Genomic DNA, 129,296 nt, shown 5'->3' on the forward strand with positions numbered 1-129,296 from the left:
TTTCCTCCGGGTGCTCCGGTTTCCTCCCACAGTCCAAAAGACGTGCTGGTTAGGGTACATTGGCCGTGCTAAATTCTCCCTCAGTGTACCCGAATAGGTGCCAGAGTGTGGCGACTGGGGGATTTTCACAGTAACTTCATTGCAGTGTTAATGTAAGCCTACTTGTGACACTAATAAATCAACTTAACTTAAATGGTTTATTAAGGTAAGTAACCATGAACTGGGAGAGAGATGAAGTCTATTGTAGTCCATAGCCAGAATTGTACCGGCATGCCGGCTCGAGGCTCGTAACATCGCGCCCAAGGCCAACGGAGAATGCCGTTCTGCGAGCGTCGCCCACCCCGATTCCGGGGCAGGAGTGCCGGTAAAATCAGGGCCCACAGCTCCAAACTGACAAGGCACAACCCGCGCTCAGCCCGATTGGCCAAGCAGGTCACATGACCTGCTGTGACCCCGCCCCTTCAAGGGGCACTGCAGGAACTCTGTCGTCCTGACCCTGTCTGGCCTACATTTGACTCCAAAGCCACAGCAATGTGGTTGACTCTCAACTGCCCTCTGAAATGGCCTAGCAAGCCAACCATTCAAGGGCAGTTAGGGATTGGCACAAAATGCTGCCTTTGATGCCCAGATGGTGAAATTTAAATTCAATAAAAAAATACCTGGAATTAAGAATGACCCACTGTCGATTGTCGGAAAAACCCATCTGGTTCACTAATGTCCTTTAGGGAAGGAAATCTGCCGTCCTTACCCAATCTGGCCTACATGTGACTCCAGAGCCACTGCAATGTGGTAGATCCTTAACTGCCCCTCTGAAATGGGCCTCGCCAGCCACTCGGTTGTACCAGTGAGACGGCTCACCACCTCCTTCTTAAGAAAGGGCAATTCAGGATGGGCATTGAATGCTGTCCTCGCCAGCGACGCCCGCATCCCATGACTAAATTTTTCGGGATTGTTTCGGATGGTTGATACAACTAACCTTGTGTTATCCGACACTCTACCATCCGGAACTCTCGTACAACTGGAAATTTCTGACCTTCCGGGAATGGGAATCGTCACTTTTCCAACTGGAAACAAAGTTATCCGGAAACCTGACCCGAACCCTCTTAATTTATCATAGAATCTTACAGTGCTGAAGGAGGCCATTCGGCCCATCGAGTCTGCATCCACCACAATCCCACCCAGGCCCTATTCTGGTAACTCTATGCATTCACCCTCGCTAGTCCCCCTGACACTAAGGGGCAATTTAGCAATCTAGCCCACACACCTTTGGACCAATACTTTCATTTATCTTTTAACGTGGTGCTGTTGAAGATTGGGAGTAAAAAGAATTGTTCTTTAGTTACTGAGTACTTGCATATTAGTTCAGGCTACAAGTCTTGCATTGTATCGTACTGGTAAGTGGAGATTTCCATTAAATGGCACCAGCGATGTATACAAATAACAAAGATTTTTTTTTTGTTTATATCCAATTCAATCCAATCCAAAGTCCAATTCAAAATCTCAACAAGTGAGACATTCCCGATCCAAGCTGACAAGACAGGCTGGCCACTTCCTTTCTTGGACTTGATCTCCATGATCCAAGCTGATTCGAGCAGCCATTGCACCTCCTCCAAGCCTTGATCTCATAAGAACATAGCAACTAGGAGCAGGAGTAGGCCATCTGGCCCCTCGAGCCTGCTCCGCTGATCTTTTCGTGGACTCAGCTCCACTTACCCGCCCGCTCACCATAACCATTAATTCCTTTACTGTTCAAAAATCTATCTATCCTTGCCTTAAAAACATTCAATGAGGTAGCCTCAACTGCTTCACTGGGCAGGGAATTCCACAGACTCACCACCCTTTGTGTGAAGAAGTTCCTTCTCAACCTAGTCCTAAATCTGCTCCCCCTTATTTTGAGGCCATGCCCCCTAGTTCTAGTTTCACCTGCCAGTGGGAACAACTTCCCTGCTTCTATCTTATCTATTCCCTTCATAATTTTATATGTTTCTATAAGATCTCCCCTTATTCTTCTGAATTCCAATGAGTATAGCCCCAGTCTACTCAGTCTCTCCTCATAAACCAACCCTCTCAACTCCGGAATCAACCTAGTGAATCTCGTCTGCACCCCCTCCAGTGCCAGTATATCCTTTCTCTTGTGATGGAGACCAAAACTGTACACAGTACTCCAGGTGTGGCCTCACCAGCACCTTATACAGTTGCAACGTAACCTTGCTGTTTTAAAATTCCATCCCTCTAGCAATGAAGGACAAGAGTCCATTTGCCTTCTTAATTACCTGCTGCACCTGCAAACCAACTCCTTGAGATTCTTGCACAAGGACACCAGGTCCCTCTGCACAGCAGCATGCTACAATTTTTTACCATTTACATCTCATTTGCATCTTAGCCTAAAGGCCTAGACGCCGCTTTAAAAAATTGCTTCAAATGAAGCCTCAGTGTAACCTCATGACTTCGACCAAGTGCAAGATGCCAGAACTATACTTGATCTTAGCCAAAAGGCCGAGAAGCGAATAACAAAGATTTTACTGTATTTGAAATAATAGACCACCTGGAGGTGAGATGGAGTTGGTGGAACCTAATCGAGAGGCCAAGAATTGAAATGGCTGTTCTCAACGCTACTGGAGTAACTCTGAAGATTCTTGTTTGTCAATCAAACGTCATCCAATTGGGTAAGGAATCATTTCGCTTTGGCCTAGGAAGGCAGTACGTCGCAAGGATGGATGCGTTGGCCGACTATTGGCTGGAGTGTCGGGATAAGTCATGTGCCAAACCCTCCAGGAATTCATTTAATCACAGTTGGTGACCCGACAGACCCTACAGCAATATGGTTGATTTTTAAGTGCCCTCTGAAATAGCCTGTGAAGCCGCCCAGTTTGAGGGCAATTAGGGATGGGCAACAAATGTTGGCCTCGCCAGCGATGCCCACACACTGTGACAGATCAAAGAAAAAGCGTGAGGCACGAGGGTGATGGGTGACAGGAACTTGATGTGAGTTAGGATACGGAGGGCATGGGTGAGCTCACATTTGTGTAGGTCTCTTCAGCATTGCAGCACTCCCTCAGAATTGACCTAGATCAGTGTGCTCGCCCCAGAGGGCGAGACTTGAAGGGCGGCACGGTGGCACAGTGGTTAGCACTGCTGCCTCACAGCGCCAGGGACCCAGGTTCGATTCCGGCCTCGGGTCACTGTCTGTGTGGAGTCTGCATGTTCTCCCCGTGTCTGCATGGGTTTCCTCCAGGTGCTCCGGTTTCGTGCCACAGTCTAAAGATGCATGGGTTAGGTGGATTGGCCATGCTAAATTGCCCCTTAGTGCTGGGGGATTAGCAAGGGTAAATGCATGGGGTTATGGGGATAGGGCCTGGGTGGAATTGCGGTCGGTGGTCTTTAGGGTCCAAAGATGTGCAGGTTAGGTGGATTGGCCATGCTAAATTTACCCTTGTCTCCAGGGGATTAGCAAGGTAAATGTGTGGGGTTGTGGGAATAGGGTCTGGGTGGGATTGTGGTCAGTGGTCTTTAGAGTCCAAAGATGTGCAGGTTAGGTGGATTGGCCATGCTAAATTGACCCATGTGTCAAGGGGATTAGCAGGGTAAATACATGTGGCTACGGGAATAGGGCTTGGACGGGATTGTGGTTGGTACAGACTCGATGGGCCGAATGGTTTCCTTCTAGACTGTATTCTATGAGAGAATGGTACCAATGAGCCATGATACTGAGGGCAGGAACTGGTTATGTTCAAATCGCCACTCATCCAATTCCTGAGAGAGCTGCAATGCTCAAATCGCCACTTTTCCAATTCGCGAGAGTGTCGCATTGTGGAGATTGGCTGTTTCATTCGACTATTTAACAACACTGTATATACTTCAAGAATAATTTATGGCGGTGTCTTCTAATTTTACATGGCCGTAATTAGGTTAACACAGGTTTGCACAGCTGGAACCCTCAATAAGGAAGCCAATTCCTTCCTGGCTGGTGTTATCCCCAGATGTAAGTGTGAGACTATAACATTTCTCTCCTATGAGATAATTACTCAAGGAGTTATATAAACCCATATAGCGGCCGACTGCTGCTGAATCAACAGTTCCACGTTCGCGTCTTTCGCTGAGAAAGCCAGTGCCTTTTTCCCCGAGATGCGTGGGGTATTGCAACTGAGGGGAGGACATCCCACTTCATTGCAGGTGCATTGTGAAGTGAATGCCATTGATGTTCAAGGCGAGGGTGTCACAAGTCCCAGAAGGGAAACCTGGAACGCCGGTTCTTAACTGTTTTTATGATTTGCTAAAAAGGTGAGGAAAGAAGATGAAACCTGATGAGGAAAGGGTGTCAGCCTTGTGAGTTATTCAATTCACAAAACGTTTATTAAAGTTTAAAACACACATCAAGAAAGACAACAATTGTTGTTCAAAGCAGGAGGTGCCCTGCTAACTATAATAATGGTCACCCAAACGGTGTGCTCAAGTTACCCCGCAATCCCAATCCATCGGCTTTCCCAAACTCTGAGAGTACACCGTCCCCAAAACAACAAGGTTTTGACTTTAGGGGCAGAATGATCCCGTCCCACCCACCACGGGATCAGAGAGGGCAGGACGGAAAATTCGGCGGGCCATGCAAAGGTCCAATGATCTCGGGTAGGAATTTCTGGTCCTGGGGTTGGCAGGGTTGGAAAATCCCATCCCATGAGTCCAAATCCAGCAAATAATTACCACACAGGACCTGTTGCTTTCTCTTGAAGAGCCTTTGTTCTAGTTTTAGAGTGGAAATAGTGACCCAGGCAGACTTCTTCTGCTTCCGTTTCTGCAGGACTGTCTGGTTTCTCTGCTTTGCAACTGGGGGTAGATGTGATCCAGGTCCCTCGACTGCTGGTCTCCACTTTGCTCCAGTCTTACACCCTGCTGTGAGGTGAATCTGTACCTCGCAAGTCCTCAGCGCAGCTAAATCCCAATCCGTTTCTTTTTTTTATCCGATGCTTTGCTTCCCATTTCAATTCCTAATGGTTTGGCCCAAGGCGCGTGGCAAAGAGTCATAGAATCACAGAATCCCTACAGTGCAGAAGGAGGCCATTCGGCCCATCAAGTCTGCACCGACCACAGAAGCCCTCCCGACCCGCGCCTGTTTGTGGTTCAAAGTGGGAGGTGCCCTGCCATCGTTGCCCAGGGGCAGTGGTCCAAAGCCCTCCTGAAAAGGGCCCTCAGGCCTTGTGTGTGAGAAACCAGGGAGCTGCAAATAGCAAACTGAACCTTAGGTATTTCCTTTATACTGACCCTGCCCGCGCTCAATGGAGGAGAGATCCATAGAATCACTACAGTGCGGAAGGAGGCCATTTGGCCCATCGAGCCTGCACCGACAACAATCCCACCTAGGCCCTATCCCCGTAACCCTGCACATTTACTCTGCTAATCCCTGTAACCTACTCATCCAGGGACACTAAGGGACAATTTATCACAGCCAATGCATCCAACCCACACATCTTTGGAGTGTGGGAGGGAACCGGAGCACCCGGAGGAAACCCACGCAGACACGGGGAGAACATGCAAACTCCACACAGACAGTGACCCGAGGCCAGAATCGAACCCGGGTCCCTGGCGCTGTGAGTCACTCTGCCACCGTGCCGCCAGCCCTTGTGTGAGCAGGTGCTTCCTGACCCAGGTCTGATTTTAAGTTTATGCCCTCCTCTCTTGCGCTCCTCCACCTGAGTACTTTCTTTACCTCCCCCATCTCGCTAACCTTCTCCCTGTCCCTCCCTGCGAAGGACGCGCCTGGCCAATCAGCGAGACCCATGATGGAGCCCCTGCCCCTGGTGGCAAACCACATGCAAGAAAACACCTTTGACCACACACCTATCAGCAGTGGCACACACACAACATCCGAGCGGCCCTGGCGGAAAATGAGATGGCGGCACGGTAGCACAGTGGTTAGCACTGCTGCCTCACAGCTCCAGGAACCCGGGTTCAATTCTGGCCTTGGGTCACTGCCTGTGTGGAGTTGCACTTTCTCCCCGTGTCTGCGTGGGTTTTCTCCAGGTGCTCCGGTTTCCTCCCACATTCCAAAGATGTGTAGGTTAGGGGGATTGGCCATGCTAAATTGCACCTTAGTGTCCAAAGATGTGCACCTTACGTGGATTGGCCATGGTAAATTGTCCCTTCGTGTCCAAAAATGTGCAGGTTAGGTTGATTGGCCATGGTAAATTGTCCCTTCGTGTCCAAAGATGTGTAGGTTAGGTGGATTGGCCGTGGTAAATTGCCTCTTAGTGTGAGGGGATTGGCAGGGTAAATACATGGATAGGGCCTGGGTGGGATTATTGTCGGTGGGGCTCAATGGGCCAAATGGCCTCCTTCTGCACTGTAGGGATTCTATGATCTTGCCGGATAGTTGCCGGCGCAGACTGTCCGCGTTATTTAGCAGAACGCCACATCGCCAGAACTTACAAACAAGCACCGAGGTGTAGATTGGCTAGTGGCGCGAAAGGCCCTCCCCATCAGATCCTTCCTGTGTGTCCAGATTCTCACCCGCTTCACGCGCTGCCCTCGACGTGGCTGCAGAGGGAAACAGAACGTCCACCAGTTCCCGGGAACGCGCTGTTGCAAAGCATGACTGGGAAAAAGATGAAGGGGGGAGCTTTCCCATAAAAATGATACAGTGTCATAAAGGCAAGAAAGTGTAGCGATGTGCACCTGTCTGTCCGCCACAGACCACCCTGCAATCGTCCCACACTTAGCCATTGGGAGAGTGGTGAGTCCCACCATGGTTCTGGGAGGACTGGGGCCTAACCGTGCCAGTGAGCCTGTCTGAAAAGTGATCGGGCGCCATTTTGGAAGAGCGCCCCAATCTCAGAGTGCACTGGGAGACCCCCTTCCTCCCCACCACAGACATCAGGAACCCTTCCTCATGGGCGGCATGTTTCCCCAACCCCTCCCCAACACAGATCGCCAGCATGGGCGGCACAGTGGTTAGCACTGCTGCCTCACAGCGCCAGGGACCCGGGTTCGATTCCCGGCCTCGGGTCACTGTCTGTGTGGAGTCTGCACGTTCTCCCCCGTGTCTGCGTGAGTTTCCTCCGGGTGCTCCGGTTTCCTCCCACAGTCTGAAAGACTGGTTAGGGTGCATTGGCTGTGCTAAATTCTCCCTCAGTGTACCCGAACAGGTGCCGGAGTGTGGCGACTAGGGGATTTTCACAGTAACTTCATTGCAGTGTTAATGTAAGCCCACTTGTGACACTAATAAATAAACTTAAAATAGTATCAGGGCACTGGGCCCTCCCAATGCGTCCCTCATCATGATGACCTATCCCCTCTTCATGCCCCACTCCTTCCCAACCACCCCTTTCATAGCACCTCCTGCATAGATCCCCCCTCCCTGTATAAGCTCCCTTTCTTAATCCCCACTCAGGCCCTACCCCTTTGGCACAGCCCCAGCCACACTGGCAGTGCCATATCTGTAACCAAGTTTGGGTTTCAATGATCAAGTGTTGCAGACTGGTGCATCCCAAGGTCCAGGGTGATGCGCCGAGAGATACATAAACCTCCATGAAGGCTAAATGCGGAAAGGCCATAAGGCCATCCAGCTGTGGTGCACAAAGGGGCCAGATGTTGCATAAAACACTTCAGGATCCTGTGTGCTTGCTGTGGGATGGAATTTTGTAAATGTAGATAGTAATTGTAGCCACCTCAGATAATGTTGAATCTTTGCACTTAACATAAAGACAACTTTGAACGGTCAAGAAATGTAACTTTGTAAATTTTCCTAATTTTGTTTTATTCATCCGTGGGACGTGGGGGTCGCTGGCTGGGCCCACATTTATTGCCCCATTCCTAGTTGCCCTTGGAGGGCAGTTGAGAGGGGCGGCACGGTGGCACAGTGGTTAGCACTGCTGCCTCACAGCGCCAGGGACCCAGGTTCAATTCCGGCCTCGGGTCACTGTCTGTGTGGAGTTTGATGCGGAGATGCCGGCGTTGGAGTGGGGTAAGCACAGTCAGAAGTCTCACAACACCAGGTTAAAGTCCAACAGGTTTATTTGGAATCACGAGCTTTCGGAGCGCTGCTCTTTAATCATCCCTCCATCACTCACCTGATGAAGGAGCTGCACTTCGAAAGGTCGGGATTCCAAATAAGCCTGTTGCACTTTAACCTGGAGGAGACTTCTTTCTGTGTGAGTTTACACTTTCTTCCTGTGTCTGCGTGGGTTTCCTCCCACAGTCCAAAGACGTGCGGGTTAGGCTGATTGGCCATGCTAATTTGACCCTAGTCAGGGGGTTAAGCAGGATAAATGAGGGTTATGGGAATAGGGCCTGGGTGGGATTGTGGTCGGTGCAACCTCGACGGGTCGAACAACCTCCTTCAGTACTGTAGTGATTCTATGAGTCAACCACAGGAGTGGGCGGCACAGCGGTCAGCACTGCTGCCTCACAGCACCAGGGACCCGGGTTCGATTCCCGGCTTGGGTCACTGTCTGTGTGGAATTTGTACATTCTCCCCGTGTCTGCGTGGGTTTCCTCCGGGTGCTCCAGCTTCCTCCCACAGGCCAAAGATGTGCGGGTTAGGTGGATTGGCCGTGCTAAATTGCCCCTGAGTGTCAGGGGACTAGCTAGGGTAAATGCTTGGTGTTACGGGGATAGGGCCTGGATTGGATTGTGGTTGGATTGACTCGATGGGCCAAATGGCCTCCTTCTGCACTGTAGGATTCCATGACTCCAGAGCCACAGCAATGTGGTTGACTCTCAACTGCCCTCCAAGGGCAACTAGGGATGGGCAATAAATGCTGGCCTAGCCAGCGACGCCCACATCCCATGATAGAATAAATAAAATATCAAATGTTGTTGTTAAAAGGGGTTAAATGGGCCACTTTGAACACCTCGCCTGAACAGCAATCAAGCTGAAGATGTTTGGAGGGAGAGTTACATTTGTCGTTAGATCAGACTTGAAGCAAATGCGAAACCCATGCAATCTCCAACTCTCAAACCTTTACCAGATGTCAGCCTTCACATTATCCGACTCAGGTTACAAGTGCTGTCGCTTGGCAGACAGCTCTCTCCTTTGCGGTTTGAGTGTGGGTTTTTTTTTCGGAGTACACAGTGTTTAGAAAAGCGTTCAGTAAGAAATTGGAAGTGGGGAGGGGAGGTGGGGAAGAATGACAACGTGTTCCCACATCATCGTGAGCTTTCCTCCGTCAGCTTCTCCCCGGGTCTTTGACAATCCGGGTTCCGACGGGCTTCTGGCAGCAGAGATTCCGAGCAATCCTGGGGGGGAAGGGGGGGGGGGGGAGTTGAAGAAAGTTGCTTTGCGGGAGGTTTGTATGAGGACAATCTCCTCGGACAGCTGGAGCCTCCATGCACGTTGCCAGCAGGACTGAGATCACAGGCCTTTTCCCCGGATGGAATGTTTATTCCATTGGAGTCTTTGCGATGGACTCTGGAGAACCCTTGTCTCATCACGGGTACATGACGGATCCCACACAGCAGGTCAACGTGGGTCATTGGCAGTTAAATCTGATTATGCAAGCTTTGGCACAGATTCCAATGTAAGACGGTGGTCGGATTGGAACCGGCAGGGGGTTATCCGAGTATACTTCACTCAGGAACATAGGAATTAGGAGCAGAAGTAGGCACGGTAGCACAGTGGTTAGCACTGCTGCTTCACAGCTCCAGGGACCTGGGTTCGATTCCCGGCTTGGGTCACTGTCTGTGTGGAGTTTGCACATTCTCCTCGTGTCTGCGTGGGTTTCCTCCGGGTGCTCCGGTTTCCTCCCACAGTCCAAAGATGTGCGAGTTAGGTTGATTGGCCATGCTAAAATTGCCCCTTAGTGTCCTGGGATGGGTGGATTAGCGGGTGGGATATGGGGGTAGGGCCTGGGTGGGATTGTGGTCGGTGCAGACTCGATGGGCCGAATGGCCTCTTTCTGTACTGTAGGGTTTCTATGATTCTATGAAATTTGATTTGATTTATTATTGTCACATGTATTGGGATACGGTAAAAAGTACTGTATCCTGCGTACTATACAGACAAAATTTTGGAAAGGGTGCAGAAGAGGTTCACAAGAATGATCCCTGGAATGAAGAGCTTGTCGTATGAGGAACGGTTGAGGACTCTGGGTCTGTACTCGCTGGAGCTTAGAAGGCTGAGGGGGGATCTTATTGAAACTTACAGAATACTGTGAGGCCTGGATAGACTGGACGTGGAGAGGATGTTTCCACGAGTAGGAAAAACTAGAACCCGAGGGCACAACCTCAGGCTAAAGGGACAATCCTTTAAAACAGAGATGAGGAGGAATTTCTTCAGCCAGAGAGTGGTGAATCTGTGGAACTCTTTGCCGCAGAAGGCTGTGGAGGCTGGGTCATTGAGTGTCTTTAAAATAGAGATAGATAGGTTCTCGATTAATAAGGGGATCAGGGGTTATGGGGAAAAGGCAGGAGAATGGGGATGAGAAAAATATCAGCCATGATTGAATGGCGGAGCAGACGCGATGGGCCGAGTGGCTTAATTCTGCTCCTATGTCTTATGGTCTTATGGTCTTAAAGCATACCATTCATGGAGAAGGAAAGGAGAGAGTACAGAATGTAGTGTTACAGTCATAACAGGGAAGAAGCTCTTCTTGAGTCGGTTGGTACATGACCTCAGACTTTTATATCTTTTTCCCGACGGAAGGAGGTGGAAGAGAGAATGTCCGGGGTGCGTGGGGGGGTCCTTGATTATGCTGGCTGCTTTTCCTGAGGCAGCGGGAAGTGTAGACAGAGTCAATGGATGGGAGGCTGGTTTGCGTGATGGATTGGGCTACGTTCACGACTCTTTGTAGTTTCTTGCAGTCTTGAGCAGAGCAGGCGCCATACCAAGCTGTGATACAACTGGAAAGAATGCTTTCTATGGTGCATCTGTAAAAGTTGGTGAAAGTCGTAGCTGACATGCCCTTCGAGCCTGCTCCGCCATTCAATCAGATCATGGCTGATCTCTCCCTGGTCTCAAATCCACCTCCCCACCTGTTCCCCATATCCCTTTAACCCGTTTTTTAAAATCAGAAATATATCTATCTCCTTCTTGAAACCATTCAATGATTCAAACTCCACCGCGCTATGGGGCAGCGAGTTCCACAAATTCACCACCCTCTGCGAGAAGTAGTTCCTCATCTCAGTTTTAAATCTACCGCCTCTCAACCTATACCTGTGACCTCTTGTTCGAGATTGCCCCGTAAGAGGAAATATTTGGTCTACATTTACTTTATCAATCCCTTTTAAAATTTTATATACCTCGATCAGATCCCCCCTCATCCTTCTAAACTCCAGCAAGTACAAGCCCAAACTGTTTAATCTCTCCTCATACGCCAACCCTTTCATCCCTGGAATCAATCTGGAGAACCTCCTCTGAACTGCCTCCAATGCCACCCACATCCTTCCTCAAATAAGGAGACCAAAACTGGACACAACACTCCAGATGTGGTCTCACCAACACCCTGTACAATTGCAACAACACTTCTCTACTTGATACTCCAGTCTTTTTGCATTAAATGCTAAAATCCCATTTCCCTTTTTTATTAAATGCTGCACCTGCATTCCAACTTTATGTGATTCTTGAACAAAGACACCCAGATCCCTCTGCGATTCATGAACAAAGTCACCCAGATCCCTCTGCGATTCATGAACAAAGACACCCAGATCCCTCTGCGATTCATGAACAAAGTCACCCAGATCCCTCTGCGATTCATGAACAAAGACACCCAGATCCCTCTGTGATTCATGAACAAAGTCACCCAGATCCCTCTGCGATTCATGAACAAAGACACCCAGATTCCTCTGCGATTCATGAACAAAGACACCCAGATCCCTCTGCGATTCATGAACAAAGACACCCAGATCCCTCTGTGATTCATGAACAAAGTCACCCAGATCCCTCTGCGATTCATGAACTCAAGTCGGTAAAGTTATCCCGATCATGTGGAGGAACAACCTTTGACTCAACTCAGCGTCCTGCACATTCTGAAGGAACAATAAACTGGGCAAATATGATTCTGACCACTAACTGGCCACGTATCCCTCCCTCGCATCAGGAATCACTGTGTATCCTGAACACGTAGGCCGATCCTTTTTTGAGCCATTAATCGGAAATTTAATTTTTTTTTAATTCATTCGTGGGACATGGGTATCGCTGGCTGGGCCAGCATTTATTGCCCATCCCTAGTTGCCCAAGTGCAGTTGAGAGTCAACCACATTGCTGTGGCTCTGGAGTCACATGTAGGCCAGACCGGGTAAGGACGGCAGATTTCCTTCCCTAAAGGGAACCAGATGGGCTTTTCCAAAAATCCATAATGGTTTCAGGGTCATCAGTAGATTCTTAATTCCAGATTTTTTTTTATTGAATTCAAATTCCACCATCTGCCGTTGTGGGATTTGAACCCAGGTCCCCAGGACATTAGTTGAGTTTCCGGATTAATAGTCTAGCGATAATACCACGAGGCCATTGTCTCCTCATCATTATTGGTCCTGGCTTAATCATTGAATCACGATGGTGCATCAGCCCATCAAGCCAACACCGACAACCATCCCACCCAGGCCCTATCCCCATAACCCCACTTATTTACCTTGCTAATCCCCCTGACACTAAGGGGCAATTGAACATGGCCAATCAACCTAACCTGCACATCTTTGGACTGTGGGAGGAAACCGGAGCACCCGGAGGAAACCCACGCAGACACAGGGAGAACGTGCAGACTCCGCACAGACAGTGACCCAAGCCGGGAACCGAACCCAGGTCCCTGGCACTGTGAGACAGCAGTGCTAACCACTGTGCCACCGTCAAAGGATGTGTAGACTAGAGTTTGAAGTTGGCCGATGCTGTGTAGGTGAACAAATGGTTGTTTAAAGTAGTTCTAACCTCACTTTTTGGATTCTTTCATGGCATGTAGGCATCAATTGTTGCCCATCCCTAATTGCCCCGAAACTGAGTGGTTCGCTCAGGCCATTTCAGAGGGCAGTTAAGAGTTAATCACATTCCTGTGGATCAGAAGTCATATGTAGGCCAGACCGGGTAAGGACGGCAGATTTCCTTCCCTAAATGGACATTAGACCAGCCTCCCATCCATTGACTCTGTCTACACTTCCCGCTGCCATGGGAAAAGCAGCCAGCATAATTAAGGGCCCCACGCACCCCAGACATTCTCTCTTCCACCTTCTTCTGTCGGGAAAAAAGATACAAAAGTCTGAGGTCACGTACCAGCCGACTCAAGAACAGCTTCTTCCCTGCTGCCATCAGACTTTTGAATGGACCTACCTCGCATTAAGTTGGTCTTTCTCTACACCCTAGCTATGACTGTCACACTACATTCTGCACTCTCTCCTTTCCTTCTCTATGAACGGTATGCTTTGTCTGTATAGCGCGCTAGAAACAATACTTTTCACTGTATCCCAATACATGTGACAATAATAAATCCAAACATCCCCCTCTGCCAGGCAGGAGGAGAAAACCTCAAAGCCTGTCGAGAGTGCCTGCCCCTCAGTCTGCTGCTGGCTGGCTCCCTCCAACTGGTTAAACCTTTCAAGCTGGAGGGTCTGTGAGCGCTGGCAAATGGTGCAGACGCAATGGTCCAAACGGCATCTCTCTGTGCGGTAAGGCTCCAGTTTCCTCCCACAATCCAAAGATGTGTAGGTTAGGTGGATTGGCCATGCTAAATTGCCCCTTAGTGTCCAAAGATGTGCAGGTTAGGTGGATTGGCCATGCTAAATTGCCCCTTAGTGTCCAAAGATGTGCAGGTTAGGTGGATTGGCCATGCTAAATTGCCCCTTAGTGTCCAAAGATGTGCAGGTTAGGTGGATTGGCCATGCTAAATTGCCCCTTAGTGTCCAAAGATGTGTAGCTTAGGTGGATTGGCCATGCTAAATTGCCCCTTCATGTCCAAAGATGTGTAGGTTAGGTGGATTGGCCATGCTAAATTGCCCCTTAGTGTCCAAAGATGTGCAGGTTAGGTGGATTGGCCATGCTAAATTGTCCCTTAGTCGTCAAAGATGTGCAGGTTAGGCGGATTGGCCATGCTAAATTGTCCCTTAGTCGTCAAAGATGTGCAGGTTAGGTGGATTGGCCATGCTAATTTACCCCTTAGTGTCCCAAGATGTGTAGGTTAGATGGATTAGGGGTCACGGGAATCAGGCAGCGAGTGTGGACCTGGCTAAGATGTTGAGCCGGTGCAGACTCGATGGGCCGAATGGCCTCCTTCTGCACTGTAGGGATTCTATGATTCCGTTTCCTTTTTTTGAAAGATGGGGATTAAAACTGAGTAAGGTTCTGATGTCTTTATCAGAGTGGATAATAAATAGCATTAGCTTGTTTTAACTGATGAATGTCGTGGAAAATCAGGAGCCATCTTTATTGTCAGCTGATCTCAGTGAACAAGCTGATCAGATTCCCCATGTCTGAATCCAGTTGCAGCTGATGAATTCAGTAAACGCCACGGAGCCTCTTGATGGATATTCCTTCAGTTTCCTTCTTGGAACAGTTATTGGCCTCCACCTTGTTGGGACAGGGCTGGATTCTTGGCAGACAGAGCTCACTTTGCTCCAGTTATTCTTGGAATCCCAGGCCCACTTGGTGAAACTGACTCAAAAAGCTAATTTCAAAAGTTTAGGAGTGGCAGGAGGTGGTGCCAAGTGGTGGACGGCACGGTGGCACAGTGGTTAGCGTTGCTGCCTCACAGGGACCCTGGGGTTCGATTCCCGGCTTGGGTCACTGCCTGTCTCGAGTTTGCACGTTCTCCCCGTGTCTGGGTGGGTTTCCTCCGGGTGCTCCGGTTTCCTCCCACAGTCTGCTGGTTAGGTGCTAAATTCTCCCCTCAGGCGCCGGAGTGTGGCGACTAGTGGATTTTCACAGTAACTTCATTGCAGTGTTAATGTCAGCCTTACTTGTGACACTAATAAATAAATAAAAACTTGAAGTGAAAGTTTTTGAAAAGGAAAACTTCATCCAACTGGGCGACAGGTTGGGAGCCACGCTGGCCCCTTCTCTCCAGCTCAGTTGCATTCTTGGGATTTAACTCAGGAAATTTGCTCTGAACCCAACTAAGTCAAGGCCTGAATTTCTCACCCCCCCGGCTTGGGGGTCACTGTCAGTGTGGAGTCTGCACCTTCTCCCCGTGTCTGCGTGGGTTTCGTCCGGGTGCTCCGGTTTCCTCCCACAGTCCGAAAGACGTGTTGGTTAGGGTGCATTGGCCGTGTTAAATTCTCCCTCAGTGTACCCGAACAGGCGCCGGAGTGTGGCGACTCGGGGATTTTCGCAGTAACTTCATTGCAGTGTTAATGTAAGCCTACTTGTGACACCAATAAATAAATTTAAATAAACTTACAACACTTTGGGGGCAATTCTCCCATAAAAATTTGAAGCGCCAAATTTGTGTAAAAATGGCAGTAAGCCATGCTGGTCTTTTTCACGGGATTTGCAAAATGACTTTCCCACACTCTGCAGAGTGCGCTAGTGTGAATCACGCTGAACATCTGTGGGTGGGGCCTACCCCCGCTGGAGAGGCTGGCAGCATAGCGCTGAGCGGGCCACTGTGCATGCGCCAATCTGTCAGCGCTGAGATCTGCGCATGCACATTGGTCCCACACTGCCACTCTCCTGATCGCTGACCAGCTCAATCGCGGGCCAGTCCCCCCGTCACTGCCCCCCTAACCCCCAACCCTCTGATCGCTGCCCTCCCAGACCTCTCCACCCAGCACCGCTGTCCCGCCCACCCCGGCCAACCCAATCTCCCCTCCCCCTCCCCTCCCACCAGGATGGCCACTCCCCCCTGCCACCAATGCTGAAAACTGAGTGGCAGCGGGACACCCCCCCCCCCCCCACCAATCGCTCCCAATAAGTCCTACCCTCTCCAATCGGCCTCACCCCCACTTGCTCCACCCCCTTGGCATTGCCCGATGCCCGGTGGGCAGTGCCAAGGTGCCCTCTTGGGCATTGCCAGATTATCCCTTGGGCAGTTCCACAGAGCCAGACTGGCCTGGCCAGGCTGGCAATGCCCAGGGGGCACCCCCCCCCCCCCCCTTACCCCTGACCTCCTGGGGAGCCTCCATGGCATCTGTTCCTTCCAGCGGGGTCAGACTTCAGTCCCTGGCCCGCTAATTTTTTTTTGTGTTCATTCGTGGGGCATGGGCGTCGCTGGCTGGGCCAGCATTTATTGCTCATCCCTAGTTGCCCCTTGAGAAGGTGGTGGTGAGCCGCCATCTTGAATCGCTGCAGTCCACGTGCTGTGGGTTGATCCACAATGCCGTTAGGGAGGGAATTCCAGGATTTTAACCCAGTGACTGCGAAGGAACGGCCGATATATTTCCAAGTCAGGATGGTGAGTGGCTTGGAGGAGAACTTGCAGGTGGTGGTGTTCCCATGTATCTGCTGCCCTTGTCCTTCTAGATGGAAGTGGCCGTGGGTTTGGAAGGTGCTGTCTAAGGATCTTTGGTGAGTTGCTGCAGTGCATCTTGTAGATGGTACACACTGCTGCTACTGAGTGTCGGTGGTGGAGGGAGTGGATGTTTGTAGATGTGGTGCCAATCAAGCGGGGCTGCTTTGTCCTGGACGGTGTCGAGCGTCTTGAGTGTTGTTGGAGCTGCACCCATCCAGGCAAGTGGGGAGTATTCCATCACACTCCTGACTTGTACCTTGTAGATGGTGGACAGGCTTTGGGGAGTCAGGAGGTGAGTTACTTGCCGCAGTATTCCCAGCCTCTGACCTGCTCTTTTAGCCACTGTTTATGTGGTGAGTCCAGTTAAGATTCTGGTCAATGGTAACCCCAAGGATGTTGACAGTGGGGGAATCAGCGACGGTAACACCATTGATATTTAAATTGACATTTTAATATTCAAATCAGCTGCACGCTGATTTCCGGCTTGGAGCTAATGACTCCAAAAAACCTGGAGCCGGCGATGGGCGGAGGAGCCCAGCAGGAAGGCTGTGAAATATCCTCCGCTGATGTCTCCTGGCCCGTTGAGCTGCTGGAGCAGGCTGGGAAAATTAACCCCCGTTATATATTTCAGTTTTATGAGGAAAGATGTGTTTAATGAAGGGATAAATATTGGTCGGAACGCCAGGAGCCTGCTCTGATTTAAAGTATTCCCATTGGATCTTTCCCATCCATCAGAGATGGGGCCTCAGTTTAATTTCTTATCCAGAAGGCAGCAGCCCAATAACGTAGCTCTCTCTCGGGGCACAGGGGAGATGGATGAAGATGTACTGGGGCTAAGAGGAAAATTTCAAGTTTTAAAGTTTATTTATTAGTGTCACAAGTAGGCCGACATTAAGTTGGGGGCACGGTAGCACAGTGGTTAGCACTGCTGCCTCACAGCTCCAGGGACCTGGGTTCGATTCCCGGCTTGGGTCACTGTCTGCGTGGAGTTTGCACATTCTCCCCCGTGTCTGCGTGGGTTTCCTCCGGGCGCTCCGGTTTCCTCCCACAGTCCAAAGATGTGCGGGTTAAGTGCACTGGCCAAGTTAAATTGGACCCTTAGAGTCCCGGGATGCATAGGTTGGAGGGATTAGTGGGTTAAATATTTGGGGTTACGGGGATAGGACCTGGATTGTGGTCGGTGCAGGCTTGATGGGCCAAATGGCCTCTTTCTGCACTGTAGGGATTCTATGATGATTAACACCGAATAATGGGAAAACACACACAATTCATCAAAAAAAATGACAAAGGGTCATCCAGACTCGAAACGTTGGCTCGATTCTCTCTCCACAGATGCTGCCAGACCTGCTGAGATTTTCCAGCATTTTCTGTTTTGGTTTCAGATTCCAGCATCCGCAGGAATTTGCTTTTTTTTTACACACAATTCATCACCTTGATAACAATTTTTTTTTTATTTTGACGTTTAACAATAAATAAAGCAGATCTTCCACGGCATCGCTCGCGGTGAGACAGAATGCTGGTTTCTAACAGAGTGGTGTCGACAGCAGAGTGTCTCCAAGTGTTGCGGGATGTAAACATAGCACTGACAGGGAGCCTGCATTATACACAAGGTCGGCTACTATACCGCTGAGGGAACTGGTCCAATACTGAGTAACAATGGAAAATAGGAACAAGAGGTGAAGGCCATTCAGCCCTTCAGGCCTGACCTGTCTCATGAACTCATGGCCAATCCGTATCTATTGGCAAATGAAGGAGCGGTGATCCGAAGCCCAACCTTAAGTTTTAAATTTATTCATCAGTGTCACGAGTCGGCTTACATTAACACTGCAATGAAGTTACTGTGAAAATCCCCCAGTCGCCACACTCCGGCGCCTGTTCGGGTACACTGAGAGAGAATTTAGCACGGCCAATGCACCCTAACCAGCATGTCTTTCGGACTGATTCTCACATCACTTAGAATCATAGAATCCCTACAGTGCAGAAGGAGGCCATTCGGCCCATAAAGTCTGCACTGACCACAATCCCACCCAGCCCCTATCCCCATAGTGGTGCATCGCAAGGATCTGTTTTAGGGCCACTGCTGTTTGTCATTTTTATTAATGACCTGGATGAGGGCATAGAAGGATGGGTTAGTAAATTTGCGGATGACACTAAAGTCGGTGGAGTTGTAGACAGTGCGGAGGGAAGTGGCAGGTTACAGAGGGACATAGATAAGCTGCAGAGCTGGGCTGAGAGGTGGCAAATGGAGTTTAATGCAGAAAAGTGCGAAGTGATTCACTTTGGAAGGAGTAACAGGAATACAGAGTACTGGGCTAATGGTAAGATACTTGGTAGTGTGGATGAACAGAGGGATCTGGGTGTCCATGTGCATAGATCCCTGAAAGTTGGCACCCAGGTTGATAGGGTTGTTAAGAAGGCATACGGTGTGTTAGCTTTTATTGGTAGAGGGATTGAGTTTCGGAGCCATGAGGTCATGATGCAACTGTACAAAACTCTGGTGCGGCCGCACTTGGAGTATTGCGTATAGTTCTGGTCGCCGCATTATAGGAAGGATGTGGAAGTGTTGGAAAGGGTGCAGAGGAGATTTACCACGATGTTGCCTGGTACGGTGGGAAAATCATATGAGGAAAGGCTGAGGGGCTTGAGGTTGTTTTCGTTAGGGAGAAGAAGGTTAAGAGGTGACTTAATAGAGGCATACAAGATGATCAGAGGATTAGATAGGGTGGATAGTGAGAGCCTTTTTCCTCGGATGGTGATGGCTAACACTAGGGGACATAGCTTTAAATTGAGGGGTGATAGATATAGGACAGATGTTAGAGGTAGGTTCTTTACTCAGAGAGTAGTAAGGGTGTGGAATGCCCTGCCTGCAGCAGTAGTGGACTCGCCAACATTAAGAGCATTCAAATGGTTATTGGATAAACATATGGATGATATTGGAATAGTGTAGGTTAGATGGGCTTTAGATTGGTTCCACTGGTCGGCGCAACATCGAGGGCCGAAGGGCCTGTACTGCGCTGTAATGTTCTATGTTCTATGTTCTATAACCCCATGCATTTACCCTAGCCAGTCCCCCTGACACTAAGGGTCAATTTTAGCATGGCCAATCCACCTAACCCGCACATCTTTGGACTGTGGGAGGAAACCGGAGCACCCGGAGGAAACCCAAGCAGACACGGGGAGAACGTACAAACTCCACACAGGCAGTGACCCAAGCTGCTCACGTGGCGAGTGGTTAGGATGTGGAAAGCAATGCCCTAGGGTGAGGCGGAGGCAGATACAATCGTGGCTTTCAAAAGAGGATTTGATAGGCGCTCAAAGGGAAAGAAATGCGCTGACATGTGGGGAAAGGATGGGGGAGTGTGACTAGATTAGTGATTCTTGCTAAGAGCTGGCATGGGTTTAAGAGGCCAAATGGCCTGCCTCTGCGCTGGATTATTCAATGATCCCAGTCCAATCCTACAGTGATTCTAGTACTCAATGCTGGTGTCCTTTGCTGTGGGCCTCTGCTCATTTCCTCAATTGGAACAACATCTGTTCTCAGGGTCTGGGTCGCAGTTACGGACAGTGAGACCCCTCGATCATGCCTCAGTGTTCAAACACACCCCTGCCAATCCATCAGTCTCCAGGTAAACATTGACTGCTTGGCCATGACTGACATCGACAAATCCTATTGGCTGAACAGGCATATGGTCCAAGTGTCAATATGAACAAGCGGGAATGCTGGGTAATGGGATCAGGCTCTGACTATCTCCTCTCCTGTACGATTGGTCAGATTAAGAGTTAAATTAACAAAACGTATATTTTCATGGAGTGTGGGAAGCAGAATTCAATGGAAATTTTACTTCTGAAAGGGCGGCACGGTGGCACAGTGGTTAGCACTGCTATCTCACAGCTCCAGGGACTCCAGGATTCAATTCTGGCCTTGGGTGACTGTCTGTATGGAGTTTGCACGTTCTCCCCATGTCTGCGTGGGTTTCTTCCGGGTGCTCTGGTTTCCTCCCACAGTCCAAAAGATGCGTAGGTTAGGTGGATTGGCCATGCTAAATTTCCCCTTAATGTCCAAAGATGTGCAGGTTAGGTGGATTGGCCATGCTAAATTGCCCCTTAAAGTCCAAAGATGTGTAGGTTAGGTGGATTGGCCATGCTAAATTGTCCCTTAGTGTCCAAAGATGTGTAGGTTAGGTGGATTGGCCATGCTAAATTGTCCCTTAGTGTCCAAAGGTGTGTAGGTTAGGTGGATTGGCCATGGTAAATTGCCCCTCAGAGTCCAAAGATGTGCAGGTTAGGTGGATTGGCCATGCTAAATTGCCCCTCAGTGTCCAAAGATGTGCAGGTTAGATGGATTAGCCATGCTAATTTGCCCCCTACTATCCAATGATGTGTAGGTTAGGTGGATTGACCATGCTAAATTGCCCCTCAGTGTCCAAAGATGTGTAGGTTAGGTGGATTGGCCATGGTAAATTGCCCCTCAGAGTCCAAAGATGTGCAGGTTAGGCGGATTGGCCATGCTAAATTGCCCCTCAGAGTCCAAAGATGTGCAGGTTAGGTGGATTGGCCATGCTAAATTGCCCCTCAGAGTCCAAAGATGTGCAGGTTAGGTGGATTAGCCATGCGAAATTGCCCCTTAGAGTCCAAAGATGTGTACGTTAGGTGGATTGGCCATGCTAAATTGCCCCTTCGTGTGTAGGTTAGGTGGATTAGCAGGGTAAATACATGCCTACGAGGATAGGCCCTAGGTAAGATGCTCTGTCGGAGAGTCGGTCCTGGCTCGATGGGCCAAATGGCCTGCTTCTGCACTGTAGGGATTTGATGATACGAGCTCCAGCCATAGACAAATTCACCTTCCTAGACTAGACTAGAGGGGCCAAATGGAGCAAAGATGCAGATGAGGTGGGAGTTAAATATCTTTGAACTGTAGAGGCAGCAACCCAAAGAATATTTCTCCCCAGATGAGTAGGTCACTGAGAAAGAATCAATTCAAAAGGCCCTTGTTGGCAAACTCCCATTGCAGGTTCTCCTAGTAACAGCTTCACGGATTAGTGTTGTACACCGATAGATCAGCCTTTCTGGTCACATGTAACTCCCATGGGGCAAAGTCAGGCCTCCTGACCTTTGAGTGAACTTTGGCCTCCAAAGCCATCAATTCAACATCCATGTTGTCTATAATGCGCACCATGTCTCCCTCTGGGTCGCGGTAATTAAGGGCAATGTCCTCCTTCCCAAATTCAGTCCTGGAAAGTCAAGAAAAGACAATTGCATTTAAGTCTAAAGAACGCGAGTGAGCCATTGTACCAAAGTCATAGATAAAAGTTAGTATCTGGACCTATGAAAACTGCAGGTGACTCACCATCATCTTCATTCACGGGGGTGGGGGGAGGGGGGTTGTGGGCGTCACTGGCTGGGTCAACATTTGTTACCCGTTCCTAATTGCCCTCCAACTGAATGGCTCGCTTCAGCATTTCAGAACACAGTTAAGAGTCAACCACATAGCTGTGGGTCTGGAGTCACCTCTAATTCCAGATCGCCAGACCTGTCCTGGTCCCTCCATGCCGATGTTATAGTTAAGAAAGCCCCACCAACGCCTCTACTTTCTCAGAAGACTAAGGAAATTTGGCACGTCCGCTACGACTCTCACCAACTTTTACAGATGCTCTATAGAAAGCATTCTTTCTGGTTGTATCACAGCTTGGTATGGCTCCTGCTCTGCCCGAGACCGCAAGAAATGACAAAGGGACGTGAATGTAGCCCAGTCCATCACACAAACCAGCCTCCCATCCATTGACTCTGTCTACACTTCCCGCTGCCTCGGCAAAGCAGCCAGCATAATCAAGGACCCCACGCACCCCGGACATTCTCTCTTCCACCTTCTTCTGTCAGGAGAAAGCTACAAAAGTCTGAGGTCACGCACCAACCGACTCAAGAACAGCTTCTTCCCTGCTGCTGTCAGACTTTTGAATGGACCTACCTTGCATTAAGTTGATCTTTCTCTACACCCTAGCTATGACTGTAACACTATATTCTGCACTCTCTCCTTTCCTTCTCTATGAACGGTGTGCTCTGTCTGTATAGCGTGCAAGAAACAATACTTTTCACTGTATGTTAATACATGTGACAATAATAAATTAAATCAAAAAAGTCAGACCGGGTAAGGATGGCAGATTTCCCAGCACCTGCCTCTGGGCACCGACTTGGTGCTTTTAGCTGAGATTCCTGGGCGGAGGGGCTGATGCATTTATTTGAGCCCAAAATGATCTCAACCTATTCTCAAACTTCATTTCCTTCCCTCAAAGAACATTCGTGAGCCAGGTGGGTTTTTACGACAATCGACAATGGTTTCACGGTCATCAGTAGACTTTTAAATTCCAGTTTTTTATTGAATTCAAATTACACCATCTGCCGTGGCGGGAGTCGAACTCGGGTCCCCAGCACATCAGGACAATGACTTCATGTCAGAACCCGTGATTAGTATGACTGCTTGTTTTCTAGTGACATTTGGTGGTAAATTGTGCAGCGCAAGGCTGGATCTGGTCATGATACCCCAATGATTGGGTTGCTGACACTTGCTCTCGAGACAAGTGGGACAATTTAGTTGAGGTGTCACAAGGTGACTGGCATCGGCAAGGGTGGCACAGTGGCATGGTGGTGAGCACTGCTGTCTCACAGCACCAGGGACCCAGGTTCAATTCCGGCCTTGGGCAACTGTCCGTGCAGAGTTTGCACATTCTCCCCGTGTCTGCGTGGGTTTCCTCCCATAGTCTGAAGGATGTTGGGTCCATTGTTGTTTGTCATCTATATCAATGATCTGGATGATAATGTGGTAAATTGGATCAGCAAGTTTGCTGATGATACAAAGATTGGAGGTGTAGTGGACAGTGAGGAAGGTTTTCAAAGCTTGCAGAGGGATTTGGACCAACTAGAAAAATGGGCTGAAAAATGGCAAATGGAATTTAACGCAGACAAGTGTGAGATATTGCACATTGGAAGGACAAACCAAAGAAGAACATACAGGGTAAATGGTAGGACTCTGAAGAGTGCAGTTGAACAGAGGGATCTGGGAATACAGGTACAGAATTCCCTAAAAGTGACGTCACAGGTGGATAGGGTCGTAAAGAGTGCCTTTGGTACATTGGCCTTTATAAATCGGAGCATCGAGTATAAAAGTTGGAGTGTTATGGTAAGGTTATATAAGGCATTGGTGAGGCCGAATTTCGAGTATTGTGTACAGTTCTGGTCACCTAGTTACAGGAAGGATGTAAATAAGATTGAAAGAGTGCAGAGAAGGTTCACAAGGATGTTGCCGGGACTTGAGAAGCTGAGTTACAGAGAGAGATTGAATAGGTTGGGACTTTATTCCCTGGAGCGTAGAAGATTGAGGGGAGATTTGATAGAGGTGTATAAGATTTTGATGGGTATAGATAGAGTGAATGCAAGCAGGCTTTTTCCGCTGAGGCTAGGGGAGAAAAAAACCAGAGGACATGGGTTAAGGGTGAAAGGAGAAAAGTTTAAAGGGAATATTAGGGGGGCTTCTTCACGCAGAGAGTGGTGGGAGTGTGGAATGAGCTGCCGGATAAAGTGGTAAATGCTTTTAACATTTAAGAAAAACTTGGACGGGTTCATGGATGAGAGGGGTGTGGAGGGATATGGTCCAAGTGCAGGTCAGTGGGACTAGGCATAAAATGGTTCGGCACAGACAAGAAGGGCCAAAAGGCCTGTTTCTGAGCTGTAATTTTCTATGGTTCTATGGTTCTATGTGTAGGTTAGGTGCATTGGCCGTGCTAAATTGCCCCTTAGTGTCCAAAGATGTGCAGGTTAGGGGGACTGGCCATGGTAAATTGCCCCTTAGTGTCCCAAGATGTGCAGGTTAAAGTTTATTTATTTGTGTCACAAGTCGGCTTACATTAACACTGCAATGAAGTTACTGTGAAAATCCCCTCGTCACCACACTCCGGCACCTGTCCGGGTACACTGAGGGAGAATTTAACATGGCCAATGCATCTAACCAGCACGTCTTTCAGACTGTGGGAGGAAACCGGAGCACCCGGAGGAAACCCACGCAGACACGGGGAGAACGTGCAGAATCCACACAGACAGTGACCCAAGGCAGGAATCGAACCCAGGTCTCTGGCGCTGTGAGGCAGCAGTGCTAACCACTGTGCCTTGGCCATGGTAAATTGCCCCTTAGTGTCCAAAGATGTGCAGGTTGGGTGGATTGGTCATGGTAAATTTGTGGGGTTATGGGATAAGGTGGGGAAAGGGCCTCATAGAATCCTACAGTGGCATTCGGTCCATCGAGTCTGCACTGAACACAATCCCACCCAAGCCCTATCCCCATAACCCCATGCATTTACCCTAGCTAGACCCACTGACACTAAGGGGCAATTTAGCATGGCCAATCCACCTAACCCGCACATCTTTGGACAGGGTAGGATGCTCTGTCAGAGAGAGTTGGTGCAGACTCGATTGGCCAAATGGCCTCCTTCTGCACAGTATGGATTCTAAGACCTACAGTCCCGCATACTTCGGAATAGAAAAGAATGAGTCTGGTGTGTGGAGTATTAACATTTCACCTACCATGTTATACTTGGACAGCAACCACAATAATGAATGTTTTGAATAGGAAGTTGCTTTTCTCCATTGGAATTCCAGACTTGGATTAGGATATGTTCGTGTTGAGTCCATTAGTTAACAAAAGTGACCGTTTTTTCCTGGGTCGTTAAGTATTGTGGTGTCAGCACTTCCAGCGTTTTGAATTAAATTATTCTGCTGCAGTTTGGTGGAATGAACACCCAACGGAACAGCAAAGGAGAGTTGAATTTGGTCTATCGCCAATTCCCTTGATTCCCTTACAGACGGCAGAAAAAGTTTAGCCTTGAATCTACCCAACAATGAGGCCAGACTTTTCCCGTCCTGCCCGCCAGTGGAACCAGAGTGGGCGAGGGGACGGACATTGGGAAGGTCTGTTGACCTCAGGTGGGTTTGTACGGGTTCAGGATGAGCGAGGCCATAAAATTCTGCCCTGAGTATCCACAACCCTCCAAAGTAGAGGCTCACAGCCTCTTGGTGGTGGGGGATGGGGTCGGGGCAGGGTAGGGGGTGGGGGGGGACTTTTCAGGGCCACTACTTTTAGTTTGCTCATAAGATGTGGGTGTCGCTGGCTAGGCCAACATTTGTTGCCCATCCCTAATTGCCTCTTGAGAAGGTCGCAGTGAGCCACCTTCTTGAACCACCGCAGTCCCCGTGGCGTAGGTACACCCACAACGCTGTTGGGGAGGGAGTTCCAATATTTTGACCCAACCACAGTGAAAGTAAGGCCGATATATTTCCAAGCCAGGATGGTGAGTGGCTTGGAGGGGAACCTGGTGGTTTTCCCAGGTATCTGCTGCCCTTGTCCTTCTAGATGGATGAGGTTGCGGGTTTGGAAGGTGCTGTCGAAGGAGCCTTGGTGAGTCGTTGTGGTGGTGCATTTTGTAGGTTGTGCACACTGCTGCCACTGTGCATCGTACCTGACTAACACCACTGTAAGATGGTGGAAGAGGTGCCAATCAAGGTGGCTGCTTCGTCCTGGACGGTGTTGAGCTTCTTGAGTGTTGTTGGAGCTGCACCCATCCAGGCGAGTGGGGAGTATTCCATCTCACTCCTGACTTGTGCTTCAGTGGAGCGGCCCCATTGATTAGATCAATAGGTTCTCTGCCAGTTAGAACAATGATCCCAAACACAATTCCTAGACTGTGCTGAATTAGCTTATCCCAGCCAGGACAGTCGTGGGAGCTCTATAATTAGCCTGAGACAAGTCATAGACTTTAACAAGACAGAAAGAGGCCCTTTGGCCCATCGTGCCTGTGCTCGTCATCAAGCGCCTATCCATTCTCATCCCATTTTCCAGCACTTGGTCCGTAGCCTTGTTTATTATGGTGTTTCATTATTGTGTGCAGTTTTGGTGTCCTTATCTGAGGAAGGATGTCCTTGCTACAGAGGGAGCACAGAGAAGGTTTACCAGGCTGATTCCTGGGATGGCAGGTCTGTCATATGAGGAGAGACTAAGTCGGTTAGGATTATATTCACTGGAGTTTAGAAGAGTGAGAGAGGATCTCATAGAAACATAGAAATTCTAACAGGGTTAGACAGAGTAGATTCAGAAAGAATGTTCCCGATGGTGGGGGAGTCCAGGACTAGGGTCATAGTTTGAGGATAAGGGGTAAACCTTTTAGGACTGAGGTGAGGAGAAATTTCTTCACCCAGAGGGTGGTGTGGAATTCACGATCACTGAAAATAGTTAAGGCCAAACATTACATGATTTCAAGAAGAAATTAGATATAGCTCTTGGGGCTAAAGGGATCAAGGGATATGGTTGGGAAGGGGGGATCAGGATATTAAATTTGATGAACAGCCATGATCAAAATGAATGGTGGAGCAGGATTGAAGGGCCGAATGGCCTTCTCCTGCTTCTAGTTTCTATGTTTCAAGTGCTCATCTAAATGCTAAAAAGTTGGGAAGTGGAAATGTCAGGTGGGACATCCAGTTTCAATCCCAGATATTTACATTCTGCAGCATGCATTCAGGGATTGGGTGAAAAATCAATCAGTGTATATCAATAAAGAAACAGGGAGCAATGTTGTCAAACTATACACCCAACTGATGGGCAGCACAGTGGCACAGTGGTTAGCACTGCTGCCTCACAGCGCCAGGGACCCAGGTTCGATTCCCGGCTTGGGTCACTGTCTGTGGAATCTGCACGTTCTCCCCGTGTCTGCGTGGGTTTCCTCCGGATGCTCCGGTTTCCTCCCACAATCTGAAAGGCGTGCTGGTTATGGTGGAATGGCCATGCTAAATTGCCCCTTAGTGTCCAAACATGTGCGGATTAGGTGGATTGGCCATGCTAAATTGCCCTTTAGTGTCCAAAGATGTGCAGGTTAGGTGGATTGGCCATGCTAAATTGCCCCTTAGTGTCCAAAGATGTGCAAGTTAGGTGGATTGGCCGTGCTAAATTGCCCCTTAGTGTCCAAAGATATGCAGGTTAGGTGGATTGGCCATGCTAAATGGCCCCTTAGTGTCCAAAGATGTGCAGGTTAGGTGGATTGGCCATGCTAAATTGCCCCTTAGTATCCAAAGATGTGCAAGTTAGGTGGATTGGCCGTGCTAAATTGCCCCTTAGTGTCCAAAGATGTACATATTAGGTGGATTGGCCATGCTCAATTGCCCTTTAGTGTCCAAAGATGTGCAGGTTAGGTGGATTGGCCATGCTAAATGGCCCCTTAGTGTCCAAAAATGTGCGGATTAGGTGGATTGGCCATGCTAAATTGCCCCTTAGTGTCCAAAGATGTGCAGATTAGGTGGATTGGCCGTGCTAAATTGCCCTTTAGTGTCCAAAGATGTGCAGATTAGGTGGATTGGCCATGCTAAATTGCCCCTTAATGTCCAAGGATGTGCAGGTTAGGTGGATTGGCTGTAGTGAATGCACGAGCTTACAGAGATAGGGTGGAGGAGTGAGACTGGGTAAGATGCTCTTACGGAGTGCCGGTGCAGACTCAATGGACCAGGTGGCCTCTTTCTGCACTGTAGGAATTCTCTGGTTCTATGGTGGAGTGACCTGACCCTTTGTTGCTTAATTGAGTGCTTTCCAATGCCAATCAAATAAGAATAGAAGAAACAGGAGTAAAGGTAGACCATTCTGTCCATCCAGCCCCCCTACACAATGAGATCACGGCTGATATAACAATGGCCTCGACTCCACTTCCCTGTCTGTCCCCCTCACGACCCTTCAGAAGCAAAAATCTGTCTCACTAGGCCTTGAGGAAACTCAGTGGCCCAGTCTCCACTGCTCTCTGTGGAAGAGAATTCCAAAGATTAAAGATTCTCCTCTTTCGCTGTGGAAAGGTTTTGAAGATGTGGGGGAGGGGCACTTCATCTCTCTTTGAAATGTGGGACCCCTTATTCTGAAGCTAGCCCCCCCACTCCCCGCCTGTTCCAGATTTCCCAAAGAGAGGAAACTGGAGATGCCATGGCCCAGTGGTATTATCGCTACATTATTAATCCAGAAACTCAGCTAATGTTCTGGGGACCCGGGTTCGAATCCCGCCGCGGCAGATGGTGGAATTTGAATTCAATAAAAAAACATCTGGAATTAAGAATCTACTGATGACCATGAAACTATTGTCGATTGACAGCAAAACCCATCTGGTTCATTAATGTCCTTTAGGGAAGGAAATCATAGAATCATAGAATCCTACAGTGCAGAAGTAGGCCATTTGGCCCATCGAGTCTGCACCGACCACAATCCCACCCAGCCCCCATCCCCATGCATTTACCCTGCTAATCCCCCTGACACTAAGGAGCAATTTAGCACGGCCAATGCACCTAACTTGCATGTCTTTGGACTATGGGAGGAAACCGGAGCACCCAGAGGAAACCCACGCAGACACGGGGAGAATGTGCAAACTCCACACAGACAGTCACCCGAGGCTGGAACTGAATCCGGGCCCCTGGCACTGTGCTAACCACTGTGCCACCGTGCCACCCACGTTGCCATCCTTACCTGGTCTGGCCTACATGCTGGCCACAGCAATGTGTTTGACTCTCAACTGCCCTCCAAGGGCAACTAGGGATGGGCAATAAATGCTGGCCCAGCCAGTGACGCCCATGTCCCACGAATGAATTAAAGAAACATCCTCGCTGCATCTTCAGCCCCCTCAGCAATGCCACATTTCAATAAGATCACCCCTCATTTGTCTAAACTCCAATGGGCATAGGTCCAACCTACTCAACCTTCCTCATCCCGGGAATCAACCCTGTGAACGATCTCAGAACTTCCTCCAACGCCAGTAAGTGTCCCTCCCTCACATCTTCAAAACCTTTCCATAGCGAACGTTCGAAGCGATGGAGAGAAATAAAACACGCACACCGGTAATACCCAAAGGCCAGGAAAGCTCATTTACCATGCATTGGAGAATAACCCTTAGAGTCATAGAGATATACAGCATGGAAACAGGCCATTCGGCCCAACTTGTCCATACCGACCAGGTTTCCTAAACTGAACTAGTCCCATTTGCCTGCGTTTGGTCCGTATCCATCTAAACCTTTCCCATCCATGTACCTGTCCAAATGTCTTTTACATGTTGTCATTGTACCCGCCTCCACCACCTCATCTGGCAGCTCATTCCGCACACGCCACCCTGAAAAAGTTGCCCCTCGGGTCCCTTTTAAATCTTTCCCCTCTCACCTCAAACCAATGCCCTCTCGTTTCAGACTCCCCTACCCTGGGTTAAAGACATTGGCTGTTCACCTTATCTCTGCCCCTCATGATTTTATAAGCCTCTATCAGGTCACCCCCTCATCCTCCCACGCTCCAGGGGAAAAAAGTCCCAGTCTATCCAGCCTCTCCTTATAATTCAAACCTTCCAGTCCCCGGTAACATCCTGGTAAATCTTTGTTTTTGCACCCTTCCCAGTTTAATGACATCCTTGCTATAGCAGGGTGACCAGAGTTGTACACAGTACACCCAATGTGGCCTGACCAATTCTTGGAGGCTCCAGAAAAATTCCTGGAGGGGTGACAAGCTGAAGGGAATATAATCCACTCCGAGGGAGCCACCAACAATGGGTTCTTTCACCGGCTGCCCAGTTGAACGGTGCAGCCAAGGGCTGGAAAAGCTGATGCCCAATGTGAATACCAGATAGTTGTCATGGTGGAGGCTCTTTGTCGGGTAAACACGATGGAGCTCCACGCGTGTCTGACACTGGTTGCTGTTTGGGGGGGGGGGGGGGGGGGTGGAGGCGGGGACTGGGGGTGGAGGCGGGGACTGGGGGAGGTGGGGAAGGAATGGAAGAGAACCACTTGAAGACAACTGCCTCTGATTGGCTAGAATTGCCCTATGTTTGTGATTGAACTGAAATTCGGCCAAAAAAAAGTGAAGCCAGGAGCAAGGGAGCAAAATAAATCAATACAAGGTCACGATTCAAAAGGAGAAGATTTAGCTCCGACAATACCTCATCAAGGACAGAAGTTCTGTGTGGTCCGGGTGTACAGGGACAGCATCTCTCAGAGTCACATTCCTGTAAAAGGAGAGAGCATGTAAAACGCTGAACAATAACCGCACTAACACACTTACCAATGAAGTATTGCAGTTTAAAGTCTATTTATTAGTGTCACAAGTAGGCTCACATTAACACTGCAATGAAGTGGAGATGCTGGCATTGGACTAGGGTGGGCACAGTAAGAAGTCTCACAACACCAGGTTAAAGTCCAACAGGTCTATTTGGAATCACGAGCTTTTGGAACGCACCTGAGGAAGGAGCAGCGCTCCGAAAGTTCGTGATTCCAAATAAACAAAGAACAAAGAACAATACAGCACAGGACCAGGCACCTTCGGCCCTCCAAGCCCGCGCCGCTCCCTGGTCCAAACTAGACCATTCTTTTGTATCCCTCCATTCCCACTCCATTCATGTGGCTATCTAAATAAGTCTTAAACCTTCCCAGTGTGTCCGCCTCCACCACCTTGCCCGACAGCGCATTCCAGGCCCCCGCCACCTTCTGTGTAAAGTACGTCCTTCTGATATCCGTGTTAAACCTCCCCCCCCTCACCTTGAACCTATGACCCCTCATGAATGTCACCGCCGACCTGGGAAAAAGCTTCCCACCGTTTCACCCTATCTATGCCTTTCATAATTTTATACACCTCTATTAGGTCACCCCTCATCCTCCGTCTTTCCAGTGAGAACAACCCCAGTTTACCCAATCTCTCCTCATAGCTAAGTCCTTCCATACCAGGCAACATCCTGGTAAACCTCCTCTGCACTCTCTCTAAAGCCTCCACGTCCTTCTGGTAGTGTGGCGACCAGAACTGGGTGCAGTATTCCAAATATTGGACTTTAACCTGGTGTTGTGAGATTCTCACTTTTGATTGTGGGCACATTATCCCTTGAATTAAATTTTAAATTTTTTAATTTATTTATTAGTGTCACAAGTAGGCTCACATTAACACTGCAATGAAGTGGAGATGCTGGCGTTGGACTAGGGTGGGCACAGTAAGAAGTCTCACAACACCAGGTTAAAGTCCAACAGGTTTATTTAGAATCACGAGCTTTTGGAACTCACCTGAGGAAGGAGCAGCGCTCCAAAAGCTCGTGTTTCCAAATAAACTTGTTGGACTTTAACATGGTGTTGTGAGATTCTCACTTTTGATTGTGGGCACATTATCCCTTGAATTAAATTTTAAATTTTTAAATTATTTATTTGCGTCACAAGTAGGCTTACATTAACACTGCAATGAAGTTACTGTGAAAATCCCACTAATTGCCACATTCCGGCGCCTGTTCGGGTACACTAAGGGAGAATTTAGCATGGCCAATCCACCTAACCAGCACATCTTTCGGACTGTGGGAGGAAACCGGAGCACCCGGAGGAAACCCACGCAGACACGGGGAGAACGTGAAGACTCCGCACAGACAGTGACCCAAGCCGGGAATCGAACCTGGGTCCCTGGTACTGTGAGTCAGTAGTGCTAACCACTGTGCCACCCACTGATAGCTACTGACCCCACCTTTACAGCACCATTATATATTCACTTCAAATTTCACTGTTTGTTCCAGGGGCTCTAATCTTACTCAACAGGCCTAAGGCCTACCAAATCATGTTTGATTTGATTCATTATTGTCACATGTATTGGGATACAGTGAAAAATATTGTTTCTTGCTCGCTATACAGACAAAGCATACAGTTCATAGTGTACATAGGGGAGAAGGAAAGGAGAGGGTGCAGAATGTAGTGTTACAGTCATAGCTAGGGTGTAGAGAAAGATCAGCTTAATATAAGGTAGGTCCATTCAAAAGTCTGATGCAGCAGGGAAGAAGCTGTTCTTGAGTCGGTTGGTACGTGACCTCAGACTTTTGTATCTTTTTCCTGGCGGAGGAAGGTGGAAGAGAGAATGTCCGGGGTGCGTGGGGTCCTTGATTATGCCGGCTGCTTTTCCGAGGGAGCGGGAAGTGTAGACGGAGTCAATGGATGGGAGTCTGGTTTGCGTGATGGACTGGGCTACGTTCACGACCCTATGTAACTTCTTGTGGTCTTGGTCAGATCAAATCAAATCCTGCTAAGTCAATCCCTCGTTCTGCCACCTGCCCTTGAGTCCTTCAGCGGTGAGGGGGGAGGGGGGGGGGGAGAATTCCATCTTATTTGTTTATATTCATTGTCAACCAAAACCAAAACTTAATGTGCTAAATATCCAACAAATCTGGCAGAGGTTTGAGTCAGAAGTGGAAAGAATTGGGCCTCTTAAGAAACAAGTAAACAACTTAATAAACACAATCTTCTCAGTCGCTCACAGCTGGAGTTCTTCATTGTTGGGCCTGAGGTGCCAACAACATACTTCAAACGTTCAGAGGCCCCAAAGCCTACTTTAACATCGTTCCAGCACTTAGCAGAGTTCCTGGCCATCTCCAAACAAGCCACGATTCCCATTAAATATTGCTAAGTGTAATGCATTGGGATTACCCACCAGAAATTGTCTTCTATCAGTCAGGGGATCAAGGCCTTGAACATCCCTATACAGAACAAAGAAAAACAAGGAACAGTACGGCGCAGGAACAGGCCCTTCGGCCCACCGAGACTGTGCCAACACATGACACCTTTCTAAACCAGAAGACCGTTTCCCTCTACGCGGTCCGTATCCCTCTATTCGTTGCCTATTCATGTATCTGTCAAGATGCCTCTTAAACATTGCTTTGTATCTGCTTCTACCACTTCCTCTGGCAGCGTGTTCCAGGCACTTACCACCCTCTGTGTAAAAAAAACTTCCCTCGTATTTCCTTCAAACTTTCCCCCTTTTACCATAAACCCACATCCCCTTGTAATTGACATTTCTAACACAAACAGAAAATGCTGGAAAATCTCAGCAGGTCTGACGGCATCTGTGGAGAGAGAATAGAGCCAACGTTTCAAATCTGGATGATCCTTCGGCAGCTCTGACAAAGGGTCATCCAGACTCGAAACGTCGGCTCAATTCTCTCTCCACAGAGGTTGTCAGACCTGCTGAGATTTTCCAGCATTTTCTGTTTTCGTTTCAGATTCCAGCATCCGCAGTATTTTGGCTTTATCTTAATTGACATTTCTACCGTGGGACGGCACGGTGGCACAGTGGTTAGCGCTGCTGCCTCACAGCGCCAGGGACCTGGGTTCGATTCCCAGCTTGGGTCACTGTCTGTGCGGAGTCTGTACCGTCTCCCCGTGTCTGCGTGGGTTTCCTCCGGGTGCTCCGGTTTCCTCCCACAGTCCTCCCAAAGACGTGCTGGTTAGGTGCATTGGCCGTGCTAAATTCTCCCTCAGTGTACCCGAACAGGCGCCGGAGTGTGGCGACTAGGGGATTTTCACAGTGATGCACCATCAATCTAGCAAAGACTAGTTGTATGCAAGAACAAATAGGCTTTTATTAACAAGAACTTGGAGCCATCCCTGTCGGAGATCTGGTCTGTACTAAAGGCTAGGGGGAGGAGCCATCGCCTTTATACCCAGACCAGGGGGAGGAGTCTTGGGCGGAGCCGGCAGGGATGTGCCACATATACAGATAATAACAGATACTAACTAACAGTGGTTAACCACAACAGACAACAGCTAACAGTGGTTTACCACACACAGTAACTCCATTGCAGTGTTAATGTAAGCCTACTTGTGACACTAATAAATAAACTTTAAACTTTTACCCTGGGAAAAAGACTCTGACTCTCCATTCTATCCGTGGCTCCCATCATTTTTCAAACTTCTATCAGGTCGCCCCTCAGCCTCCGACATTCAAGTGAAAACAAACCAAGTTTATCCAATCTCTCCTCATAGCTAATACCCTCCAAACCAGGCAACATCCTGGTAAACCTTTTCTGTATCCTCTCCAAAGTCTCCACATCCAGTGTGATGACCAGAACTGGACGCAAAGTTCCAAATGTGGCCCAACTGAAGTTCTATGCAGCTGCAACACGACTTGCCAATTTTTATACTCTATGCCCCGACCGATGAAGGCAAGCATGCCATACACCTTCTTGATCACCTACGCTGTGGCCCTCTACTGAGGTAGATTATCAACACAACTTAAAATAAAAGACCCCCCCCCGTCGCAAGGTCCTTGCTGGAAGGTGCTGAGGGACAAGTTAACCTAAAAGGTCCCTCTTCCCCTGAGGTGTAGGTAAGTTGCCCCAAACAAGGCAGGGGTCCAGCCAAATCCAATCCACCTTTCACACAATGAAGGTGGTAGCCTGTCACCACTAACGTCAACATTGGCGCTTTCATCACCAATACCACTGGGAACTGCCAACCAAGTAGGGGCAGCGCAGTGGTTAGTGATGCTGCTTCACAGCACCAGGGACCCGGGTTCGAATCCCAGCTTGGGAGGGAATTCCAGAATGTTGTCCCAGCGACAGTGAAGGAACATATATTTCCAAGTCAGGACGGTGAGTGGGCTGGAGGGGAACTTGCAGGTGGTGGTGTTCCCATGTATCTGATGTCCTTGTCCTTCTAGGTGAAAGTGGTTGTGGGTTTGGAAGGTGCTGTCTAAGGATCTTTGGTGAATTGCTGCCGTGCATCTTGTAGGTAGTACACACTGGGTGTCACGGTGGCACAGCGGTTAGCACTGCTGCCTCACAGCACCAGGGACCCGGGTTTAAATCCCGACTTGGGTCACTACCTGTGTGGAGTCTGCACGTTCTCCCCGTGTCTGCGTGGGTTTCCTCCGGCTGCTCCGGTTTCCTCCCACAGTCTGAAAGATGTGCTGGTTAGGTGCTAAATTCCCCCTCAGTGTACCCGAACAGGTGCCGGAGTGTGGCGACTAGGGAATTTTCACAGTAACTTCACTGCAGTGTTAATGTAAGCCTATTTGTGACACTAATAAATCAGCTTAAACTTAAAGTTGGGAACCAAACCAGGGACTTTCTGATGTTTGAAGCTCAGCTCTGTAAAAATAATTCTCTCAGTTGGAGGTGTTATGGACAGCTGGAATGAACTGTTGACTTTGCTTGATTGACAATGTTATGCGGTTATAATAGGTTTCCAATCTGTGATCTCTTTTGTCAATGTCTCAGTGTTTATTTGCACAAGATTAAGAGATGCTAAGTGGTTAAAATTCTGTTAGAAATTTTAATGGTCTATTTTGATTGACACTTTTATAGGGTTGTAGGAACAGCATATTCTTTTCTTTTAAGAAGACTTTTGAATGGGTGTTTGTTTTCTGAGCGGTTCCACACATCCTATTATTACTATCATGCTTTTCTGGCTCTATACAATGTGTGTACTAAGTGAATGAGCATGGAAGATCCATGAGTTGGCGAGGAGGAAATGGGCTCGGTGGGTGGGTGGGTGGGGGGAGTAAGTCAGTATTAAGTTGGCATGAGGGCTGGAGGAAGTGGGTGAGTGGTGGTGGGGGGGTGTGAGTGAAGGGGGGGTGGGTTTCATGGGTTGACACTAAGTTAGCACCAAGTGCAATGGGGAGTGGATGGAGAGGTGGAAGGTGGGTTCAAGAGGAGTGAGGGCTTAATGATCTATAATGCAACCGTGTTGTATTAAACTAAGGTGTACATTTTGACCAGCTCACTATAATACTTAACCACTTTGGTGGCCCCTTCTGATCTGCTTACTGGGCAGGCGAGTGGGTGAGGCAATGGGCCCAACAACATCCCACACCCACCCACAGGGAGGGAATCTTGACATTCCACTGAGAAGGGTCTGAAGAGTGAAGAAATTTTCAGACTCAAGCTACCTGACTCAGCAGCAACAATGGTCGAGCGCTTCAGGTTTCTAGGTGTCCAGATCACCAACAATCTGCCCTGCTCCCTCCACACCAACACAACAGCTAAGTAAGCCCACCAACAACTCTACTTTCTCAGGAGCCTAAGGAAATTTAGTATGTCCGCTACGACGCTCACCAATTTTTACAGATGCACCACAGAAAGCATCCTTTCCGGTTGTATCACAGCTTGATATGGCTCCTGCTCTGTCCAAGACCACAAGAAACTACAAAGAGTTGTGAACGTAACCCAGTCCATCACGCAAACCAACCTCCCATCCATTGACTCCGTCGACACTTCCCGCTGCCTCGGGAAAGCAGCCAGCATAATCAAGGACCCCACACACTCCGGACATACACTCTTCCAACTTCTTAAAGTTTAACATTTATTTATTAGTGTCACACGTAGGCTTACATTAACACTGCAATGAAGTTACTGTGAAAATCCCCGAGTCGCCACACTCTGGCGCCTGGTCGGATACATTGAGGGAGAATTTAGCATGGCCAATGCACCCAACCAACACATCTTTTAGACTGTGGGAGGAAACCCATGCAGTTACAGGGAGAACATACAGACTCTGCACAGACTGTGACCCAAGCTGGAAATTGAACCTGGGTCCCCGGTGCTGTGAGGCATCAGTCTGTTGGGAAAAAAGACACAAAAGTCTAAGATCATGTACCAATCGACTCAAGAACAGCTTCTTCCCTACTGGCATTAGACTTTTGAATGGACCTACCTTATATTAAGCTGATCTTTCTCTACATCCTAGCTATGACTGTAACACTACATTCTGCAGCTTCTCCTTTCCTTCTCCTCTATGTACTCTATGAATAGTTTGCTTTATCTGTATAGCGAGCAAGAAACAATACTTTTCACCGTATCCCAATACACGTGACAATAATAAATCAAATCAAATCAATCTATGACGCCACATTATCTGAGTTACTTGTCAATGCTCTTTGGGGGATTTCGCTACTTCAAATATGGAATATTATTGGTTGTTGTGAATCCCACCAATGATTGGCTGGGCAGCAGATACCTGATCTCACAACAATGGGCATCATGGTAGATGCACCGGATGACGTGAGCGCCCGTGCGTCCTTCCTTCGCATCAAGCGCTTCTTCCGACAAATCTTTAATAATCCTCACGAACAATTTGGGGAAGATTCCAGTGCAGTCATTCAGAATGCCCTAATTTGAGAGAGCGGAGGAGGAGAGAAAAGAGGAAATGAATTATAGAATCCCTACAGTGCAGAAGAGGCCTTTTGGCCCATCGAGTCTAACCGACTCTCTGAAAGAGTGTCTTACCCATGTCCTTTCACCCACCCTACCCCGTAATCCCATGGCCAATCCATCTAACTTTCACATCTTGGGACACTAAGGGCCAATTTAGCATGGCCAATCCACCTAACCTACACATCTTTGGACACTAAGCGACAATTTAGCATGGCCAATCCACCTAACCTGCACATCTTTGGACACTAAGGGGCAATTTAGCATGGCCAATCCACCTAACCTACACATCTTTGGACACTAAGCGGCAATTTAGCATGGCCAATCCACCTAAACCGCACAACTTTGGACACTAAAGGGCAATTTAGCATGACCAATCCACCTAACCTACACATCTTTGGACACTAGGGGGAAATTTAGCATGGCCAATCCACCTAACCTACACATCTTTGGACACTAAGCGGCAATTTAGCATGGCCAATCCACCTAAACCGCACAACTTTGGACACTGAAGGGCAATTTAGCATGACCAATCCACCTAACCTACACATCTTTGGATACTAAAGGGCAATTTAGCATGACCAATCCACCTAACCTACACATCTTTGGACACTAAGGGGCAATTTAGCATGGCCAATCCACCTAATCTACACATCTTTGGACACTAAGGAGCAATTTAGCATGGCCAATCCACCTAACCTACACATGTTTGGACACTAAGGGGCAATTTAGCAAGGCAATCCACCTAACCTACACATCTTTGGCCACCAAGGGGCAATTTAGCATGGCCAATCCACTTAACTTTCACATCTTCGGACACTAAGGAGCAATTTAGCATGGCCAATACATCTAACCTACATATCTTCGGACACTAAGGGACAATTTAGCATGGCCAATCCATCTAACCTGCACATCTTTGCAGTGTGGGTGGAAACCAGAGCACTCTCCATAATAAGAACATCCTTCTTCAGATAAAGAGACCAAAGCTAACTTCAAAGTTTTTTATTAGCACCTGTTCGGGAACACAGAGAGAGAATTTAGCGTGGCCAACGCACCTAACCAGCACGTCTTTCGGACTATGGGGGGGAAACCGGAGCACCTGGGGGAAACCCACGCAGACACAGGGAGAACATGCATACTCCACACAGACACAGTCACCCAGGTAAGGATGGCAGATTTCCTTCCCTAAAGGGACATCAGTGAACCAGATGGGTTTTTCCAACAATCGACAATGGTTTCATGGTCATCAGTAGATTCTTAATTCCAGATATTTTTAATTGAGTTCAAATTCCACCATCTCTGTGGCGGGATTCAAACCCGGGTCCCCAGCTGAGCTTCTGGATTGATGCCTAGCGATAATACCACTAGACCGTTGCTTCTCCTGGTTATTTCTGTGAACTAAGCCGGATAATTTTGGTTTTGCAATGGACCTTTTACAGCTAAGAGTTGTCATAGTAGAAGAAATAGTCCATAGATTTTCCTTGCCAAACACAAAAGACCCCTCCTGCCAGACTCAGATCATCGACACTTAGCACATCTGTTGGCCCTGTTGCTTTAGCACAGCTGGCCAACATCTGCCCACAGCAGAAGACATAAGAACATAAGAAATAGGAGCAGGAGTAGGCCATCTGGCCCTTCGAGCCTGCCCCGCCATTCAACAAGATCATGGCTGATCTGAAGCGAATCAGTTCCACTTACCCGCCTGCTCCCCATATCCCCTAATTCCCTTATCGATCAGAAAGCTATCTACCCGTGATTTAAACATATTCAACGAGGAAGCCTCCACCACTTCAATGGGCAGAGAATTCCAGAGATTCACTACCCTCTGAGAGAAGAAGTTCCCCCTCAACTCTGTTCTGAACCGGCCCCCCCTTATTTTGAGGCTGTGCCCTCTAGTTCTGGTTTCCCTTCTAAGTGGAAAGAATCTCTCCACCTCTACCCTATCCAGCCCCTTCATTATCTTATATGTCTCTATAAGATCACCCCTCATCCTTCTAAACTCCAACGAGTACAGACCCAATCTGTTTAATCTCTCCTTATAAGCTACACCCCTCATCTCCGGTATCAACCTGGTGAACCTTCTCTGCACTCCCTCCAAAGACATCCATCTTTTCAAAATATCCCCTTGCTTTCTTTCCAAACAAACGGGGATTTCCAATTGAATTGAAGGGTTGGAGGAATGGGAAACAGTACGAAGAAAAAGAGGACTTATTGAGAAATTAAAACTAACAAAATAGAGAGAATCATAGAATCCCTACAATGCAGCAGGAGGACATTCGGCCCATCGAGTCTTCGCCGACTCTCCAAAAGAGCACCTCACCCAGGTCCGATCACCACAACCCCACCTATATACACTGCTAATCCCACTAATCTGCACATCTTTGGACACTAAGGGGCAATTTATCAAGGACAATCCACCTAACCTACACATCTTTGAACACTGAGGGGCAATTTAGCATGGCCAATCCACATAACCTACACATCTTTGAACACTAAGGGGCAGTTTAGCATGGCCAATCCACCTAACCCGCACATCTTTGGACACCAAGGGGCAATTTATCAAGGACAATCCACCTAACCTACACATCTTTGAACACTGAGGGGCAATTTAGCGTGGCCAATCCACATAACCTACACATCTTTGGACACTAAGGGGCAATTTAGCATGGCCAATCAACCTAACTGATACATCTTTGGACACTAAGGGGCAATTTAGCACAGCCAATCCCGCTAACCCGCACATCTTTGGACATTAAGGGACAATATAGCACGGCCAATCCACCTAACCTGCACATCTTTGGATACTAAGGAGCAATTTAGCATGGCCAATCCACCAAACCTGCACATCTTTGGACACTAAGGAGCAATTCAGCATGGCCAATCCATCTAACCTGCACACCTTTGGACACTAAGGAGCAATTTAGCATGGCCAATCCACCTAACCTGCACATCTTTGGACACTAAGGGTCAATTTAGCATGGCCAATCCATCTAACCTGCACACCTTTGGACACTAAGGAGCAATTTAGCAAGGCAATCCACCTAACCTACACATCTTTGGACACTAAGGGTCAATTTAGCATGGCTAATCCATCTAACCTGCACATCTTTGCAGTGTGGGAGGAAACCAGAGCACTCTCCATAACAAGAACATCCTTCCTCAGATAAAGAGACCAAAGCTAACTTCAAAGTTTTTTATTAGTGTCACAAGCAGGCTTACATTAACACTGTAATGAAGTTACTGTGAAAATCCCCCAGTCGCCACACTCTGGCGCCTGTTCGGAAACACTGAGAGAGAATTTAGCATGGCCAACGCACCTAACCAGCACGTCTTTCGGACGATGGGGGGAAACCGGAGCACCCGGAGGAAACCTACGCAGACACAGCGAGAACGTGCAGACTCCGCACAGACACAGTCACCCAGGTAAGGACGGCAGATTTCCTTCCCTAAAGGGACATTAGTGACCCAGATGGGTTTTTCCAACAATCGACAATGGTTTCATGGTCATCAGTCGATTCTTAATTCCAGATATTTTTAATTGAGTTCAAATTCCACCATCTGCCGTGGTGGGATTTGAACCCGGGTCCCCAGCTGTGCTTCTGGATTGATGTTTAGCGATAATACCACTAGACCGTTGCCTCCCCTTGTTACTTCTGTTAACTAAGCCAGGTAATTTTGGTTTTGCAATGGACCTATTACAGCTAAGAGTTGTCATAGTAGAAGAAATAGTCCATAGATTTTCCTTGCCAAACACAAAAGCCCCCTCCTGCCAGACTCAGATCATCGACACTTAGCACATCTGTTGGCCCTGTTGTTTTAGCACAGCTGGCCAACATCTGCCCACAGCAGAAGACATCCATCTTTTCAAAATATCCCCTTGCTTTCTTTCCAAACAAACGGGGATTTCCAATTGAATTGAAGGGTTGGAGGAATGGGAAACAGTACGAAGAAAAAGAGGACTTATTGAGAAATTAAAACTAACAAAATAGAGAGAATCATAGAATCCCTACAATGCAGCAGGAGGACATTCGGCCCATCGAGTCTGCGCCAACTCTCCGAAAGAGCACCTCACCCAGGTCCTATCCCCGCAACCCCACCTATATACACTGCTAATCCCTCTAATCTGCACATCTTTGGACACTAAGGGACAACTTATCATGGCCAATCCACCTAACCTACACATCTTTGGGCACTAAGGGGCAATTTAGCATGGCCAATCCACCTAACCTACACATCTTTGGGCACTAAGGGGCAATTTAGCATGGCCAATCCACCTAACCTGCACATCTTTGGAATGTGAGAGGAAACCAGAGCACCCGGAAGAATGCACAAACTCCGCTTAGACAGTGACCCAAGGCCAGAACTGAACCCTGGCGCTGTGAGGCAGCAGTGCTAATCACTGTGCCTCCATTACACTCCTTCTGTTTGTTAGGGACCGGATGAGAAACTCCAAGCTTTATTATGAAGCGAGCCGAGACCCCAACCTTTTTAAAATTTTGGCAATTGTACAGTAGTGCAGTGGTATTGTCACTGGACTATAATCCAGAGGCCCAAGCTATGGGGCAGTATGGTGGCACAGTGGTTAGCACTGCTGTCTCACAGCACCAGGGACCCGGGTTCGATTCCCGGCTTGGGTCACTGTCTGTGCGGAGTCTGCACATTCTCCTCGTGTCTGCGTGGGCTTCCTCCGGGTGCTCCGGTTTCATAGAATCCCTACAGTGCAGAAGAAGACCATTCGGCCCATCGAGTCTGCACCGACTATAATCCCACTCAGGCCCTATTCCCATAATCCCACATATTTACCCTGCTAATCCCCCTGACGCTAGGGTCAGTTTAGCACGGCCAATCAACCTAACCCGTATGTCTTTGGACTGTGGGAGGAAACCGGAGGAAACCCACGGGGAGAATGTGCACACTCCACACAGACAGCGACCCTCCCAAATTCCGAAAGACATACTCGTTAGGCACTTTAGCCGTGCTAAATTCTCCCTCAGTGTACAGGAACAGGCACCGGAATGTGGCAACTCGGGGATTTTCACAGTAACTTCATTGCAGTGTTAATGTAAGCCTACTTGTGACACTGATAAACTATAAAAACTAAAAAACTTTAGCCTAGCTGTGCTGAAATGACTCAGGGAGTTCTGGGTGCCTGGAATTAACCTTGCCAGCATGAAGCAAGTGCTTAAAAATTGATAACCTGCAGTAAGGCGATTTACTCAAAGTCATCTCAGAGTCATCCAGTGGGAGCTCCACAAATTACAAATCATTACCAAATGTAAACCAGACAGGCGGGATCACATCCTTCCATTTACTTTCTCTAATTAGAATGGAAAACTTTTGAACAAATGTTGATAATAAAAGCCTTCACGTTGTGGGATAGACATCAGGCATTTCAGATTTGCCTCTTGGCAATGCAGCCGAGATAATTCATCCCACATTTGCACCCATAATCCATCTTTCTGTTCAAACGTGCACCGCCCCCCCCCCCCTCCCCCCTCCCCCCCCCACCCTCGCCCCCATCAGCCCCGTCAGCTAGTTGTTAAAGGTCCCCCCTCCCCAGACCCAAACAATGGATTTCCCACCCAGGATTCTGCCCTTTCCCCACGTCACTGAACCTAATGTTATCCGGGCATTGTCACGTTGCTGACTGTGGGAGCTTGCTGTGCCTAAATTGGCTGCCGCGCTTGCTACATCGCAACAGTGGGTGGAATTCTCCAGCATTTATCTGTCGGCAGGATCTTCCGGTGTGTTTTGGGACATCGCGAGGGTGTGAGAGGTGCTATATAAATGCAAATCTTTCCTTCTTTTGCTAAGTCGATACAGTTAGTTCTCACTGAACACCATCACGTAGACCTTTATGCAGTTTCTTGGGTTGATATTTTTCGCTTCCCCCTCTCTCTCACTCTCACTCTCTGCCTGTCCACCTATCTATCTGTCTATCTCTTCTCTCTCTGTCTGTCTGTCTGCTTCTTGTCTATCTATCTACCCAGCCATCTATCTATCCATCTATCTATCCATCTATCCATCTTCTATCTATCTCTCTCTCTCTCCGTCTCTCTCTCTCCATCTGTCTGTCTGTCTCTCCCTCCTTCTATCTATTTCTCTGTCCATTTGTCTTATCCGTCCATCTGTCCGTCCATCCAACTCTCTGTCTGTCTGTTTATCTATCCATATATCTAGGTATATCTGTCTGTCTGTCTCACTGTCTGTCTGCCTGTCTCTGTCTATTTCTCTGTCTGTCTTATCCATCCATCCGTCTGTTCATCCAACTGTCTGTCTGTCTATCTATCCATCTATCTACGTACGTCTGTCTGTCTGTTTGTCCATCTATTTACGTCTGTCTATCTATTTACGTCTGTCTGTCTACCTATTTACATCTGCCTGTCTGCCTGTCTGTCTGTCTGTCTATGGTGCAGCAAAGCCCAAACCTCAATCTGCTCCTTTAGGAAGGGTACATGTGGAAAGTTTACAATGTTAACAGCACAGTCCCTCTATTATGGCCCCAATGCATCAAAGTACAGGTGGTGATTGTCTATCAGAGTGTGTATGGACTAAGTCCCACTCACCTCCAGCCAGTCGTCATTGACTCTTTTTAGCAGATAGATAATGTCGCCGGTTTTGAATGTTAATTCCAAGTCATTGTCCCCGGTAAAATCATAGAGGGCCTGGAGGGGTGGGAGTGAAAATAAAAACAGAACAGCTGTCAGCATTGAAGAACAGCACCTTAAGTTAAGATGTGATGTGAATAAACAGTACAAGGAATACATTAATTGGAAGTGGGTAGCAATCAGATATAGCTAACAGTTATAAAGGCAAAGGGTGCCTTGGCCTTCATTGCAAGAGGGCTTGAGTACAGGAGCAAGGATGCCTTACAGCAGCTGTAAGGAGTCTCACAACACCAGGTTAAAGTCCAACAGGTTTATTTGGTAGCACGAGCTTTCGGAGCGCTGCCCCTTCATCAGGTGGACTCACCTGATGAAGGAGCAGCGCTCCGAAAGCTTGTGACTCATGCTACCAAATAAACCTGTTGGACTTTAACCTGGTGTTGTGAGACTTCTTACCGTGTTTACCCCAGTCCAATGCCGGCATCTCCACATCATGGTTACAGCAGCTGGACAGGGCCTTGGTGAGACCACACCTGGAGTATTACGTGGGATTTGCTCTCTCTATCGAAGAAAGGATGTGCTTGCCACAGAGGGAGCGCAGCGAAGGTTCACCAGATTGATCCCTGGGATGGTAGGATTGTCACGTGAGGAGAGACTGGGTAGACCGGGCCTGTATTCACTGGAATTTAGAAGAATGAGAGGGGACCTTATTGAAGTGTACAAAATTCTGACAGGACTGGACAGTCTGGATGCAGGGATGTTGTTTCCTCTGGGTGGGGGGATGGTCTAGAACAAGGGGTAGTCTCAGGATATGGGGGAGGCCATTTAGGACTGAGATGGGGAGAAACTTCTTCACTCAGAGGGTGGAGAACCTGTGAAATTTTCTATCACAGAAAGCTGTGGAGGCCAAGTCACTGATTGTATTTAAGAAGGAAATAGATTTAGACCATAAGACCATGAGATATAGGAGCAGAATTGGGCCATTCGGCCCATCGAGTCTTCTCCGCCATTCAATCATGGCTGATATGTTTCTCAACCCCATTCTCCCCCCTTTTCCCCGTAACCTTTGATCCCCTTACTGGCACGATGGCACAGTGGTTAGCACTGCTGCCTCACAGCGCCAGGGACCCGGGTTCAATTCCCGGCTTGGGTCACTGTCTGTGTGGAGTTTGCACGTTCTCCCCGTGTCTGCGTGGGTTTCCTCCGGGTGCTCTGGTTTCCTCCCACAGTCCAAAGATGTGCAGGTTAGGTGGATTAGCCGTGCTAAATTGCCCCTTAATGTCAGGGGGCTAGCTCGGGTAAATGCATGGGGTTATGGGGATAGGGTCTGGGTGGGATTGTTGTCGGTGCAGACTTGGTGGGCCGAATGGCCTCCTTTTGCACTGCAGGGATTCTATGATCCTATGAATCAAGAACTTAACTATCTCTGTCTTAAATACACTCAATGACCTGGCCTCCACAGCCTTCTGTGGCAATGAATTCCACAGATTCACCACCCTCTGGCCGAAGAAATTCCTCCTCATCTCGGTGCTAAAGGGTCGTCCCTTTACAGAGGCTGTGTCCTCGGATCCTAGTCTCTCTGACTAATGGAAACATCTTCCCTGCATCCACTCTATCCAGGCCTTTCAGTATTCCGTAAATTTCAATGAGATTACCCCCCTCCCCGGTCCTTCTTAACTCCATCGAATACAGACCCAGAGACTTAAAGGCGTCAAGGGGAGAATGTGAGCGTGTGGCTCTGAGTTAGAGGAGCACCCATGGTCATGTTGAATGGTGGAGCAGGGCCAAAAGGCCTAGTCCTGCTCCTATTTTCTTTGTTTCTATGTGACTTTATCTGCTGTCTTCCTGCAACCTCTTGACTGTCACAGGTCCAACTCTTCCTGCGAATCTGGTGAGGTGTGGACATGGCCCCTTTAAGAAAGACAGCTCAAATTCAAGTCCCCCCAATGGTGGCCTCCATGCCGGGTGGGCTCTGGATGCTCAGCCCTTGCCAAGTGGCTGCTCAGTTGATGGACTTAACCTTTGAATCTCTGCTTTCATTATCCAATGCCCATTTGGCAAGATTGTTTGACAAGAGATGTGTATCCGTTACTGGCCAGTTACTCAGCGACGCCAAGGAGAAGTTGGTCCCAGTCCAGCTGGTTCGTACGATTCTCTGATGGCAGCAATATTGCGTTCAGTCATCACTGACATTGTTTATTGGTGTCATAAATCAGCTTAGATTAACACTGCAATGAAGTTACTGTGAAAATCCCCCTAGTCGCCACACTCCGGCGCCTGTTTGGGTACACTGAGGGAGAATTTAGCACCTAACCAGCAGATCTTTCGGACTGTGGGAGGAAACCGGAGCGCCCGGAGGAAACCCACGCAGACACGGGGAGAACGTGCATACTCCACACAGACAGTGACCCAAGTCGGGAATCGAACCCGGGTCCCTGGCGCTGTGAGGCAGCAGCGCTAACCCACTGTGCTACCGTGCCGCCCAGATCCGACTGTGATCTTACAACTACTTTCAGCTAAGCAGCACCACCGCTGTCGAGAATTGAAAAGGTAAATTATCTAAACTCATTAGCAACGCTCTTAACAATTTGAAAAAACGCATTAGTCAGATGTTTACTTCAGTGTAATGGATTTCTTTCACACAGTCAAAACCCACTCTTCATTTAAACCTAATCTTTCTTATTTATCCATTTGGCAGGTCATGAGGGGTTTTCATAGAATCTCTACAGTGCAGAAGGAGACCATTCGGCCCATCGAGTCTGCACCGACCACAATCCCACCCAGGCCCTATCCCTGAAACCCACCCCCCCCTCCCCCCACACCCGCTAACCCCCTGACATACACATCATCCTGGAACACTAAGGGGCAATTTAGCACGGCCAATGCACCTAACCTGCACATCTTTGGACTGTGGGAGGAAACCGGAGCACCCGGAGGAAACCCACGCAGACACGGGGGAGAAGGTACAAACTCCACACAGACGGTGACCCAAGCTGGGAATCGAAGCCGGGTCCCTGGCCCTGTGAGGCAGCAGTGCTAACCACTGTGCCACCATGCCACCCTCTGCCACCGTGCCGCCCTCAGTTCAGCATTCCCACATCTACAGGCTCTCCAATGTTGAAGCATCATTGAAAACAACAAATCTTATGCTGACTTTCAGAGAAGGTTGTTGGGAATGTTGGCCACCACGATTGTTCCAGGCAGTTTGTTGGCAGCCATGTTTGATCCTGGCAGACAGAGAAATAGATAGATTTCTAGACTCAATAGGTGTCAAGGGATGCGGGGAGAGAGTGGGCATGTGGCGTTGAGATAGAGGATCAGCCATGATCATACTGAATGACAAAGCAGGCTCGAAGGGCTGAATGGCCTCCTTCTGCTCCCATTTCCTAAGTTGCGATGACCACTTGAGTCTGAGAGCAGCAAGGAACTGAGCTCCAGTAAGAAGTCAGGAGTACGGGAATGAAAATCGGAGGAGATACCAAGAAAAGAGGTGGGGCGGTGCGGTGGGACAGTGGTTAGCACAGCTGCCTCACAGCGCCAGGGACGTGGGTTCAATTCCAGCCTCGGGTCACTGTCTGTGTGGAATTTGCCCGTTCTCTCTGTGTCTGCATGGGTTTCCTCCCACTGTCCAAAGATGTGCGGGTTAGGTGCTAAATACTACGTCAGTGTAGTCGAACAGGCGCTGGAGTGTGGCGACTAAGGGCTTTTCATAGTAACTCCATTGCGGTGTTAATGTAAGCCTACTTGTGACACTAATAAATAAAAGACATAATTAACAGCCCTTAGTTTCCTCAGCGAATATTGATTTGAATCTATCTGAACACCTACCTCTGCCTGAGGGGCTTCTGATTTTTCACGTACAATTTCCTTTCCTTTGTGGGATTTGCTAAATAACAAATAAGGAATTATTAGTGTTGTAATAACATAATTAAAGCCAAGTGTGGTTCATTAAACAAATAATGAGCTTCGTGCAACAGATGCAGAGTTAATCAATTATCCGTTCCATTCTGACATGAACATATCAAATTATTCCCCATTACAGAATTAGTCGCTTATTTTCCACTAACCTGCACATCTTTGGTCACCTCGGGACAATTTAGCATGGCCAATCCACCTAACCTGCACATCTTTGGACTGAGAGGGACAATTTAGCATGGCCAATCCACCTAATCTACACACCTTGGGACGCTATGGGACAATTTAGCATGACCAATCCACCCTAACCTACACAACTTTGGACACTAAGGGACAATTTAGCATGGCCAATCCACCTAACCTGCCCATCTTTGGACACTAAGAGGCAATTTAGCATGGCCAATCCACCTAACCTGCACATCTTTGGTCACTAAGGCGTAACTTAACATGGCCAATCCACCTAACCTACACACCTTGGGACACTATGGGGCAATTTAGCATGGCCAATCCACCTAACCTACACATCTTTGGACAGAGAGGGACAACTTAGCATGGCCAATCCACCTAACCTGCCCATCTTTGGATACTAAGGGGCAATTTAGCATGGCCAATCCACCTAACCAGCATATCTTTGGACAGAGAGGGACAATTTAGCATGGCCAATCCACCTAACTCCATCTTTGGAGTGTGGGAGGAAACCGGAGCACACGGAGGAAACCCACACGGACACGGGGAGAACGTGCAAACTCTGCACAGACAGTGACCCCGAGACCGGAATCGAACCCAGGTCCCTGGCACGGTGGGGCAGCAGTGCTAACAACTGTGCCACCCAATACCAATCAAGACCAACATCACAGAAACAGATGATCTGCATGTTATCATGTTGCTGATTGTGGGATCTTGCTGTGTGCAAACCGGTTGGATGTGTTTTCCTGAACATCTCAAGATTACTTCGTTGATGGAAAGACACGTAGGGGAGCCCTGTGGGATCCTGGAAGGCCCTCTTTAAATCCTGTGGTGTTTGGAAAATTGGGTTATTTGAAGTTAAGATAACGGACGCGATTCTCTGGTTCATGTGCAAATCACACTGGGGCCACAGAATCGCTGGTGAGTGATCCTCCCAGCTCCCACGCCCCAACGTGATCTGGTTCAGATCAGCATATTTAAATAATTACTTAAATAAGCAGGGTGGGTTTGGAGTCAGATTCTCCCAGCTTTGGAAAATCTCCAACCTTCCGGTGCAGCAGGAATCTGGCGCTGACCACTAGGGGTCTCCACAAAGGGGGTCCACTCATGATGGTCACGCAGGAAGGGGGGCTTGGAGGTCATTGGAGCCTGCGGGCGGTCAGGGAAATGGCTGGGTAGTGCCCTGGCAATGCCCCGTGACACCCTGGCAGGGCCAACCTCCCAGGTGGCACTGCCTGGCTGGCACTGCCGAGGTGCCAGGTTGGCAATGCCCATGGGGGTGATCTGAAGGGGGTGGGGGCATAAAGGGTGCTCCTGAAAGGTAAGGCATTGGGGGGGAGGGGTTTGTTTCTCAAGGGGAGGGGCATTTAGTGACCCCACAATGGGGTGTCACTCACTTAGAGGAAGGGCTGTGCTGCCACCAGCAAGAGGGGAAGGGGTTGTGGGGGTCTGATGCCAGTGAGCTGGACGGGGTGGTCTCTTAGCTGGCGAGTGGGGGGTGGAGGGGGCGGGGGGCGGGGTGTAGGGTCGCCTGGAGATTGGCGTGCCCTTTAAAAATGGCACCCCGATCTCCGAGGGGCAAACCTTGCCAACATCTTTCAGGCCCTACTCCAAAAAAAAAATTCGAAGTGTGGGTGAGTCTCTCATAGATCATAGAATCTGTGGGTGGCACGGTGGCACAGTGGTTAGCACCGCTGCCTCACAGCGCCAGGGACACGGGTTCGATTCCGGCCTCAGGTCACTGCCTGTGTGGAGTTTGCACATTCTCCCCGTGTCTGCGTGGGTTTCCTCCGGGTGCTCCGATTTCCTCCCACAGTCTGAAAGATGTGTGGGTTAGGTTGATTGGCCATGCTAAATTGCCCCTAGTGTGAGGGGGATTAGCAGAGTCAATGAGGCTTATGGGAATAGGGCCTGGGTGGGATTGTGGGCCGAATGGCCTCCTTCTGTACTGTAGGGATTCTATGATTCTAGTATAATCCCTACAGTACAGGAGCCTCAATGGGCCGAATGGCCTCCTTCTATACTGTAGGGATTCTATGATTCTAGTATAATCCCTACAGTACAGGAGCCTCAATGGGCCGAATGGCCTCCTTCTGTACTGTAGGGATTCTATGATTCTACTATAATCCCTACAATACAGGAGCCTCAATGGGCCAAATGGCCTCCTTCTGTACTGTAGGGATTCTATGATTCTATGAGTCTGCACGGACAACAATCCCGCCCAGGCCCTATCCCCGTAACTCCATTCTGACAATAGCCAGTCAGCGACGCCCACGTCCCATGAGTGAATACAAAAAAACCCACTCCCTTGCCCTGAGGCCTCTGCCGCTTGCCGTCCCATAGCCTCATTCCAGGCAGCGAGCTGCAGTGCCTCTTCTGGCCACTGCAGCGCTGTGCCTGGAGTTGGAGAGCTGCCGGCCAATCCAATTGGCTCGCAGCCTTCCCAAGGTGGCCCTCCCACCCAAATGATGGCGAATGTCCCACCTTTGTACCAATCTATGCTGGTTACAGCCTGACACGGCCTGGGGAGTGCTGGCTTGGCAGAGATGCGCTCCTTGGCAAACCTTTAGGCCATGGATTCTGGAAAAGCATTCAATAAAGTGTCCCGAGATGAACTTGCAAGTTAATGCCAGTTTTTCCTAAATTCCTTTAGGGCAACGTGGCAGCCAAATAACAGCGGACGTGCTGACGGTAGGAAGAACATTCCGGGCTCGGGGGACCTTTAGTTGGCGCAGTTACTTACACTCTCTGGGTAGTCGGCCTCAGTCTCCGTAGTGACCGTGGGACATGCTCAGAATCCTTGACCGTTTGATGGAAGAATATGCGGAGATCTTCGTCAAGGAGAACCCAGACTGACAGTTCCAGAAGTTTCTAGAATTCCGTTCAATATTAGAAAATGATCAGCACAGAAGGAAATATCATTCAGATTTAATTTATCGCACTGATGTTAAAACTGAGAATCATAGAATTCCAACAGTGCAGAAGGAGGCCATTTGGCCAATCGAGCCCACCTAGCCCCTATCCCCATAGCCCCACGTATTTACCCCACTGATCACCCTTATACTAAGGGGCAATTTAGCACGGCCAATCCCCCTAACCTGCACATCTTTGGACACTAAGGGGCAATTTAGCACGGCCAATCCCCCTAACCTGCACATCTTTGGACACCAAGGGGCAATTTAGCACGGCCAATCCCCCTAACCTGCACATCTTTGGACACTAAGGGGCAATTTAGCACGGCCAATCCCCCTAACATGCACATCTTTGGACACTAAGGGGCAATTTAAAGTTTATTTATTAGTCACAAATAGGCTTACATTCACACTGCAATGAGATTACTGAGAAAATCCCCTAGTTGCCACACACCGGTGCCTGTTCGGGTACACTGAGGGAGAATTTAGCACGGCCAATGCACCTATCCTGCACATCTTTGGTCACTAAGGGGCAATTTAGCATGGCCAATGCACCTATCCTGCACATCTTTGGACACTAAGGGGCAATTTAGCATGGCCAATCCACCTAACTTGCACATCTTTGGACACTAAGACAATTTGGCATGGCCAATCCACCTAACTTGCACATCTTTGGACACTGAGGGGCAATTTAGAATGGCCAATTCAACTAACCTGCACATCTTTGGACTGCGGGAGGAAACCGGAGCACCTGGAGGAAACCCACGCAGACATGGGGAGAACGTGCAAACTCCACACAGACAGTCACCCGAGGCCGGAATTGAACCTGGGTCTCTGGTGCAGTGAGGCAGCAGTGCTAACCATTGTGCCACAGTGCCGCCACTATCCAAATCCTGAAGAGCCTGTCACCATAGTGTTGCCTAGACTGGTGTGAGAAATGCTGCAATGGGAGAGAGGCATATTCGATAGGATTCACACATTCTTGGGCTGTCTGCGTTGGCGTCTGTAGAGCAGACAGAGCAGAGAGACAAAGTTAATTGAGAACACACACACACACACACTCACACATGCACACACGCACATACACACACACACTCACATACACACACGCACTCACACATGCACACACACACACACACGCACACACTCATACACGCACACACACACACTCACACGCACACACACACTCACACACGCACACATACACACACACACTCACACACGCACACACTCACACACGCACATACACACTCACACACGCACACACACACATACACACACACACACACACATACACACACACCCCTGGGTTTTAATGGAATCCCAGGCAGGGTAGGCCTCAACAACCACCGGGGTGGGCAAAGGACTTCTAAAGATGTTTCTGGAGCAGATAATGGCTGCCCTCAAGGCACCCAATCCACACAGCAGGTTAAATTGGCATCTGCGGAGAGGTGAGTGTATTTATCAGAAACATTTCCTCAACCAATAGTGAAAGGTAGTCGAGTGTATTAATGTGCTCCGAGAAAGCGAGGGTGTGTACAGACGATGCAGAAACAAGCACAGAGATGAGTCATCAGTGGAAAAAATATAACATTTCATTTCAGTCGAGGAATAAAACCATAATTCGACAAAGGGCGTTTGAGTGAAAGACATTGGCTTTATATATAGATATATATATCTATCACAATCCCAAAACATCTCAAAGGGCCAATGAAGTGGTTTTGAAGGCGGCACGGTGGCACAGTGGTTAGCACTGCTGCCTCACAGCGCCAGGGACCCGGGCTCGATTCCCAGCTTGGGTCACTGTCTGTGTGGAGTCTGCACGTTCTCCCCGTGTCTGCGTGGGTTTCCTCCCACACTCCAAAGATGTGTAGATTAGATGGATTGGCCATGCTAAATTGCCCCTTAGTGTCCAAAGATGTGCAAGTTAGGTGGATTGGCCGTGCTAAATTGCCCCTTCGTGTCCAAAGATGTGCAGGTTAGGTGGATTGGCCACACTAAATTGCCCCTTAGTGTCCAAAGATGTGTAGGTTAGGTGGATTGGCCGTGCTAAATTGCCCCTTCGTGTCCAAAGATGTGTAGGTTAGGTGGATTGGCCGTGCTAAATTGCCCCTTAGTGTCCAAAGATGTGTAGGTTAGGTGGATTGGCCGTGCTAAATTGCCTCTTAGTGTCCCAAGGTGTGCAGGTTCGGGGGATTAATGAGGTAAATATGTGGAGTTATGGCGAATACGGCCTGGGTGGGATGCTCTGTCGGAGAGTCGGTGCGGACCCAATGGGCCAAATGGCCTTCTTTTGCACTGTGGGGATTCTATGAAATGTCACTGTATTAATGTGGGAAATACAGCAGCCAATTTGCATACAGCAAGATCCCATTAGCAGCAATAGGGACACAGGATCACAGAGCGAATTGTTACAGTACAGGAAGAGGCCATTCAGTCCATCACATTTTGTGCTGGCTCTTCGAATGAGCAATGCGCCAAGTGACATTGCCCCGCCTTCTGCTCGTTACCTTGCACATTCCTCCAGGTGACCAAATAATCTGCTTTTTAATGGTGTTGTTTGGGTGACTACGAAGGATCACAAAATGTCAGAGCAGGAGTAGGCCATTCGGCCCTTCGAGCCACTCAGTAAAATCATGGCTGAACAGGTTGTGGTCTTATCCCCACTTTCCTGCCTGCCCCCCACCCCCCCCATAACCCTTGACTCCTTCCTTTTTCAAAAATCTGTCCCACCCCTGCATTGAATCCCTTCAATGACCCAGCCACCACTACTTTCTGGGGAAGAAAATCCTCCAAACTGGGCAGCACGGTGGCACAATGGTTAGCACTGCTGCCTCACAGTGCCAGGGACCCGGGTTCGACTCCCGGCTTGGGTCACTGTCTGTGCGGAGTCTGCACGCTCTCCCCATGTCTGCGTGGGTTTCCTCCGGGTGCTCCGGTTTCCTCCCACACTCCAAAGACGTGTGGGTTAGGAGCATTGGCCATGCTAAAATGCTCCTTACTGTCCTGGGATGCGTAGGCTAGAGGGATTAGCGAGTTAAATTTGTGGGGCTATGGGGATGGGGCCTGGGTGGATTCTTGTTGGTGCAGACTCAATGGGCTGAATGGCCTCATTCTGCACTGTAGGGATTCTATGTTTCTATGTTAATGGCCCTCGGAGATAATATTTAAAAAAATTATGGGATGTGGGCATCGCTGGCTAGGTCAACATTTTTTGCCCATTCCTAATTGCCCCTTGAAAAGGTGGGGGTGAGCTGCCTGCTTGAACTGTTGCAGTCCATGTGGTGTAGGTACATCCACTGTGCTGTTAGGGAGGGAATTCTCGGACTCTGACCTCAGTGACAGTGACTTCTCAACCAATCAGAGTAGACTCGACAGCCAATCGGCACCCCTTTCCTCGTGCAGTACAAATTGTTGCTCCCTTTGAAATTTGGTATTTTTGCATCTTTCCTGATGAGCGCAAGATGAAAAACTTTGACAGCATGTGTGTTTTTGCAGCAATTTCAGAAAGGGAGAGGCAGAGTCAGAGAAGGATAGAGGCAGAATAAAGAGAATGAGATGAAGAGAGTGAGAGAGACAGGAATGAGAAGGGGACAGAGATAGAGGGATAAGGAAGAAGCAAGCAGCTTCTGAAGCGATGACCCACCTTCATGTAGATGTTGAGTTCGGGGATTCTCTTCTCCGCAATGTCTTGCTTGTTGCCCACGTAAACTTTCCCTAGTGTGAAAACAAGGAGAGCGTGTTAGAGGCGGAACAAAGAGGAATGGATTTGCCCGAGTGAGGAAAGGTCACAGATTATCACAGCTCGTTGACCCCCCGAGGAATTCTTCTAGAATTTTCCCGTCAGCCTATGGCCCCGGAGCTGTTGGGCAACTGGCCAGCTGCTGGGAGGTAGCCCTCTCCGACTATCGGCTCTTCGCTGTAGCCTCAGGTGGAAATGATGTCCTGGCAACACTGAGAGTGGCTTTTTATTCAAAGGTTTAAGAAATTGGAGGGAGGTTGCCTCCATCTTTGAGGTTCACCCCCCTCATTCTCTGTGTCTGTGTCTGTCTCTGAGTCTCTCTCTCTGCCTCGCTCTGTCTCTCTCTCTCTCTCTTTTCTGTCTCTCTGTCTCTCTCTCTCTCTGTCGAATCTGTCTTTCTCTCTCTGTCTCTGTCTCTCTCTCTTTCTCTGTCTCTGTCTCTCTCTCTCTCTGTCTATCTCTCTCTCTCTCTGTGTTTCTCTCTCTCTCTTTCTGTCTGTCTGTCTCTCTCTCTCTCTGTCTCTCTCTGTCTCTCTCTCTGTCTCTGCCTCTCTCCCTCACTGTCTCTATTTCTCTCTCTCTGTCGTCTCTCTCTCTCTCTCTGTGTCTCTGTCTTTGTGTCTCTCTCTGTCTCTCTCTGTCTCTGCCTCTCTCCCTCTCTGTCTCTGTCCTTCTCTCTCTTTTTCTCTGTCTCCCTCTCTCTCTCCCTCTTCTCTCTCTTTTTGGCTCCATTGTCTCTGTCTCTCTGTCTCACTTTCCCCCTCTTCCTCTTTCTCTCTCTCTGTCTCTCTCTCTCTAGGCGGAGTTTTCCCGTTCCACCCACCATGGGAATTGTAGCGGGCAGGGATGGACCTTGCAAAGTTCCATTGACCTTAGGCGGGAATTTCCAGCCTTGGGGCGGCCGGAAAATCCCGCCCTCTCTCTCTCTCAGTGGTTAGCACTGCTGCCTCACAGCGCCAGGGACCCGGGTTCAATTCCTGGCTTGGGTCACTGTCTGTGTGGAGTCTGCGCGTTCTCCCCGTGTCTGCGTGGGTTTCCTCCGGGTGCTCCAGTTTCCTCCCACAGTCCAAAGATGTACGGGTTAGGTTGATTGGCCATGCTAAATGACCCCTTAGTATCCCGGGATGTGTAGGTTAGGGGGATTCCATTAGCGGGGTAAATGTGTGGGGTTGTACAGTACGGCCTGGTTGGGATTGTTGTCGGTGCAGACTCAATGGGCCGAATGGCCTCCTTCCACACTGTAGGAATTTTACAATTCTATGATTCTCTGTCCCTCTCTGTTTCTCTCTCTCCCTTTGTCTCTCTCTCTGTTTCACCCTCTTTGTTTATCTGTCTCTCTCTCTCTCTTTGTCTCTCTCTCTCTCTTTGCTCTCTCTCTCTCTCTCTCACTCCCTTTGTCTTTCTTTCTTTCTCTCTCTCTTTGTCTCTCTCTCTCTCTCACTCTGTCTCTCTTTCTCTCTCTCTGTTTCTCTCTCTCTCTTTGTCTCTCTCTGGCTGTTTTTCCTCTCTCTCTTTCTCTCTCTCTGTTTCTCTTTGTCTCTCTCTCTCTCTCACTCTCTTTGTCTCTCTTTCTCTCTCTCTGTTTGTCTCTCTCTGGCTGTTTTTCCTCTCTCTCTTTCTCTCTGTTTCTCTTTGTCTCTCTCTTTGTCTCTCTCTCTCTGTCTCTCTTTGTCTCTGTTTCTCGCTCTCTGTTTTTCTCTCTCTCTCTCTTTGTCTCTCTCTGGCTGTTTTTCCTCTCTCTCTTTCTCTCTCTCTCTCTCTTTGTCTCTCTCTGGCTGTTTTTCCTCTCTCTCTTTCTCTCTCTCTCTCTCTTTGTCTCTCTCTGGCTGTTTTTCCTCTCTCTCTTTCTCTCTCTCTGTTTCTCTTTGTCTCTCTCTCTCTCTTTGTCTCTCTCCCTGTCTCTCTTTGTCTCTCTCTGTTTCTCTCTCTCTCTCTCTTTGTCTCTCTCCGGCTATTTTTCCTCTCTCTTTCTCTCTCTCTCTCTCTGTTTCTCTCTGTTTCTCTTTCTGTCTCTCTCTCTCTCTATTTCGCTCTCTGCCCCCTCCGCCCACCCCCACCGCCCCTGCGTGACGGCGTGAAATGCCCCCTCCTTTGGATTTTTTTTGGCAGAATGTTGTGAGATCTGGAGTGAGAACGGACCGGATTTCCCGCTGGACACAACAACTTTTTGTTAAGATTTCGCCCTCAGAGCGGCTCTGACGAAGGGTCACCCAGACTCGAAACGTTGGCTCTATTCTCTGTCTTCACAGACGCTGTCAGACCTGCTGAGACTTTCCGGCATTTTCCGTTTTGGTTTCAGATTCCGGAATGCGCAGGAATTTCCTTTCGACTAAGTGGCCACTTGGAATGGGTGGGTTTTTTTGGGGGGGTCGGTGGGGAGGGGGTTCCGGGGGCAACAACAATCGACGGAGAAAGTTGAATAAGAGAAAGTTCGAGAAAGGTCACAGTTGTCAAGCAAAGAATCGAACCACATCATTACCTGAAGGATGAAGAATTGAGGGCAACATTAAATCACTTCATCTTTTATGACTCCTAAGTATACCTTTCACTGGAAGGTGATAATTTGCACAGTAAAATATGAAGAAATTAATCATTGGCTCAATTAGTCATCCGTAGGTAAGAGCAGAGTCTAAAGCAACCGCCTCAGAAGAATCACAAAGACAATTACTACCTTTCATTCAACTATTAGGTCAAAGAATTTATAGAATAGAATCCCTACAGTGCAGGAGGAGGCCGTTCGGCCCATCGAGTCTGCACCGACCACAATCCCACCCTATCCCTGTAACCCCACATATTTACCTCGCCAATCCCCCTGACGCTCAGGGGCAATTTTAGCATGGCCAATCAACCTAACCCGCACATCTTTCAGGATTGTGGGAGGAAACCGGGGCACCCGGAGGAAACCCACGCAGACACGGGGGAGAATGTGCAGTCTCCGCACAGACAGTGACCCAAGCCGGGAATCGGACCCGGGTCCCTGGCGCTGTGAGGCAGCAGTGCTAACCACTGTGCCACCGTGTTAACGATCGTTAGCTTTCTAACTCCCTTAGCTTTTGGAGATGTTTCCGTGACAAATTTCACAGTGCGTTAACCCTTTCTTGCCCCATCAAAAGTTCCATTACTTTCTGCACTATCGGGATTCTATGAATTGATTTGATTTATTATTGTCACATGTATTAACATACAGTGAAAAGTATTGTTCCTTGCACGCTACACAAACAGAGCATACCGTTCATAGAGAAGGAAAGGAGAGAGTGCAGAATGTAGTGTTACAGTCATAACTAGAGCGTAGAGAAAGATCAACTTAGTGCGAGGTAGGTCCATTCAAAAGTCTGACAGCAGCAGGGAAGAAGCTGTTCTTGAGTCGGTTGGTACGTGTCCTCAGACTTTCGTATCTTTTAACCCGACGGAAAAAGGTGGAAGAGGGAATGTCCGGGGTGCGTGGGGTCCTTGATTATGCTTCCCGAAGCAGCGGGAAGTGCAGTCAGAGTCAATGGATGGGAGGCTGGTTTGCATGACGGACTGGGCTACATTCATAACCCTTTGTAGTTTCTTGCGGACTTGGTCAGAGCAGGAGCCATACCAAGCTGTGATACACCTGGAAAGAATGACTTCTATGGTGCATCTGTAAAAATTGGTGAGAGTCGTAGTGGACACGCCAGATTTCCTGAGAAAGTAGAGGCATTGGTGGGGCTTTCTTAACTATAGCGTTGGGGTGGAGGGACCAGGACTGATTGTTGGTGATCTGGACACCTAGAAACCTGAAGCTCTCGACCATCTCCACTTCATTACCGTTGATGTAAACAGGGACATGTCCTCCATTACGCTTCGTGAAATCGATGTCGATCTCCTTTGTTTTACTGACATTGAGGGAGAGATTATTGTCACCGCACCATTTCACCAGATTCTCTCTCTATCTTAGCCCCTCTTCCGACCAGCCTTGCCAAAACCCTGGTCGGCAGGTGTAGGGTTTGACCAGTGATTGGTTTACCCACATTCCCAGGACATGGGAGCATTCCCACTTTGCCAGATTTCTCATGCTTCCCTCCGCCTCTGTCCTTCTCCCATTACCACTTATACTTCCCCAGAACCTCTCATTTCCTGTCCCATTATCAATAGCCTTGTGCTGTTAATCATTCCTGTCCTCCACTCTGTCCTGAAACCTAGCTCCTTCTATTGCCTTGATTTTGTAACCTTTCCCCTTTGCTTCCTCACTTGCCCCCTTCCACCCCCTCCCCACCTCCCCGCCCCCCCACCCCCAGCACAGTGAAGCAGAAATCAACACACTGGGCTTCTCTTCCTTGAGGGAGTTTATTGCTATGTTGAGCCTCACAGCTCCCATTTCATCCAATCCAGTGTCCCGGCCATCCCCTGTTTATAGGCGCTCACAGACACCTGATACCCATCAGCTGTTTATCTTAACCGTAACACTGCAATTGACATGACATTAACACTCCCACCCCCACCCCAACTCAGTCCTTGCCTAGATCATTAGAACATTGGATCTCTAAAATGGTGGCACACTGGTTAGCACTGCTGCCTCACAGCACCAGGGACCTGGGTTCAATTCTGGCCATGCTAAATTGCCCCTTAGTCGCCAAAGGTGTGTAGGTTAAGTTGATTGGCCATGCTAAATTACCCCTTAGTGGCCAAAGATGTGCGGGTTAGGTGGATTGGCCGTGCTAAATTACCCCTGAGTGTCCAAAGATGTGTGGGTTAGGTGGATTGGCCGTGCTAAATTACCCCTTAGTGTCCAAAGATGTGCAGGTTAGGTGGATTGGCCGTGCTAAATTGCCCGTTAGTCGCCAAAGAGGTGCAGGTTAGGTGGATTGGCCATGCTAAATTGCCCCTTAGTATCTAAAAATGTGCAGGTTAGGTGGATTAGCCATCCTAAATTACCCCTTAGTGTCCAAAGATGTGCAGGTTAGGTGGATTGGCCATACTAAATTGCCCCTTAGTGTCCAAAGATGTGTAGGTTAGGTGGATTCGCCATACTAAATTGTCCCTTAGTATCTAAAGATGTGCAGGTTAGGTGGATTGGCCATGCTAAATTGCCCCTTAGTATCTAAAGATGTGCAGGTTAGGTGGATTGGCCATGCTAAATTGCCCCTTAGTCGCCAAAGGTGTGTAGGTTAAGTTGATTGGCCATGCTAAATTACCCCTTAGTGGCCAAAGATGTGCGGGTTAGGTGGATTGGCCGTGCTAAATTACCCCTTAGTGTCCAAAGATGTGTGGGTTAGGTGGATTGGCCGTGCTAAATTACCCCTTAGTGTCCAAAGATGTGCAGGTTAGGTGGATTGGCCGTGCTAAATTGCCCGTTAGTCGCCAAAGAGGTGCAGGTTAGGTGGATTGGCCATGCTAAATTACCCCTTAGTGTCCAAAGATGTGTAGGTTAGGTGGATTGGCCATGCTAAATTGCCCCTTAGTATCTAAAAATGTGCAGGTTAGGTGGATTAGCCATGCTAAATTACCCCTTAGTGTCCAAAGATGTGCAGGTTAGGTGGATTGGCCATGCTAAATTGTCCCTTAGTGTCCAAAGATGTGCAGGTTAGGTGGATTCGCCATACTAAATTGTCCCTTAGTATCTAAAGATGTGCAGGTTAGGTGGATTGGCCATGCTAAATTGCCCCTTAGTATCTAAAGATGTGCAGGTTAGGTGGATTGGCCATGCTAAATTACCCCTTAGTGTCCAAAGATGTGCAGGTTAGGTGGATTGGCCATGCCAAATTGCCCCTTAGTATCTAAAGATGTGCAGGTTAGGTGGATTGGCCATGCTAAATTGCCCCTTAGTGTCCAAAGATGTGCAGCTTAGGTGGATTGGCCATGCTAAATTGTCCCTTAGTATCTAAAGATGTGCAGGTTAGGTGGATTGGCCATGCTAAATTGCCCCTTAGTGTCCAAAGATGTGTAGGTTAGGTGGATTGGCCATGCTAAATTGCCCCTTAGTGTCCAAAGATGTGTAGGTTAGGTGGATTGGCCATGCTAAATTGCCCCTTAGTGTCCAAAGATGTGTAGGTTAGGTGGATTGGCCATGCTAAATTGCCCCTTAGTGTCCAAAGATGTGCAGGTTAGGTGGATCGGCCGTGCCAAATTGCCCCCTAATGTTCAATGATGTGTGGGTTAGGTGGATTGGCCATGCTAAATGTGCAGGGTTTTGGGGCTGAGTGGGATGCTCTGTTGGAGAATCAGTGCAGAATCAATGGGCCAAACGGCCTCCAGCACTGTAGGGATTCTATACATCTATCTCCCATTTCTGGGGCAAGTTCTTCGTTCCTGAGAGGCTAACTGGTTCTCCCGCCACAGTTGCTGCTGGTCCGGCCGGGCGGATTCCAGCACTTTCGGTTTTCACTGAGCCACCCTGAGGTGGGGCACTTGGATGGGTTCCAACAGAAACGGAATCTTCTAGAAGTGACGACAGCTTGACATATGAAATGTCAGCTCGTAATATTGCAGATTAGACTTGCCGAAGAGGACAGCGATAAAATTAACCACAGGGGGAATCGAATCCAGCCAAGTTTGAAACGAGATTGAATGGTACTGAATTATCCTAATATGGTTAGAAAATAATGGATACATCGCACTCAACTTACTGTGAGCAACGCAAACAAGGCAAGGTGGTAATGTGGTAATCATTGTCCGGCTGCTCTGGGTCAAGAGTTTAGTGGCTTCTCTTTATTATTGTAACGAATTGTTATTCCAGGAAGAGGGGAAGCGATGGCCTCGTGATATTATCGCTGGACTATTAATCCAGAAACTCAGCTACCGTTCTGGGGACCCGGATTCGAATCCCGCCACGGCAGATGGTGGAATTTGAATTCAATTTAAAATATCTGGAATTAAGAATCTACCGATAACCATTGTCGATTGTTGGAAAAACCCATCTGGTTCAATAATGTCCTTTTAGGGAAGGAAATCTGCTGTCCTTACCCGGTCTGGCCTACGTGTGACTCCAGAGTCACAGCAATGTGGTTGACTCTCAACTGCCCTCCAAGGGCAATTAGGGATGGGCAATAAATGTTGGCCCAGCCAGCGACGCCCATGTCCCATGAATGAATGAAACAAAGAATAGAGAGATACTGGCTTAGAATTGTAAAGTCTTCTGCGACTAAAAGGTGTCCAGCTTTTAGCTGTAACATCATCTAATTCCTTCCTTCTTCTCAAGGAAGGGAATCAATCACTCCTGTTTGGTCAGGTCTATGGGTGCGTGCCATTTGAATCACCGAACCCCTGCAGTGCAAAAGGAGACCATTCAGCCCATTAAGTCTACACCGACTCTCCGAAAGAGCATCTTCTCCAGGCCCACCCAATCCCCATGACCCCATGTATTTATCCTGCTCATCGCCCTAGCTTACACTAAGGGGCAATTTAGCATGGTCAATCCACCTAACCTACACATCTTTGGAAACTAAGGGGCAATTTAAATCTGTGGAGAGAGAATAGAGCCAATGGTTCAAAGAACAAAGAAAAAGTGCAGTACAGGAACAGGCCCTTCGGCCCTCCAAGCCTGTGCCGACCATGATGCCCTAACTAAACTAAAGAAAAAACCTTCTGCCCTTACTCGGTCCGTACCCCTCTATTTCCTCCCTATTCATGCACCCATCCAGATGCGTCATAAATGTTGCTAATGTGCCTGCTTCCATCATCTCCTCTGGTTCCAGGCACCCACCACTCTCTGTGTGAAAAACTTCCCCGCCCATCTTCCTTAAACTTTCCCCCCTCATCTTGAACCTGTGCCCCCTTGTAATTGACACTTGCACCCTGGGGAAAAAGCCTCTGACCATCCACCCTATCTACGCCACTCATCATTTTGTTGACCTCTATCAGGTCTCCCCTCAGCCTCCGTCCTTCCTAATCCTAGTTGATTCAACCTCTCCTCAGAGCCAATGCTCTCGAGACCAGGCAACATCCTGGTGAAGCTTCTTTGCACTCTCTCCAAAGCTCACCATTTCTATGGTGACCAGAACTGCACACAATACTCCAAATGCGGCCTAACCAAAGTTTTATATAACTGCAATATGACTTCCCAAATCATGAGTCCGTTTTTGTTTCCGATTCCAGCATTCGCAGTATTTTGCCTTTATCTTGATGTGGGGTGGTGCCGCTCAAGCTATAAGCCTCCTGGTGACAGATTAGCGACCTGTTCTGGGAATTACTCGCTGTGGAAACAGCTGAAAGTCTCCTTTGGTGCACTAGGTGTGGGAAGAGAATTGGAATTGAAGAGAATGGTAGAAGCACTCTTTGACAGGGCGCAGGGGAAGACTTACACACTATTCTGAGGAAAATTGAAAAAAGTTCTAGAATTGCATGCCATTCAGCCCAAAGAGCTATCGGATTAGAACCTCTCCTGTACTGTTTCTCCTTATAATCTCGCCATGGCAGATAGTGGAATTTGAATTCAATTAAAGAAATATTTGGTACTAAGAATCTACTGATGACCATGAAACCATTGTCGATTGTCAGAAAAACCCATCTGGTTCACTAGTGTCCCTTAGGGAAGGAAAGGCAATGGCCTAGTGGTATTATCGCTACCCTATTAATTCAGAAACTCAGCTAATATTCTGGGGACCCGGGTCGAATCCCACCACGGCAGATGGTGGAATTTGAATTCAATAAAAGATATCTGGAATTAAGAATCTACTGATGACCGTGAAACCATTGTCAGAAAAACCCATCTGGTTCACTAATGTCCTTTAGACAAGGAAATCTGCCGCCCTTACCCGGTCTGGCCTACATGTGACTCCAGAGCCACAGCAATGTGGTTGACTCTCATCTGCCCTCCAAGGGCAACGAGGAATGGGTAATAAATCATTGCGAAAGGTAGGAAAATGTCGTTAGGGCCAAATCAGATGGATTTGTATTCTGCCCCCACTTGGTTGCATTTACAGAATCATAGAATAGTTGTTGTTCGTCCATCGTCGTCGATGAGGACCTCGACACCATTAGTCATTATGAGGCTGGATGCGGTGTGTCCGAAGATGATTGGTCAGGCCAATTTGGGCACAGAATGCCCTGGCACATATTGGGCAGGCTTGTGTCGGCGCTGTAGTTGTTGCGCTGGTGGCTCTGGACTTGCGCAGCTCGCGCTTAAGTTGTGCTTCAGTATTGCACCTTGCTTCGTAAGCTTGACAGCCCTTGTGGATGAGGCAGCGCCAGGTAGGGCGGTTTTGTGCCAGCGTTTCCCAGGTGGTCGTGTCTATGTCAAGCGACTTCAGGGAGGCCTTGAGTGTGTCTTTGTAACGTTTCTTCTGCCCTCCATGCGAGTGTCTTCCAGCAGAGAGTTCCCCAAAAAGGAGCTGCTTGGGTTTGCGCCCGTCCGGCGTACGGATGACATGACCTGCCCACCGGGTCTGTGCTCTCATCAGCAGTGTGTGGACTGATGGTAGACTTGCTCTAGAGAGGACTTCAGTGTCTGGCACTTTGTCTTGCCATCTGATGCGTAATATTCTGCGAAGACAAGTCATGTGGAAATGATTGAGCTGTCTTACATGCCTTCGATACACAGTCCACGTTTCACAGGCATACAGGAGGGTAGTGAGTACCACGGCGCTGTAGACTTTCAGTTTGGTTGCTGGGCTGATTCCTCGATGTTCCCATACAGTGGAACGCAGTCTACCGAAAGCAGAACTTGCCTTTGCTATTCTGCAGTTAACCTCTGTATCAATAGTCACTGCTCGGGAGAGGGTACTGCCAGGATAAGTGAACTGGTCCACTGCCTGTAGTTTCTGCCCTTTGATTGTGATTATGGGTTCAGTGTGCGGTGCATGAGGAGCAGGCTGGTGCATGACTTCGGCCTTTTAAATGTTGAAGGTGAGTCCAAAGTTGTCACAAGCCGTGGAAATATTTGTCCATACCGACTTGCATCTCTGGCTCTGAGCCAGTATACAGGGCGCAGTCATCGGCAAAGAGGAAGTCTCTCAGAACAGTCTCCTTCACTTTGGTAATAGCTTGAAGTCTCCTCAGGTTGAAGAGCTTCCCATCCACTATGTACTTAAGGCTGATTCCAGCAACACTGTCCTGGAAGACATCATTCAGCATGGCAGTAAACATCATGCTGAACAGTGTGGGTGCGAGCGCACAGCCCTGTTTGACGCCATTGGTGACTGGGAATGCCTCAGAGGATTCTCCGCCGTCCAGTACTCTGGCCATCATGGAACCATCTGAATGAATTTGGGGGGGGGCAGCCGAGCTTTGACATGATCCTCCACAGGCCTTGTCGGCTGACAGTTTCGAAGGCTTTCACGAGGTCAACAAAGATTGTTAGAATAGTTAGGGTGCTGAAGGAGGCCATTCAGCCCATTGTGCCTGCACTGGCTCTCCCAAAGAGCATCGTGACACAGTGCCCATTCCCCTCCCTTTACCCCGCACTCCTGCACATTGCTTCTGTTCAAATAACCATCTAATGCCCTCTTGAATGCCCCAATGGAACCTGCCTCCACCAGAGTTCCAAGATCTCGGGCAACTAGGGATGGGCAATAAATGCTGGCATGCCAATGATGCCCATGTCCCATGAATGAATAAGTAAGAAAATTACTTAGCCAAGTTTCTTTTTCAGACATAACAAATCATATTCAGTTACAGTCACAATAACCAGTACAGCATCTGACTCAACCTTTTTGCAAAGGGCAGTCATTTTGCCTGAAGCACATACTCTGCATTGACAATGCTGTCCTTTGGATGAAATATTAAATAAAAAAGTTTGTTTATTAGTCGCAAGAAGGCTTACATTAACACTGCAATTAAGTTACTGTGAAAATGGCGGCATGGTGGCACAGTGGTTAGCACTGCTGCCTCACAGCGCCAGCGACCTCGGTTCAAGTCCAGCCTCGGGTCACTGTCTGAGCGGGGTCTGCACATTCTCCCCATGTCTGCGAGGGTTTCCTCTGAGTGCTCCGGTTTCCTCCCACACTCCAAAGACGTGCGGGCTAAAGTTTAAAGTTTAATTAGCGTCACAAATAGACTTACATTAACACTGCAATGAAGTTATTGTGAAAATTCCCTCATCTCCACACTCCCGGTAGGTGGATTGGCAGTGCTAAATTTACCCTAGTGTCAGGGGGATTAGCAGGGTCAAAGAGGGTTGCGGTTATAGGGCTTGTGTGGGATTGTGATTGGTACAAACTCGATGGGCCGAATGGTCTGCTTCTGTACTGTAGGGATTCTATGAAAATTCCCTAGTCACCACACTCCGGTGCCTGTTCGGGTACACTGAGGGAGAATTTAGCATGGCCAATGCACCTAACCAACACATCTTTCAGGTTGTGGGAGGAAACCGGAGCACCCGGAGGAAACCCACGCAGACACGGGGAGAACATGCAGACTCCACCGTCTCACCATCCTCTGTGAGAATACAATTACTACTCAGGCAGTGCATCCCAGATCGTAACCACTCGCTGTGTGGAAAAAGTTTCTCCCCGTGTCTCCATTCCTTAATCAGCTTAAATCTTGTTCTTGGTTTCCCTCAGTCAAAACAGTTTTTGATCAACCCTGCCCAGATCCCTCGTAATTTTGAATACATTCATCAAATCTCCTGTCACCTTCCCTTCCCCAAGGAGGGCGCTCTCAACTCCTCCAATCTATTCATGGAACCAAAGTTTCTTATCCCCAATACCCATTCTCGTTCAACTTCTCTGTGCTCTCTCTAATGCCGTCAAATCCTTCCTAAAGGAACTGGATGCACTAATCCAGTTTAACAATTTTCACATGAAAGTAATTAAAACTACTTTTCCCAAAGGGTTGTGAATCTATGGAATTCGCTGCCCCAAAGTGCGGTGGGTGCTGGGACAGTGAGTAAATTTAAGGAGGAGTTAGACAGATTTTTAATTGGTAATGGGTTGAAGGGTTATGGGGAGAAGGCAGGAAAATGGGGATGAGGAGCATATCAGCCATGATCGAATGGCGGAGCGGACTCGATGGGCCGAATGGCCTAATTCTGCTCCTATATCTTAGATGTTACATTCTCTTAGATGTTACCAGGAAAGTGGATGAAGGGAAGGCGGTGGATGTTGTCTACCTGGATTTCAGCAAGGCCTTTGACAAGGTCCCTCATGGGAGGTTAGTTAGGAAGGTTCAGTCGCTGGGTATACATGGGGAGGTAGTAAATTGGATTAGACACTGGCTCAATGGAAGAAGCCAGAGAGTGGTTGAGGAGGATTGCTTCTCTGAGTGGAGGCCTGTGACTAGTGGTGTGCCGCAGGGATCGGTGTTGGGTCCATTGTTATTTGTCATCTATACCAATGATCTGGATGATAATGTGGTCAATTGGATCAGCAAATTTGCTGATGATACAAAGATTGGAGGTGTAGTGGACAGTGAGGAAGGTTTTCAAAGCTTGCAGAGGGATTTGGACCAACTAGAAAAATGGGCTGAAAAATGGCAAATGGAATTTAACGCAGACAAGTGTGAGATATTGCACTTTGGAAGGACAAACCAAAGTAGAACGTAAAGGGTAAATGGTAGGACTCTGAAGAGTGCAGTTGAACAGAGGGATCTGGGAATACAGGTACAGAATTCCCTAAAAGTGACGTCACAGGTGGATAGGGTCGTAAAGAATGCCTTTGGTACATTGGCCTTTATAAATCGGAGTATCGAGTATAAAAGTTGGAGTGTTATGGTAAGGTTATATAAGGCATTGGTGAGGCCGAATTTGGAGTATTGTGTACAGTTTTGGTCACCTAGTTACAGGAAGGATGTAAATAAGGTTGAAAGAGTGCAGAGAAGGTTCACAAGGATGTTGCCGGGACTTGAGAAGCTGAGTTACAGAGAGAGATTGAATAGGTTGGGACTTTATTCCCTGGAGCTTAGAAGAATGAGGGGAGATTTGATAGAGGTGTATAAGATTTTGATGGGTATAGATAGAGTGAATGCAAGCAGGCTTTTTCCACTGAGGCAAGGGAAGAAAAAAACCAGAGGGCATGGGTTAAGGGTGAAAGGAGAAACGTTTAAAGGGAATATTAGGGGGGGCTTCTTCACGCAGAGAGTGGTGGGAGTGTGGAATGAGCTGCCGGATAAAGTGGTAAATGCTTTTAACATTTAAGAAAAACTTGGATGGGTTCATGGATGAGAGGGGTGTGGAGGGATATGGTCCAAGTGCAGGTCAGTGGGACTAGGGAAAAAATGGTTCGGCACAGACAAGAAGGACCAAAAGGCCTGTTTCTGAGCTGTAATTTTCTATTGTTCTATGGTTCTATGTTGTACACCTATGACTGTGTGGACAAATTCCCCTCCAACTCCATTATCAAGTTTGCTGACAACATCACTGTAGTGGATCTCAAACAATGACGCGACAGAGTACAGGAAAGAAATTGAGAATCTGGTGCAACCACAATAATCTCTCCCTCAATGTCAACAAAACGAAGGAAATAGTCATCAACTTCAGGAAGTGTAAAGGAGGACATGCCCCTGCCTACATCAACGGTGATGAAGTGGAAATGGTCGAGAGCTTCATGTTTCTAGGTGTCCAGATCGCCAACAACTTGTCCTGGTCCCTCCACGCTGACACTATAGTTAAGAAAGCCCAACAACGCCTCTACTTTCTCAGGAGGATAAGGAAATTTGGCATTTCCGCTACGACTCTCATCAATTTTTATAGATGCAGCATAGAAGGAATCCTTTCCGGTTGTATCACAGCTTGGTATGGGGCTCCTGCTCTGTCCAAGACCACAAAAACTACAAAGGGTCATGAACGAAGCCCAGTCCATCACGCAAACCAGCCTCCCATCCACTGACTCCGTCTACACTTCCCGCTGTCTCGGGAAAGCAGCCAGCATAATTAAGGACCTCACACACCCCGGACATTCTCTCTTCCACCTTCTTCCATCGGGAAAAAGATACAAAAGTCGGCGGTCACGTACCAACCGACTCAAGAACAACTTCTTCCCTACTGCCATCAGACTTTTGAATGAACCAACCTTGTGTTAAGCTGATCTTTCTCTACACCCTGTCTGTAAATGCAACATTATATTCTGCACCCTCTCCTTTCCTTCTCCCCAATGCATTCTATGAACGGTATGCTCTGTCTGTATAGCGCGCAAGAAACAATACTTTTCACCGTATCCCAATACATGTGACAATAATAAATCAAATCATATCATAGAATCCCTTCAGTGCAGAAGAGGCCATTTGGCCCATTGGGTTTGCGCCGATTCTCCGATAGACTATCTCACCCAGACCCTCTTCCCTGCCCTATCCCCGTGACCCCACACAGTTAGAATCATAGAAACCCTACAGTGCAGAAAGAGGCCATTCGGCCCATCGAGTCTGCACCGACCACAATCCCACCCAGGCCCTACCCCCATATCCCTACACACTTACCTGCTAATTCCTCTAACCTTCGCATCTCAGGACACTAAGGGGCAATTTTAGCATGGCCAATCAACCTAACCCGCACATCTTTGGACTGTGGGAGGATCTGGTTGGTTGTAGGGATTCGCATTCTAATCAGCATTCTGTAACTTGATTTTGTGTCTCTGTGCCCTGTTTGAGAGCACATTTCCACTCCATCTGACGAAGGAGCAGCGCTCCGAAAGCTAATGGTATTTGCTACCAAATAAACCTGTTGGACTTTAACCTGGTGTTGTTAAAACTCTTACTGTGGGAGGAAACCAGAGCACCCGGAGGAAACCCATGCAGACACGTGGAGAATGTGCAAACTCCACACAGACAGTGACCCAAGCTGGGAATCGAACCCAGGTCCCTGGAGCTGTGAAGCAGCAGTGCTAACCACTGTGAACAAAGAACAAAGAACAGTACAGCACAGGAAACAGGCCCTTCGGCCCTCCAAGCCTGTGCCGCTCCTTGGTCCAACTAGACCAATCGTTTGTATCCCTCCATTCCCAGGCTGCTCATGTGACTATCCAGGTAAGTCTTAAACGATGTCAGCGTGCCTGCCTCCACCACCCTACTTGGCAGCGCATTCCAGGCCCCCACCACCCTCTGTGTAAAAAACGTCCCTCTGATGTCTGAGTTATACTTCGCCCCTCTCAGCTTGAGCCCGTGACCCCTCGTGATCGTCACCTCCGACCTGGGAAAAAGCTTCCCACTGTTCACCCTATCTATCCCCTTCATAATCTTGTATACCTCTATTAGATCTCCCCTCATTCTCCGTCTTTCCAAGGAGAACAACCCCAGTCTACCCAATCTCTCCTCATAGCTAAGACCCTCCATATCAGGCAACATCCTGGTAAACCTTCTCTGCACTCTCTCCAATGCCTCCACGTTCTTCTGGTAGTGCGGCGACCAGAACTGGACGCAGTACTCCAAATGCAGCCTAACCAGCGTTCTATACAGCTGCATCATCAGACTCCAGCTTTTATACTCTATACCCCGTCCTATAAAGGCAAGCATACCATATGCCTTCTTCACCACCTTCTCCACCTGTGTTGCCACCTTCAAGGATTTGTGGACTTGCACACCTAGGTCCCTCTGTGTTTCTATACTCCTGATGACTCTGCCATTTATTGCATAACTCCTCCCTACATTATTTCTTCCAAAATGCATCACTTCGCATTTATCCGGATTAAATTCCATCTGCCACCTCTCCGCCCAATTTTCCAGCCTATCTATATCCTGCTGTATTGCCCGACAATGCTCTTCGCTATCCGCAATTCCAGCCATCTTTGTGTCATCCGCAAACTTGCTGATTACACCAGTTACACCTTCTTCCAAATCATTTATATATATCACAAATAGCAGAGGTCCCAGTACAGAGCCCTGCGGAACACCACTGGTCACAGACCTCCAGCCGGAAAAAGACCCTTCGACCACTACCCTCTGTCTCCTATGGCCAAGCCAGTTCTCCACCCATCTAGCCACTTCTCCTTGTATCCCATGAGCCTTAACCTTCTTAACCAACCTGCCATGTGGGACTTTGTCAAATGCCTTACTGAAATCCATATAGACGACATCCACGGCCCTTCCTTCATCAACCGTTTTTGTCACTTCCTCAAAAAACTCCACCAAATTTGTAAGGCACGACCTCCCTCTTACAAAACCATGCTGTCTGTCACTAATGAGATTGTTCCGTTCTAAATGCACATACATCCTGTCTCTAAGAATCCTCTCCAACAACTTCCCTACCACGGACGTCAAGCTCACCGGCCTATAATTTCCTGGGTTATCCCTGCTACCCTTCTTAAACAACGGGACCACATTCGCTATCCTCCAATCTTCAGGGACCTCACCCGTGTCCAAAGAAGCGACAAAGATTTCCGTCAGAGGCCCAGCAATTTCCTCTCTCGTCTCCCTGAGCAGTCGAGGATAGATGCCATCAGGCCCTGGGGCTTTGTCAGTTTTAATGTTCCCTAAAAAACCTAACACTTCCTCTCTTGTAATGGAGATTTTCTCTAACGGGTCAACACCTCCCTCCGAGACACTCCCGGTTAACACGCCCCTCTCCTTCGTGAATACCGATGCAAAGTATTCATTTAGGATCTCCCCTATTCCCTTGGGTTCTAAGCATAATTCCCCTCCTTTGTCCCTGAGAGGTCCGATTTTCTCCCTGACAACTCTTTTGTTCCTAACGTATGAATAGAATGCCTTAGGATTCTCCTTAATCCTGCCTGCCAAGAACATCTCGTGCCCTCTTTTTGCCCTTCTAACTCCCCGTTTGAGATCTTTCCTACTCTCTCTGTATTCCTCCAGAGCTCCATCTGTTTTCTGTTGGCTGGACTTAACGTACGCCTCCCTTTTCATTTTAATCAGATCCTCAATTTCCCTGATTATCCACGGCTCTCGAATCCTACCTTTCCTATCTTTCCTTTTTACAGGCACATGCCTATCCTGCAGCCTTATCAATAGTTCCTTAAAAGACTCCCACATGCCAGACGCGGACTTACCCTCGAACATCCTCTCCCAATCAACATCCACCAATTCCTGCCTAATCCGGCTATAGTCAGCCTTCCCCCAATTTAGCACCCTGCCCGTAGGACAGCACTCATCCTTGTCCATTACTATCCTAAAGTTAACAGAGTTGTGGTCACTATTTGCCACATGTTCCGTTACCGAAACTTTGACGACCTGACCGGGCTCATTTCCCAGAACTAGGTCCAGTATAGCCCCCTCTCTAGTCGGGCTATCTACATACTGTTCCAAAGAACCTTCCAGTACGCATTTTACAAATTCCTCCCCGTCCGGTCCCCCAGCTCTAAGCACTTTCCAGTCTGTGCCAGGGAAATTAAAGTCCCCCACTACAACAACCCTATTTTTTCTGCACCTATCCAGAATCTCCTGACATATCCTTTCCTCCACTTCCCGTGGGCTGTTGGGTGGTCTGTAGTACACCCCCAGCATAGTGACTGCACCCTTCCTGTTTCTGAGTTCCACCCACAGCGACTCAGTACATGACCCCTCTAAGTTGTCTACCCTCTGCACCACGGTAATATGCTCCTTAACTAATATCCCTACTCCCCCACCTTTTTTAGCCCCTCCTCTGTCTCGCCTAAAACACTGATACCCCGGAATATTCAGCTGCCAGTCCTGTCCTTCTTTTAACCAAGTTTCCGTCACCGCAACCACATCCAAATTCCGCACAAGCATTAAGGCCCTAAGTTCGTCTGTTTTACCCGTTACACTCATCGCATTGAAGCAGATGCACTCCAGACCTCCAGGCCCAGTCAGGTCCTCCTCCTCCAGAGTGCTCCTCTTCTTAGCTAGCCTTGCCCTGGCCCCCAGCTCGACCCCAGCCTCAGTATTTACTGACCTCCTGTTTTGTGCTACCGTGCCGCCCCATGACTAAGCCATCTAACCGGCACATCCTTGGACACTAAGGGGCAATTTAGCATGGCCAATCCACCTAACCTGCACATATTGGAATACTAAAGGGGCAATTTAGCAAGGCCAACCCTCCTAACCCGCACATCTTTGGACTATGGGAGGAAACTATGGGAGGAACTGCACCCGGAGGAAACCCAAGCAGACACGGAGAGAACAGGCAAACTCCACACAGACAGGGACCCGAGGTCAGAATTGAACCCGGGACCCTGGCGCTGTGAGGCAGCAGTGCTAACCACTGTGCCGCCGTGCCACCCCAAATGACAATCAGTGTTAGTTTCACCATTGCCGCAGAGGGATTTGAACCCAATCCCCCAGAACGTTCACCTGGGCATCTGCGTTACCAGCCCAGCGACATTACCACCACACCATGGTCTCTCTCCAATCAAAGAGAGATCCACGGTGGCACAGTGGTTTGCACCGCTGTCTCACAGCTCCAGGGACCCGGGTTCGATTCCCGGCTTGGGTCACTGTCTGTGTGGAGTTTGCACATTCTCTTCGTGTCTGCGTGGGTTTCCTCCGGGTACTCCGGTTTCCTCCCACAGTCCAAAGATGTGTAGGTAAGGTGGATTGGCCATGCTAAATTGCCCCTTAGTGTCCAAAGGTGTGCAAGTTAGGTGGATTGGCCATGCTAAATTGCCCCTTAGTGTCAGGGTGATTAGCTGGGTAAATGTGTGGGGTTACGGGAATAGGGCCTGGGTGGGATTGTGGTTTGCGCAGACTCGATGGGCCAAATGGCCTCCTTCTGCACTGTAGGGATTCGATGATTCTATGATACTCAAAGTGAGGGAAAGGTAGGGAGGAATTCTGCGGAGGTGGGAGAACGGGAAAGCAGGGAATGCAATCCAAGCATGAAACTAATGAGATAAGATGGAATAGAATTCTGCACAGTTCCATAAGAGATCCATTTGAAGATTGGTTCATTTAGAACTTGTAGTTGTCCATTTATGTATTAGACTGCCATCTAGTGGAACAAACGCTGAGAAAGGAGTTCGATATCTGTCGATTCACTGAGTGGAGGTGGACGTGGGCAAGGAAACCTTTCGCTGTGATGGGGACAAACTTTGAGGCAGGGCCCTGGATGACTCAACACTGCGACATATTTTTATCGTTATGTTCACGCCGTCTTCAGAGACAAGGGATGGAGGTTCTGGTCCTCAGGATGACTGACCCTCACGGAATAAAATAAGGGACACATTGACCGTGGAACTGGTGTGGGAGAAGGGGTGTTACTGGTGACCGTGACAGCATGTTGGGGGTTGGGGGGGGGTGGTTTGGTGGGCATGAGAGTGTGGAAGGTGGGCGTTGGGCGGTTTTGAGGTCATAATGGCGTGCTGGTATTGTCACTGCACCAGTAATCCAGAGACCCAGGGTAATGCTCTGGGGACCCGGGTTCGAATCCCGCCACGGCAGATGGTGAATTTTGAATTCAATAAAAACCTGGAATTGAAAGTCTCGTGGTGATCACGAAAGCGTTGTCGGAAGATTTACCCCCCTCCCCCCACTGACGCCAAGGTAGGAATAATTCCAGAAAATCCTTCCCCAGTTTCTTAAGGGATTTGAGTAACAGTGGCATTGTTGTGCTGAAATAATCAAAATCTAAACTAGTTCACACATGGTGGCACGGTGGTTAGCACTGCTGCCTCACAGCACCAGGGACACAGGTTCGATTCCCGGCTTGGGTCACTGTCTGTGCGAAGTCTGCACGTTCTCCCCGTGTCTGCATGGGTTTCCTCCGGGTGCTCCGGTTTCCTCCCACACTCCAAAGATGTGCAGGTTAGGTGGATTGGCCATGCTAAATTGCTCCTTAATGTCCAAAGATGTGTGGCTTAAGTGGATTGGCCATGCTAAATTGTCCCTTAGTGTCCAAAGATGTGCAGGTTAGGTGGATTGGCCATGCTAAATTGTCCCTTAGTGTCCAAAGATGTGCAGGTTAGGTGGATTGGCCATGCTAAATTGCCCCTTAGTGTCCAAAGATGTGCAGGTTAGGTGGATTGGCCATGCTAAATTGTCCCTTAGTGTCCAAAGATGTGCAGGTTAGGTGGATTGGCCATGCTAAATTGCCCCTTAGTGTCCAAAGATGTGCAGGTTAGGTGGATTGGCCATGCTAAATTGCCCCTTCGTGTCCAAAGATGTGCAGGTTAGGTGGATTGGCCATGCTAAATTGCCCCTTAGTATCCAAAGATGTGTAGGTGAAGTGGTGGTTTCCGTGGAGCAACTGTGAAGGTGGTCTGCGGGGCACATGTGGGGGGGGGGTGAAGTTTCCATGTAGGAATTCAAGGGGCAGTTTCCGTAGGCAGGCTTAAGGGGTCCATGGGGTAGGTGCTGGGGGTGGGGGATGGTTCTGTCAGGCAGGCATTGAGGGAGTCTGTGGGGGAGGTATGGTATGGGGAAGGAGCGGGTTGGTTTCCGTCGTGGGGGAGGGGTCCATGGAGATGGTGCTCGGGGGAGGGGAGGGCTTCTATTGGGCAGGTGTGAAGGTGGTCCGTGGGGCGGGACAGTGAGGGGAGAGTGAATTCCATGCGGGAGGCGTGGAGTTGGTGTCTGTCGGGAAGGTGCTCAGGATACAGTTCTGCGTTTCCCGTCTGTGATGGCTCATTGCCAAAAAAGGGAAAACCTCTGCCTACTGTGTGTGTGAAAGGATGTTGAGGTTTTTCTCAAAGGTGTGATCAGACCTTGGCTCAATGCCCATCCATCCCCCCCCAGCGCGTTTCCGTGAACGTGTGACTGGTTTTCGAGTCATCGTGGGGAGTGTGGGACAATCAGTCTTGCTTATTCACTGGGTAGGACACGAACAGTTTAAGTTTACCGTGAAAATCCCCCAGTAGCCACACTCCGGCACCTGTTCGGGTACACGGAGGGAGGATTTAACACCTAACCAGCACGTCTTTCGGACTGTGGGATGAAACCAGAGCACCCGGAGGAAACCCACGCAGACACTGGGAGAACGTGCAGACTCCACACACAGACAGTGACCCAAGTCAGGAATCGAACCCGGGTTCCTGGCGCGGTGAGGCAGCAGTGCTAACCCACGGTGCCACCGCGCCGCCCAGGCAGGGAATAGAGGGATAAGGACCGGGTAGAGGCAGAAGGTCTTTAGTTTAGAGACATCATGTGCGGGATTGGTGGGCCGAAGGGCCTGTGCTGTGCTGTTCTTTGTTCTCTAAGTCTCGCAGCTTGTTTGAGGTGTTTAATCTTTGGAGGCAGTGTTGGAGAGAAACAAAATTTTAGCTGTGACCTTTGGGTCAATGAGGAGGGTTGGCTTTGCCGAGAATTTCATGGTTGACCAAGCGCCTTCCTATGAGTAAATCTGTTACAGACATCTGGCACTGATGCGTCATTAAATAGTTCTGCAAGCTCAGTCAGATGGTGCACATTCTCCCAACGTGGACACTTCCCAATCAACACTCTCTCAGACCCAGCACACAGCTCAGGCAAATACATCCACCCAGGACAAAGCAACCCCTCTTGATCAGCACTCCATCCACAAACATGCACTCCCTCCACCATCCACGCACAGTGGCAGCTATGTATAGAATCATAGAATTCCTACAGTGCAGAAGGAGGCCATTCGGCCCATCGAGTCTGCACCAACCACAATCCCACCCAAGCCCTATCCCTGTAACCCCATGTATTTCCCCTGCTTATCCCCCTGACGTGGAGATGCCGGCTCACCTGAAGAAGGAGCTTAAGGCTCCGAAAGCTAGTGGCTTTTGCTACCAAATAAACCAGTTGGACTTTAACCTGGTGTTGTTAAACTTCTTACTGTGTATCCCCCCGACACTCAGGGGCAATTTAGCTAACCCGCACATCTTTGGACGTTAAGGGGCAATTTAACGCGGCCAATCCACCTGAACTGCACATCGTTGGACGTCAAGGGGCAATTTAGCATGGCCAATCCCCGCAGTGCAGAAGGAGGCCATTCGGCCCATAGAGTCTGCACCGACTCTCCTGCAGAGAATTTCACCCCATACCCATGTATTTACCCACTCATCCCCCTAACCTATACACTAAGGGGAAATTTAGCATGGCCAATCAACCTAACCCACACATCTTTGGACACTAAGGGTCAATTTAGCATGGCCAATCCACCTAACCTACACATCTTTGGACACTAAGGGTCAATTTAGCATGGCCAATCCACCTAACCCGCACATCTTTGAACATTAAGGGGCAATTTAGCATGGCCAATCCACCTAACCCGCACATCTTTGGAGCGCGGGAGGAAACCGGAGCACCCGGAGGAAACCCATGCAGACACGGGGAGAACGTGCAAACTCCACACAGTCACCTGAGGCCAGAATCGAACCCAGGTCCCCAGCGCTGTGAGGCAGCGGTGCCAACCACCGTGCCACCCTTGTACCCTTGACTGTCAGTGCGTGCAAGAATTCAATGTCAATGAAGACATCCTGGTAACTTCTACAAGTCTGCTAGGGTGCCTAAGCAGGTACAAACCAGGGGTAGTGACAACCCAACAAGGCCCGTGCTGTGTCTCCTTACCTGGGAGAGAAGGCAATTCACACGTGTAGACATTCTTTGGGTTCTCTGGACTGAACCTCTCCTGAAGTTTGATGTGAAGGTTATAAAACTGCCGGTAGCGGCGGAAGATGAAATACTTGCCGCCACCTTTCTGCTTCACCTGAATTGCAAAGACCTGAGGGAAGAACAAAGCCAACGTTATTGAGATGGGAATCCCAAATGTATCCCAGGGCAAATCTTTTGCCTTCCTTCTTCTATGGGCGTCGTCGGCTGGGCCACCATTTGTTGCCCATCCCTAGTTGCCCTTGAACTGAGTGTCTCTAACAGCCTTTTCAGGGGCAGTTAAGAGTCAACCATGTTGCCGTGGGTCTGGAGTCACATAGAATCATAGGGCGGAGTTTTCTCATCTCGCCCGCCACGTCACGGACCATGCAAATGTCCATTGACCTCGGAGGGGGGGATTTTCTGACCTTTAGGTGAGCCCGGCTAGAAAATCCCGCCCATAGAAACCCTACAGTGCAGAAGGAGGCCATTCAGCCCATATCGAGTCTGCACCAACCACCAATCTGCCCAGGCCCTATCCCTGTAACCCTACATATTTACCCGGCTAATCCCCCTGACACTTGGGGCAATTTAGCACGGCCAATCAACCTAACCCGCACATCTTTGGAGTGCAGGAGGAAACCAGAGCACCCGGAGGAAACCCACGCAGACACGGGGAGAATGTGCAAACTCCGCACAGACAGTGACCCAAGCCGGGAATCGAACCTGGTTCCCTGGCGCTGTGAGGCAGCAGTGCTAACCACTGTGCTACCGTGCCGCCCATTTCATGATCATCATTTAGATTTTTAATTCCAGATTCTTTTTTTAAAATCAAGTTTTTCAATTTCACCATCTGCCGTGGTGGGATTCGAATCCCGGATCCCCAGAGGATTATCCTGGGGTCTCTGGATTATCAGTCCAGCGACAATACCTCCTAATTTTGTATCATCTGCAAACTGACTGATGGCACAGTGGTTAGCATTGCTGCCTCACAGCGCCAGGGACCCAGGTTCAATTCCAGCCTCGGGTCACAGTGTGTGTGGAGTTTTGCACGTTCTCCCCGTGTCTGCGCGGGTTTCCTCCGGGTGCTCCGGTTTCCTCCCACAGTCCAAAGATGTGCGGGTTAGGTGGATTGGCCGTGCTAAATTGACCCAAGTGTCAGGGGATTAGCAGGGTAATTATGTGGAGTTACGAGAATAGGGCCTGGGTGGGATTGTGGCCGGTGCAGACTCGATGGGCCGAAAGGCCTCCTTCTGCACTGTCGGGATTCTATGAAATGTCTAAATGACGAGCATGAAATGGACGGCAGGGTGGCACAGTTGTTAGCGCTGCTGCCTCACAATGCATTTTCCCTCAAAATTCTCCCTCAGTGTTACCCGAACTGGCGCCGGAGTGTGGTGACTAGGGGATTTTCACAGTAACTTCATTGCAGTGTTAATGTAAGCCTACTTGTGACACTAATTAATAAACTTTAGCTTTTATTTTAATACCACTGTACCATCACCTCCCCGCCACTGCTTTGGGGGTATCCTACTGGGCACTAACTGGCTGTCTCACGCCCAAGCACCTGTCGCTCACAACAGCCTAATAAAAAGGTGGCAGGGGGCGGTGGGGGGGGGTGCTGTCCCTTTAAGAGGTGGAATACTCACGTAGTGGCTGTTGAACCTTTTGATGAGCTCTGCATCGGCAATGTGGGCAGAGATCGGCACGTCGTCAGGAAGCTGGTCATAATCGCTGCAACGGGAAAGTGGAATCTTAAGCCGCTGCCTGAAAATCTCCTGCTTCCCAGCCCTCCCGATCAATCCATACCCCCCCCCCCCCCCCCCCCCCCCCCCCCTCCTCCTCCACCCTCCACAATATCCCCCTTCCGTCGCCCCGGGGACCAGACCCTCTGCCTTCTCCTCACCTCTCCTCCCTCAGCTGCCGCTGCATCTCTGAATCACAGGGGCCAAGAGAGAAAAAAAAAACCAAAGTGATAAAATAAAGAACCAGATGATTATCCAGTTGACACCAAAGCCTTCGTCGAGGGATCGAAACTAGATTTGAGGAAACGTGCCCAGCTCCGCGAGTTGCAACTCAGTTCTCTGTGGCAGGGGGGGGGGGGGGGGGCGGGGGGAACTAACTGACCACTCCTCTCTATAAACAGCAACTAAAGGCAGCCAGCCAGAGAGAGAGAGAGAGAGATTCACTATTTTCTCAGCTGCAGTCAAGACCGAAACCAGTTTTCCAATCACCTGACCTGCCTTTTTTTCCTCCCCTCTGGACTGGATGTTCTGGTTTTTTTTTTGAGAGCGCTATCCCCATAAATCTACAAGGCCGAGAGTTCTGGGGTGGAGTTGCTGGCAGGTGTGTCTGACACAGGTGTAACTGCAGAACAAGAGGGACTCGCATTCCTGAAGTGTGTACGGCCTGCTAAGAGTTTCCCAGGCCCTTGATTTATACGAATTAGGAGGAGGAGGATGACCATTCTGCCCCTCGAGCCTGCTCACCCATTCAATAAGACCATTGCCAATCTGACGGCACGCCGGCACAGTGGTTTAGCACCGCTGCCTCACAGCGCCAGGGACCCGGGTTCGATTCCGGCCTCGGGTCACTGTCCGTGTGGAGTCTGCACGTTCTCCCCCGTGTCTGCATGGGTTTCCTCCGGGTGCTCCGGTTTCCTCCGGATGCTCCGGTTTCCTCCCAAAGGTGTGCGGGTTAGGTTGATTGGCCCTTAGTGTCAGGGGGATTAGCAGGGTAAATATGAGGGGTTACGGGAATAGGGCCTGGGGGTGGGATCATGATCGGTGCAGACTCGATGGGCCGAATGGCCTCCTTCTGTACTGTAGGGATTCTATGATTGTAACCACAACTCCACATTCCCGCCGACCCCCGAACCTTTCACCAAACCCGATAACCTTTCACCCCCTTGTTAGTCAACACCTCAGCCTTAAAAATATCCAAAGCCTCTGCTTCTTCCCATCTCCACCTTAAATGAGTAATCCCTTATTTCGAAACAGTAACTCCCCCCCCTCCCCACCACTTCTAGATTCTTCCACAAGAGGAAACATCATAAAATAATAGAATTCTAGAATCCCTACAGTGCAGAAGAGGCCATTCAACCCATCATAAGAACTAGGAGCAGGAGTAGGCCATCTGGCCCCTCGAGCCTGCTCTCTCCCATTCAATAAGATCTTGGCTGATCTTTTTGTGGACTCAGCTCCACTTACCCGCCCGCTCATCATAACCCTTAATTCCTTTACTGTTCAAAAATGTAACTATCCTTGCCTTAAAAACATTCAATGAGGTAGCCTCAACTGCTTCACTGGGCAGGGAATTCCACAGATTCACAACCCTTTGGGTGAAGAAGTTCCTTCTCAACTCAGTCCTAAATTTGCTCCCCCTTATTTTGAGGCCATGCCCCTTAATTCTAGTTTCACCCGCCAGTGGAAATAACTTCCCCGCTTCTATCTTATCTATTCCCTTCATGACCTTATATGTTTCTATAAGATCTCCCCTCATTCTTCTGAATTCCAATGATTATAGCCCCAGTCTACTCAGTCTCTCCTCATAAGCCAACCCTCTCAACTCCAGAATCAACCTAGTGAATCTTCTCTGCACCCCCTCCAGTGCCAATATATCCTTTCTCAAATAAGGAGACCAAAACTGTACACAGTACTCCAGGTGTGGCCTCACCAGCACCTTATACAGCTGCAACATAACCTCGCTATTTTTAAACTCCATCCCTCCAGCAATGAAGGACAAAATTCAATTTGCCTTCTTAATTACCTGCTGCACCTGCAAACCAATTTTTTGTGAATCATGCACAAGGACCACCAGGTCCCTCTGCACAGCAGCATGCTGCAATTATTTACCATTTAAATAATAGTCCATTTGCTGTTATTCTTACCAGGATGGATGACCTCACATTTACCAACATTGTACTCCATCTGCCAGACGCTCACCCACTCACTAAGACTATCTTTATCCCTTTGCAGACTTTCAGCGTCCTCTGCACACTTTGCTCTGCCACTCATCTTAGTGTCATCTGCGAATTTTGACACACTACACTTGGTCCCCAACTCCAAATCATCTATGTAAATCGTAAACAATTGCGGTCCCAACACTGATCCCTGAGGCACACCACTAGTCACTGATCGCCAACCAGAAAAACACCCATTTACCCCCACTCTTTGCTTTCTGTTAGTTAACCAATCCTCTATCCATGCTAAGACATTACCCGTAACACCGTGCACCTTTATCCTATGTAGCAGCCTTTGGTGCGGCACCTTGTCAAATGCCTTCTGGAAATCCAGATACACCACATCCACAGGTTCCTCATTGTCCACGGCACATGTAATGTTCTCAAAGAATTCCACCAAATTAGTCAAACATGACCCGCCCTTCATGAACCCATGCTGCGTCTTCCCAATGGGACAATTTATATCCAGATGTCTCGCTATTTCTTCCTTGACGATAGATTCGAGCATTTTCCCTCCTACAGAAGTTAAGCTAACCGGCCTATAGTTACCCGCCTTTTGTCTACCTCCTTTGAGCGTGTACTAACAACAATCCCACACAGGCCTTATCCCCGTAACTCTACATATTTACCCTGCTAATCCCCCCGACACGAAGGAGCAATTTAGCATGGCCAATCCACAAAACCTGCACATCTTTGGACACTAAGAGGCAATTTAGCATGACCAATCAGGCAGCACGGTGGCACAGTTCGATTCCCGTCTTGGGTCACTGTCTGTGCGGAGTCTGCACGTTCTCCCCGTGTCTGCGTGGGTTTCCTCCGGGTGCTCCGGTTTCCTCCCACAGACCGAAAGATGTTCTAGTTAGCTGAATTGGCCATGCTAAATTCTCCCTCAATGTATCCGAACAGGAGCCGGAGTGTGGCGACGAGGGAATTTTCACAATAACTTTATTGCAGTGTTAATGTAAGCCTTACTTGTGACACAAATAAATAAATAAACTTTAAATTTCCCCTTAGTGTCCAAAGATGTGCAGGTTAGGTGGATTGGCCATGCTAAATTGCCCCTTAGTGTCCAAAGATGTGCAGGTTAGGGGGATTGGCCATGCTAAATTGCCCCTTAGTGTCCAAAGATGTGCAGGTTAGGTGGATTGGCCATGCTAAATTGCCCCTTAGTGTCCAAAGATGTGCAGGTTAGGTGGATTGGCCATGCTAAATTGCCCCTTCGTTCTCTCAAGCGATAACTAGATGCAGTTTGCCAGTCCTTTTCCGTATGTGCACGCCTACTCAATCCTGATCCCATCCTTGTATATCTCTGCAACCTCTCCAGACGGTTGATATCTTTGTGATCTGGCCAAGGTTCAAGGCCAGTTTAACGTGACGTCCTTACCTTTCAATTGTGTCCTTCGAGAAATGAAATCTAGTGGGGGTTTTTTATGGCCTTGCTGAACTACTTGCACAAGGCTGTACAGCTTTGGGAAGGAAAATTCCCCGAAAAGTCTGAATCACCTTCAGTTGACGCAAAAATATTTTTATTACACTTGCTGCTGATCTAAAGGACCGAGTAACAATAAATTCAGCAGTGGTTAGCACTGCTGCCTCACACCGCCAGGGGCCCGGGTTCGATTCCCGGCTTGGGTCACTGTCTGTGTGGAGTTCGCACGTTCTCCCCGTGTCTGCGTGGGTTTTCTCCGGGTGCTCCGGTTTCCTCCCATAGTCCAAAAGACATGCTGGTTAGATATATTGGCCGTGCTAAATCATAGAATTAAAGAATCCTACAGAGCGGAAGGAGGCCATTCAGCCCATCGAGTCTGCACTGACCCTGGCCCTATCCCCATAATGCCATGCATTTACCCGAGCTAGTCCCCCTGACACTAAGGGGCAATTTAGCACGGCCAATTCACCTAACCAGCACATCTTTGGACTGTGAGAGGAAACCGGAGGACCCGGAGGAAACCCATGCGGACACGGGGAGAATGTGCATACTCCACACAGACAGTGACCCAAGCTGGGAATCGAACCCAGGTCCCTGGCGCTGTGAGGCAACAGTGCTAACCACTGTGCCACCGTGCCACCCAAAGTGTACCTAAACAGGTGCCGGAGTGTGGCGACTATGGGATTTTCACAGTAACTTCATTGCAGTGTTAATGTAAGCCTACACATGACACTAATAAATAAATAAACTTCAAATAAATAAAATCATGGGCAGGAAAGGGTGGGGGAGCCTCTATCAGGAGCCTTCTTTCTGGTGGGCATCTTCCTGTGAGAGTCTGAAGACTTCCGGACATCCCTCACCTCCCGTCCCACCCCCAAACCCCCCAGAACCCCGATCAATCCCCCTCGGTTCGCAATCGCATGTGTTTTCAATTCACAGAGTAGTCTGTCACGTGTGACCTTTTCGAAAGCCTTCTCAAAGTCTAAATGAACCGCATCTACAGGTTCTCCCTGGTCAATTCCACTCCTTACATCCTCAGAGAATTCCGGTATGATTTCCCCTTTGTAAATCCTAGCTGACTTCGTGTGATAGTACCACCGCTTCCAAGGGCTGTGCTCTGAAATCAATGATCTGATGGGCCGAATGGTCACCTTCTGTGCCTCTATCCTTTGGTTGTGAATGTAGCCCAGTCCATCATGCAAACCAGCCTCCCATCCATTGACTCTGCCTACACTTCCCGCTGCCTCGGGAAAAGCAGCCAGCATAATTAAGGGCCCCACGCACCCCGGACATTCTCTCTTCCACCTTCTTCCGTCAGGAAAAGATACAAAAGTCTGAGGTCACGTACCCACCGATTCGAGAACAGCTTCTTCCCTGCTGCCGTCAGACTTTTGAATGGACCTACCTTATATTAAGTTGATCTTTCTCTACACCCTAGCTATGACTGTAACACTACATTCAGCACGGTGGCACAGTGGTTAGCACTGCTGCCTCACAGCGCCAGGGACCGGGGTTCGATTCCAGGCTTGGGTCACTGTCTGTGTGGAGTCTGCACATTCTCTGTGTGGGGTTCCTCCGGGTGCTCTGGTTTCCTCCCACAGTCCGAAAGATGTGCAGGTTAGGTGCATTGGTCACGCTAAATTCTCCCTCAGTGTACCCGAACAGGCGCCGGAGTGTGACAACTGGGGGATTTTCACAGTAACTTCATTGCAGTGTTAATGTAAGCCTATTTGTGACAATAATAGATAAATTTCAACTATTTTCTGCATCCTCTCCTTTCCTTCTCCCTTATGTACTCAATGAACGGTATGCTTTGTCTGTATAGTGCGCAAGAAACAATACTTTTCACTGCATCTCAATACATGTGACAATAATAAATCAAACCAAATCATAATCAGTCCTACCTGCCCCCACTATTCGATTGGTACTCAAAGAATTAGAATGTCATTGAGTTTGTAACAAGACAAAAGATCGGCCAGTTCTGTCAGTCTGTGTTAAGATGTAACCGCCTCTTAATCTCTGGAGATAAGGTATTGGCGACAAAGGCCACTACTGTACTGTATACCTGGTTAATGATGGCACCAACTGCTGTCTCCATGTTTCGGGTCTGACCGGGTGGGGTTTTCCAGCCGCGCTTGCCCCGAGGTCGGAAAATTCCACTCTGAGGTAAACGGACCTTTGCAGGGCTCGTGTTCCGTCCGCTACGATTCCCATGGTGAGCGGGATGGGAAGATTCTGCCCACCATGTCTGGATGAGGTTTTGCTTATGCTCTGAATAGTCAGTCTATCATTTTAGTGGAAACTATTTATTGAGAAGCATTTACAAAGACCTCCTGGTACAACCCATTTGGAGTATTGTGAGCAGTTTGGGCCCCATACCTAAGGAAGGATGTGCTGGTCTTGGAAAGGATCCAGAGGAGATTCACAAGAACGATCCCTGAAATGAAGAGATTGTCTTATGAGGAACGGTTGAGGACTCTGGGTCTGTACTCGTTGGAGTTTAGAAGGATGAGGGGGATCTTATTGAAACTTACAGGATACTGTGAGGCCTGGATAGAGTGGACGTGGAGAGGATGTTTCCACTTGTAGGAAAATCTAGAATCAGAGGCACAACCTCAGGCTAAAGGGACGATCCTTTAAAACAGAGAAGAGGAGGAATTTCTTCAGCCAGAGAGTGGTGAATCTGTGGAACTCTTTGCCGCAGAAAGCTGTGGAGGCCAGGTCATTGAGTGTCTTTAAGATAGAGATAGATAGGGTCTTGATTAATAAGGGGATCAGGGGTTATGGAGAAAAGGCAGGAGAATGGGGATGAGAAAAATATCAGCCATGATTGAATGGCGGAGCAGACTCGATGGGCCGAGTGGCCTAATTCTGCTCCTATGTCTAAGGGTCTTATGGTCTAACACACGGTTTGTAGGACACAGATTGCTTTGCATCTCACCGTCTTGGTGTCACTTGGTCATCTAATTCTGGTAGAGCGGGAATTTCCGGCCGTGCTTGCCCCAAATCCGGAATATCCCACCCAAAGTCAACGGCCCTTTGCATGGTCCGCCCTCCACCCGCTATGATTCCCGTGGTGGGCGGGACGGGAAAAATCCCCACCCCTTGTTGTCAATCTTACACCATCATTGTCTCATTAACATGACCATTAACCCTTTGCTAGACAAACACTTATTGCAGTCCCATTAACGCTGAGGAGTTGGTGGCACAGTGGTTAGAACGGCTGCCTCACAGCTCCAGGGAACCGGGTTCGATATCCGGCTTGGGTCATTATCTCTGCGGTTCTCCCCTTGTGTGCGTGGAGTGATGTCTCCAAAGATGTGCGGGTTAGGTGGATTGGCCATGCTAAATTGCAGCTTAGTGTCCAAAGATGTGCAGGTTAGGTGGATTGGCCATGCTAAATTGCAGCTTAGTGTCCAAAGATGTGCAGGTTAGGTGGATTGGCCATGCTAAATTGTCCCTTAGTGTCCAAAGATGTGCAGGTTAGGTGGATTGGCCATGCTAAATTGTCCCCTAGTGTCCAAAGATGTGCAGGTTAGGTGGATTGGCCATGCTAAATTGTCCCTTAGTGTCCAAAGATGTGCAGGTTAGGTGGATTGGCCATGCTAAATTGTCCCTTAGTGTCCAAAGATGTGCAGGTTAGGTGGATTGGCCATGCTAAATTGCAGCTTAGTGTCCAAAGATGTGCAGGTTAGGTGGATTGGCCATGCTAAACTGCAGCTTCGTGTCCAAAGATGTGCAGGTTAGGTGGATTGGCCATGCTAAATTGCCCCTGAATGCCACGGGGATTTTTTTCTTTATTCATTTGTGGGATATGGGTGTCGCTGGCTGGGCCAGCATTTATTGCCCATCCCTAGTTGCCCTTGCTCAGAGGGCAGTTAAGAGTCAACCACATTGCTGTGGCACTGGAGTCACATGTAGGCCAGACCGGGTAAGGACGGCAGATTTCTTTCCCTAAAGGGACATTAGTGAACCAGATGGGTTTTTCCGACAATCGACAATGGTTTCATGGTCATCAGTGGATTCTTAATTCCAGTTATTTTTTTTTATTGAAGTCAAATTCCACTATCTGCTGTGGCGGGATTCGAACCCGGGTCCCAGAACTGTTTAGGTTGATTGGCCATGCTAAAATTGCCCTTAGTGTCCTGGGATGCGTAGGTTCGAGGGATTAGTGGGTAAAATATATGTAGGGATATGGGGGTAGGGCCTGGGTGGGATTGTGGTCGGTGCAGACTCGATGGGCCGAATGGCCTCTTTCTGTGCTGTAGGGTTTCTAAGGTTTCTAAGATGACTCTCCACATCCCGGCCTCTCATTCATCCTTTAGGACACTTTTTAAAACCGAACCCTTTGGTCATCTGATCTTTTATCTCCTTCCGAGACTCACGCCGGAATTCTACCGCCCGCCCTACCACGGAATCGGAGCGGGTGAGGGGCGGAAATCGGAAATGTGGACTGACCTCGGGCGGAAATTTATGGTCTCGCTCGAGCGAGGGCATAAAATCCCCCCTTAGTGTCAAACTTTGTTTCAGAATGCCCCTGTGAAGCAGCTGGGGCCATTTTATGATGTTAAAGGCACTTTATGACGGCAACCTGTCGTTGTCATGACAACGGAAAATACTGGAAACACCCAGCAGGCTGGGCAGCTGAGAGAGAAATCATTTCTGGCTGAGTTGATTTATGCCAGTCATTTCTGGTAGTGAATTCGAGTCAGAGCAGGGGAAGTGTCATCAAAGGAACTTTTGTCCCTCTTAGAATCATAGAAACCCATACGGTGCATGAGGAGGCCATGTGGGGTCATTGGGCCTGCACTGATAGCAGTCCCACCCAGGCCCTATCCCCATAACCCCACGTATTTACCCTGCTAATTCCCCTCAAACTAAGGGACAATTTAGCATGGCCAATCCACCTAACCTACACGTCTTTGGACACTAAGGGGCAATTTAGCATGGCCAATCCACCTAACCTACACACCTTTGGACACTAAGGGGCAATTTAGCATGGCCAATCCACCTAACCTGCACATATTTGGACATGAAGGGGCAATTTAGCATGGCCAATCCACCTAACCTACACATTTTTGGACATTAAGGGGCAATTTAGCATGGCCAATACTCCTAACCTGCACATCTTTGGACACTAAGGGGCAATTTAGCATGGACAATCCACCTAACCTGCACATATTTGGACACTAAGTGGCAATTTAGCATGGCCAATCCACCTAACCTACATGTCTTTGGACACTAAGGGGCAATTTAGCATGGCCAATCCCCCTAACCTGCACATCTTTGGACACTAAGGGGCAATTTAGCATGACCAATCGACCTAACCCGCACATCTTCGGTCACCAAGGGGCAAGTGAGCATGGCCAATCTCACTATCCTACACATCTTTGGACACTGAGGGAGAATTGAACATGGCCTATCCACCTAACCTGCACTTCTTTCGTACTGTGGGAGGAAACCGGAGCACCCAGAGGAAACCCACATAGACACGGGGAGAATGTGCAAACTCCACATAGACAGTGTCTCAAAGCTGGAATCAAACCCGGGTCCCTGGCGCTGTGAGGCAGCAGTGCTAAGCACTGTGCCACCGTGCCGTCCCTGTAAGCTTTTCTTTGTAAGCAACATCACGGATGCGGCCTAACTCCAACTAGGAGTGAGGATTGGGCCTGGCATCTCCAGGAGTTGAGGATCGCTGTCCGAGACACTGCAATCCCGGAGAAAGCTTGCCAAGATATTTAAAAATGTTGCTTTTTTTGTCACTGTTTTCTTTATTAGGTATGGAAATGTTGAGAATGGGGCGGGGAAGAGGCTGTTTGGCTGAATGTCAAGCATCATCCAACTGGGTGAAGTGATTTTGCTTTCCAATTGACGCAGCAGTGCATCACGAGGGTTGGATGAGTTGGACTTGACTAAAGGCTGGAGTATGTGGGCGAGTCATGCAATGAAAAATCCAACCCTAACTCCAGTCCTCCCCATCTCAAAGGGAATCGCCCGCTCTGGACAAGAGGCCATGAACCAGCCCCGCTTCACAATTGTTGCTAAGGAGGACTCGTCCCCCACACACAGTCCCCCACACACAATACCTTCCCTGAGCCTTCTGTTCACTGGAATTGTCGAGTGTAACCCAAACAGCACAAGAAAACTTTCACCATCAGGAAATGAAAAGCAACTCCTTCGTCTAAATTTAGAATATGTGGCAATTCGGAAAATTGTCTTCACAATCAGATATTTCTGTCAGTTGTTGCTCCTTCGCGATGTTTGAGAATGGTGCGTTCTGCCACGCCTGATTTCCATCCCTCCTTTTTTTTAAATTCATAGAGTCATAGAATCCCTACAGTGCAGAAGGAGGCCATTCGGCCCATCGAGTCTGCACCGACCACAATCCCATTCCTGTAACCCCACACATTTACCCGACACTCGGGTCAATTTAGCATGGCCAATCAACTTAACCTGCACATCTTTAGACTGGGGGAGGAAACCGGAGCACCCGGAGGAAACCCACGCAGACACGGGGAGAATGTGCACACTCCGCACAGACAGTGACCCAAGACCAGAATTGAACTCGGGTCCCTGGCGCTGAAGCTGCAGTGCCAACCACTGTGCCACCGTGCCGCCCATTTGATTCAATGATTTGATTTGATTTGATTTATTATCGTCACATGTATTAGTATACAGTGAAAAGTATTGTTTCTTGCGCGCTATACAGACAAAGCATACCGTTCATAGAGAAAGAAACGAGAGAATGCAGAATGTCATGTTACAGACAAAGCTAGGGTGTAGAGAAAGATCAACTTAATGCGAGGTAGGTCCATTCAAAAGTCTGACGGCAGCAGGGAAGAAGCTGTTCTTGAGTCGGTTGGTACGTGACCTCAGACTTTTGTATCTTTTTCCCGACGGAAGAAGGTGGAAGAGAGAATGTCCGGGGTGCGTGAAGTCCTTGATGATGCTGGCTGCTTTCCCGAGGCAGAGGGAAGTGTAGACGGAGTCGATGGATAGGAGGCTGGTGTCCGTGATGGACTGGGCTTCATTCTCAACCCGTTATAGTTTCTTGCGGTCTTGATCAGAGCAGGAGCCATACCAAGCTGTGATACATCCAGACATGGGCATCGCTGGCTGGGCCAGCATTTATTGCCCATTACTTGTTGCATTTAGGGGGCAGTTGAGAGTCAACCACATTGCTGTGGCGCTGGAGTCACATGTAGGCCAGACCGGGTAAGGACGGCAGATTTCCTTCCCTAAAGGACATTATTGAACCAGATGGGTTTTTCCGACAATCGACAATGGTTTCAGGGTCTCAGTAGATTCTTAATTCCCGATATTCTTTTATTGAATTCAAATTCCACCATCTGCTGTGGCGGGATTTGAACCCGGGTCCCCAGAACATTAGCGGAGTTTCTGGATTAATAGTCTAGCGATAATAGTCAGGCAATGAAAAATCCAACCCTAACTCCAGTCCTCCCCATCTCAAAGGGAATCGCCCGCTCTGGACAAGAGGCCATGAACCAGCCCCGCTTCACAATTGTTGCTAAGGAGGACTCGTCCCCCACACACAGTCCCCCACACACAATACCTTCCCTGAGACTTCTGTTCACTGGAATTGTCGAGTGTAACCCAAACAGCACAAGAAAACTTTCACCATCAGGAAATGAAAAGCAACTCCTTCGTCTAAATTTAGAATATGTGGCAATTCGGAAAATTGTCTTCACAATCAGATATTTCTGTCAGTTGTTGCTCCTTCGCGATGTTTGAGAACGGTGCGTTCTGCCACGGCTGATTTCCATCCCTCCTTTTTTTTAAATTCATAGTCATAGAATCCCTACAGTGCAGAAGGAGGCCATTCGGCCCATCGAGTCTGCACCGACCACAATCCCACCCAGGCCCCATTCCTGTAACCCCACACATTTACCCGTGTAGCACAGTGGTTAGCACTGCTGCTTCACAGCTCCAGGGACCTGGGTTTGATTCCCGGCTCGGGTCACTGTCTGTGTGGAGTTTGTACATTCTCCTCGTGTCTGCGTGGGTTTCCTCCGGGTGCTCCGGTTTCCTCCCACAGTCCAAAGATGTGCGGGTTAGGTTGATTGACCGTGTTAAAATTGCCCCTTAGTGTCCTGAGATGTGTAGGTTAGAGAGATTAGTGGGTAGAATATGTAGGGATATGGGGGTAGGGCCTGGGTGGGATTGTGGTCGGTGCAGACTCGATGGGCTGAATGGCCTCCTTCTGCACTGTAGGGATACTATCTTCTATCTATAATACCACTAGGACATCGCCTCCTCCATTAAAGACTGCGCTTTAAGCTACAAGTAGGCCTATCCCATCATGGGGAGGTGATGATGTCAGCGTATTGTCACTGGGCTAGTTGTACATGAGACCCACAGCAATACTCAGGAACCCCACATTTTAATCTCACCACGGCAGGTGGAGAAATTTGAATTAAATGAGAAGGTGTCTGGAATTTTTTAGAAGTGTAATGTTGACCATGAAACCATGTCGATTGTCATAAAAACACATCTGGTTCACTAATGTCTTTTCGAGAAGTAATTATTCATCACAGGGGTTAGCACTACTGCCTCACAGCGCCAGGGACCCGGGTTTGATTCCAGCCTCAGGTCACTGTCCGTGTGGAATCTGCACGTTCTCCCCGTGTCTGCGTGGGATTCCTCCGGGTGCTCCTGTTCCCTCCCACACTCCAAAGATGTGTAGGTTAAGGGGATTGGCCATGCTAAATTGCCCCTTAGTGTCTAAAAATGTGCAGGTTAGATGGATTGGCCATGGTAAATTGCCCCTTAGTGTCCAAAATATGTAGGTTAGGTGGATTGGCCATGATAAATTGTCCTTTACTGTCCAAAGATGTGCAGGTTGGGTAGATTGGCCATGCTAAATTGTCCCTTAGTGTCTAAAAATGTGCAGGTTAGGTGGATTGGCCATGCTAAATTGCCCCTTAGTGTCCAAAATATGTAGGTTAGGTGGATTGGCCATGATAAATTGTCCTTTAGTGTCCAAAGATGTGCAGGTTAGGCGGATTGGCCATACTAAATTGCCCCTCAGTGTCCAAAATGTGCAGGTTGGGTGGATTGGCCATGCTAAATTGCCCCTTAGTGTCCAAAGATGTGTAGGTTAGGTGGATAAGTCACTGAATCTACTTAAGAAGGAAATCGATAGATTTCTCGACTCTCAAAGACTCAAGGAGTAAGATACTCTTTCAGAGAGTCGGTGCAGATTCACTTGGCTGAATGGTCTCCTTCTGCACTGTAGGGATTCTAAGTGAACCTACCTGGTCTGGTCTACATGTGACTCCAGACCCACAGCAGTGTGGTTGATTCTTGAATGTTCTCTGAAATGCTCAAGTGAGCTGCTTGGAGGGCAATTAGGGACGGGGAACAAATGCTGACCCAGCCAGAGACACCCACAACCCCCCCGCCTATGAATGAATTTTTTAAAAAACAAGTGTCTCCTCCACCTCTCACTCCGAGGGTCACATTACAAGACGATTACACAAGGTAGGTTTGCATTCACTGGAATTTCGAAGGGTGATTCGATTGACAAGTTCAAGATATTGGGGTGGATTGTTTGGAGACTGAGAACTGGGTGGGGGGATGTAACAGGCCTGTGACTGTTTGAGTAAAATATAATCACTTCAAGGAAACCCCAACTGCAGACAAACATCAGGCCAGAAATACAAACACAGCAAGATGACCACAGAAAGCATTCTTTCTCGTTGTATCACAGCTTGGTATGGCTCCTGCTCTGCCCAAGACCGCAAGAAACTACAAAGGGTTGTGAATGTAGCCCAGTCCATCACACAAACCAGCTCACTGACTCTGTCTACACTTCCCGCTGCCTCGTCAAAGCAGCCAGCATAATCAAGGACCCCACGCACCCCGGACATTCTCTCTTCCACCTTCTTCCGTCGGGAAGAAGATACAAAAGTCTGAAGTCACGAAGCAACCGGCTCAAGAACAGCTTCTTCCCTGCTGCCATCAGACTTTTGAATGGACCTATCTCACATTAAGTTGATCTTTCGCTACACCCTAGCTATGCCTATATTAAGTTGATCTTTCTCTACACTCTAGCTATGACTGTAACACTAAATTCTCCACTCCCTCCTTTCCTTCTCTATGAACGGTATGCTTGTTCTGTATAGCGCGCAAGAAACAATAGTAAACACTGTTTACTAATACATGTGACAATAATAAATCAAATCAAATCAAAGATAGACGGAAGGTACAAACTGTGGCCCTCTGTCCCCTTCCAGCTGTGCTACTGTGTCTCCTTTGGTGCCCATAAGCTGTTCACAAAGGCAAACTCTGTCCACTTAACGCTTCCAATGAGTCTTGGCGATCTCAGCTGTAATTATTCCATGAGCCACTGGGTGGCAGTGGTTGGGTAGCTGAGGGCCAGGCCAGTCAGAGAGCCTGTCTCCATTACAGGAGCAGGCCAGTTCCATCGAAAAATTCAACTTACGGAGATCTGGAACGTCACAGAGTGGTTACAGCACCGAAGGAGGCCCTACCCCCCTCCTGCTCCCCCCTAGCCCTGTCCATTCTTCCTCCTCAGATATTAATCCAATTCCTTCTCGAATGCCTTGATTGCATTGATCTGTGCCGCACCCTCCAGCAGCTCAAACTAGACCCTACGCCGGAATTCTATTGCCTCACCTGTCATGGGATCGGAGTGGGCAAGGGGCAGACCACGGAAATGTCTGTTGACCTTGTGGGGGAGGGGGGGATTTCCGGTCTCGCTCGAGCCAGGCCGTAAAATCCTGCCCATTGAATCCCTACAGTGCAGAAAGAGGCCGTTCGGCCCATCGCACCTGCGCCAACTCAACGAAAGAGCATCCCACCAGACCCGCTCCTGCACCCTGTCCCCAGAACCCCGCCCATTTACCATGGCTAATCCATCTAATCATTCGGCCCATGCACCGACCAAGATCCCACCCAGGCCCTATCCCCGCAACCCCACACATTTACTCAGCTAATCCCCCTGACACTAGGGGCAATTTAGCACGGCCAATCGACCTAATCTGCACATCTTTCGGACTGTGGGAGGAAACCGGAGCACCCGGAGGAAACTCATGCAAACACGGGGGAGAATGTGCAGACTCCACACAGACAGTGACTCAAGGCCGGAATTGAACACAGATCCCTGGCGCTGTGAGGCAGCAGTGCTAACCACTGTGCCACCGTGCCACCCAATTTGATTCAATGATTTGATTTGATTTATTATTGTCACATGTATTAGGATACAGTGAAAAGTATTGTTTCAGACAAAACATACCATTCATAGAGAAGGAAAGGAGAGAGTGCAGAATGTAGTGTTACAGTCATAGCTAGGGCGTAGGGAAAGATCAACTTAATGCGAGGTAGGTCCATTCAAAAGTCTGACGGCAGCAGGGAAGAAGCTGTTCTTGAGTCGGTTGGTACGTGACCTCAGACTTTTGTATCTTTTTCCTGATGGAAGAAGGTGGAAGAGAGAATGTCCGGGGAGCGTGGGGGCCCTTGATTATGCTCCACATCTTTGGACACTAAGGGGTAATTTAGCATGGCCAATCCACCTAACTTTTAGTATTCCCCTGTAATACTCGTACCTCTACCGTGTTAGTTTAAACCCTCCCCAAAAGCACCAGCAAAATTGTCCCACGAGGAAATCGGTTCTGAGTCTGTTTAAGTGACTATCTCCGCAAGGGATTCCAAGAACTGAGGAGAAATGTCTTCACCCAGAGGGTGGTGAATGTGTGGAATTCACTCCCACAGAAAGTAGTTGAGGCCAAAACGTTGTGAGATTTCAAGAAGAAATTAGATATAGCTCTTGGGGCTAAAGGGGTACGGGGCGGTGGGGGGGGGGGGGGGGGGGGGGGGGGAGAGGGGGCGGGGGGGGGGGAGAGGGGGCAGGGGGTGGAGGCAGGATCAGGATATTGAATTTTATAATCAGATGTGATGAAAATGAATGGCGGAACAGGCTCGAAGGGCCGAATGGCCTCCTCCTGCTCCTAGTTTTTATGTTTCTATTCTGAAGATCTTCCTTCTGCACTATCCTTCCATCCACGCATTCATCTGTCTTACCCTCTTATTTCTTGTGTGCTTGTGATAGAATAGAAGAATCCCTACAGTACAGAAGGGGGCCATTTGGCCCTTCAAGTCTGTACTGACCACTATCCCACCCAGGCCCTATTCCTGTAACCCCATGTATTTACCCCGCTAATCTCCCGACGCTAGTGTCAATTTAGCATGGCCAATCAACCTAGCCCGCACATCTTTGGAGTGTGGGAGGAAACCGGAGGAAACCCATGCAGACACGGGGAGAATGTTTAGACTCTACGCACATCCAAGGCTGGGATTTGAACCCGGGTCCCTGGCGCTGTGAGGCAGCAGTGCTAACCACTGTGCCACCATGCCGGTGCTGGGAGCAGTCCAGAGACTATTACTTTTGAAGTCCTGTTTGCTAATTTCCCAACCTAAATTTGTTGCTTCTATTGTGGCCCACGATTGCTGGCGGTTCACCCTTGCCCCTCAGGATGCCATTCAGTGACATCCTTGACCCTGGCACCAGAGGGGGCAACACGCCAATGTGGACTTACATCCATGTCCACAGCAACATCCATCCCTTCCCTTTCCTATTGAATCTCCTCTCACTATTGCTCTTCCAGACTTCCTCACGAGCCCCTCTACAGCTGGGTCAACCCTGGCTGTCCCACCCACACTCCCACTGCCCCTCCCTCATCCCCCCACCCCCAACGTCCCCCCACCCCCTCCACCCGCAAGATGAACCATCACTCTCATCTTCATCTGGAACTGAATACTGACCGGAGAGTCAGACGCACTCGGGGGACTCCTGCGCTACCCGCCTGTTTTCTCTTGGCTGCCTGGTGGCCACCCATTCCCTCTCTCCGTCCATGCCTTGTTGAGGGCGAGGGGGGTGACCAAATCTGTAAGCATGCTTTCCGCAACGCACTGCAGTGTTGGCTTCTGAAAAAGCTCGGGTTTCTGCAACTGCTAACCCTTCCTGCACTGACCACCCAGGACATAGGAAGCATCCTGGAGTTCCCACGTGGAACAGGAGGTGCACCCCTCCTTGATTTGAACAGCACAATGGTACAGTAAATTAGAGATCCAACCGGACCAAAGACTTACATTAAGTCAGTTCTTGCTTTCCAGTTGCCAAGATTGTAGGTTCAAATCCAGCTCTAGAAAGTGAGTGTGAAAATGTCCAGTGGTGCGCTGAGGGGATGCTACACTGTCAGAGGTGCCAGGAGATGCCCAAACCTACCCCCTGCAATAGGGTCGCCCAGGTCAGGACTAACACTACACGAGTCGGGGAATATTGTGGATGCCGTGAATGGAGACGGGAATCCCGGAATTGAGTCCTGTCCGCCATTTTTTAAATAACCTCAAAAGCAATCCACGTCTCCCATTATTAAACCAGGCGAGGTTCCCTCTTCACTCAGTCCCTGAGGGGAACAATTTACCTGTTGGGGACATTCTTGGAAAGGCTGGACATTGCGCTTGTGTCCACTGGAGTCCAATAGACAGCACGATGGCATGGTGGTTAGCACTGCCGCCTCACAGCGCCAGGGACCCGGGTTCGATTCCCGGCTGGGGTCACTGGGGGGAGTCTGCACATTCTCCCCGTGTCTGCGTGGGTTTCCTCCGGGTGGCCCGGTTTCCTCCCACAGTCCAAAGATGTGCGGGTTAGGTTGATTGGCCATGCTAAATTGCCCCTTAGCGTCAGAGGGATTAGCAGGGTAATATGTGGGGTTATGGGAAGAGTGTCTGGGTGGGATTGTGGTCGGTGCAGACTCGATGGGCCGAATGGCCTCTTTCTGCACTGTAGGGATTCTATGATTCTATGTAAGATCCTGAGGGGTATTGAGAGGGTGGATGTGGGGAGGATGTTTCCTCTTGTGGGAGAACCTAGAACGAGGGGTTTGAAAATAAGGAAGTCACCCATGTAAGCCGGAGATGAGGAGAATGTTCCCCCAGAGGATAGTGAGTCTCTGGAACTTCCTCCCTCAAAAGGCAGGGGAAGCAGAATCTTGGAATATTTTTAAAGGTTTAAAGGGGCGGCACGGTAGCACAGTGGGTTAGCACTGCTGCTTCACAGCTCCAGGGTCCCGGGTTCGATTCCCGGCTCGGGTCACTGTCTGTGTGGAGTTTGCGCATTCTCCTCGTGTCTGCGTGGGTTTCCTCCGGGTGCTCCGGTTTCCTCCCACAGTCCAAAGATGTGCGGGTTAGGTTGATTGGCCAGGTCAAAAATTGCCCCTTAGAGTCCTGAGATGCGTAGGTTAGAGGGATTAGCGGGTAAAATATGTGGGGGTAGGGCCTGGGTGGGATTGTGGTCGGTGCAGACTCGATGGGCCGAATGGCCTCCTTCTGCACTGTAGGGTTTCTATGATTCTATGATAGATTCTTGGTAAGCAAGGGGTGGGGGGGATAGAATATCGGGGCGTAGGGAGCATGCAGATGTGAGGTGCAGACCCAGCCGTGCTCTGAATGGCAGGACAGACTCGAGGGGCGCCGAATGGCCGACTCCTGCTCTTCCTCTGTACGTCCGTACACTTTGTTCAAAGGAGTCTCGGCAAAGCTCTGGCTGTAAGTGTGGGCTTATCTTGCTAACGGGTCTCCCACATTGGAGGGCTGATTGGTTGGTGGAGGGTGGGGGGGAAGGTTGGGAGTTGGGGGGGGATGGTGGATCAGTCTCTCTTTCAACAAGGCCTTCCTGTTGACACCTGACAAGGAAACACCCTCCTGGGGAGATTGACCTTTGATGCTCCTTCCTTGCACATCACTTGGAGCGGGAAAGTGCGCAGTCAACAAGAGGATCGATGGCAGCGAGGCGCTGGTCTGAATAATTGAACTTCTGCAAGCGCAGATCCAGCCTTTAGCCGGCAGCTAAAGATAGTTCAGGCCTAAATTTGCCGATGCAGACCCGAATAAACGAGATAGTGTTTGCATATCTGGAGGGACTTTGACATTAAACACCTGTTCCCAATTTTCACAGTACATCTGGTTTAACTATTACGGGACATGTGCAAAGCCTCGACTCTCGGTCTCACTATAGCTCTTTTAACTGCTGAGGGAGAGAAATTTAATCATGAGTGAACAAATAATGCCAGGAGCACAACATCGTCCTGCCCAGAGACCAGGGGGCGGTAATCCTAGTGCGTTACGTCTCCAAGGGTGCACGTCCTGCTTTCGATCACAGATTTCAGACTGGAGAGGACACTGAGTGTCTGCAAAGGAATATCGATAGTCTAAGTGAGTGGGCAAGGGTCCGGCAGATGGAGTACAATGTTGGTAAATGTGAGGCTTGGTAGGAATAACAGCAAAATGCACTACTGTTGAAATGCTAAAACACTGCAGCATGCAGAGGGACCTGGGCGTCCTTGTGCATGAATCACAAAATGTTGGTTTGCAGGTGCAGCAGGTCATTAAGAAGGCAAATGGAATTTTGTCCTTCATTGCGAGAGGGATGGAGTTTAAAAACAGCGAGGTTATGTTTTTTCTTATTCATTCTTGGGACATGGGCGTCGCTGGCTGGGCCAGCATTTATTGCCCATCCCTAGTTACCCTTGGGGGGCAGTTGAGAGTCAACCACATTGCTGTGACTCTGGAGTCACATGTAGGCCAGACCGGGTAAGGATGGCAGATTTCCTTCCCTAAAGGGAACCAGATGGGTTTTTCTGACAATCGACAATAGTCATCAGTAGATTCTTAATTCCAGATATTGCAGTTGTATAAGGTGCTGGTGAGGCCACACCTGGAGTACTGTGTACAGTTTTGGTCTCCTTACTTGAGAAAGGATATACTGGCACTGGAGGGGGTGCAGAGGAGATTCACTAGGTTGATTCCAGAGTTGAGGGAATTGGCTTATGAGGAGAGATTGAGTAGTCTGGGATTATACTCACTGGAGTTTAGAAGAATGAGGAGGGTTCTTATTGAAACGTATGAAGTTATGAAGGGAATAGATAAGATAGAAGTAGGGAGGTTGTTTCCACTGGCAGGTGAAACTAGAACTAGGGGGCATAGCCTCAAAATAAGGGGAAGCAGATTTAGGACTGAGTTGAGGAGGAACTTGTTCACCCAAAGGGTTGTGAATCTGTGGAATTCCCTGCCCAGTGAAGCAGTTGAGGCTACCTCATTGAATGTTTTTAAGGCAAGGATAGATCAATTTTTGAACAGTAAAGGAATTAAGGGTTATGGTGAGCGGGTGGGTAAGTGGAGCTGAGTCCACGAAAAGATCAGCCATGATCTTATTGAATGGCGGAGCAGGCACGAGGGGCCAGATGGCCTACTCCTGCTCCTAGTTCTTATGTTCTTATGTTCTTAGCTGTGAGTAGAACTTGGGGCATTACGCTGTGCTGATGTCTGGTTCTACAAGACTCCCCTCACCAACAATTTCCACCACAGGTCAGATCTGCCCTGTTGTTCCCCAAATAATGCCGTGGGATCCCTTACATCCACCCAAGAGGGTCTGTCAGGCCTCAATTTGACTTTACGTAGGACAGAACGCACCTCCAACAGTCGGGCTGGAGGGGGGACAGGGACCCACAAACTCCAGACCCAAAGGCAAATGGCCACAGCCACCACCGAGCCAAGCTGACACGTGGCAACCACGCCAGGAGCTGCTGAAATGCAGGGCGGAATTTTGTGACACAGTGGTTAGCACTGCTGCCTCACAGCGCCAGGGACCCGGGTTCGATTCCCGGCTTGGGTCACTGTCTGTGCGGAGTCTGCACATTCTCCCCGTGTCTGCGTGGATTTCCTCCGGGTGCTCCAATTTCCTCCCACAGTCTAAAGATGTGTAGGTTAGGGGGATTGGCCATGCTAAATTGCCCCTTAGTGTCCAAAGATGTGCAGGTTAGATGGATTGGCCATGTTAAATTGCCCCTTAGTGTCCAAAGATGTGCAGGTTAGGTGGATTGGCCATGCTAAATTGCCCCTTAGTGTCCAAAGATGTGTAGGTTAGGGGGATTGTCCATGCTAAATTGCCCCTTAGTGTCCAAAGATGTGCAGGTTAGGTGGATTGGCCATGCTAAATTGCCCCTTAGTGTCCAAAGATGTGTAGGTTAGGGGGATTGGTCATGCTAAATTGCCCCTTAGTGTCCAAAGATGTGTAGGTTAGGGGGATTGGTCATGCTAAATTGCCCCTTAGTGTCCAAAGAGTGCGGGTTAGGTGGATTCGCCATGCTGAATTGTTCCTTAGTGTTCAAAGACGTGCTGGTTAGGGTGCATTAGCCGTGCTAAATTCTCCCTCAGTGTACCCGAACAGGTTCCAGAGTGTGGCGACTAGGGGGTTTTCACAGTAACTTCATTGCAGCGTTAATGTAAGCCTACTCGTGACGTGAATAAAAAATAAACTTTAATAAACTTTTATCAAGCCTGCTGCTTTGTGCAAATCACAGCTTTTTCAAATGGATCTTTTTGCAGAACTCTACACCAGAATGACGTTACAATTTGCGTAATCCATTCTGTCGAAAGAGCCATCGGAAATTGTGCAACGTTCGTATTCCTTCCGCCCAGGACCAATTTGTGAGCAAACCATTTATCTGACATTAACAAAAAATCTGAAATGCGGAAATTAATCCCACAGAAGGTTGAAATCAGGAAGTAATTTTGATGCAGAGGAAAATATAGTTTGGACCAGTATTATTATTTCCCCATTTTATGCTGTTTTTTCTCCTTCTGGGTTCTGGCACAGCATGGTGGCACGGTGGTTAGCACTGCTGCCCCACAGTGCCAGGGACCCGGGTTCGATTCCCAGCTCGGGTCACTGTCTGTGTGGAATTTGCACGTTCTCCCCGTGTCTGCGTGGGTTTCCTCCGGGTGCTCCGGTTTCCTCCCACAGTCTGAAAAACATGCTGGTTAGGGTAAAGTTTATTTATTAGTCACAAGTAGGCTTACATTAACGCTGCAATGAAGTTACTGTGAAAATCTCCTAGTCACCACACTCCAGCGCCTGTTCGGGTTACACTGAGGGAGAATTTAGCACGGCCAATGCACCCTAACCAGCACGTCTTTGGGACTGTGGGAGGAAACTGGAGCACCCGGAGGAAACCCACGCAGACACGGGGCGAACGCGCGGATTCCGCACAGACAGTGACCCAAGCCGGGAATCGAACCCAGGTCCCTGGCGCCGTGAGGCAGCAGTGCCAACCACTGTGCCACCATGCTGCAGTGGCAGCATGGTGGAAGAGGAAGTATGTAAGAGATGCTCGGGCTACTGAATCATTTGATTTTGATTTGATTTGATTTGATTTGATTTATTATTGTCACATGTATTAGTATACAGTGAAAAGTATTGCCTCTTGCGCACTATACAGACAAAGCATACCATTCATAGAGAAGGAAAGGAGTGAGTGCAGAATGTCAGAGTGTTACAGTCATAGTTAGAGTGGAGAGAAAGATGAGCTTAATATAGTATCCTGAGAAAGTAAAGTTGTTGGTGGGCTTTCTTAACTATAGCTGGTCATAGCTAGGGTGTAGAGAAAGATCAACTTAGTGCAAGGTAGGTCCATTCAAAGGTCTGACAGCAGCAGGGAAGAAGCTGTTCTTGAGTCGGTTGGTACGTGACCTCAGACTTTTGTATCTTTTCCAATGGAAGAAGGTGGAAGAGAGAATGTCCGGGGTGCGTGGAGTCCTTAATTATGCTGGCTGCTTTTCCGAGGCAGCGGGAAGTGTAGACAGAGTCAATGGATGGGAGGCTGGTTTGCGTGATGGATTGGGCTACATTCACGACCTTTTGTAGTTTCTTGCAAATAAACTCTTGTTGCTCTAAGTCCTTGGCCGTCGGAATCCAGCCCTTCTACAAGAGGAACCGAAGGTCGATTTATCGTGTCTGCGGGATAGCGGACGATTGTCGGTGTGCGCCGAACTCACTGTTTTTCCTGGTGTCCCTTTAAGGGAAGGTGGGGTGAGGGGGGGGGGGGCGCAGGGGAGGTGCGGAATGAGGCCTGCTAACAGCTGTGCCTCAAAAGGTCATCTTGGCGACCTGTGGGTTAAGTGAGTCTGCTGAATGTGAAATTGTTTGCGATCATGCCCTCGTAACCCAGCACTAATTATAACCTGCAGGAGTTACGCAAGGTAAGAGGAGTTGGGATTGTTACCCGACAAGGCCTCTGTCTGCTCTTGGCCACTCCCCCTTTGCCCTTTTGACCTTTGAACCCTGCTCACACCCCCGCGGCTAGAAGAATTTTATCTCCTCTTACACTTCAACCTGATAGCCGTGTTCCTCCCTTGCCACTCAGCAGGCACTTAGGAAGGTGTAAACAAATTCTCTGGTGTGGGGGAGGGGGCAGAGAGCCGGCCGGATATGAGCCTGTCCATGAGTAATGGATGCCTTCTCCTGCTTTCGGATCAACTCCAGGAATGGCCCCAGAATTTCCAGGAATTGTAGAACAGATCTCCAGGATACAGGAGAAAAAAATCATTGGAAATTAAAAACTGATTCATAGAACCATTGATTTCCCTACAGTGCAGAAGGAGGCCATTCGGCCCATCGAGTCTGCACCGACAACGATCCCACCCAGGCCCTATTCCCGTCACCCCACATATTTACCCTGCTAATCCCCCAGATGTTTCTTCAGAACGAACTCTTCAAAATGCAACCAATGAAAATACAACAAAACGTACTCCAACTTATAAATCAAAGAAAGGGTTTAATAAAGAAACATCATTACTCCAAACTTGGGGGACTCGCCCTGGGCTCCCCACAATTCTACATAGTTCCTTATTTATGATGAATCAGCTATTCAGCTGACTATTACATCACTCTGTAATTGGTTCCATGGTTTAACTGGGTCAGCTGACCCTTACACCTTGTTTCCATTAGTCACATTACATCCATTACAAAGTTGTCACCAGTTACATTCTAACACTTTGGAAACTAAGGAACAATTTAGCATGGCCAATCCACCTTTCCTGGACATCTTTGGACACTAGGGGACAATTTAGCATGGCCAATCCACCTAACCTGCACATCTTTGGACACTAAGGGGCAATTTAGCATGGCCAATCCACCTAACCCACATGTCTTTGGACACTAAGGGGCAATTTAGCATGGCCAATCCACCAAACCTATACATCTTTGGACACTAAGGGGCAATTTAGCATGGCCAATCCACCAAACCTTTACATCTTTGGATACTAAAGGGGTAATTTAGCATGGCCAATCCACTCTAACCCGCACATCTTTGGACACTAAGGGGCAATTTAGCATGGCCAATACACCAAACCTACACATCTTTGGACACTAAGGGGCAATTTAGCATGGCCAATCCACCAAACCTACACATCTTTGGACACTAAGGGGCAATTTAGCATGGCCAATCCACCAAACCTATACATCTTTGGATACTAAAGGGGCAATTTAGCATGGCCAATCCACTCTAACCCGCACATCTTTGGACACTAAGGGGCAATTTAGCATGGCCAATCCACCAAACCTACACATCTTCGGACACTAAGGGGCAATTTAGCATGGCCAATCCACCTAACCTGCGCATCTTTGGACTGTGGGAGGAAACCGGAGCATCCGGAGGAAACCCACGCAGACATGGGGGAGAACGTGCAAACTCCACACAGACAATGACCCAAGCCGGGAATCGAACCCGGGCCCCTGGCGCTGTGAGGCAGCAGTGCTAACCACTGTGCTACCCTTTGAACATTTCTCATCACGAAATATAAAAATATTGAAAATGGGGGGAAGGCTGTTTTTTTTTAATTCATTCATGGGACATGGGCATCACTGGCTGTCCAGCATTTATTGCCCATCCCCAATTGCCCTTGGACGGCAGTTGAGAGTCAACCACATTGTTGTGGATCTGGACTCACATGTAGGCCAGACCGGGTAAGGACGGCAGATTTCCTTCCCTAAAGGACGTTAGATGGGTTTTTCCGACAATTGGTTTCATGGTCAGGGGCGGCACGGTAGCACAGTGGTTAGCACTGCTGCTTCACAGCTCCAGGGTCCTGGGTTCGATTCCCGGCTCGGGTCACTGTCTGTGTGGAGTTTGCACATTCTCCTCGTGTCTGCGTGGGTTTCCTCCGGGTGCTCCGGTTTCCTCCCACAGTCCAAAGATGTGCGGGTTAGGTTGATTGGCCAGGTTAAAAATTGCCCCTTAGAGTCCTGAGATGCGTAGGTTAGAGGGATTAGCGGGTAAAAATATGTGGGGGTAGGGCCTGGGTGGGATTGTGGTCGGTGCAGACCCGATGGGCCGAATGGCCTCCTTCTGCACTGTAGGGTTTCTATGTTTCTATGTATGTCATCAGAGATTTTTTATATATAGAATTCAAATTCCAGCATCTGCTGTGTTGGGATTCGAACCGGGGTCCCCAGAACATTGACTGAGTTTCTGGATTAATAGTCTAGTGATAATACCACTAGGCCATCGTCTCACGGTATTAGCTCGCAGTCAAGCATCATCCAATTGGGTCATGAGTCTTTTTGCCTTCCAATTGGCGTAAGAAGACAGTGTGTCACAAGGATGGATGTGTTGGACTATTGGCTGGAGTGTGGGGGGGGCAAGTCATGTGATGAAACCTCCAAGAATACATTCAGTCACAGTTGGCAACACCGGTCACCAGAGTACTGATGGAGGGACATCTCATCAAGAAGGAACCTTCTCCACAGATCCCCAAAGTCTTTGGAAAGACTGTATATCCAAATTCCCCACCAACTCCATTTTCAAATTTGCTGATGACACCACCGTAGTGGGTCAGATCTCAAACAATGACGAGACAGAGTACAGGAATGAGATAGAGAATCTGGTGAACTGGTGCGGCAACAATAATCTCTCCCTCAGTGTCAACAAAATGAAGGAGATAATCATTGACTTCAGGAAGCGTAAAGGAGAACATGCCCCTGTCTACATCAACAGAGATGAAGTGGAAATGGTCGCGACTTTCAAGTTTCTAGATGACCAGATCACCAACAAGTTGTCCTGGTCCCTCCACGTCAACGCTATAGTTAAGAAAGCCCACCAACGCCTCTACATTCTCAGGAGGCTAAGGAAATTTGGCATGTCAGCTACGACTCTCACCAACCTTTACAGAAAGCACCATAGAAAGCATTCTTTCTAGATGTATCACAGCTTGGTCTGACCAAGACTGCAAGATACTACAAAGGGTTGTGAATGAAGCCCAGTCCATCACGCAAACCAGCCTCCCATCCATTGACTCCATCCACACTTCCTGCTGCCTAGAAAAAGCAGCCAGCATAATTAAGGACCCCACGCACCCTGGACATTCTCTCTTCTGCCTTCTTCCATCAGGAAAAAGATACAAAAGCTTGAGATCACGTACCAACCGACTCAAGAACAGCTTCTTCCCTGCTGCCATCAGACTTTTGAATGGACCTACCTTAAGTCCATTCAAAATATATTAAGTTGATCTTTCCCTACACCTGAGATATGACTGTAAGACTACATTCTGCACCCTCTCCTTTCCTTCTCTATGAACGGTACGCTTTTTCTGTGTAGCGTGCAAGAAACAATACTTTTCACTGTATACTAATACATGTGGCAATAATAACTCAAGACAAAGCTACGATGAGTCTGGAGCAGGGAACTCTTGTGGCGCAGTGGGTTAGCATACCTCTCTCTGAGCCAGAAGCTCTGGCTTCAAGTCCCACCCCAGGAGCTGAGGATCAAGGAAGGTGCATTCACAAACGGGGCCAAGCATATTTACTATCAAGCTGCACATTCTTCCAACACGCGCCAGGGGCAGGCAGTAAGAATCATAGAACCATCGAATCCCAACAGTGCAGAATGAGGTCCATTTAGCCCATCGAGTCTGCACAGACTCTCCAGAAGAGCATCTCACCCAGGCAACCCCTATCCTGTCCCTGTAACCCTGTGCTAAATTGCCTTTGGTGTCCAACGTTGTGTAGGTTAGGTGGATTGGCCATGCTAAATTGCCTCTTAGTGTCCAATGTTTTGTAGGTTAGGTGGATTGGCCATGCTAAATTGCCCCTAAGTGTCCAAAGATGTGCAGGTTAGGTGGATTGGCCATGCTAAATTGCCCCTTAGTGTCCAAAGTTGTGCGGGTTAGGTGGATTGGCCATGCTAAATTGCCCCTCAGTGTCCAAAGTTGTGCGGGTTAGGTGGATTGGCCATGCTAAATTGACCCTTAGTGTCCAAAGTTGTGTAGGTTAGGTGAATTGGCCATGCTAAATTGCCCCTTAGTGTCCAAAGATGTGCAGATTAGGTGGATTGGCCATGCTAAATTGCCCCTTAGTGTCCAAAGTTTTGCGGGTTAGGTGGATTGGCCACGTTAAATTGCCCCTTAGTGTCCAAAGATGTGCAGATTAGGTGGATTGGCCATGCTAAATTGCCCCTTAGTGTCCAGAGATGTGTGGGTTAGGTGGATTGGCCATGGTGAGTGTGCGGGGTTACAGGGATTGGGCAGGGGTGTGGGGCTGGGTAAGATGCTCTTTCAGAGAGTCAATCTGGACCCGTTGGGCTGAATGGCCTCCTTCCGCACTGAGAGGATTCTATGATTCTCAGATTTCATGAACGGATAATCTCGCCATTATTTAATTGCAAGTTGGCCGTTTGTAAGTAAGTTATCATTGCTTCCTCTGTGACAACAGAGACATTTCAGAAGTTCTTCATTGGCGCTGAAGTGCTTTGAGACGTATTGAGATCACGAAGGTTCTCTAAGTAAACACAAGTTACTGTGTCTGTGATGATGCACTTTCAGAGAGACTTCACCCGTGAACAATGAAGGATTTATTTACCAGGACTGACAAGAGCAGCGGCTTGTCTGTGGATAGTTCTGGAATGCCTCCTGCCTAGGAGAACTCCTCCCCCGGGGGTGATTCCCCACTCCTGAGTCCCGATTGATCACCCAGGCCGGGTGACCTTTGCACTGCTGAGTCCCCCTTAAAGGGACACTCACCACAGGTTTAGTTAACCAGCCAATTTATCATGGGTAGAATGTTGGCCGGGACACCGAGATAGCTTGCTGGTCATCTTGCGACCGGCATTGAGAGGCCTCGCTTTCATTTGCTGGAGGGGGCCACAGACGGTGCGGCACTCCCTCAGCACTGCAGCGGAGTGCCTGCCCAGGCCTTCTCCTCAGGCCTTTTGAGTGGGGACTGGAACCGCGCCCCCGCAACCAACAACAAGATTCCTTTCTCTCAATTAACCCACTGTTGAAAGAGCAGCAGAATCCCAGATTCCCAACAAATGGGTTTCTAGGAAAACCCATTGGCTTTGTGAGGATGTGAAACAGTTAATGGGCTGGACTATAAAACAAACTCTTCACAGTGTGGCGACAACACAACCAAACATATCGCGACTTTGTTTGTAAATGGACAAATGAGCTTGACAACACCAAAAAGCCACATTTATATAGCGTCTTTAAAATAGCACAACATCCCCAAGGGGCAGTGGATGGTTGGCAGGGAAGGCATCGCTGCCAATGTATCGCCAGCCACTTAACGCCCCCACAGACTGTTTTACTGACCGGAGGCGGGTCTTCCACTTCTCACCTGGGATGAAGTCCCGCCGCAGGGAGCTGCTGGACAATCTGATTGGCCGACACTTCTATAGACCCAACAGCACCACTGGGAGCAGTGGCCAATGCTGGAATTACAGGCAGTAGACAGATTCTAAACCCAGGAGCCCGGGACAGAAGTAGATCCAAGTGTGTGTGTGTGTGTGTGTGAGTGGGTGTGTGAGTATGTGTGTGAGAGTATGTGTGTGTGAGTGTGTGTGAATGTGAGTGTGTGAGTGTGTGTGTGTGTGTGTGTGCGTGAGTGTGTGTGTGTGCGTGAGTGTGTGTGCGTGTGTGAGTGTGTGTGTGCGTGTGTGTGAGTGTGTGTGCGTGTGAATGTGAGTGTGTGTGTGCGTGTGAATGTGAGTGTGTATGTGTGAGTGTGAGCGTGAGTGAGAGTGCGTGTGTGTGTGCATGTGTGTGAGTGTGTGTGTGTGTGTATGTGTGTGTGTGCATGTGTGTGAGTGTGTGTGTGAGTGTGTGAGTGTGTGTGTGTGAGTGTGTGTGTGAGTGTGTGCGTGTGTGTGCATGTGTGTGAGAGTGTGTGTGTGAGTGTGTGTGTGCATGTGTGTGAGTGTGTGTGTGAGTGTGTGCGTGTGAGTGTGTGTGCGTGTGAGTGTGTGTGTGAGTGTGTGCATGTGAGTGTGAGTGTGTGTGCGTGTGGGTGTGTGTGTGAGTGTGTGTTATTGTGTGTGTGAGTGTGTGTGCGTGAGTGTGTGTGTGAGTGTGTGCATGTGAGTGTGTGTGCATGTGGGTGTGTGTGTGCGTGTGTGTTATTGTGTGTGTGAGTGTGTGTGTATTTGAGCGTGTGTGTGAGTGTGTGTGTATTTCAGCGTATGTGTGAGCGTGTGTGTGTGAGTGTGTGAGTGTGGGTGTGTGTGTGTGTGTGAGAGTGTGTGTGAGTGTGTGTGCACGTGTGTGTGTGTGTGTGTGAGAGTGTGTGTGTGTGTGTCCGTGTGTGTGAGTGTGTGTGTGTTTGATGAGGGAGGGTAAGGTCATCTTGGAAAGATCGAAGGAGAAATGGAAACCCCCAGGCAGTGAGTGAGGTGCACTTGCCCTCTCCCTTTGGGGAGGGAGGCTGTGGTGCAGTGGTATTGCCACAGGACTAGAAATCCAGAGACGCAGGGAAGTATTCTGGGGACCCGGGTTCGAATCCCGCCACGGCAGATGGTGGAATTGGAATTCAATAAAAATAAATCTGGAATTAAGAATCTACTGATGACCAGGAAACCATTGTCGATTGGCGGAAAACCCAACTGGTTCCCTTTAGGGAAGGAAATCTGCCATCCTCACCCGGTCTGGCCTATATATGACTCCAGGGCCACAGCAAGGTGGTTCACTCTGAAATGATCCAAACAATGCCTTCTGGAACAAGCTAAGTCCACATTCCATGAAGGAATTTAAAGAAAGGTAGGGCTGTCACCTTGTCGATCGTCATGCCGACCAGAGACCTTCCTGTCGCCATTTGCAATTCACCAATACTCTTTTACGGTTCTACAGTCCATTTCCTCCCTGGAACCTTTAGGTTGTTAACTAACATTTCCTCACCCAATCAGTGAATGTTAACAGCACAGACAAGGGCTATTGGGCCTGTTGTGTGTATGAATGCGCCCTGCAACAGCAAACCACCTGCTCCCAAACCATCGCCTTTTCCTCATCCTCCTTCAAATCTTTACCTATCAGACCACCATCCCAATCTCTCTTTTTATTCCTTCATGGGATGCGGACGTCACTGGCAAGGTTCAGTTTAATGGACAATTAAGGATGGGCAACAGCAGGCCTTGCCAGTGACGCCCACATCCCTTGAAAGAACGGCACGGTGGCATAGTAGTTAGCACTGCTGCCTCACAGTGCCAGGGACCCGGGTTCGATTCCTGGCTCGGGTCACTGTCTGTGTGGAGTCTGCACGTTCTCCCCGCGTCTGCGTGGGTTTCCTCCGGGTGCTCCGGTTTCCTCCCACAGTCTGAAAGACGTGCTGGTTAGGGTGCATTGGCCGTGCTAAATTCTCCCTCAGTGTACCCGAACAGGCGCCGGAGTGTGGGCGACTAGGGGATTTTCACAGTAACTTCATTGCGGTGTTAATGCAAGCCTTACTTGTGACACTGATAAAATAAACTCAAACTTGAACAGGCGCCGGGGTGTGGCGACTAGGGGATTTTCACAGTAACTTCATTGCGGTGTTAATGTAAGCCTTACTTGTGACTAATAAGTAAACTTTACCTTACTTTTTATAATACTGGCCCAGCCAGGAACCCCCGCTGTGAACGGATAAAAAAATGATGCAGTGATGTTGGAGATTAAAAGTTTTTTAAATTAGTGTCACAAGTAGGCTTACATTAACACTGCAATGAAGTTACTGTGAAAATCCCCTAGTCACCACACTCTGGCGTCTGTTCGGATGCACTGAGGGAGGATTTAGCACGGCCGATCCAACCTAACCATTAGTTTAGAGAGCGTCACGGGTATTGAACCGTCGGAACGGTCAAATGCTGTTGGGATTGATTCGGATTCACAAATATTTCAATGCGAAATCCCTCACGGGTTCGGCCACGACAAAAGGCCAATCGCTCAACAAGAATAACACTCGGCCCCACGTTCAATTCTAAAATTGGCGCCAGCGTTTGTTATGAACCCTGGCAGCCTCTCACAATGGCAAGTGGAACTCCACAGAAATGTTTGAATGAGAAAGTAATGATGGCAACGCAGCAAGCCTGCCCGCCCCAGTGAAACCAAGCCCCGCCAAAAAGACAGCACAATAAATTAGATTTACTGTAGTCACTTGAGACTTGGTGAGATGACAAGAGTGGCATTCAATGAATGTTGCGTCCAGCTGCCCTGAGCTCTGGAATTCCCTTCTCTTAAACCACTACGCCATTCACTGTCCTCCTGCCTCGCGATGCTTCCTACAATCTTTGACCAACGTTTTGGACCCCTCTCCAAATATTTTCCCACGTGCATCCACGTCAGGATTTTATTTTTTGCTGATGAAGCTGGCGTGAAACATTGTGGGCAGAATCTTTCGCCGCTTCCCAGCAGCTTGGCTCCCGGGGCTGTGCCCAATAATTCATCGGGTGCCCTTCCCGCCACTTTCCCGCCTGACCCCCGAAACTGCCCTTGCCCCGATTGAGGCTGTTTTCTGGCCACTTATTGGCCGCTTTGGGGCCGCTGCCCGCCCCTTTGTGGCCAGTGGGAGGAGGTCGTATTTTGAGTTACAAAAGTCTGAGGTCACGCACCTAACCAGCAAGTCTTTCGGACTGAGGGAGGAAACCGGAGCACCCGGAGGAAACCCACGCGGACACGGGGGAGAACGTGCAGACTCCGCACAGATAGTGACCCAAGCCGGGAATCGAACCCGGGTCCCCGGCGCTGTGAGGCAGCAGTGCTAACCACTGTGCCATTGTTTATTGCACCTATTCCCTAACTGCCCTTGAACGGAATGGCTGATTCAGAGGACATTTGAGAGTCAACTACATTATTTTGAAATTCCGACAGAGTTCTCCGGCCACATGCTCCCCAAGACCGAAAACCTCCCCCCCCCCGCCCCCCCAATCCAAGCTCAACGAACCTTTGAATGGTCCACCAAATTTTCTGTCTTGCCCGCTTGGGGCGGCACGGTGGCACAGTGGTTAGCACTGCTGCCTCACAGCGCCAGGGACCCGGGTTCGATTCCCGGCTTGGGTCACTGTCTGTGCGGAGTCTGCACATTCTCCCCATGTCTGCGTGGGTTTCCTCTGGTGCTCCGGTTTCTTCCCACAATCCGAAAGACAAAGAACAAAGAACAGTACAGCACAGGAAACAAGCCCTTCGGCCCTCCAAGCCTGTGCCGCTCATTGGTCCAACTAGACCATTCGTTTGTATCCCTCCATTCCCAGACTGCTCATGTGACTATCCAGATAAGTCTTAAACGATGTCAGCGTGTCTACCTCCACCACCCTACTTGGCAGCGCATTCCAGGCCCCCACCACCCTCTGTGTAAAAAACGTCCCTCTGATGTCTGAGTTATACTTCGCCCCTCTCAGCTTGAGCCCGTGACCCCTCGTGATCGTCACCTCCGACCTGGGAAAAAGCTTCCCACTGTTCACCCTGGTGAACAGTGCTGGTTAGGGTGCATTGGCCGTGCTAAATTCTCCCTCGGTGTACCCGAACAGGTGCTGGAGTGTGGTGACTTGGGGATTTTCACAGTAACTTCATTGCACTGTTAATTTAAGCTGCTTGTGATAATAATTTTTAAAAACTAACTTATGATTCTCTTCTCTGCTCCCAACTAGGGATTTTCACAGTAGCTTCATTGTTTTAAAGTTTTAAAGTTTAAAGTTTGTTTATCAGTGTAATTGGTAGGCTTACATTAACACTGCAATGCAGTTACTGTGAAATTGCAGTGGCACAGTGGTTAGCACTGCTGCCTCACAGCGCCAGGGACCCGGGTTCGATTCCCGACTTGGATCACTGTCTGTGTGGAGTCTGCACATTCTCCCCGTGTCTGCGTGGGTTTCCTCCGGTTTCCTCCCACAGTCTGAAAGACGTGCTGATGAGGGTGTATTGACCCGAAACAGGCGCCAGAGTGTGGCGGCCAGGGCAATTTCACCGTAACTTCATTGCGGCGTTAATGTAAGTCTTACTTATGACAGTAATAAATAAATTTTAAAATGATTCCTGTGGTGGGTGAGACGGGAGAATTTCGGCCCACATTTTAGTTTGAGGTTTTGAGTTTCCTTTGTAATTTAGGGGTGAATTTTCCCGTCCCCCCCCCCCCCCCCCCCCCCGCCACAGGAATCGGAGTGGGCGAGGGACGGACCATGGAAAGCTCTGTTGTCCTCGGGTGGGATTTTCCAGTTTCGTGGTGAGCGCGGCTGGAAAATCTGGCCCTGGGTTTTTATTGAAGGCAGGATCTCTCTGCAGGGCTGTCCCTCTTACTTTGTGCCTCAGTTTGTTTGATTTGATTTTGTACGGAAGAGCTGGAGTCACGTGTAGGCCTGACCCACAGCCTCCGACAGCCTGCCATTTATTTTTCAACACTATCAAAGATGGGAAGCTTGTGATTCCTGGGATTTACCCCTACCTTAGGAGTTATCGGTGGGGGGGGTGGTCGGCGGGATGCACGTTTGAGGTGACTGTTGGATCAGCCATGATCTTATTAACCCTGAAACCATAGAATCCCTACAGTGCAGAAGGAGGCCATTGGGCCCATCGAGTCAGCACCGACCACAATCCCACCCAGGCCCTAACCCTGTAACCCCATGCATTTACCCTAGCTCGTCCCCCTGACACTAAGGAGCAATTTAGCATGGCCAATCCACCTAACCTACACATCTTTGGACACTAAGGGGCAATTTAGTATGGCCAATCCCCCTAACCTGCTCATCTTTCAGACTGGGGGAGGAAACCGGAGCACCCGGAGGAAACCCACGCAGACACGGGGAGAACGTGCAGACTCCGCACAGACAGTGACCCGAGGCCGGGAATCGAACCCGGGTCCCTGGAGCTGTGAGGCCGCAATGCTAATTAAAAGGTGCGACAGGCTGGAGGGGCTGAATGGCCTCCTTGTTTGCGTGTTCGTAAACACTGGCCAGAAGCAACTTTTGCTCTTTGACGGAGCAGTGAACGTTGAAACATCGAAAAAAAGACTTTCCACAACCTCAAGGATGTCCCAAAGTGCTTTGCAAGAAATGAAATACTTACTGAAATGTTGTCCTGTGGGAAAGGTGACAGCTGAGGGGGGTGGGGGGGACCCGATCGAGGTGCACAAAATCATGAGGGACATAGAGAGGGTAGATAGAATTACACAGAATCACAGAATACTACAGTGCTAATGAGGCCCTTCAGCCCATCGAGTCTGCACCGACGCATGAAAGTCCCTGACCTGTCCATCTAAACCCACTCACCAGCACTTGGCCCATAGCCTTGAATGTTATGACGTGCCAAGTGCTCATCCAGGTATTTTGTAAAGGATGTGAGGCCTCCACCACCCTCCCAGGCAGCGCATTCCAGACCCTCACCACCCTCTGGGGAAAAAATCTTTTCCTCAAATCTCCCCTCAACCTTGAACTTGTGTCCCCTCGTGACTGACCCTTCAACTAAGGGGAACAGCTGCTCCTTATCCACCCTGTCCATGCCCCTCATAATCTTGAACACCTCAATCAGGGCACCCCTCAGTCTTCTCTGCTCCAGAGAAAACAACCCAAGCCTATCCAACCTCTCTTCATAACTTAAATGTTCCGTCCCAGGCGGCATCCAAGTGAATCTCCTCTGCGCCCCTTCCAGTGCGTTTACGTCCTTCCAATAATGTGGCGACCAGAACGACACAAATAGGGAAAAACTTTTCCCCTTAGCATAAGGGTTAATATCCAGGGGACATTGATTTAAGGTAAGGGGCAGGAGTTTAAAGGGGATTTGAGGAAAAGCCTTTGCACTCAGAGGGTGGTGGGAATCTGGAACTCGCTGCCTGAGAGGGTGGTAGAGGCGGGAACCCTCACAACATTTAAGAAGCATTTAGATGAGCACTTGAAACACCACAGCGTACAAGGCCAAGGAGCAAGTGCTGGGAAATGGGATTAGAACAGATAGAGTACTGATGGCCAGCACAGACATGGTGGGCCGAAGGGCCTCTTTTTGTGCTGTAAAACTCTATGGTTAATGCACAGCATGATCCCAAAAGCAACAATGCAATAAATACCAGCTGAACTATTTTAGTAATGGTGCTTAAGAGATTGATACTGGCCAGGACACCCTGGGAAAACACCCTGACAGTGTCTAAGGTGGCAGGATGGCACAGTGGTTAGCACTGTAAACTTAAACTCCAGCCTCGGGTGACTGTCTGTGGAGTTTGCAAGTTCTCTGCATGTCTGTGCGGGGTTTCCTCCGGGTGCTCCGGTTTCCTTCAAGATGTGTGGGTTAGGTGGATTAGCCATGCTAAATTGACCCTCAGTGTCCAAAGATGTGTAGGTTAGGTGGATTGGCCATGCTATGTTGCCCCTTAGTGTCTGAAGATGTGCAGGTTAGGGGGATTGGCCATGCTATGTTGCCCCTTAGTGTCTGAAGATGTGCAGGTTAGGAGGATTGGCCATGCTAAATTGCCCCACAATGTCCAAAGATGTGTAGGTTAGGGGGATTGGCCATGCTAAATTGCCCCTTAGTGTCCAAAGATGTGTAGGTTAGGTGGACTGGCCATGCTAAATTACCCCATAGTGTCCAAAGATGTGCAGGTTAGATGGAATAGCCATGCTATGTTGCCCCTTAGTGTCCAAAGATGTGCAGGTTAGGTGGATTGGCCATGGTTAATTGCCCCTTTGTTAGGGGGATTTGCGGGGTAAATATGTGAGGTTACAGGGATGAGGCCTGGGTGGATAAACGCCAAACTATTCATGCGTCGGTGCGGGCTTGATGGGCTGAAGGGCCTCATTGGGCACTGTAGTATTCTGTGATTCTGTGTGATTCTATCTACCCTCTCTATGTCCCTCATGATTTTGTGCACCTCGATCGGGTCCCCTCCACTCCCCCCCTCAGCTATCACCTTTCCCACATTACAACAGGGACAACTGGAAAGTCCCGCCCAGAGTTTCTTAGGTGGCCAACTAAACTCATTAGCCAGTGTCCGCCAAAGAGGAGGAAGAAGGAGAAGGAGGCCTTTAGAATCAGCTAAGAGTTTCTGCTTCCTCTATTGAAGGTATTTCTGAACTCCCTAAATGTTCCCTCCCCCGTGCCAAAGACATTTCTGAGGGACAATTTCTGAGGTGCCAGTAGCCCCCCATCCCCCTCGAGTTTCATTGTAAAAATGACCAGCCTTCCACATGTTGATCCAGGCAGTGAACATCTGGATGCTGTTTAACAAAGGGCCAAGCATTGGAATGATCCTGCCCAACACGCATGTAAACACCCACTGACGCATGATCAGGAATATTCTCGCAACGAGCAGGGACGCCGTGCGTTCTGCAATCACATCCCAGCCCTTGCTCACCTGCACAGTGTGACATCACCTCAATGCCTACAAGGTGACCATTTTTACCCGTCACCGTTAGCTGAGCTATGAGGACTCACTGAGATTAGAATGTTATGTTGCAGCTTTAGTTAGATCGCAAGAACCTGCAAAGGGTTGTGAACGTAGCCCAGTCCATTTCCACTACGACTCTCACCAACTTTTACAGATGCACCATAGAAAGCATCCTTTCTGGTTGTATCACAGCTTGGTATGGGGCTCCTGCTCCAACCAAGACCACAAGAGACTACAAAGGGTCGTGAACGAAGCCCAGTCCATCACGCAAACCAGCCTCCCATCCATTGACTCCGTTTACACTTCCCGCTGCCTCGGCAAAGCAGCCGGCATAATTAAGGACCCCACCACACACCCCGGACATTCTCTCTTCCACCTTTTTCCGTTGGGAAAAAGATACAAAAGTCTGAGCTCACGTACCGACCAACTCAAGAACTGCTTCTTCCCTGCTGTCATCAGACATTTGAATGGACCTACCTCGCATTGAGTTGATCTTTCTCTACACCCTAGCTGTGACTGTAACACTACATTCTCCACTCTCTCCATTCCTTCTCTATGAACGGTATGCTTTGTCTGTATAGTGCGCAGGAAACAATACTTTTCACTGTATACTAAACCATGTGACAATAAAAATCAAATCAAAAAATGACTGTAACGCTATATTCTGCACCTTCCCCTTTCCTTCTCCCCTATGTACTCTATGAATGGTATGCTTTGTCTGTATAGCGAGCAAGAAACAATACTTTTCACTGTATCCCAATACATGTGACAATAATAAATCAAATCAAATCAAAAAAAATAACTGTGACAAGAAATTCTGCACCCTCTCCTTTCCTTCTCCCCTTTGTACTCTATGAACAGTATGCTTTGTCTGCATAGCGCGAAAGGAACAATATTTTTCACTGTATCCCAACACATGACAATAATAAATCAAATCAAATCAAACCATAGCTGTGACTGTAACACTACATTCTGCACTCTCTCCTTTCCTTCTCTATGAACGGTATGCTTTGTCTGTATAATGCGCAAGAAACAATACTTTTCACTGTATATCAATACATGTGACAATAATAAGCAATGAAAATTGGGATGCACAAGTGGGTTGGAGGAGGGTGGACAGGTTGGGTGGCGGTAGGGCTGGAGGAGACTATAGAGAGAGGGAGGGAACAGGGACGTCGAGGGGATTGGAGGCCACTTTCCGAGGCACTTTTCTCTCACCAGCGGGCAACACTGTACATTACAACATCAGTGTGTAGAAATTTAATCGCCTGTTGTCCGCGAGGACGTCTGTAAAATTCAACTTGTCCGTCCCCAGTAAGCGATATGGTTGGTGTTAGTGGAAGCTGCTGCTTACACAGCCTCAGGCTCACTCAGTGAGATTTTATTGAGTGAGGCAAGCCATCGGGTTATTTATGTCAGCAAGTCCACAGCTGCCCTTTCTCCCAGCTGGGGTCAGTGTGCAGAGGCCAGGGAGACTGTGGGGGGGGAAAGAGAGAGAATGAGGATCGGTGGAGTGGGAGGGGGGGGGAATTATCCTTCCCTGCGGTTTCATCAGAGGCATGGACGATCAAAGGTCACATGGCAGGGTTAAAGGTCGAGAGGTCGACATTGGAAATTTACCTTCCTCTCACATAGGCCCGGCCACCTCCCTCAACCTGGAAGGTCGGAGTGGGATCCCAGGGGATGCCAACTTAGCAAAATCCGCAGATTTTGGGAGGCATCCAAATTGCAAAAGGTGGAACCTGGGCCCCCGTGACCTCACAGAACAGTACAGCCCAGGAACAGGCCCTTCGGCCCACCATGCTGTACCGAACATGACGCCAAATTAAACTAACCCCTTCTGCCTGCCCTTGGTCCATATCCCTCTATTCCTCGCATATTTGTTTCAAGTTCATTTATTAGTGTCACAAGCAGGCTTACATTAACACTGCAATGAAGTTACTGTGAAAATCCCCCAGTCGCCACACTCCGGTGCCTGTTCGGGTAACACTGAGGGAGAATGTAGCATGGCCGATGCACCCTAACCAGCACATTTATCAGACTGTGGGAGGAAACCGGAGAACCTGGAGGAAACCCGCGCAGACACGGGGAGAACGTGCAGACTCCGCACAGACAGTGACCCAAACCGGGAATCGAACCCGGGTCCTTGGCGCTGTGAGGCAGCAGTGCGAACCACTGTGCCACCGTGCCGCCTACTTTGAGAGGAGACAGTGTTCAAAATCACGATGGGGTCTGGTGCAGAGTGGATAGGACCAAGCTGTTCCTGTGGGCAGAAGGAACAAGAACCAAGGGGGCTGCTGATTTAAGATGATTACCAAAGAAGCAACAGTGACACGAGCGGAAACCATTTTCGAACCCGGGTTCGAATCCCGCCACGGTAGATGGTGGAGTTTGAATTCAATAAAAATATCTGGAATTAAGAATCTACTGATGATCATGAAACCATTGTCAATTGTTGGAAAAACCCACCTGGGTCACGAATGTCCTTTAGGGAAGGAAATCTGCCGTCCTTACCTGGTCTGGTCTACATGTGACTCCAGAGACACAGCAATGTGGTTGACTCTCAACTGCCCTCTGCAATGATCCGAACAATGCCTTCTGGAACAAGCTAAGTCCACATTCCATGAAGGAATTTAAAGAAAAGTAGGGTTGTCACCCTGCCGATCGTCATGCCAACCAGAGACCATCCTGTCGCAGTTTGCAATTCACTGATACACGGGGGGAACATGGTGGCACAGTGGTTAGCACTGCTGCCTCACAGCGCCAGGGACCCGGGTTCAATTCCGGCCTCGGGTTACTGTCTGTGTGGAGTCTGCGTGTTCTCCCCATGTCTGCGTGGGTTTCCTCCAGTTTCCTCCCATAGCCCAAACATGTGCAGGTTAGATGGATTGGCCATGTTAACTTGCCCCTTAATGCCAGGGGGACTAGCTAGGGGTAAATGCATGGGGTTATGGGGATAGGGCCTGGGCGAGATTGTGCTCGGTGCAGACTCGATGGGCTGAATGGCCTCCTTCTGCACTGTAGGGTTCTATTCTTTGATCAGCCGTGATCAAAATGGATGGCGGAGCAGACTTGAAGGGCCGAATGGCCACCTTCTAGTTTCTATGTTTCTATGTGGTGAAATGGCCTAGCAAGGGGCCGTTAGGGTTGGTGAAAAATTCTGGCCTTGTTAGCGATGTCCATATCCCATGAAAGAATAAAAAAAGGAGAATGGGATAGTGATCTGATTGGAAAAGATTTGAAGGAAGATGCGGAAAAGGCCCGGGAGTGGGAACAGGTGGTTTGCTGTTGCAGGGTGCAAGCACAAACACAACAGGCCCAATAGCCCTTGTCTGTGCTGTTAACATTTACTGATTGGATGAGGAAACGTTAGTTAACTATCTAAAGGTTCCGGGGAGGAAATGGACTGAAGAACCGTAAAAGATGATCAGCCATGATCAAAATGAAGGGCGGAGCCATTGGCCAGTGGGCAGTACCAGGGTGCCAGGTGGGCACTGCCAGATTGGCACTATCCAGTCCTGCCCCATAAATCATAGAATCACTACAGTACACAAGGAGGCCATTCGGCCCATCAAGCCTGCACCGACAACAATCCCACCCTATCCCCGTAACCCAACATATTTACCCTGCTAATGCCCCCGAAACTAGGGTCAATTTAGCATGGCCAATCCACCTAACCCCGCACATCTTTGGAGTGTGGGAGGAAACTGGATCACCCGGAGGAAACCCACGCAGACACGGGGAGAATATGCAGATGCCACACAGGCAGCGACCCAAGCCGGGAATTGAACCCGGGTCCCTGGCGCTGTGAGGCAGGGATGTATCGGTGAATTGAAAATGGCGATGGTCTCTTGTTGGCATTACGATCGACAGCGTGACAGCCCTACATTTCTTTAAATTCCTTCATGGAATGTGCTTGTTCCAGAAGGCATTGTTTGGATCATTTCAGAGTGAACCACCTTGCTGTGGCTCTGGAGTCACATGTAGGCCAGACCGGGTAAGGACGGCAGATTTCCTTCTCTAAAGGACATTCGTGAACCAGATGGGTTTTTCCAACAATCGACAATGGCTTCATGGTCATCAGTAGATTCTTAATTCCAGATTTTTAAAATTGAATTCAAATTCCACCATCTGGCGGGATTTGAACCCGGATTCCCAGAACATTTCCCTGGGTCTCTGGATTTCTAGTCCAGTGACAACACAACTTTTGCAACAATTGTTTCCTGGTCACCATTATTGGGACTAGCTTTTAATTCCAGAAGTTTAGTTGAATGAATTTAAATTCCGTCAGTCCTCAGAGAGGCGATCGTATCAAAAATATTCTAAGTGCTGAATGAGAAAACGGGAAAGAATTGCATGGATTTTCTTTTGGCAAGTCGCAATCTAATGGAACATAGTGGAAAGAAGAACAGCCAGGATGCGATTCTCGCCAGTAGGGGTGGGGATGGGGGCGGAGCCTGAGCTTATCAGGAGAACCGGCTGCTGAGCTCTGGGGGCGCAATTCTGCGGGTGCCCCAATCTCCCAGAGAACTTGGAGATCTCCTACTGCCTCCCCACCTGCCCCACGGACATCAGAACCCCACCACCAGCCCCCCCCCCACACCCCCACCGATCGCCTCCCCGTGTCAGCCTCCCCCTGTCACCGACATCAGAACCCCTCCCCCGTGTCAATTGTCCCTCACCCCCTGGGCTGTTCTACCACCCTCCACGCCCATCACCACCCCTGCAAAGCTCCCCCCTTTCCACATCTGCAGAGTTCCCTTCCCTCCCCAGTCAGCACCCCTGCAGATTCCCCTTCGAGCCTCACCCCCCCACCATCATATGGCCCCCACCCCCATTCAGGATGCACCCCCACTCACACCCCAACCCCTTAGGCCTGCCCCAGCACAGTTGCCCAATGGGCAGTGCCAGGGTGCCCGAAGGACAGTACCAGCATGCCAGTTGGGCACTGCCAGGGTGCCCAGTGGTCAGTAACAGTGTGCCAGGTGGGTGCTGCCAGGGTGCCTGGTGGGCAGTACCAGGTGCCAGATAGGCATTGGCAGGGTATCCAGTGAGCAGTACCAGTGTGCCAGGTGGGCACTGCCTGGTGAACAGTACCAGTGTGCCAGGTGGGCACTGCCAGGGTGCCTGGTGAACAGTACCAGTCTACCAGGTGGGCACTGCCAGGGTGCCTGGTGGGCAGTACCAGGGTGCCAAGTGGGCACTGCTAGGGTGCCTGGTGGACAGCACCAGGGTGCCAGGTGGGCACTGCCAGGCTGGCAGTCCCCCAAGGGCACTGCCCAGTCCTACCCCAACCACCTGGGGGGCTTCAATGTCCTCCGATTCCCCCGGTAAGGCCATCAGACCAGGTTTCCGCTGCTGGAGACTAACTGTGACTCTCGGCAGTGAGCAGTGTGACCGGCCAGTGACATGTGAAGCGTGTCATTAGCATTGAAATCGGCTTTGCGCACATTTTGCTGATTTTGCCAGCGAACCAGTGCTGGTACGATCAGGGGAGGCGGGGAACCGGGCATGTTTCTGATTTCTCACCTCTCCCCTGACCGTACCACCTCACCTCGCTGAACAACGGGCGGGGCAAGGTCGTGAGATCGCACCCATAGTCACTAGATTACTAGTCCAGTTATACCACCATAATCGTCCCCAATCGCGGGGAGAATCTAATTGAAACTTACAGAATACTGAGGGGCCTGGATAGAGTGGACGTGGAGAGGAGGTTTCCACTAGTGGCAGAGACTAGAACCAGAGGGCACAGCCTCAGAGTGAAGGGACGCTCCTTTAAAACTGAGATGAGGAGGAATTTCTGCAGCCAGAGGGTGGTGAATCTGTGGAATTCATTGTCACAGAGGAAGCCAGGTCACTGAGTGTATTGAAGACAGAGATAGGTAGATTCTTCATCATTTGATTTGATTTGATTTGATTTATTATTGTCACATATATTAGCATACAGTGAAAAGTCTTGTTTCTTGTGCGTTGTACAGACAAACCATACCGTTCATAGAGAAGGAAAGGAGAGAGTGCAGAATGTAGTGTTACAGTCATAGCTAGGGTGTAGAGAAAGATCAACTTGATGCAAGGTAGGTCCATTCAAAAGTCTGATGGCAGCAGGGAAGAAGCTGTTCTTGAGTCGGTTGGTACGTGACCTCAGATTTTTGTAACTTTTTCCCGACGGAAGAAGGTGGAAGAGAGAATGTCCGGGGTGCGTGGGGTCCTTGATGATGCTGGCTGCTTTGCCGAGGCAGCAGGAAGTGTAGACAGAGTCAATGGATGGGAGGCTGGTTTGCGTGATGGACTGGGCTACATTCACAACCCTTTGTAGTTCCTTGTGGTCTTGGGCAGAGCAGGAGCCATATCAAGCTGTGATACAACCAGAAAGAATACTTTCTATGGTGCATCTGTGTGGTAAACCACTGTTAGCTTATTGCCTGTGTGTGTGTGACATGCCTGGACACATCCCTGCCGGCCCTACCCGAGACTCCTCCCCCCCTGGTCCAGGTATAAAGGTGACTGCTCCCCACCCCCCCTGCCTCAGTCTCTGGACCAGTTCATCGGCATGGGTGTGCTCCAAGTCTTTTGCTAATAAAAGCCTATTTGTTTTTGCATACAAACTAGTCTTTGCTCGATTGATGGTGCATCAATCTGTAAAAGTTGGTGAGAGTTGTAGCTGACATGCTGAATTATGATCAATAAGGGGATCGAGGGTTACGGGGAGAAGGCAGGAGAATCGGGATGAGAATCATATCAGCCGTGATCGAACGATGGAGCAGACTCAATGGGCCGAATGGCCTAATTCTGCTCCTATGGTCTTAGCACACTCACCCTGCCTGCCTGAGCTAATCAGGCTCGAATGCCTGACTCAAAGTGCTGCAACGCTGGCTTTGCTTTCACCAGATGTCACAGACCTCACACAGGTTATAGATCCACTTAGACCCTGCACCCAGATGGTTAAAATAGAAACCTGGATTTGGCATTTAACAGTTTGTTTTGATTGGATACGGAGGGTCGGCAAGGTCACGTCTGTGACACGCGAAGAGCGTTTGGAATGTATATGCTCCCGGATGTCAGTAAGTCGGGTAATCATGACACAGGTGACACATTCCGTGTCAAGACAAGGATGCCTAAAATTACAAATTTCCCCGGAGCTAAGTCGGATTCCAAGGAAATCAATCCTGTCAGCATGGATCTCGGGAATTCCCCCTTGAACCTCTGAATCCTTCTTCCTTTTCCGCCATGTCTTGCCCCCGTAGCACTTACCTCCCTGTTTGCCCGAGTTCTTCTCCTCCTTTCTCCCCTTCTTTGGCTCAGTTTCACATTCTCACGTCCACACCTGGAGTAATGTGTACAGTTTTGGTCTCCTTACTTGAGAAAGGATATACTGGCACTGGAGGGGGTGTAGAGGAGATTCACTAGGTTGATTCCGGAGTTGAGAGGGTTGGCTTATGGAGAGACTGAGTAGTCTGGGGCTATACTCATTGGAATTCAGAAGAATGAGGGGAGATCTTATAGAAACATATAAGATTATGAAGGGAATAAATAAGATAGAAGCAGGGAAGTTGTTTCCACTGGCGGGTGAAACTAGAACTAGGGGGCATAGCCTCAAAATAAGGGGAAGCAGACTTAGGACTGAGTTGAGGAGGAACTTCTTCACACAAAGGTTTGTGAATCTGTGGAATTCCCTGCCCAGTGAAGCAGTTGAGGCTACCTCATTGAATGTTTTTAAGGCAAGGATAGATAAATCTTTGAACATAAAGGAATTAAGGGTTATGGTGAGCGGGCGGGTAAGTGGAGCTGAGTCCACAAAAAGATCAGCCATGATCTTATTGAATGGCGGAGCAGGCTCGAGGGCTCAGATGGCCTATTCCTGCTTCTAGTTCTTATGTTCTTCTGTTCTCATCTGATTTGCCCCCTCTGCAAAGCATTTTGTGAGGTTTTTTTTTCCCACAAGAAAAGTGCACATCGTTGCGTCGGATTGATCGAGGGAAAATGTCCAATGGGGATGAGGGAGGTAAGGCTGGATTCTCCTTTCACTGCCCAGCAAGGATGTCAAAGGAAAAGACACAAGAGGAAAGGTAACCGGGTAAACCAAAACGGCATCTCCAGGTGAAAATACACACCAGTCCCCACGTGCCCACGGGGCGCAGAAGGTCTGAAGCACGCCTTTGGACACCTCCCTATCCGAGGACACCCAGATACGAATGCAGCCGGGGTAGTGGGCAGGCAGTCTGGTCGAACAACTCCCCCCTCGACCGCCCACTACCCGGGCCTGCTGAATGATAGAATCCCTACTGTGCAGAAGGAGTCCATTCAGCCCATCAAGTCAGCACCAACTACAATCCTATCCAGGCTCTATCCCCGTAAGCCCTTGTATTTACCCTGCTAGTCCCCCTGACACTAAGGGGCAATTTAGCACGGCCAATCCACCTAACCTGCACATCTTTGGACACTAAGGGGCAATTTAGCATGGCCAATCCACCTAACCTGTACATCTTTGGACACTAAGGGGCAATTTAGCATGGCCAATCCACCTGACCTACACTTCTTTGGACACTAAGGGGCAATTTAGCATGGCCAATCCACCCAAGCTGTACATCTTTGGACTGTGGGAGGAAACGGGAGCACCCGGAGGAGGCCCACGCAGACACGGGGAGAATGTGCAGACTCAGCACAGACAGTCACCCAAGCCGGGAATCGAACCCGGATCCCTGGCACTGTGAGGCAGCAGTGCTAACCCACTGTGCCACCGTGCTGCCCAGACAGTGATGAAGTCAAATGTTATGTTGGCCTTCATAGCGAGAGGATTTGAGTATAGGGATAGGGATGTTTTGCTGCAATTGTACAGGGCGTTGGTGAGGCCACACCTGGAGTATTGTGTGCGGTTTTGGTGTCCTTATCTGGGGAAGGATGTCCTTGCTATAGAGGGAGTACAGCGAAGGTTTACCAGGCTGATTCCTGGGATGACAGGTCTGTTATATGAGGAGAGACTAAATCGGTTAGGATTATATTCACTGGAGTTTAGAAGAGTGAGAGGGGATCTCAAAGGAACTTATAAAATTCTAACAGGATTAGACAGGGTAGATTCAGAAAGAATGTTCCCAATGGTGGGGGAAGTCCAGAACTAGGGGTCAGAGTTTGAGGATAAGGGGAATCCTTTTAGGACTGAGGTGAGGAGAAATTTCTTCACCCAGAGAGTGGTGAATGTGTGGAATTCACTACCACAGAATGTAGATAAGGCCAAAACGTTGTGTGATTTCAAGAAGAAATTAAATTCAGCTCTTGGGGCTAAAGGGATCAAGGGATATGGGGGGAAGGGGGGATCTGGATATTGAATTTGATCAAAATGAATGGTGGAGCAGGCTTGATGGGCCGAATGGCCTACTCCTGCTTCTAGTTTCTATGTTTCTATGTTTCTTACCTTTGGGAACCTCTGTTATCACGTTGTGTAAGGCCATAGCGTGCATGGCACAGATCAGTCTGAATATGGGAATCAGGGTTTCCCACACGTTCTTCCCTCATTTCCCTCTTGTCCTTCTGTAAGCTGGGAGAATGGGTGTTCAAGTCCTATTCCGGAGACCTGGGTAAAAGAACCTAGGCTGGCACTCCCAAAACAGTACCGAGGGGGTGCTGCACTGGTGGAGGTGCCAGCGTTTTGATAAAGCATTGAACCCACGACACCCAGTCAGAATGTTCCGGCCCCAGTCTGCCCGCTCCGGTGGGCGTAAACGATACGGGGCGGCACGGTGGCACAATGGTTAGCGCTGCTGCCTCACAGCGCCAGGGACCCGGGTTCGATTCCCGGCCTCGGGTCACTGTCTGTGCGGAGTCTGCACGTTCTCCCCGTGTCTGCGTGGGTTTCCTCCGGGTGCTCCGGTTTCCTCCCACAGTCCAAAGAGGTGCAGGTTAGGTTGATTGGCCATGCTAAATTGTCCCTTAGTGTCAGGGGAATTAGTAAGGTAAATATGTGGGGTTACGAGAATAGGGCCTGGGCGAGATTGTTTTTGGTGCCGACTCGATGGGCTGAATGGCCTCCTTCTGCGCTGTAGGGATTCTATGATTCTATGATCCCATGGCTACAATTTTGAAAGGGGGAGACTTTCTTTCATTTCTTTGGCCAATTATGTTCAGGCTGCACTTACTCTGCCAACGTAGTGCATGTGCCGTTATAGCGTTTTATTCCATGACCTCACTGCGACAGAGCGACAGAGATGAAAATCGAAACTAAAAGTTAAACCAACTTTCCAAGATAAATTTTTAAAATGCACACAGTTTAACAGAAATAACTTACCAGAGAAAGAACTCGACGCTGGAAGTTAACCGTGAGCCTGAAACTAGGCCCGGGTACCACTTTCCTCTGCACCTCCTCAGCGGTTCAGCGGAACAGGCTGGTCACAGTGATTGTATTCACAGCCCACATCATTCTGGGTTCGTTTTCATAGAATCATAGAATCCCTACACTGCAGAAGGAGGCCATTCGGCCCATCGGGCCCACACCAACAACAATCCCACCCAGTCCCTATCCCCGTAACCCCACCCTGCTAATCCCTCTAACCTACGCATCCCAAGACACTAAGGAGCAATTTAGCATGGCCAATCCACCCTAACCAGCACATCTTTGGAATGTGGGAGGAAACCAGAGCAAACCCACGCAGACACGGGGAGAACGTGCAGACTCCGCACAGACAGTGACCCCAGCCAGGAATCGAACCCAGATCCCTTGAGCTGTGAGGCAGCAGTGCTAACCACTCTGCCACCGTGCCGTTTTAAAACCTTATGCTATTGGAAAGGGAGAACTCAGGGCTGTCGAGCCTTGAACCTGTGCCCCCTTGTAGTTGACACTTCCACCCTGGGGAAAAAAGCCTCTGACTACCCACCCTGTCTGTGCCTCTCATCATTCTGTAGACCTCTATCAGGGTCTCCCCTGAGCCTCTGTTTTTCCAGTGAAAACAATCCTAGTTTATTCAACCTCTCTTCATAGCCAACGCCCAATATTAGTGGAGCATGCACTTAAGTTGAGAGGGGGAAAGTTCAAAGAATATGTGAGGGGTAACTTTTTACGCAGAGGGTGATAGGTGTCTGTAACCCGCTGTCAGGGGATGGTGGTGGAGGCAGATACAAGAGGGGCGTTTAAGGGGCTTTTAGATAAGCACAGGAATATGCAAGGAATGGAGGGATATGGACCAAGGGCAGGCAGAAGGGGTTGGTTAAATTTGGCCTCATGTTCGGCACAACATTGTGGGCCGAAGGGCCTGTCCCTGTGCTGTCCTGTTCTGTGTTCTGCATGTGCAGAGGCGAGGGGTGGAGGGATAAACTACAAAAATTAAAATAACACTCGAGTTACAGGCTGTAACACAATCACGTGTCTCCCACCAGATATTATGAAAATCAAGCTCAGGAGGTTTACATAGTCACTGAATCCCTGAGATTGTGTTACAGGCTGTTATTGACTTCAGTCTCACAGTTATTTTACATAATATGCAATAAGGTTACAGCTTACACACCAAAGTGAATCAACATGGCAATTAGGAGGCCTCATTTTGGATATTCTGGGCTCCTGTTGGTGGGCACGAGCGGGGCAGAGCCCGTGGCAGAACGCTGAGCTCCGAGGCCCAATATCCAACTGATTAGAGATTAGTGGGCGGCACGGTGGCACAGTGGTTGGCACTGCTGCCTCACAGCGCCAGAGACCCCGGGTTCGATTCCAGCCTCGGGTGACTGTGCGGAGTTTGCACGTTCTCCCCGTGTCTGCGCGGGTTTCCTCCGGGTGCTCCAGTTTCCTCCCACATCCCAAAGATTTGCAGATTAGGGTGGATTGGCCATGCTAAATTGCCCCTCAATGTCCGAAGATGTGCGGGTTAGGTGGATTGGCCATGCTAAATTGCCCCTTAGTGTCCAAAGATGTGCGGGTTAGGTGGATTGGCCATGCTAAATTGCCCCTTAGTGTCCAAAGATGTGCGGGTTAGGTGGATTGGCCATGCTAAATTGCCCCTTAGTGTCCAAAGATGTGCGGGTTAGGTGGATTGGCCATGCTAAATTGCCCCTTAGTGTCCAAAGATGTTCAGGTTAAGTCGATTGGCCATGCTAAATTGCCCCTTAGTGTCCAAAGATGTACAGGTTAGGTGGATTGGCCATGCTAAATTGCCCCTTAGTGTCCAAAGATGTGCGGGTTAGGTGGATTGGCCATGCTAAATTGCCCCTTAGTGTCCAAAGATGTGCGGGTTAGGTGGATTGGCCATGCTAAATTGCCCCTTAGTGTCCAAAGATGTGCAGGTCAGGTGGATTGGCCATGCTAAATTGCCCCTTAGTGTCCAAAGATGTGCGGGTTAGGTGGATTGGCCATGCTAAATTGCCCCTTAGTGTCCAAAGATGTTCAGGTTAAGTGGATTGGCCATGCTAAATTGCCCCTAAGTGTCCAAAGATGTACAGGTTAGGTGGATTGGCCATGCTAAAGTGCCCCTTCGTGTCCAAAGATGTGCGGGTTAGGTGGATTGGCCATGCTAAATTGCCCCTTAGTGTCCAAACATGTTCAGGTTAGATGGATTGGCCATGCTAAATTGCCCCTTATTGTCCAAAGATGTGCGGGTTAGGTGCATTGGCCATGCTAAATTGCCTCTTAGCATCAGGGAGATTAGCAGGGTAAGTATGTGGGGTTACGGGGATAGGGCCTGGGTGGGATTGTTGTCGGTGTAGCCTTGATGGGCCAAATGGTCTCCTTCTGCACAGTAGGGATTCTGTGGTTCTAGGAGCGGTGAAATGGGGTCGCACCCTCGGGCGTGGCGATCCAGGAACTGGGATGGGATGGAGACTGAGGCTGTGCAGGCTGAAGGATTGGGTCTTGCAACATTGGGCAACCTGGGCTAGTGAGCGGGCCGCATGGGTGGCCCTCCTTCATCTCTGTGGGCCGCAAGATTGGGATCGGGCTTGTTCCCTAACCGTGACCCCATGAATAAGATTAAATACATTTAATACAGGCCGAATATTTCATAACGAGTTGTAGAAAATGCTGAATCGTTTATATATTAATGGAACTGTCGTCAACTTCACATGGTAAAGACAGAAGAAATATTGACACTTTGGACACAGAGGGAGCGCACGGCTCTCACAGTCAATGTTGTGAGCAATCGAAGAGGCGATGGCCTAGTGGTATTATCGCTTGACTATTAATCCAGGGACTCAGTTAATATTCTGGGGACCTGGGTTCAAACCCCACAACGGTCGATGGTGCATTTGAATTCAATTTTAAAAATCTGGAATTAAGAAATTACTGATGACCATGAAACCGTTGTCGATTGTTGGAAAAACCCATCTGGTTCACTAATGTCCTTTAGGGAAGGAAATCTGCCGTCCTTACCCGGTCTGGCCTACATGTGACTCCAGGGCCACAGCAATGTGGTTGACTCTCAACTGCCCTCCAAGGACAACTAGGGATGGGCAATAAATGCTGGCCCAGCCAGTGACGCCCATGTCCCATGAATAAGTTTTTAAAAAATCAGCACACATCTCATTTCACTTGCCCTTGCTTTATCTGATGTGGAGATGCCGGCGTTGGACTGGGGTGGGCACAGTAAGAAGTCTCACAACGCCAGGTCCAACAGGTTTATTTGGAATCTCGAGCTTTCGGAGCGCTGCTCCTTCATCAGGTGAGTAGACAGGTAGGTTTCACAAACATGGCATATATAGACAGAGGCACAATTGCAAGACAATGGATGGAATGTGAGTCTTTACAGGTACAGACAGTGCGAGTGGAGAGAGGGATAATCACAGGTTAAAGAGGTGTGTATTGTCTCCAGCCAGGACAGTTAATAGGATTGCTTTACGTGTGAATCACTTCAGTCACAGATTGGAAAAAAACTACATGGACGGGAATCAGCGGAATGTGGGAATTCTGCGCGTGGGCAACGGGCAACAAAAGTGGGGGCCGCACTCAGAACTCTGCTGGGCTGCACGTGACTCGCTAGGCCGCAGGTTCCCCTTCATTGGGTTCGAGGCCTAAGGGCTGCGTTTCAGCAGCATGGGAGATTGGGGTCCGGAAAAAGGGAACAGATTGAAAGAATGAGAAGGATATGTTCCCTTGAGATTTCCCTGAAAATCCGTGAGATTACGGCTGATCGACCTCAACTGCTCTTTCCCACACTATCCCTAATAGTATTCCAAATATCTAGTGATCTTGCTATAGGAAGGATGTCATTAAACTGGAAAGGGTGCAAAAAAAGATCTACAAGGATGTTACCGAGACTGGAAGGTTTGAATTATAAGGAGAGGCTGGGACTTTTTTCCCTGGATCGTAGGAGGATGAGGGGGTGGCCTTATAGAGGTTTATAAAATCATGAGGGGCAGAGATAAGGTGAATAGCCCAAGGTCTTTTCCCCAGGGTAGGGGCGTCCAAAACTAGAGGGTATTGGTTTAAGGTGAGAGGGGAAAGATTTAAAAGAGACCTG

The 129,296-nt window shown here is 49.1% G+C and overlaps 1 protein-coding gene across 1 annotated transcript; it reads right to left on the minus strand.

Annotated features, from left to right (window-relative positions):
• Positions 1-16,573: 16,573 nt before the first annotated feature.
• Positions 16,574-79,081, minus strand: ncf4 (neutrophil cytosolic factor 4). The gene is made up of 10 exons (XM_078237481.1): positions 78,902-79,081; positions 78,645-78,729; positions 76,975-77,128; positions 54,613-54,683; positions 50,798-50,925; positions 47,782-47,839; positions 43,915-44,013; positions 37,155-37,306; positions 30,341-30,406; positions 16,574-21,589 (listed from the first exon to the last, which is right to left on the minus strand). Exons 1-10 carry the CDS (start codon positions 78,925-78,927, stop codon positions 21,388-21,390), a joined length of 1,041 nt encoding a protein of 346 aa, XP_078093607.1. The 5' UTR covers positions 78,928-79,081; the 3' UTR covers positions 16,574-21,387.
• Between the last annotated feature and the right edge of the window lie 50,215 nt (positions 79,082-129,296).

This window comes from Mustelus asterias, chromosome 21, assembly GCF_964213995.1.
Source record: "Mustelus asterias chromosome 21, sMusAst1.hap1.1, whole genome shotgun sequence".
NCBI classification, from domain to species: Eukaryota; Metazoa; Chordata; class Chondrichthyes; order Carcharhiniformes; family Triakidae; genus Mustelus; species Mustelus asterias.

Excerpts from the sequence above, each read along its gene's own strand:
- ncf4 (XM_078237481.1), bottom strand. The coding sequence starts at position 78,927 with ATGCAGCGGCAGCTGAGGGAGGAGAG. Across the intron at positions 44,014-47,781 it reads CAGAAGCCCCTCAGGCAGAG|GCCCTCTATGATTTTACCGG; the intron begins GTAGGTGTTCAG and ends CCACCCCTCCAG. Across the intron at positions 30,407-37,154 it reads GCCCATTGTTGTGAGATCAG|GAATGTGACTCTGAGAGATG; the intron begins GTATCTGCTGCC and ends CTCCTTTTACAG.